The following is a 144179-nucleotide window of genomic DNA, read 5'->3' as shown; positions in this document are numbered from 1 at the left end:
TCTCGCACTTGGCATGCTGTGAAAATTTCTTGTCTCTACTATCTGTGCTTTTTTTAGAAAAGGGTCATTTATTACAAAAAATGTAGTTCAGAGATATTGAGGTTTAAAACTTTTTGTTACAAATTCTTGTAAAGATTTACATTTCTGCGTCTGTTATGCACTAGAATTTCCCTTGCACATAGTCTGTGTCTTCTTCAGTGTCACAATAGCCAACTGTTTGCCTCCTCCTTTTCTTTCTTGCTTCTTTTGTGATTTCCTGTGCAGCTAATTCTACTTCACGTACACGAAGCTCATCGAGTTCCCGGAGTCCTTTAGCTGTGTTGTGTCCAAATCTTAACCCTAACTTCTCGAGAACCTTTTTCATAGTTCAAAATAGTTCAAATGGCTCTGAGCACTGTGGGACATAACATCTGAGGTCATCAGTCCCATAGAACTTAGAACTACTTAAACCTAACTATCCTAAGGACATCACACACATCCATGCCCGAGGCAGGATTCGAACCTGTGACCGGCAGTCAAGACTGAAGCGCCTAGATCCGCTCGGCCACAACGGCCGGCCTTCATAGTTCCCACCATTAAAATTTATTACAGCATGAGACACTGCTAACTTTAGAGTCATAAGGCCAACAAATACATTTTTAGGCACACGGCATCACACAACATTATTGAAAGAAACATTCACATTCTGGGTCTTCCCATGTAAACACTTCTTTAGGAGCTTAGGATCTGCCAAATCTCTGTAAATTGGTTTGATTGCTTCCATTACCGCCAAAGGAAGAGAATGTTTATGTGTAAATTCCTGCAGGGTGCCAGAAAATTCAGCTTGCCTATAAAAATGGTTCAAATGGCTCTGAGTACTATGGGACTTAACATCTGTGGTCATCAGTCCCCTACAACTTAGAACTACTTTATTCGTAATACCAACGTCTGAGACGTAGCAGTAGGTAGAAAACAAATCAATTCACAGCCTTCTTAGACTGTGTAGTTCCCAAGATATGACTGCTCAACTGTGTCAGTATATGCGTAGCCGCGAAATTTGACAGTCACACATCAACACTCAAAATATTGTTTGAAGGCTTCAAAATTGTCTGATTTTAATGTATTATATACCAACATGTTCAGGAAAGTCCAAAGTGCATTATGGAGTAGAAAACAGAAAATGTCGAATTTCAACGAATTTCACGTACAATGTCCCCTTAACATTAAGCTGTTCCATTATTATGTTGTTGTCGAATGTGCGTAGCTACATATAATAGAAACATATGATAACAGAAGAAATAAACATGGAGGAGAAGTGGCTGGTCAGAGGAAGAGCGAGAAATAGTAGGGTAAAATTAGCAACTAGGACTGAAAGGAGAAATCAGAAACACATAGGTATGAGTAAACCAAAAAAAGCAAAGCTATGCCGATGACCAAAGATAAAGCTTTAATGTTCCATTCAGTGCAAAGTGGTGTGGGGTAACACGCAGGTGACAGGGTAGTTTGTTCATACTCGTAGGGCTGAAACGAAAAACGAGACGGAGAATGATTTAGTGTTGTGCAAAGGTGCACCAAGATGCTGGACGTATCTGGTGCTGTAGTTGTGGAATGATGGTAGGGTTCTGATGTGTGAGGAGAGCTACTGGGGACGCCAGTGAGTAACCAAACCTATGAATAAACGACAGCGGGTGATAATCATGCCGTCTACCCAGATGCATCCGCCCTAAATGAGACTAGAAGACTGGCGTGTTCAAACAACCGAATGTTACACACATTGTAAGTAGGCTGTTTAGGTTCTTATATTGGTAACGCCACCGCCACGTAGCGCTCTGTATGAAAATCACTGGCTGTGCTGTGTGCAGTCTGTAGCTGGTTGGCATTGTTGTAATACTCGCCATTGTAGCGTTGGGCAGCTGGATGTTAACAGCGCGTAGCGTTGCGCAGTTGGAGGTGAGCCGCCAGCAGTGGTGGATGTGAGGAAGTGAAATGGCGGATTTTTGAGAGCGGATGATCTGGACGTGTGTCCATCAGAAACAGTACATTTGTAAGAATGGATGTCATGAACTGCTATATATATTATGACTTCTGAACACTATTAAGGTACATACATTGTTTGTTCTCTATCAAAATCTTTCATTTGCTAACTATGCCTATCAGTAGTTAGTGCCTTCAGTAGTTTGAATCTTTTATTTAACTGGCAGTAGTGGCGCTCTTTGTATTGCAGTAGTTCGAGTAACGAAGAGTTTTGTGAGGTAAGTGATTTGTGAAAGGTATAGGTTAATGTTAGTGAGGGCCATTCTTTTGTAGGGATTATTGAAAGTCAGATTGCGTTGCGCTAAAAAATATTGTCTGTGAGTTTAGTGTTGATCAGAAAAGGTAAAGAGCGAAATGTCTGAGTACGTTCAGTTCTGCTCAGCTGTTTGAAAATCAAATAATGTAAGAGATTTATCAGCACAGTAATTCAATAAATTTTCTAAGGGGACGTTTCAACATTCCTTACGCTATCGTTCATCCCTAGCTCGAGACCTACACAATTTTCACTTTTTTTTGCCGCAGTAGCAAGGATTTGGCAAGACTAAAGGCTGGACTAGTATTTCTTATTGTGGGCCAATTAATCTCTACCTAACAGTTATATGTTCAGTTGTCATGTTTATATTCCACGTAGGATAATTAAAATTGTGAACACTAGTATAATTTTAAATTGGTATCCTCGTATGAGAAGTGGTGACTTTGTAGCGTTTGTATACTGATAAGCCAAAACACACCGCCAACCACGAAATTGGATGCCGTCTGGTGGCGTTGCAAACACGTAGCGAGATAACAAAAATATATAGGCGGAGCAGACACAGAGGAGGATCACCCTAGCAACGATGTGGGTTGCAAATGGGGAAATCCATTGAGATGAGCATCTTTGACAAAGGGCACATTATTATTACGCTGAACCTGTGAACGGGTATCTCGAAAACGGCGAAGCTGGTCGAATGTTATCGTGCTACTGTAGCGAGCATTTATGGAAAGAGATAGGACAGTGAAACTATCATTACGCGCTAAATGGTTGGACGTCCTCGGCTCTTCACAAAATGGGGAGTTCGGAGACTAGTCTGGTCTGTAAAGAAGGATAAATGGTGATCTGTGGCATTTGTGCCGAAAGAGCACAGTGCCGTTTCACGCACAAGTATATCGGAGCGCACCGTTCATCGTACACTGTTGAACATGGAGCTTCGCAGCAGACCACCCCTAAGTGTTCACGTGTTGACCGAAAGATCTAGATCTACATCTACGTGATTACTCTGCTATTCACAATTAACGGTCTGGCAGAGGGTTCAATGAACCACCTTCAAGCTGTCTCTCACTTAAATTTTTCTTTGCGAGCCCTGATTTCTCCTATCGTGATGATCATTTCTCCCTATGTAGGTGTGTGCCAACAGAATGTTTTCGCAATCGGAGGAAATATCATCATTTACGATTGCAGTGGACACGAAACGATCAATATTCGACCGACAATCAATGGAAACGTGTCAACTCTTTAGTCGAATCACACTCTCATCGAGGCGAACGGCTGCCCGAAATGTGCAGCGCGCCACAGACGCAGTCTGGTGGGATCCGTATTACGCTATGGGAGACACTCTCCTGCACTTGCATGGGACCTGTGGTAGTAATCGAAGATAATCTGACATGTGCGAACCATCTGCATCCCTTCATGCCTGATGTCTTACCCGACGGCGATGTCATCTTACAGCAATATAAGCGTCCGTGTCTCGGAGACAGACCCGTGCTACAGAGGTTTGAGGAGCATTAAAGTGAACTTACATTGATTTGTCGGCGACCAAATTCGCCTGTTGTAAATCCTATGGAAGTCATCTGGCTAGCCATCGGGCACGCTCACCGCATATGCAAATCAGCGGTCTGTTACTTAAGTGAATTACACGACCTGTGCGTAGACGTCTAATGACACGTACCTTCATAAACCTACCAACAAACTGTCGGATCCCTGAAACGCAGAATGAGCGATGTATTTCGTTTCAAAGACGGACAAACAACCTATTAAGCAAGTAAACGTGGACTTCCGCGGCCGTTGTCACAGTCAATAAAGTTCTTCTGGGTACACCCTGAGGAAGACGGCTTGCAACAGTCGCCGAAACGTCGGAATTTTACAAATGACAATGCGGCCTCAAACCCAGAAGAATTTTATTGACAAAGCTATTAACCACTTGTTCATAATGTTTTGGCTCATCAATGTATACTCACCAGTTTCCAGTACCAAATACTCCATATCAGACTGAGAGAACACGGGCTCAATACGACGTGTTTAGCGACCTGATCCCTTTTATGAAACTACCAGGCGAAGGGACAGAAATTGCAGAGAACAAAAGGAGTAGTTTCTCTAACACCGAGGATAGCAGAACTTTAATCTACAATTCATCTGAGACATGGTGAACGCTTGTACAAAATTTGTGTTTGGGGTATAACCGGAGGACACGATGTTACTCTATTTTATTTTAATTCGTAAGCAAGGAAAAAATCATAACTTTCTGAACATACTACCATTACATGACGACCTGTTTTTGGCGACAGGTCCGTAAATTGACAGCCTCAGTAAATATTTAAAAAGAAAGTGTTAACACCCACCACCCCCTCAAATTATTAAATTGTAGCATCCAGCCTTTGAATATATTGTTTTAGTTAACTACTCCGCTGCAAATAACATTTAGCGCGTTAAAAATGTTCATCATCTGATTGAATCCATATGGAATCTGGGAGTGCTCGCCGGCCGCTGTGGCCGAGTGGTTCTAAGCGCTTCAGTCTGGAACCACGCGACCACTACGGTCGCAGGTTCGAATCCTGCCTCGGGCATGGATGTGTGTGATGTCCTGAGGTTAGTTAGGTTCAAGTAGTTCTAAGTTCTAGGGGACTGATGACCTCAGATGTTAAGTCCCATAGTGCTCAGAGCCATTTGAACCATCTTTTGGAAGTGCTCAGTGATCGTACTTATTTCACTTGGCGAGAGAAGGTACAGCAATCTGTCGCAACTTGTGTTAGATGATGATGAATAGTCACACAAAATAGAGGGCAACGTGCTTGTATAACCTTATCTGTTAACGACGGGAAGGCTTGTACTTTTAAAACAAAAAAGGTAAGACATAAATGCAGTAATGTAATTATTTCATGCTCCTAACAAGAAACTGTAAACATGCATTTAAACTGAATTTTTAGTAGCGTTCGTGAGCTAAATTTGAGTTGAAACGAACAACCTTAGACCGACAGTAAGCGAAGAAAGAAGTACGATTAGAAAAGTAGGAAAAAATTTCATAAAGGTCTTGGATTATAAGTGATCTATAAAACGTCCAGCAAAATAAATGTTGTAAAATGAAAATCTTTTCTTTTTCTCTGTGTAGCACGTCAACTCCGTATAGAAATTCTCAGCCTGAAAAGCAGTCTGAGGGACTCCAAAACCGTTACTAAATATCGAATAAAGAAGAAAAATCTAAGTTTGCTGACAACAGCTTTTTGTTTTTAATGTACACCGTCTTGAAACAAAGAAGCTAAACCGTGGGAAAGATTCACACTGAACCAAATGAGGCATGTAAGCACAGATATAAGCAATCGATTATTCCACTTGTTCAGTATAGGACTATTTACATTAAATATGGATCGAGATAGAAACCTGCATAAAAACCGGAGGAAAATACCTACGTCTTAAATGGTTTAATAGTGACATTCTGCTTGAAAATTAAATATTGAATGACAAATAATTCGACATACAAAATCATCGTACAGAGTAAGCACAATAGTGCATCCAACGTGCTCTCCCGACTTGCTTTGAAGTACGGTACGAGTGTTTTGGAGCCTCAGCAATTCGGCTTCAAAGAAGGAGACAGTAATAATTCACACACTCAGTTTCTGACTGGTTCCCTACGGGTATGAGATTTCGTTCGAGGATTACCACATAACTCGAAAATGTTGGCAGAACCATAGTTTACTTGCCGCAAAACCCAGTTAGCCTACGTTACTTGAGAACAAGTATCCTTCTGCAAGATAATTACTCTGAATAGACCGTACACTTCCCCTTGAAATCTTAAAAACTAGCGTTTGAGAGTAATTCGAATACGGACGGTCCCTCGACGAAAGTAACGAGAAATGTAGCTATTAGCTGGTAGCTGTAGATGTAGTGTCACCTCTGTCAGATAACTATACTGATATCTGTGTGAGTATTACCAATTATATAATTTATTTCTACTTAACACTATTAAATAAAGCACTGGCGTTATGAAGGTTTGTGAATAAGTTGATCTTTTCGCTCTGAATTTTACCTCAAGTTCTTCATCGTGAATGATGACTCTGTCGCAGAATCTGGGTGAAGTTGAGTGTTGGAGAGGCAGTAGTGAAGCAACAGTGCACCGAAAAGATCTTTGTACAGTAATGAAAAAGAGATGCTATGACTTCTAAAGACTTGTTTGTAAATATGCAACTCGTTGTTTGTTTCCTGCGGTGCTGGGCCATCGAAAATGTGGCAAAAACGTTAACATAACAGGCTCTTAGCTTAATGTAGGGTGTGCAAAAATGTCACAGGATATACAGAATGCTCCATGAATAATTGAGGTAGGGAAACTGGGATCGGAGGAGCCAGCCTAGGGAGATATGGAAGTAAACTTGTCTATCGCTTTATCCAGCATTACTGTTTTCCAGCGTATTTGCAACTAACATGCGTACAAGCTTATGCTTACTGTCCTGTTTATTTACATCTACCTTCTTTATTCCCTCCAAGGAAACGAGAACGACGAACTTGATTACTAGGAAGTCTACCTGGCAGTCTGAATGGCCATTTGCACTTGAGGATCATGCAAAGAGTTCTACCTGAGTTGCTGGAGCACGTATCCTCGACTGTTCGTGAGGGGATGTGGATACAACGTGGCGGTGGACCGCCTCGTTTCAGTGTAGATGTGCGCAACCATCGCCGGCCGGTGTGGCCGAGCGGTTCTAGGCGCCACAGTCTGGAACCGCGCGACCGCTACGGTCGCATGCTCGAATCCTGCCTCGGGCATGGATGTGTGTGATGTCCTTAGGTTAGTTAGGTTTAAGTAGTTCTAAGTTATAGGGGACTGATGACCTCAGAAGTTAAGTCCCATAGTGCTCAGAGCCATTTGAACCTTTCTTTTTTTTTGCGCAACCATCTCAGTGCTGTATTTCCTGGTCCCTGAATTGGACGAGGAGGTTCTACTCCATTGCCTGCGAGGTCACCTAACCTGAATCCCCTTTGGGTATTTCCTATGGGGATATCTAAAGTTACTTGTGTATGCGACCCCAGTGGACACGGAGACGGAATTAGTTGTCAGAACTTGAGCTGCCTGTAATGTGATTCGAAACACACCAGGGACATTTGTCAGGCGTCGTCAGAAACTTGTTCTCCGATGTCATGCTTGCTTTCAGGCTGATGGCTGTCAGTTTCAGCGCATTTTGTAAGGTACAGTACAATGGTACGTTCATTGTGTCTATGAGGGTATTTGCAGTTAACTGTAGCTAATGTAAATAAAAAAGTAGACGATAATGTGATTTTATTCTTATTATCTCCTTAAGCTGGCTTCTCCGACGCCAGGTTCCCTATCTCAAATTGTTCAATGGAGTGTCCTCTATGTCCTGTTAAGCTTTTGTATGCTCTTACGGAAACACGCTGTATATTGAGCGACACAAGGGCAGAAGTAAAAGGGGGGAAGGGAACGTAAGACAAGTAACGCAGTAACCTGCACTTCGTAATGTTATTGCGAACTACTGAGACGATTCAGAGCGACTGATAAGGTCAGAATTACAATCTCTCATTTACTGAACCGTTGTATTGAGGAACAGAAGGTTATTGTTGGAGCTTGACATATGTCAATTTAACAACTGCAGACACCCATTGGCATTCATTTCGCGCCTGAGATTACAACTTCCAGTTTTTGCCATCAAATCGCTTCTTTGATTATGAAGGGAGTCTCGGGCAAGACTGCGCAGATATGGAAAGAACTTCGGATATTTACTTAATTTTTCATTGACCCGCGCAGACACCCGAACGCGTTAAAACAACCTCTTCCGGGACACGGGGAGCCGCTCCGGCCCCAGATCGGATCCGTCCGGCGGTTTAATGGCGAGGGCCGCATATGTCTGCAGCAGGGATGTGGTTTTTAGGCGGTTTCCCACATCCCACTCGATCAATACCAGGCTGGCACCAACGTCCCGCCTAAGATACAAACTCCGCAAACACTGTATGGTTATTATATGTTTGTAAGTCATAGTAAATACTTCACCTTCGCCGTATTGGGAGAAAGGTAAATGAGCGACTGCAAAAGTAGGGAATGAGATCCTTGACTCTGTTTTTAGTTTCATCTGTGTTTGACTTGCTAGTCAGTCAGTTTTGCAGCGCTGGTGCGTTTTTATTTGAGGCTTTTTAGCGAGCAGTTGATTTTTTCAGAGAATGAGGTCTGTTTTCTGTGAATCTGGGAGAACCTATCTCGAATACTTTGTTATGAAGATGAAAACTCATTACCAATACTTTCTCGTCATTTACAGGCAGTTCCACAAGACAGAGTGGCTGTTTACTGTATGAAATAAAATACACCGTTATAAATGTATGTTTGCATGAAAATATTTATTACTAATTGTACGATTATCTAATAGTTAATCCAATCGCCGCCATTATCTATTATCGCTTGCAACCTTTTTGGCATGCTTTTCGCGATATTTTCTGCATATTCTTCCGGTAACAATCTCCATGTCGCCCTGATTTTATATGACAGCTACTTCAAAGTACATTGTGGTTTTCCTTTAAGCTTCGTCTTAATACACGACCAAACATTACGATCGGATTTGCATCCGGTGACATTGCAGGCCAATCCATCGTGGACGCCGCGTTGTGTTGTCTCCACGCTGTACAGTGACAGCTGCGATGTTTCGGATCATTATCCTCTTGAAACACCTAGTTTGCCTCGTTCGAAACAAATAGCTTTTTAACGGATCTCAGATGGCATTTCTGATAAATATTGTACGTTTTTTCAGCGTTTAAACGTGCTGTAAGTAAGTGCAAATAGCCAACACTGCAACCTACAAAACAAAACATTCAACTCTCACACTGTCTATCTACACACTCTGCAAAAGCGCACTGAGTACAGATTCGAGACCACTACCAGAGATGTCGCTGCGGACGTTACATTTAACATTAATACGTACACTTTCTTGTGGGACTGACTGTGTGTCGAAGGAGAAGATGTTGGAGGAATTTTAAAAGTCACCAAGTCACGCGAAGAATGAAATGTTTCTCTATCAAAACTATTAATTGAAGGAAGTCTTTGTCCCTCAGATAACAAATAACTTTCAGGATTAGTGTTAATTTGATCTCTTTGTCTCTTTGTTCTTCATTGAGTCACAAATAAGTCAGTCGGTTGAAATATTTGTACTTTTTTATAATTGTTAGAGTCTTCTTATGTTGTAGTCTTTTTGACAATAATTAGAGTCTCATTACTCAAGAACGATTTTCTTTAAAGTAAAACCCATCTCCATAATTCGTAGTAAAGTTGTGAATACTGTGCCGTGTGCTCATTGCGCCTTACGTCACACTAAGCCACATGTTCTTACTGACATGCAAAAAGAGAGAAATTAGTAGTGAGTTAATTGTTTTCTTTTACCTGCCGCATCTGCTGATTTGCATTTGCTTTCAAGAATGTCAGTACTCCAGACACAAAAACAGCATACTGAGCAACAAGTAAGTCATTTTTATTTCAGGGCAGATCTCAACTTGCATTCATGAGCAGTGTGTAGTCAGTATTGACAGGTGTCGTACTAGCAAACAGATTAATTTTCAGTGAACAGTGTTTGGCAAATTCAAACAGATGTTTTCTTCTGATTAGAGCAGTAATATTTTGTTGTGGATATTCCAAGTCAAACATTGCACTTCTTATCACTCAACATTAATAATGTACTTCGGTAATGAGTTGTAGTTGTATAGTTTTCATTGAGCACACTGTTAGTTTTGTTTTGGCCTTTTAATTAGATTCGTTTTATTTATTTTAAATTTTGCATTTCATGAAATTTCATGTTTTATTTTACGACACAGCTCACATGCGCACACAGGGCCAACCAACAATCAGTTTAGCTCAGCAATTGAAGACGATACCTAAAGTACATGTTACACGAGGAGAAAGTTTTTGAAATAATTGTACTCAGTTTTCTCTCATACAGAGACTATTTTATGTAGAAATCTTCCATTATTTACAAAACGTTCTCACACTGTAACATAACACCAGCCTGAGGTATATGGACACACAAATTCCATCCCGGAGGAGGGTTGGATGGAAGGGGAGGGTTGGTGCCGTCAAGTAGCTCTTCCGATTACCCACTACCACTAACAGCGTCACATCCGAAATGACACACCGAACGCGTGCATACACATTCAAAATACGTAGAGCCATTATGTGACCATTCTTTAAATTTTGTACGCTGTATCCCCTCCGCACCAAAATAGTGTCCGCATACTGGGAAAACGTACCTTTCCGTGTGGGATAGCATTTTTGGGGAGTTATGAACAATTTCCTTTTTACAGAATGAGATTTATTTTGTTCTAGAAGATCTGGCCTTGGTTTTCTACCTTCTCTTCTGTACCTGTTCGAGAGCGTTCTCTGGTGTTCGTATGGAAGAGATATCCGATAATTGTTCCCTCTGCTTGCTTCCGTCAACTGACGGCAGTTTAGATAGAAGGAACGTTAGACGTCAGAGTGTGCGCAGGCCTCGCTGAATTCTAGCACCCCAGCAGAAATTGCTGGCTGGTTTTCCTTCGCTGGACTACTGTCTTTATTCGTATTGTTACATTCGGTGATCTGAACAGCAGTTTCGTCTCTCGCCGTTACACGAGAGGGAGTAAAATCATCCACCGTAAAAATACTACGATTGTGTTGGCTTATTACCGCGTCACTTCAAATGCTGTCGGTGTCTTCTCTACTGCTGCTATCAAGCACTTACTTTTGAATAAAACGCTGCAGTGCTGAGCACACTTGCCCTAAAGTGCACCAGTTGACAAATATATCGTTAGATCTCACTCAGGCAAACAGCTGCTACGACATGGGCAAGGTAATATCAGCATGTAGACTTAACAGCTAATGCAGTAAATTAAACATGCGGCGACTGTTTGCTTAAAACCACTTGAAGTACGAGAAGTGTATGTAATTTTCGATTCTCAGGAAACACTTTCTTACTTAGAGAGCAGCAGCAAGTGTCAGCCCTTTTCACTGACGTGACAAAAGTCACGGGTTAGAGGCATAAACCCATACAGATGGCGGTAGTGTCGAGTACAGAAAGTACGAAAGGGAAGTGCATTCGTAATTAGGTAATTCATGCGCACGTGATTACGGCTACAAAGCGCGAATTAACAGACTTAGAACGCGGAATGGTACTTGGAGCTAGACACATGAGACAATGCATTTCGAAAATCGTTAGCGAATTCAACATTCCGAGATCCACAGTGTGTACTGAGTGTACTGAGAATACCAGATTTCAGGCCTTAACCCTTACAACGCAGTGGTTCACAACCTTCACTTAACGACAGAGAACAGCAACGCCCGTGTAGATTTGTCATGGTGACAGACAAGCAACGCTGCGTGAAATAATCGCAGAGATCAGAGTGAGACGTACGAGGAACGTATCCGTTATGGGAATGTGACGGAATCACATCATCATCTGCAGTGCTTCTCATGCGCTCGTGACCATGTCGGTTGGATCTTAGACACTAGAAACCGTGATCCGCTCAGATGAGACCCGGTTTCACTTGGTAAGAGCTGATGGTAAGGTTCGAGTGTGGCGCAGACCCCACGAAGCTTTGGACCCCGGTTGTCAAGAAGGCACTCTGCAAGGTGATGGTAGTTCCGTAATGGTGTGACCTGTGTTTACAGGGAATGGACTGAGTACTGTGCTCATAATGAACCGATCATTGATTGCAAATGTTTATATTTGGCTACTTGCAGACCATTTGCAGCCATTCATTGACTCCTTGTTCCCAAGCAACGATGGAACTTTTATGGGTGACAGTGCACCACGTCACAGGGCCACAATTTTTCGCGACTGGTTTGAAGAACGTTCTGGACAAGTCGATCGAATGATTGGGTCATTCGGATCACCCGACGTGAATGCCATTCAGCATTTATTTGACGCAATCTAGAGTCAGTTCGTGTACAAGATACTACACCGCCAACGCTTTCGCATATCTGGACGGCGATGGGGACAGCATTCCCAGCATTTGTCCAGGGGGCTCCCAGCGAATTTTTGAATCCATACCACGCCGAGTTGCTGTACTACGCTGGGCAAAAGCAAGTCCAACGCGATGTTAGGAGGTATCAAATGGTTGAAATGGCTCTAAGAACTATGGGACTTAACATCTGAGGTCATCAGTCCACTAGACTTAGAACTACTTAAACCTAACTAACCTAAGGACATCACACACACCCATGTCCGAGGCAGGATTCGAACCTACGACTGTAGCAGCAGTGTGGTTCTGGACTGAAGCGCCTAGAACTGCTCGGTCACAGCGGCCGGCTAGGAAGTATCCCATGGCTTTTTTCAGCCCCGTGCATGTCACTATGGACTAATACATTTGCTAGCCAATGTCAGTTTCCATGAAGTGCAGCCAATACAGAGAAACCATACGTGCGTAGACTAAGCATTCTATTGATCAATCTTCCCTTACGTTTCTGTATTATGGGAGCGAATAGTCCTTAAATTGTCCCCTGAATAAGTAACCTTACACGGAAAGTACGTCGTACAATCCCGCTCTACTGTATTTTCCTTACTTCTGGCCAATAGCGACAGAAAACACGAAGAGCACCGCCCTTTCGCAGTTGGGCAGCGAGGCGCCAGCCTGATGTAGTAGTTGGTCATTACGCGCCTTTCACCGAATCTGCTGGTGCACGTCACATTGTGAAAAGCAATTCACGCCGCCAAACGAGCAGGCTGCCGCGTGCTACTCGCTGAGAAGCTGCGCCAGTATCGATTATGGCGTTGCTCGTTACAGCGGACAGGAAGCGGCCCGTCTGCCGTACTCTGCACGCTAATAAGCTCAAAGGCTGCGCCAGCGACGGCGTACGGCCCCGCTCCCAGAAGCCGTGGCCCCGTCACTACGACAGCTGTCCGAAGCAAACAGAGGCGCGAACGTGCCAGTTGTTTTCGCGCTACATTCACTACAGAACTGCGTCCGCAGAGATTACAAATAACAAGTAACAGCGCGTCAGGGATTTGGGGATCATTCGGGGATGAACATGCAACTGATTCTGTAAGAAGGTGTCAACATCGCCTCATTCGTTACAGAAATATAAAAAGTATTTCCTCTCGAACTTAAAAAGAAACTCGTAGAGTCACTAACACTCCCTTTCCTTGATCGTGGTGATTCTATTCTCCAAGGACTTTCGTAAGAGAGTTAGAGTGGCTCGAACTGGCGATGAATGCTTGTGTGCGATAAATGGTTCAAATGGCTCTGAGCCCTGTGGGACTTAACATCTGAGGTCATCAGTCCCCTAGAACTTAGAACTACTTAAACCTAACTAACCTATGGACACTCGGGCATGGATGTATGTGATGTCCTTAGGTTAGTTAGGTCTATGTAGTTCTAAGTTCTGGGGGACTGACGACCTCAGAAGTTAAGTCCCACAGTGCTCAGAGCCATTTGAACCATTTTAACGTAAGGACATCCATGACCGAGGCAGGATTCGAACCTGCGACCGTAGCGGTCACGCGGTTCCAGACTGAAGCGCCTAGAACCGCTCAGCCACAGCTGCCGGCTGTGTGCGATACATTTGTGATGTACGTTAGTTCTACCACATCACTCCCCCCTTGTTTACTATTATCATGGCTACGTACCAATACCCTGTGTTGCTGCATAGTCCTCTCTGCAACTGCACTCCTTCCTGTTTTATCTCCAACCCTTACACTACTATTTGAACAACCCAGAATAAATGCTCGTTCCCAACAAAGTAAAATCCTATTTGTACCATTACAGAGCACTGACTTGTTCTGTAAATCTTTTTCTGTATCGATAATCCCACTGTGGAACAATCTTCCTCAAAATATTAGACATTAAAATCCTTTCAAACTTCAGAAGACAGTTAATGACCCTTCTTCTGTCACAATAGCTATCTCCTATTGCAGGTCGCGTTAGGTAGCCGCCGTTAACTAGTGTGTGAGCCTAGGAACCGATGATCTCAGCAGTTTGGTCCCATAGGAACTTGCCACTAAAAATTTTCCTCATGCAGATCACTTTCGTCAGCCCTCCCTTCCCCACCACTTTTCCCTCCCCTTGTCTAAAGAATTCTTTACTTAAATATTCTTCTTTCCTAGCTACCATTGTTATCTTCATTTCAGTCCTCTCCTCTCTCATTATCTCTTCCGCTTCTTTTAATACCAAACAATGCTTCAAAAGTGCTAAACTAATCAATATCATCCTTAATCTTATTTTCCTATCATTATTAGTGTTACTATTATTATTCTTGGAAATTATTACTTTTGTTAATTATTATTATTGAGTGTTACGTAATAACTATTTAATATCATTTGAATTCCTCCATTATTTTGTCATCATTATTATTGTTACTTTATAATATTATGATTATTGACCATTACTATCTTTATTAATAATGCATATTGTTGTGGACAGCCAGTCCACAGTGACGGGTAACCGAAAGGCACGCACTTAAACTCACGCAGGCTGGCGTGAGGTCTGAAAGAGGATACGGAATGAATGCTATAAAGAAAAGTACGTAGCTGCTGGAATACTTAACTTTAATCCATCATTTGTATACATCGTTCTTGATGAGACATGCTTCATACGATAACTATCAATTGCTATGGCGCCTTGCTAGGTCGTAGCCATTGACTTAGCTGAAGGCTATTGTAACTATCTTCTCTGCAAATAAACGAGGCTTCGTCAGTGTTGCATCGCTAGCTAAGTCGTCCGTACAACTGGGGGCGAGTGCTAGTACGTCTCTCTAGACCTGCCGTGTGGCGGCGCTCGGTCTGCAATTACTGACAGTGGCGACATGCGGGTCCGACATGTACTAATGGACCGCGGCCGATTTAAAAGCTACCACCTAGCAAGTGTGGTGTCTGGCGGTGACACCACACATATTACTATCATTGTAATTCTTGTGTAATATTTTTTGTGTATGTTGTTCCCGGGCAGATGCAAGAGGGGGCCTTAAGGCTCTTATCTGCTCTGGCTAAATAACCAATAAGTGAATAAATAAATGATTTATCTCTGTGTTCCAACACGTTTATACGGATACAGTTTTCCAAACACACACAAAGGAGGTCTTCCATTACGCCCTATTGTGAGCAGTATGACTCAACTATACGCCTTGTCTCTTTACTGAGACTTTCTGTGGGGAAGTGCTCGCATCATATTCGCAACCCAGTGACTTTATTAATACAGTGCAGTTACTTCGGCACAACGAGTCGAACTTGTTAGTAAGCTTCCATGTCGTCTCACTCTTCATTGGGGTCACTCTCATGGATTCATTGTCACTCATCAGCTCTATGTTCAAAGCCTGTATAACAGCGGCATTTAATTTGCTCTTTCATTAACCTACTTTTTATTCAACAGTGAACACTTTGAGTAAACTGGCGGTGTTGCTGTGATTAGCCCGCTCTCCCCTCTGGTAACGAACTTTTTTTGTGGAGGACTTTGACGAGAGGGCACTTGATGCGGCTAAACTCACAGCAAAAGTCTTCTGGCGCTATGTGAATGATACTCGTACTTTTGTAGTGTGACCCCACGGTGAAGAAGAACAATGACGATTATTGCAGCATCTGGGTTCTATCCACGAAAATATCAAATTTACGATGACATAGGAGAAGGATAGCTGTCTCCCCCTTCCAATCGGATAGTGGATGGATCATTGGGGCATTCCATTTACCGTAAGCCCACACGTAAGGACCTGTATTTGCAGGCATCTAGCTGCCACTGCCCATTACAAACCATGGGCGTCCTTTGAAGGTTGGTGCACCGGGCACATCTTGTGTCTGATGAAGACAGCCTTGAAAAGGTGCTGGAACACCTGCAATCTGTGTACAAAGATAATGGATATTCTCCACATCAGATCAGAAAAGCTCTAGGGAAGAAGGAACGTGACCACCCACAAGATCAAGAGGAGAAGGGTCGGTTCAAGCCCAGTACATCGGCAACATTTCGTCGAAATTAGACAGCATCTTAAATAAACATTGTGGCATAGTTAATTTTTGCTCACCTACAAAGACTTGTGCTCTTCTGTGTTCGGCAAAGGACGATCTGGAACTGCGTAGAGCTGGAATTCATAGAAACTCTTACAAGTGTGGCAAAACCTACATTGGTCAGACAACGTGCATAGTGCGTGAATGATGCGTTGGTCACCACACTCGTCTTTGGCAGGTCAGCAAGACAGCCACAGCTGAGCTTTGTATCTCCACGGGACATTCCATGGATTATTCTGCCACGCAAATCTCATCTGGGGTTCAGTTACTAAGGTATCGGTGGAAATATGTTTGGTGGAAAATCTTATTAACCATGATAGCGGCTTTCAAGTGGATAAGGCTTGGGATTCTATGATTCCTTTAATTTCTTCAGAAAGAAAACGTTCTATGGCTATCGACATATCTACCGACAGTTAATTTTATTAATTTTGACGTCTGAATTTTAATTCAGCGAGTGCGCTTTCCTACAGAGAGTGCGTATAGTATCACCATCACGCGTGCGTCTCCGCGTCAATTTTTGCTACAAAGTTGGCGACGTGCACTCTTAAGTGCAAAACATTAACCAGAAAATGGCTGACTAGTTGTCAGCAGACTTATCGGTGCAAAATGTCGACATACTGAAGTTGCAGCTCAGAAAAATAGTCTTCCAGCATTTTCGAAAAGCACCACATTTTCGACTATCGACGATCAAACGGAATATCTACGTAGTAATGCCAATGGCTCGATTAATATATGACGAATAGAGACCAGTACGTTACAGGATGGCAAACACGGAACGAAAAACAATGATGGTCGTGCACCAAGCAATGTTATCAACACCGTAAACGACTGAACAGTACTATTAGACTATTGACTGACGATACTGTTCTGCACCCAAAAATGTCATCGTTGGATAATCGTAAGGAAATTCAGAAACACGTGGAAAAATTTCTAGTCTGTGTCTTGAATGGCAACTCTATTTAAATGTGGGTTACCGCACGATAACGTCTGTAACAGAGAGGATGAACTCGATTTTATCCGATTAGAAAATTAGTGGTGAACGTGTTGATATTTAGACCAGGGAAACACTAATGGAATGGGAGAGGGAATCGTTAGTATTGGTACGAGGAACGTTGCACCTTGAAGTTTGCAGTATGCAGGTGTAGGGGTAGACCCTCTGAAACACTGATAGAAAACCACACGCAATTAAATCGACCACTTTTAAGTTTGAGTTGAAAGGAAATGAACAAATTATTCGTATTTCTTTTCCGAGGTACCGCTGGAGAATCCACTTTAGATGATTCCGTGATGACTGGGTGTTGTGTGCTGTCCTTAGGTTAGTTAGGTTTAAGTAGTTCTAAGTTCTAGGGGACTGATGACCATAGATGTTAAGTCCCATAGTGCTCAGAGCCATTTGAACGATTTTTCTAGATGATTCTCGCACATGTTAATTAAAATAAAAACGCTAGTGTCTTCGTAAAGAAAATACACTTAAATGCTTTAGTCTACTGGACGGCAGTGCACTTAAGTATCCCCACAGTGGTAAACGATGGTTATCAAAGGCACTGATGGACCTTTTTTTTTTTTTTAACGAAGGTTATCCAGAAAGTTACTGTGAAATCGGGGAAGAATAAAGTATGTAACGAAAATTTTAAATATCTAGCGGAGAGGATACAGCCCAACATTCTGTGAAAGAAGCAGCCTTGATCAGCACGATATTGATCAACGCCTAATTAAAACCTTATTGTGCAGTCATTCGACTAAAAGCTCTACATGCGTAAGAGCAATTCGTAGCAAATGACATAGGTGAGTTCTAACAATTAAAAACTAAGTAAAGGATGATTCCGCATAAGGTATTGTGCGTGAGTGTATTATATGGAGAATACATTCACATTTGGAGAAAACTCATGACAACGTTCGGAGAAGCAGTATTTTTTTTCTAAGTTTTCCTGAAAGAATAAGTGCAGAAAATTTGTCCAGACAAACCATTGTCAACTTTTTGAACGAAACGCTGAAAGAACTTGCAGAAATAGAAATATACTTGCAAGAAGCAAACATTCCATAAAACTCGACGAAAAAGAAAGCTTGATGGACGACAAAGATTCCAACAACAAGGATACAGTGCAAGCTGTGAACCAAAAAAAGAATGGAAGCTCACCGAAGAGGAGTGGGGTAACTCTTGGCTAACGTTACAATCCAAGGAAAAAATGGAATGTGGTCAACAGTTGTCTGAAACAGAATATAAAAAAAAGATAATATAATATCAATGGACAGATGAAGCTCAGTGTAATTTGTTGGGACCGATTTCGTAAATTAAAAGCTATTCCAAAATATTTAACACACTAATCATTCACATAATTATTTAATCCGAGACGTTTTGGAAGAGATTTGATTTCACCTTTAGTCTTTATTATTTGGTGCTGGATGTGCGTAGAAAAATATCTGTGTTTTGGAACTGTAATTGCCTGCAGTCAGACGAAATGGAAAGCATGCGTTTGGTTTCAAGAGGACGGATATACAAATATTCACATCTGAAGTTAGCGTCTTTATTTCCGTTTATCACAAACGTAGTTAACGTGGACCACGTCGGTACTGCATGGAGTTCCAGTTGCCGTAAAGTTGCAGAGATAATCGCGTAATGAAGATGAAGGTGACGAAATCTTCGAAACGCATTGAAAGATAGTACGTAATAAATCAGCAGGCACAGGCCTTAAGATGTTTACACTATAAAAGGAAAGGAAATGAAAATTTAGTAAATTTCTTCGTAATGCTAATGTCAGAAATGACAATACGATCGGGAAAATACGCCGGAATTTTGCTTACTTCTGGGTTAAAGAGTGTTCCTAGCTGCTTGGGAGTATTTACGTCGACAGACTAATACTGGTGAATTGTAGGCTGTACCGTCACGCACCGCTGTTTATAATGTTCGGGGTAGTTATGACGTATTTATTCTACATGGCTGAACGAGTTGCTTTCACATACTTCAATTCGTGATTGAAATTAAAATACATGAGTTCTTGTTTTTACGCAGATTACGTGCGCGCGCCTACCCCGGCGGACTACTGTGTGAGGTATTCAGATGAAGCTTAATAAAAGCTGAATACCTACCCAAAAGCTCTTGTTGTAGAATGTCAACATCAATAACAAGCAAAATATTACTTAATCTTTACTAAGACAATACTTGATTTTTTTTTCAGTCATCGGTATTATTAAATGCATGTATAAAAGCGTGACAAGAGGCAGCACCGTAGTGTAACCTGTTTGTTTGTCTCAGCAGAAGTCAATCGTTAGTCGATAACTGTAGCGACAGAGGCTTTTAGTGCTGAATTTCGTCTCCTTGGCTAGATAATAAACGAAAGCTTTCTCCCGGTGTGTTAGTGTATTCAATTTATTGAATGCCGATACAAGGTGATCATTTTTCATAGAAAACATATCGAACATACAGCGACCGTATCTGTATTCTACCCTTCCTCACCCTATTATTCTTTCCTCTCTACTGTTCACTCTACTAGCGATGATTCTACAATATGTCTTGTATAAATCGTCTAGGACACATATGCCCCGGTTATTTTTACGGTTGATTCAGCGTTGTCCTTTTCCGCTTTGAAAAATATATTTGTAACTTTTATTTTCAAGCAGCGTACGTAAAACTCAAATTATAAATCTGAATCTCGAAATGAGTTTTTGCATCTGGCTCCTCTGGGATAGATTGGTACACCTAACTGTTTTGCCGCGCTGCTGTGTTCTTAACATGCCCCCTCTCAATAACATAACCATCAGCAGGTCATGTGCACAAATAAAGAACGTAGTGCATGCAAAAATCTAGACGAAATCTTTATCCAGTAATGGATGTCCAGAGCTGATGATAATATTCCCCATGTGAGAAATTATTTGTGAAATGCAGCAAGTAATTTACGACGAGATAGTCGTCCTCCGCTACTAACAAACTCAGATAATTCACGTATGTTGAACAGAGGGTGACTTACTAAGTTCCTGTGGCGATCCCATAGCCATATGCAATGTTCCAGTGTAGATTGAAAATTGTTTTTTGAGTGGACCCACTCAGGATTAAGTTGCAAATTGTTACTATCTCCTTCACGAAGAAGAAGAATTACTCACTGTAACTGTAATGTACGTATCGACACAGCTCTGTTTTCGTATTAAAAGCTTTATTTCAATTGCGTGTCCTATCCGATTGTGCTTCAGTAATTGTATTGTAGAAGTTTGCAACGCTTTGCTTTTGTCAACGTATTCATGCTTTATGTTTCGCAACAGATGATGCACAGTTCTAAACTTTTCGATGAATCTCTTAGGCGATGCCCGATTTTATTTGTAAACCATTTGCAGTAAACATCTGAGACATCTTCGACTTATAACTACTTGTAATTTGTCGACAAAGTTTTAGAACACGAGCTTATTTAATTCCTTTTCCACTAAAAAACGGGCCATTTTCTGATTGGACGCATATTGAAATGCCTGGAAAGACTGTAAAAACAGCGAATCGCCACTGTTAGAATATTGTCTTGTTCTTATGCAACTTATTTGGCGGTTGTTCTTTACTTCGTACTGCCAAACAAAAATCTATCCTTTCCTGACAAGTATATATTTTTCTTGCAACTTGCGCAGGCAGAGGAAGAATAGGACACGTCTCGTAGATTCTCGTAATGATTGCAACACTAGAATTTTTTCCGTAATTATTAAAGTCGAGGGAGAATATGATCTAATGAATCCTTTGTTCTGTAATCCCATGAAGATGCTCATTCTTTTTCTGTTTTATTGTTCATGTGCTCCAGAACTGAAACTTTTATGTGGTCGATCTTAATAAATGATGATAAACAGACGAAAAAACCCCATTGATTCATCAGATTTTATCACAGGAAAACGGAAAGATGTTCTCCGATACCATGCTTCCAGCTTCATATGCCTTTTTTCATGTGCATGGGACACTTATCATCAGAAGAAATATACAGGTATTGTCATAGTGCAGCGAATTATCAATTAAACCAAACATGATGCTAATTATATGAATACACGTAAGGTGTCGAAAAGAATAGCGCTGGCGCAGTTCGTAAATTTGTTTTCTTTTTGTTACAATTTTGTGAAATGATGAGAGAAACTGACACATCTATCTACATGGAACGACGCAGCAAATTGCAGTTTTTCAGTTAGAAACTATTTATGCCAGCGCAGACGATTGAGCTTCGAGTCGATTGGTCCAAGATTTTATCCCTGTGAAAGGGCCCTTTTCGAAGATTATGATTTTTCTGTGGGAATGAAGTACTAAACATCCTGTTGGTAGTAATCTACATTCAGGACAAACGTTGAGCGCCGGGGATGCTGCATGTCACACATCAACTCTTGTAAGTAACTTAAGCAAAAGACAACAGTCGTGTGTTACCCACAAATACCATTCGAAGAAAATAATCTTTCCGAGAGCCATGCTGCGGTTAATCGCTCAACACGTACGATGGCGCTTTTTCTACAGTTTTTGTACCTGTTACTTCAGAAGCCAAATTGGCGTCATAGTTATCTCGTATGAGGCACGCCTCTGTTTTTGTGCTTCTTCTGGCGCTGACCGAATTGGCGTGGACGGAGATTTTGCTCTCAGTCAAGAACGTTATTAATGGCGCTAAATATTCTGTGTGAGATTAATGCCTCGTGCTAACGATTTTCTGATTAGAAATTAATGGCCCTTGCGGGAAGGATCACGGCGTAAAACGCGGCTAACATTAGGTGCGGAAGGTGTCTGGCAGGGCGCCCTTTGTCGCCGCCGACCACGCCGGGCGAGCACGAAGGGCTTCGGGAGACCATAGTCCTGCTGCGATTATACACAGAACCGTGAAAAAACTGTTGTAACCAAAGTCGCTTATTCTTGCGCTTTTAGCGTTGCCAGTCCTGATATGGTAACTGAAACGCCGTATCATCCACCATTGCTTTACAATTAACACTCGATAATTAAAAACATTTTACTTTAGAATAATAATTTCGAAGAAAATGAAATTTGTTCGGAGATTTTTTTTCTGAATGTTCTGGTTTGAGGGCGGTCCGTAGCAGAGCAATTGCTTCGTTCGATTTCTCACCCGTCTTTATTTATCTGTGCTGCTGCACTGAAAACTGAACAACAGTGAAAATGATGACATGCGCAGTGGTCCTGTTTGTAGACAAAGTTGTTCCGTCCACTCACAATATTTGTAAATGACAATAGTAATGCCCACTTCCCACTTACTGACCGCCCTGAAGCTTACATTCAATATTGGTCTGTTCCGTTTCGGCCTTTTCCTTTTTTTGCGGAAGTGTTCGTTACACGTTAACAGCGATAAACACCAGTGTGGACAGATTTACGGTATAGAACTGGTCGGCATGCAGCTCGTGTATGGGTTCACTTAATGCAAAGAAAGAGTGCTTCGAGGACTCTACGCCGAACTGTTACCACAGCAGCGGCAGGGACCTCACACTACTTTTTCAACCGTACACAGGCACCTGCAAAAAACCGCATCCTTCCTTGTTGGGTTTGATGGTTGCATGTTACAGCCTTTTTTAGTACTGAGGCGGTATTTTCAAGAAAACTAGAGTTACAATCACAATAAATCATTATTACATATTATTCATCTAAAAGCCACAGGAGACAACGGGTCCCCAGAAAGATTCAGAAAATATCCCTGAAAAACATCCGAAGTTTTGTCGACGGAATTTTGGTTCACCCAGTATACTCGTATATCATGTGCCGCTTCAATTCGTAATTTGAAACTGAACTTTTGGTGGTACTGTCTGTGCTGATTTTGATGTACGTAGCTACAATGACAAGTTCCTTAACTGCTTTCTTTACTTCGTTTTGGTTGTAAGAACTGTCCTTACAGACTTTATTACGTTTGTAATGAGTTTGACATTAACAGACAGCTTATGAACTTTACATATTTCGTAAAGAAAGTATACTTCTAAACTTTGTAAAACAGGGCCTAATGTATGCTATGTGTGTTTTGAAAGAAAACGATGAAAAAAGAAAGGGAAAAAAATCCTTATTTTTCTATTCTAGATGTGTGGAACAAGCCAAGATTGTTAGTCTTGACCGTTGATGTTACTTATTACAAATAAAAATATTAAAAAGACTAATGAAGTACGGTAACTTACGTTTCCCATTTGGCTGATATGGCCTGTGGTCCAGAATCTTCCAGCTCCTAACTCACCATACGATTTTTGTGACTTCCTGGATATTTGTAGTGGATACCCAGTCTGACACTGCTGAATAAGCTCATGACGAGTTGCATTGTGCTTCGGACAACTTAGAAGCAGAACTATAATGTTCCCAGCGGGTTGAACTAATAAAAAAAGGCTCTGGTGTTTCCGATCGACTGAGGTCACCGAAATGGCACTACGTTTCGGTGTTTCACTCTCATCTCTCAGTGGTAACAGCTGTACATCATTACCTGTTGCTCACTGTTTGTGTATAAAGGACTGTTACGAAAAACCTGATATAGTCTGAAATAAAATTAACTGTTCCGCTCGTAGATGGAATATTTAAAAGTGTCATTTACTACACTTGACGCCGGCCGCGGTAGCCGTGCGGTTCTAGGCACTTCAGTCCGGAACCGCGTGACTGCTACAGTCGCAGGTTCGAATCCTGCCTCGGGCATGGATGTGTGTGATGTCCTTAGGTTAGTTAGGTTTAAGTAGTTCTAAGTTCTAGGGGACTGATGATCTCAGATGTTGAGTCCCATAGTGCTCAGAGCCATTTGAACCATTTTTTACACTTGACCAGCAAAGTTCCTTACTAAATATCGGTTTTTCCTGGGTGTGTAGGAGAGTAAAGCAGGGGATCAACATTGATTCAGAATAAATCGCTAGAAAATCTCTGACGCCTTGAGAGAAGTACTTTTTATCCAGGAACCTCGTGGATTCTAGAAAAACTGGGACTGATGAAATGGTTTTTGAAAGCTGTACACAAAAAAGGAGAATGTTTCAGATGTGTCTACCAGAAGTGAAACTGAAAGACGCTGTGTTTGTTAGGAATCACAACCGAAACATGACTCCAACTTTGTACCAAAAATGACTGTGAATGAGAGCTATGCCTGGCTACCATCCAACGTGATTGTTCATCAGTGACAAACAGAAGATGGTATTCCATTATACTGGGAAAGTTCAAGAAGCCTCAGCAGTCACATTAGTTTCTTTTTCATTGAAAATTTGGGCGAGATAAGGAACAAAGCGAGTGTTTTGATCAAGACAAAGTGATGGAAAGACGATATCGCGTCCACTTCCGAACCAATATAAAGCGAGGCTGCTGTTGGTCACTTCACGGAGACGTACAACAGGGAGGTTCTCAGATAGAGAGGTATATGAGATGGTTTAAAGGGAAGAAAAAGGACATTGAATTTAAAGAACAAGTAATTCCTACTTCATACTTCAGTAAAACTTCGTCGATACTGCAAAATTTGTTTACTTCTCATTCCAATTAGATATTTTTTGTAAATTATTTACTTTGTAGGGAAGTCACATTCTGAGAAAACCTTACGTGATGAAAAAAATTAACTGACATTAGATATGGTATCAGTGGACAAAATCGTATTTTCAAGCTGCTACCTAACCAAAAGCAAACAGAATATTGTTTCGTAGGGCTTTATTACTTTCACCGTCTTTCTGTTATAGTGCGCAACGCTTCTATTAGTCGATCATATTATTATTGTACGTTGGAGTGAGGGCGCTTTGGTCAGCTTATCGTGATGTATCACGAGGACACGTTGCACCATTTGATATAAACAGTTAACTTGAAAGCTCTGATAGTGCGATGCGGTATCCTTAGTCACCACTGTACTTGTTCACCTGTAAGATCACCGCGCGTTTCTCATGGCAGCCACGGGAAGCTAACTGCATCAGTATCGTGGTCGGGTAGTAGCTTCATGAATGGCGCGTTTACTTTCCGTTTATTATGGTACTGGCAAGATAGGGATATTGAAAATGTATGTGTTCTGTAATATAATTAATGCTCGATACCTGAACAACAATAACCAACTTTTCTTTTTATTTGAGTCTTATGATAAGTGTTATATCGTTTTCCTCCTATGTGATGTAAAGTATTTGCATATCTTCGGATAATATTCAATTACAGGACGTCCTTTACATCTCAAAAATACAAATTTAATAATTACATCACCATGCTTATACCAGTTCTATTGGTCCAGTGGCTGTTTCTACGCATGACAGTTGCTACATCGCATCACTGGGCGTAATTTGTAGGCCTGTCAAAGGTATTTATTAGCTTCCTGCCTGAGGCCAGTAGTAATGGTCCTCAGGTAGTGATTTCTTTCTCCTTGACCAAATACTCGTGGTCAGTAAATATTAAGAGTCCAGCCTTCTTTGTAAATACCAATACCTTTACTGTGACTCGTGAGTAAAATGTTGTTTCTAGTTTTTGTACAAAAAACGATTAGTACTACCATTAAACGCTCTACCTGTCATGTAGCACATAGAGAATGAGAATTTAAGTAGGAGCTGTCTATGTGGGCTTGCAGTTGTACTTATTTCTGCGTTGATACTTTATGGCAACGTTATTTTCGTAAATCGCAACCAAGATACAGACAGAATGAAGAATTATTTCATGTCATTTCCAATATGATATACATAAATACACCTGTAAGTCAATCAATATAAAGTCAATTACATTTTTGATAGTTATATTTAACACATAATTATAGTTTTTTCTGCCTTTCAAAATTCTCTCTGTAGTTGCCTTTTCGAGCTTAAAATTGACTGTGTTGTGCTGTAGCTGTCGTAATAGTTACTGTATGGACCAAGTGCACGTAAACACTTTGATGTTTGCTGGTCTGCTGTCTATTCCAGTGATGAGCAAGTGTAAATTATTCTTAGATATTGTGACTGAAGAAGTAATACAGTTTTTATAGGTTTCAGTTGACGAAGTGTTGAATTGTGTAGATTTGTAGAGAGAAATCTTCTCAGATCCCAGACGATAACTCCATCTCTAGGAGGTGTGTCAACGAGTTTCCCACTCGTCATTGCCTGGTAGCCTGTGGTAATTACCTTAATAAAATTTCCTAATAAAACTTACATTCGCTTCGTCGGTAGTAACCTTCATTCACTGAAACCACGAAGCGTTTTAAATTTTTTGCATTTGCGTCTCCTCTAAAGGTCAATTATAAATACGAGTGTAGCATTGTAGAAAAATAGATCAGTTCATTTTTAGTGTCATTATTATGAATCTGTTTGGTCCCACACCTACAACCAAACAATAAGAAAATACTTACCAGCATACTCTTGAAGAACACCTATATTATGTCAATATTATGCGAATTTTTAGTCTTCAACGTTTGTGAAACAACTCAGTAACAATATGCGCTCTAAATTTAAACAGGAAAAATTGACTCCGCATTTGATAGTATTGTTTCCCTACATGCATTATCCTTAAGGTGCCAATTTTCTCTGCCTCGTGATGACTGGGTGTTGTGTGCTGTCCTCAGGTTAGTTAGGTTTAAGTAGTTCTAAGTTCTAGGGGACTGATGACCATAGATGTTAAGTCCCATAGTTCTCAGAGCCATTTGAACCTTAAGGTGCCATGGTCTAGACAGACTTGAAAAAAGTTCAAATGTGTGTGAAATCTTGTGGGACTTAACTGCCAACGTCACCAGTCCCTAAGCTTACACACTACTTAACCTAAATTATCCTAAGGACAAACACACACACCCATGCCCGAGGGAGGCCAGTCCATGACTGCAGCACCTGAGACCGCTCGGCTAATCCCGCGCGGCGACAGACTTTCACTTGTTTCTTTTTAGGAAGCGTGAAACGAGATACGTAACGATATTGCTGAGTTGGCTAAGAAGGCAAAAATGTTTAGTACTGAATGCCGGAACAATATCTTACAGCTGTTTTGTGTCTTCGATGCCACCTATAACAGGCGCAGCTCCTTGTTTAAACAGCTAAAGAACGTGACTATGTTTCTGAACAGTGCTAAAGGTGGAAAAACCGAAGGTCTGACAACGAACAAAAAAAAAAGAGTACAGGATACCCTAAAAAAGAAAATTATCTTTTAATTTGTGGAAGATAACGGACACAACTTCTCTTGATGACATACTTCTCTCCAGTTAGTAAGTTCAGAATTCATATTAGTATTTTACATACTTCAGTGACACAGCTGTATTTAGAAATGAGCTCCACTCTATTTATTGTCTGTACCTTATTGGTTCCTGGTGTTCTTTTAAACTGCTTAACCGCTACCAGCGACCAGTAACAGTAAAATCACTTAATTATGTTTGTGACTTCTTTCAACATATCTCCATCAGGCAAACAAAAAAATGGGTCAAATGGCTCTGAGCACTATGGGACTTAACTTCTGAGGTCATCATTCCCCTAGAACTTAAACCTAACTAACCTAAGGACATCACACACATCCATGCCCGAGGCAGGATTCGAACCTGCGTCCGTAGCGGTCGCGCGGTTCCGGACTGTAGCGCCTAGAACCGCTCGACCACCCCAGCCAGCTCAGGCAAACAATCAGTTTCTTTTATGTTAATAACAATACTGAGTACTCAAAGAAACGATACCGGTAACAGGAAGAACATACTTATTTATACTTATTTAACAAAAAGTTATAAATGACGTATAATTATCTGCCTTAGTTCAGTCCTAAAAGTTGTCTTAGTTCTTTTTTAGGCAACTTTTCAGTCCTAACACATTAATGTAAGATGTATGTCTGTAATCTGGTCAGTTCTTTTCTTATTTTCTTGCCTTTAATTTGCTAAGAATGTAACTTTTTCGTATTGCTAAGATAAGAATTTTCATGAAGGTCGCCAGTAAACACACAAACTCTTACTGAAAGTAATTTATAACAGCAACAAGTAAAAAACCGAAACAGTTTTAGAAGGAAAAATAAACACTATGTAATTCATTCCTGTAATACTTGCTCATTACTAACCTGGTTATCGGTTTATTACATCGTCCGCAGGTGATAACAGTTCTTATCAGTAAAACGCTAGTGGAGCAAAACAGTCTGTTTCTGATTCTTAAATATGATATTGCAGTATCAAAAAAGTGACGGATGCATTAATGCAATCGAAACACTCGTAATGAAATGATGCTAGTTTCATAACATCATACGGTTTATTGTATGGTTCAAAATCTATCTACAACTTTTAAATAGATGCACATTGTTAGCTAGATACTGCAGTATTTCTCATCTCTGAAGTAAAGATTTTCTGTGAATGTTACAAAAGTAGGACAACAGAAATAAGGACAGGATTTGGATGCCTCTCTTAAAAGAAAATAACTGACGTTGCTGAATTTTTGCTAAACTAAGGATGGACGTAAAAATGACACAGGAAAGAATATGAAAGCAATTGACAACACAGATTTTTGTATAAACATACCTTTTATTAACAAAATTGCACACTGTAATACAACATGAAGGTGCATGAATTATGCACGTCAACACCACCATACAAATGGCATCCAGAGTCAGTATGGCACAAAATTATTCGAATAACTGCTGTGAATGATCGGGCAAGTGAAGCTTTGCCGCTGATGAGTACTTTTGCATTGTCTGATGAACACGAAGTAATCTCAAAGCTAAAGTGTTTTCATTTTGCATAGTACAATGTAATAATTCACTATAAGACGGTAACTACATAGTATAACTAACAGTAATAACATTATGCGATCTCGTGAAAAAAAAAACGGTTATGAACAATGCTGTCATTAATGACAACAAAGAGACACACACGCACACATTTTTCTACGTTTATAACAGCGTAAAATTATTTCATATCATTTGTACAAAATCAGTAATAAATACTATTACTCCCGTAATTTTTTTTACAGACAATAAAATAAACGAATTTCGTTAAATTATTTACAGTACAAATATAAAACAAACTTTAGAAGCAAGTATTGTGATTTTGGTCAGATACGAGCATATTGCGAAATGATGGAAACTTTGTCATCTCATTGTAAAGAGACCTAAGATTAACATATTGTTTTGCATGGTACCAGAGTAAACGAATGAAATTCAACTGCACGGAGCATTACTGAAGAAATAAGCTTTTATAGCGCACAGCAAGTAACTTTCGTTCTTCCACTAAATTTTGTAATAGCACGGGTTTTATACAGGACTGTGGTTTGTGCATAAATTGTTAAAGGAACAGCTTAGTACTGTGTGTCATTAGAGGTGGCCTAGCTGTTAGTTGTTGCAGTAATGAGAAAAGACCGTTTTATGGAGGACAAAACAAAGTGACACTGTACAACTTAACTGTGGAGTTCCGAATTTTCAAACAGATAACATTCATGGAATATTGGAGTAATAAATAAACCAAGTATTAATGAGGCAACTGCTAAAAAAATGACGTTAGTTTCAAAAATACAAAAATGATAGTTAGCCCAAGAATAACTCAAACATGATTAAGTTTTGTATTAACTGCTAGCAACCATACGTTTAGGCAGTGGAGAGCTCTTAGGTGCATAACAGTGTGTTAGATGAACCAGCGAACTGCAGCTGAACGAGAGCATTATTTGTGTGATTTTTTTTCTCTGGTATCTTGATGGGAACGTAAGAAGAACAAATATAAGAGCTACACGAGCGTAAGGTGGATACAAACAAATAATGACATTTCTTATGAAAAAGCAAGGTAAAGCTGTCTCCAGTGTAACTCTCTAAAGCGCAATCTTAGGGATGCGCAGGCACCAGACTGTAAACTTAATATAGGCCATTTAATGACACTTTATGTACAACAAATACTTAACATTGCGAACTTAGGGAAACGTACACAGTTATGATGAGGCAGTATAGTACTGCTGGTACCAGCTGATGAAAATTAAAGAGACAATATGAAGTAGAAGACTGGTTTTGGTTACTCGTTGGCTTCAGAAATGAAGACATCTAACAAGATAACGTAACAACGTTCGTAGTGCTGACGCACAAGAGTTTGGCTTTGGTAGGACAGGGCAGTGCGCCCTTCTCGCTGCGCGAGTCCACACGGGAGAGTACTCACACTAGAAGATGACCGGAACGGGCCGGCGCAGCTCCACGTCCCCCGAGGAGGCGGCGGCGGCCTGCGCGGCGGCGGCGTACAGCAGCGGCGGAGGCGGCGGGGGCGGGAAGAAGCCCAGTGGCGCCGTGGGCGGAGGCGACGGGGGCGGCGCACCGGCGCCTGCTTTGGACTGCGGCGACGGCAGCCGCACCGGCGGGTACAGCGACGAGTAGAAGGACGAGATGAGCGACGCGGCCGCCGCAGCCGTCGCGCCCGACTTGTCGCCCGCCACCAGCTTGGACAGATGGACGGCGTCGAAGGCAGAGCCCAAGTACGCGTGGTGGTGGTGATGGTGCGGGGGCGGCGGCGGGGGCGGCGCCGCGAACATGTCAGCGTGGTGCTGGTGGTGGAAGTAGGGTGGCAGCGCGAAGCTCGGGAACGCCGACGCCTTCAGCGACGGCGGCGCCAGCAGCGCCGACTGCTGGCCCATCGCTAAGCCACCGCCGGCCTTGGGCTTCCGCCGCGGCCGGTACTTGTAGTCGGGGTGCTCTTGCATGTGCATGGCGCGCAGCCGCTTCGCCTCGTCGATGAACGGCCGCTTCTCCGTCTCGGAGAGCAGCTTCCACTCGGCGCCCAACCGCTTCGAGATTTCCGAGTTGTGCATCTTCGGGTTATCGAGCGCGATCTTGCGGCGCTGGATGCGTGACCAGACCATGAAGGCGTTCATGGGCCGCTTGATGTGCGGCTCGGCCTGCGCCGGCGTCTGCTGCTGCTGGTGTTGCTGCGGCCGCTCCTGGGGGCTCCAGTTCTGCACGTCCATGGCTGCTGCCGGAGCCACACTGAGCAGCACGGACCGCGTGCTGCTCCTCCCTGGAGGGGCGCCCGGGGCGGGGCCGAGCTCGCGAGGGGCGGAGCCGGCGCCGGCCAATAGCGGGGCGGGCCGCCCCTCCACGCGCTCGGCGCTGCCGCCCCTGCCGGAATCGGTAATGTGACCCCTGTGTATAAGTCTAAAGGTGTTTGCGAGTCGTAAAATTATACGGCTGCCCTCACCGGCGGCGTATAATGGCACCTGCAGAAGACGCCGTAACAGCCGACGCTAATGCACTCTGTAAACAAAGATGTATACACCGCCGGCCGGCTGGCACAGGGCCCGAGACGCGCACCTGTGTTTGTGTGAGGTGTAACAGAAAAGGTACAGAAAAAAAAAACGCGTGTATGCCGGGGACGCCTTTGCCGTGGCTTTCTTCTAGCGCTGCACCGGCGTGTGACAGCAGCAGCAGCCGCCTTGATTTCCCTGGTGTGTGAGAGAAGCCTCAGCTACAGAATTTTTCGTATATGGCTAATGGAGCGAGCAGGCGCTCGTGTCCGCTTTCTGCAGCGCCGCCCGTATTGTCGGCTGGCTCACCGCCTGACCTCTGGGATGCGCCTTCCCGCCTTCGCACAATGGACTGCGTGCCCGGGGAGACCGGCGCCGCCGAGGAATCCAAAATGTTGTCACCTCGCCTCTTACAGCAGGGGCGGAGCCTCACGTACATTAGAAGCACACGCCAGGTCACCTCCCGTCATCACCTCATATTTACTGTTTACTGGCGCAAAGCAAAGGAGCACTGAACCCTCATTAAACAGAGCGACGTAATATTTATAACAAAAATGTCCAGGGCATTGTGTCATTCTACGTATCTTTTTTTTTTTTAGCAGAGTCGTACCAATTTTTTTCTTAGGCAAAAATTTGTGTGTTATTTTTTTTAATTTCTGGTAAAATCTTCGTAGAGAGTGTCATATAAACTCACTATAATAAATTATTGAAGCTCTGGCACTTAAAATACAAGCGATACGATAAAATGAAAATATACATGAGTGATCCACCTCATCCATAGGTGTATTGGTGAGATGGGCAAGTGTGCTGAGAGAGATGGACCATACAAAACAGCTATATGTGAACAAAAGAGTCAACATTTCAAAATTTTATTTGGAATATCTTGTTATGAATACAGAATTATGTTATTAAATATTTTAGTCATTATAATTCTGGACTGAATATTTTTCCTTCTCTCGCCACAGCAAGACACTTATTACGAAAATGTTGAAAATATTCATGTGACCATCGCGAATACGAAAACCACTGAATCCAATCGTTAGTTTTATCAAATGCTTCAAATGTCTCTGAGCCCTATGTGACTTCACAGCTGAGGTCATCAGTCCCCTAGAACTTAGAACTACTTAAACCTAACTAACCTAAGGATATCACACACATCGATGCCCGAGGCAGGATTCGAACCTGCGAACGTAGCGGTCGCGCGTTTCCAGACTGAAGCGCCACGAACCGCTCGGCCACAGCGGCCGGCCATTTTTATCAGTTTTGTAATAAATTTCAGTCCACACAACACAATCACCTTCACCCTATTTGTCGAAGTTGTTTCATCATCTTCTACAATGTCTGCATCTAAATTTGCGCTCCATCTCCCTCGCATGAAAACGAAAAACTCATTAGAAAACCAATATTCAGTCAAGATTTATAATCCCAAATAACACTGGTCCATCTGTTTTGATCGCCTGGGAGAGATGAACCACCCAGACTTCTGTCTGTAGGTAGTGAGCTCAGTGGCCGTTTTACGTTTGTTTCATGCCTACACATTTGTCAAGTTGGGAGTAAAAAAACTGCACCGACATTTTGCAAACTAAGCCTTAAAATACTAAAATTATTTAACTACTAGGCAAAGCCTTTTCAGCTTATCAGAACAGTGAATTCGATTTTTCTCCATAACTAACACAAAAAGGACGGTACTCTTTTGCACCACGTTCGTTCACAAAATAAGTTCCTCGGAAGTATATACCAGGAGCTGCTCTCCAGCGGTGCATTTGTGAAATACGCCACTGGTCCGTCCAACTGAGTGGTCCAACTCTCCCGGATTTACTCTAATAGAAAAGATACCACAAATGATAAACAGTGTCACCGTGACCTTTTGTGTATATTTATTCACCCTGCCTTGATTAGGACTATAAAGGCCCATCGAACATCTAATCAGACGTTATTCACATTTTATATTACGCTGATTAGCACATATACGTTACTTGCAGCGTGATGACTCATATGGAAACATTTGTGGCACAAACAGAGGAAACAGTAATAGCTATTACATAGAGAAAACTATTTATAATTACATGTTCCTTATGTAACAAAAAAAAACTGTTTATACTAAACTTACCGATAAAAATCGCCCACTGATTTTTCAATAGCGGTTTTGCTACGCCAACGTTCCAATCGAAGTCACAGCTTCATCGGCAGAGCTCGCTATTGCTACGTAGCGGCCTTCGTTGTTCTGACAACACCCCAGAAATGCGTATCTGTCACTATCTCGAATTCCTACAAAGCAGAGTTTCACGAGGACACGTGTGAAAGATCAACGATTTTCTTTATCTTTCGACTCGGCTCGAACCACGCCTTTTTACTCTCCATCAACATCGAATCTACATTTACAGTTTCCTTACCATTGAGTGTGATTTTGAAACAGAAACTGATGTTAATCACATCTTGTTTTCGTGTCTGAAAATTTACTGTGAAAGGCTGGACTCTTTTGCAGACTTTTGATTATTGGATACCAACTCCCTCAATCAGCTTCTGAGCTTTTGTTTACTAAGATCATTCGCCTTTATAAAGTGATTGTTAACTACGTTTTAACGATTTGTTAATTAGGTTTTTGCCGGCCGGGGTGGCCGAGCGGTTCTATGTGCCACAGTCTGAAACCGCGCGACCGCTACGGTCGCAGTTTCGAATCCTGCCTCGGGCATGGAAGTGTGTGATGTCCTTAGGTTAGTTAGGTTTAAGTAGTTCTAAGGTCTAGGGGACTGATGACCTCAGAAGTTAAGTCCCATAGTGCTCAGCGCCATTTGAACCATTTGAAGCCAATTAGGTTTTTCATTTTTATGCTATAGTAACTCATAAATCACAAGTGTCTAATTTACTTCTAAACGTATTTGTCACCAATATATGGTCGACAAAATTGAGACAGCTGGGATTCTTACGTCTGTAAAAATGCATTTATATGTTCTGTCATATATTAGGTTGGTAAGTAAGTTCTTAGAGTTTTTGTTTTGCATGTCGGCATTTCACTTGCTAGGGGTTATTTATCGACCGTCATTTTTTATTTGCATTTTACTGTTGCTATTTGAGTTAACATATTGTCATTTTGCCACTTGGAATGCGAGAGTGGAGCTGTGGACACTAGAAAATGGAGTGCCAGGTGGAGAAATCGGAAGCGTTTCCGAGATACTCCTCTGTTTGAGTTCAGTAGAGGGGTGGCAGCAGAGGAGGCAGTGAGAAATATTTGCACCATGTGTGGGGATTTGCTATTAGACAGAGCACGGCAAGAAATTGCTTTTGTCGTTTTAAGGAGAATCGTTTTGACATTAGTGGCTCTCCAATTTCAGGAAGATCTGCGGGGTTTGACGAAGTTCGCTGAAGCGCATTAATCCACAATGAGCCATGTCAATGTACTCGACAACAGCCAAATATGGTCGTGCGACATTTACATGCAACGAGGAAGGTTAAAAATCGGTTGTGAGGGTACCGCATGCTCTGAGCCAACATGAGCAACTTAGAAGTAGATACCCTGGGTGTAGCGAAGCAGCTTAAATGACTTAATAAAGGCAAAGCCAGCGATCCAGATTACATACCAGTTAGGTTCCTTTCGGAGTGTGCTGATAAAGTAGCCCCACACTTCGCGTCATATACAACTGCTCGCAAGTCGAATGATCCGTAACTAAAGACTGGCAAGTTGGACAAGTCACATCGGGACCGAAGGAAGGCAATAGGGGTAATCCGCTAAACTACACACCCATACCGCTAACGACGATTTGCGGTATGATTCTGGAACATATACTGTGTTCGAACACTGTGTGTTACTACGAAGAGAACAATTTATTGACCAAAAGCCAACACGGATTTAGAAAATATCGTTCTGGTGAAAACTATCTCTTTATTCTTACGAAGTATTGAGTACTATTGACAGGGGTCGTCAAATTGATTCCATATTTTTAGATTTCCAGAAGGCTTTTGATGCCGTTGCTGACAAGCGACTTCTAAAAAAATCGCGTGCCTATGGACTATCGTCTCAGTTGTGTGACTGGGTTCGTGATTTCCTGTCAGAAATGTAACAGTTCGTAGTAATTGACGAAAATCATCCAGTAAAACAGAAGTGATATATGGCGTTTTGCAAGGAAGCGCTATATGCCCTCTGCCGTTGCTAATGATTTAGGAGACGATCTGAGCAGCTCTCTTAGATTGTTTGAAGATGATGCTGTCATTTACAGTCTTAGCAAAGTCATCGAAGGTCAAAACCTGCTGCAGACTGGTTTAGACAGGATGTCTTGCATGGTGCTAAAAGTGGCAGTTGACCCTAAATAATGAAAAGTGTGAAGTCATCCACATGAGTGTTGAAACGAATACCCCAAATTTTGGTTACAGGTTTCCGTTACAGTATAAAATGCGCATATCTAAGACTGTAAATTTAATAAATACTTAGGAATTACAATTGCGAATAACCGAAACTGGAACGATCACATAGACAATGTTGTGGGGAAAGTGAACCAAAGGCTGCGGTTTATTGGCGGAACACTCAGAAAATGCAACAGGTCTACTAAAGAGACTGCCTACATTACGCTTGTCCTTTCTCTTCTGCACTATTGCTGTGCGGTGTGGGATCCGCAGCAGATACGATTAACGGAGGACATCGAAAATAGTCACCGAAGGGCAGCTCCTTTTGCATCATTGCGAAGTAGGGGAGAGAGGACCACGGATATGATACGCGAATTGATGTGGCAATCTGTAAAGCAAAGGCGATTTTCGTTGTGGCAGGATCTGCTCATGAAATTTCAACCACCAACTTCGTTCTCAAAGTTCGAAAAGATGTTGTTGGCGCCCACCTACATAGCAAAGGCAATTTTCGTTGTGGCAGGATCTGCTCATGAAATTTCAACCACCAACTTCGTTCTCAAAGTTCGAAAAGATGTTGTTGGCGCCCACCTACATAGAGAGGAATGATCATCATAATATAATAGGAGAATATAATATAGGAGAAATTAGAGCTCACACCGAAAGATTTAAGTATTCGTTTTTCCAGCGCGCTTTTCGATAGCGGAACGGTAGAGAAATAGCTTGAAAGTGGGTTGACAAAGCCTCTGCCACACACTTCGTTATCAGTTGCAGACTAATCACGTAAATGTAGATAATACCAAAATCACAAAAATCAACGGGTGGTCATATGTGCGTATCTAGTTCCTCGTCATCAAGTGACTCGTGAACAACATCGGCCATTCCTATTCTGCATTGTTAGTGGTGACGAGAACTGGCGGCTTTATGTTTACGTAAGGGAAAGAAAGGAATGGTTGAGCCCAAACAAAGCAGCAACCCCCCATTCAAAGGTCTGTGCACACACATAAAAGACAATGTGGTGGAACGGCGACGGTGTGGTATGCTACTAATTGCTTCCCCGACGTGTAATCATCACTGCTGATATTTATTATCAACAACTGAGACGCCATGCGGACGAAGTTCAAGGAGACCGATCAGGAAGACTGCGTGAATTGATGCTACTCCATGGTAACGCCCGCCCACATTCTGCTTGACTGACAAGACAGTGTACAGGATTTGGTATGGGAAGTCATTCCACATCAGCCTTATTCACCTGATCTTGCGCCCACAGATTTTCACATTTTCCACTCGCTATCGAACAACGTGCTTTCCGGATGAAAATGAGCTCCGAACGTGTCTCGACGAGTTCTTCGTTGCAAAATAAAGTGATTTCTGCAGTCGTGGAATCGAAATGTTATCCCTACGTTGGCAGACTGTCGTAAATAGTGAAGGTGGATATATTAATGCTGACTAAAGTCTCTATTATGTGTATAAACTCACGGGAAATCTCTGCGAACCTGTGCACCAACCTAATAGTTCAGTGAACATTGTAACCTTGCGTAGTCGATGGCTAAATAGAGTTCAGGAGCTGGAGACAAAATAAATAAACTGAAATTCCTCATATTTAGGGATGAGAAGGAGCGATCTATTTTACTTGGTAAAAAACTTTTATAGCCAAGGTCGCATAAATATTTTCGAAAACCGGTTTCGACAGTCTTTGCTGTTATCTTCATGTCTTTTGTTACAAAACGTGTTCAGTGGACCCTGATGCCAAGTTGTCGTATTGGTGGATAAAACGTAGCAAATTATGAAAATTTTTGTCGCAAATAAAGTTTTATTTCTGATAACCGTTTGCATAATGCCCTATATTTTAACAACTAATATAACTTGTCACGATGTTCCAATTCGCAATGAACACTTTTGTATAACAAACTCTTTTGAAGACCAGAAGATGACAGCAAAGCCTGTCGAAACCGCTTGTCTTAAATAAGTAAGTACTTATGCGGCCTTGGCTATAGAAAGTTTCTTGCCAATTAAATAATAAAAAGAACATGTATCTGCGAATATTCTTGCTTTCTGCTGTATATGACATGAAAATGACGTCTTTCTCAAATTTTGTTTTTGCCGATATGGCGTCATCTTTGAAATCTGCATACGTTGAAACACCACTGAAAACAATAAGTGGGACAAACTTCATTGTGATGTCCTGTACAAAAGAAACCAACAGACTTCAGAGATACGCCTTCCTGGCTGGTTGGCATCGTTACAGAGATCGTTATAATGGCGACCGCAAAGGATGGGATGCTTGCCCCTAACGAGCGCTTTCTGTCCGTTACAGAATTCCCACACATCTGTACCAATGATTTCACATTTGTGATCTGCGGCTCCAACAGTGCTCAGCCCGACTGGAAGCACTGTATCTTTAGCAATCACTGTAAGTTTGAAAGTTTACAGTACCGCCCGACATTGAAAATAGGTACAACATACTTCATTATTTTTGTCGGAACAACACATTTTTTTTGTAAAATAACTCAATTTCAATTAATACAGCGAAGCCGGATACCAGTGTGGGAAAGCATGACAATTTATTTATTTAATTGATCACATGTGCACTCCCACAAAGTAAATCCCTACATCCAGTTTGGTGAGATCTGTGAAATGAATGAATGTATGCTCGTCTGCTAACCGCAGATAGTGAATGTGAATATATGATCATCTTTGAGTCGATCCTTTGGCCACCTTTGGTGGGACCAAAGAGATGAAATTTACCAGAGCTTTGAGCGCCTGAAATGTGGCTGACCAATACGATAGCAAGGTGCTTCCACCACCTCGACAGAGATGGGAGAGGACCTAGAGAACGGCCATGTTTCGGCACTCTGCCGCTGGATCTTGTGCTGTTAAGACCTGTTTTAGTTGTGCTCCGTAATGACGAAAGAGTGGAGACATGGTATGCATGTGGAATATTTAAGAGTAGTTTGAAATATTAATTTCTCTATTTCAGGAACTTTTGTGGGGAGAATTAAATGTCAGGCAGGTAATATTAATGGGATTGTAGGAATCTTCGGAAGTGACCAACGGTCACAATGAAACCACGTGTAGCATTAAGTTGAAATACTTCCGTGTGCTTAAGTTAAGCTGAATTACTAGCGTGTGTACAATAAGTTGAAATATTTAAGAAATAGCGTGTGTACCATAAGTTGAAATATTTAAGAAATGGCGTGTGCAGGACTTGAAATTAGAGACGAGTACTTCCACGTGGTGAGTACTGTGTGAGTCTCAAACTGTGTACGAGACAAAAGATAAAGAGAAGTACTCGTCCATGGTATCAGTTGAGGACTCGCGTGTGTGATGAATATGTTCTTAATATTACTTTGCGTGATATGATTCTGTGTGACGCTAGATTCAAACTCTGAGAGAGAAGCAAGGTGAGTCGGCCGTCTATCCAGCAACGCCACTTGGCTTGCATTGCACAGGAAGACGTGCATATATCTCCAGAGTTCATAGTAGGAAAGTGGAATTATGAAGTGAGGCAGTGTCGTGTGAAACTGGGATAAATATTAATTGAAGTGGGAAAGCTGAAAGTGATAATGTTGTGACCATTCTCTGTGTAGTATTTCATGTTGTAGTGTGGTGTATGACATGTAATTTGGGTATGTGTGGTTTGCATGAGAGAGTAGCGAGGTAGTTTCAAAAGATTAGTGGGTTATGCTTGTTCCTTCGGTACCGCTCGGTCTGGAGGAAAGTTTAGTGATGATGATTGTGAGAGTCGAAGTGTGAGGTATAATAAAAGATCCGCCATCCTATCCAGAAAGTGCACTGTAGCGTTAAAAATAATTACGAGACCATAATATAGAGATTAACCATTGTAAAGCCATGCCCACTGTACGGAATTTCTCATGTGTGATTGTTGTAGGTTATAGAATTTGTGTGTTTAGGTTAGAGAATTTATCGGAATAAATAAGATAGTGAAAAGAAAAAGATTGGTGGACTTTTACTTCGAATTGTATGTTGTCATAATGTCCCGAATTTATAATGTGTGCGCCATTCATATTCAGTGCGGTGGCCACGTGTTGACAAAAGCCGTTAAATAAAAGACAAAAAGAAAATGTGGTATTGCCAGTGCGTAGTGTACAGTCAGAGTTCTGTAAATTACTGATAGTCAGATGCGTGTTTCCGTTGCGTATTAATCATATAGGAGGATAACTTGTAACTTAAGTGTGAGTACTAGAGTTCATGTTACTCGATAAATAAGAATGAATCCACTCGCTTGGCAGACCACTCATCTTGCAGGCCTGACTGCTTGATGCCATAGTATGAGCAAGGCATGTGGGTGCCTCTCAAGTTATTTCTTTGATTGACGCAGTGCTGACGGGCTGACGGGAGACACTGCATAGGGATACCGGGCTCGAGGCCACTTTCTGACACCTCCTCCCTTGGCAGGTGAAGGGACCTCTATTACTCAATTTATCCTACCTTTTTTTTATATATTCTTCTTAAATGAATCCTTTTTCTTTATAGCTTCCCATTTCCAGTATGGTGTATAATAGTTTTATAAGTGTAATACAGTTGCCATTTACACAAAGAAAGGAGACAAAAAATCTCTAGGAGACCCTCCCCCCCCCCCCCCCACCTTTCACGTGGTGCTGCATGGGCAACGGAGCTCGCGGCCTCAACAGCGTAGCTGCGGGCTGAATGGAGTACTGCGGCCCACACAAAAATTATTAGATGGCAGGCCCAAGGCAGCATGCATTAGAAACAATGCAGCATGTTCACGGGATATTAGAAAAAATTCCTAGGTGCGTTTAGGACCGTTCTGTAGCCAAGATGGATACGAAGATTTAAGGGCCCTTTACCGAAACAGTACCCTCTATCTTTCCTCTGAAACTTCCTCGTGCAGCCGTTATCGAACTGCAGATTACCTTGTGCGCCGATTCCGACATCAGTTTTTGGAACAACATAAACATAGCAGCCATGTACTATCCGACCAAGATATTACTGCACTTGGTCTCGCGTGGCCGTTGCCAGAACCACGCGGTGACGCTACAGTTACAAGTACAGAAGTGACTAAGAAAAATGCAAAGCACTGTGAATAATTTCAATACATGAAATATCGCCATAGAAACTCATGATAATCCGATCGAAGAGCCCCCACTTCCAGGTGCAATAATATTGTGGTGGACATCAAAGTGCCCATCACCCGTTGCTCACATCTCACAAGGGCCTGCAACGGAACCGCAACATTAGTTTAGTGTTTTCTGAGGACGAAGAAGACCACTGATGGTTTGCGGATTATACATTCAGTTTTGCCTGGAACAGTTACTGTAGTGAGCTCTGACGAATACGACCATACTTTTCTGTAGGTGTGTACATTTGCGCTTGATCTTGTGAGTTAAATGCATCAGTCGAAAAAAATAATAATATTTTCAACAATAAAAATTTAAATGTGTGTGAAATCTTATGGGACTTAACTGCTAAGGTCATCAGTCCCTAAGCTTACACACTACTTAACCTACATTATCCTAAGGACACATACACACACCCATGCGCGAGAGAGGACTCGAACCTCCGCCGAGATCAGCCGCACAGTGCATGACTGCAGCGCCTAAGAGCGCTCGGCTAATCCCGCGCGGCTTTCAACAATAGAAGAGAGAAAAAATGTGAAAATTCAAAGTCGAAAAGATGTGCTCTCCAGAAACTTGGACTTTTTCAAGCTGTATGGGATGCAACGCAGCGCCAAATGTAGTCACTGAGCTACGAATTCTACAGTCCAGTTGACCTGGCAACACAATGATTTGACGAATGAAGAGACGAAGGACAGCCTAGTCCTAGACTATTAAAAACCAGTGCTGCCGCCCAGTTTAATGTCGAATGCTGGCTCGGGGTTACGCTTTTTCTAATCAACCTTAAAAATGTGGCTTCCAAAGCACATTTTATGCAACTTATTCCAGTCAACATAAAAAATAGAAAGCATGTAAACTATACAAAAAAAATCCGTTGAGGTGATCATATGTGAATTTTCGTAAGCAAACGGAACTATGTTGATGAAATGTATTCGCAACTGAGAGTATGGACAACCATCAGCTGCATGAGTGAATGGCAGCAATGAAAATACGTTCCGCACCGGGACGGATTTCTCGCTTGTCTCGAGCGGTAGCCTTATCATAAGGCTATACAAGCACGCTTCACTGTCAGACCCAAACTTCCTAATGTCATCAACCATTTGTCTACGACCTCCACTCGTACATCCATTATAGATATTCCCGTACACCGGAGAAATTTTAATTGAAATACGGTTGCCCGGTGTCGGTGGATAAATAGACCCAGGTACCACAGCGCCTGTGTTGTTCAAAAGCACTGAGCCCTATGCTAGTTCGATATCATCAACGTTGAGTAAGTGCACTTTAAAGTTTATTTACTGTTTCTTCACTTCTTTTAACATTACAGTAGCAGTCAACATAAGAATGTAGAAAGCGTGAAAGCAATAAAATGTCCATTAACGTGAACATATATGAAGTTTCGTAAGCAAATGAGTTTATGTAGATGCCATCAAAGTTGTATAAGTGTCTTTTAAAGTTTGTTTACAGTTTCTTCACTGGAATATTAAAGTCGCATTTTTGTTTGCTATTTTTGTTGATATCCAATAGAGTTTCCCACCAGGTATCAGATTTTTAATGTCAGTTTCGGCCAAACGTTATTGGAGTATATTAAATTTTTTATGGATATTTTCTACCTACATTCGACAGCTCTTTGTTTGCCCTGAATGGAATCATTGGGTGGTATACGTAATATCAGAGTGATGAAAAAAAGGTAACAACCATATTCATACTAATAATAGAAAAATATTGCATACACTGTTGAAATATGCATGCCGTTTTATCAAAAGTCATCTACATTAAAAGTTCTAAGTGGATTATTAACAATCATTTAAGATATAATTAGATTTGTGTACTTCCTGTTTGGTATCATAATTGTATAATATAGAAGTACTAAGTTGATTATTATTAACCATTTGAAATAGAATTAGATTTGTATACTTCCTGCCAAAGTTAATGCTTTGTGCACTACATGTCTTCCAACTCGCCGAATCCTTTGTATAAATAAAATGGCAATTATATCGTTTTGTACTATACTGGCTAAATTTCTGTCTCCCCTCCAATCACCTATACACCGTCCGCCCAGTGTATAAGTTACGTTAACGTAGTCACTACGGTGGCAGCTTGAAGTAGAAACTTTAAACAACATGAGTACATTCGACCAGTCCGTTGGGAGCAGGCAGGGACAGGTAGTGGACGTCCGACCGCAGGTTGTCGTCGTTGTAGTGAGTGTGTGTGAATTCCTAAGGGACAAAACTGCTGAGGTCATCGGTCCCTAGACTTACACACTACTTAAACTAACTTATGCTAAGAACGACACCCACTCCCATGCCCGAGAGAGGACTCGAACCTCCGCCGGGACCAGCCGGAAAGGTTTATCGGACCGCGATTCGTACCTGGCGTCTTGGTCTTACTAGGCAGAACCATTAACCACTGAGCTATCTGAAACACAACACTATCGCAAGTGTGCAGCAATCGGGGCACGCCTCATTGACGATCCTCAGATATCACGCATTCATACAATTGATACACCTAGCCGGGCAGTGGATCCACCTTCCTCAGTGCGAATGCACAGACACATCGGATCTCCTGTGGGTATCTCAGTGTAGTGAACGGGAGTATAAGGTGTGCTGAAAAAGAAACGAGCCGGAGACATAATTACAGAAACCAGTACCTGTATGTTAGAAGTATTCACCCTGGCTGTTGAGACACTTGCCCCACTGTGACACAATGCGGTGAATGGCTGTCTCATAAAATTCCCGGGGCTGCGATATTAACCAGTTCCACAAGTACAGTGGGACGTCGTCGTCCGAGGTGAATCGTTACCCCTCAGAGCCTTTTTAAGGGGACCAAAAATGGCGTAATCACAGGGAGAGAGGTCCGTACTGTATGGATGGAGGCCGAGAACCTCCCATTTGATTTTCTGCAGGTGTGCCGCGACTGTGTTGGCCGTATGAGGTTTTGCATTGAAGTGGAGCAGAATGACCCCACGGGTATGATTGCCTGGTCGTTTTGATTTGATCGCTTGGCGAGGGTGGTCAAGGTTTGCGAGTAACGCTGGGCATTCACTGTTGTCCCGTGCTGCAGGAAGCGAATGAGAAGGGGGTCATCTTGGTCAAAGATGCACTCGTGTGGATGGCCTTGGCTTTTTTTAGGTGGTGGTGACTATGGATGCTTTCACTGGAGACCTTGTCGTTTTGATTCTAGTTCGAAGCCACCACTCGTTCCAGGAAAAGATTCCCTTCCCAAGCATGGCGCTGCAGGTGAGCAAGACATACTTCCTGGTGTGGTTGAAGACTGTGAAACACGTATGTAACATAGCAGCGATGGCGAGGCATTGTAGCATCTGTGACCAGAGAGTTTGCGCTTGACCGCGCGAGTGTTGCGAGCGGTTCTCAGTCTGTCAGTAGTCGTTGCGAGTCTGTAGCTCTGTTTAGTTGCAGAGCAGTACTCAGTCAGTAGTCGTCATGCAGAGCGGTCGGTCAGTAGTAGCAGCCCAGTGCGGTTGTGTGATGTAGGCGGTCGGCAACACTGGTCAAGATGCTGAATGAGGTATACTGTTAATTAATATAATCATTAGACAATGTAAAACTTATTTATTGTAATCAATCTCCAACAAGTCCCCCAATAATAATTTTTATTTTTAAAGCATTTTTTCAAAATTTTATTTTTTTTATTGAACTAAAGATTTCGTTGCACTTCCCATTTCATTCCACTTCTTTTGAAGAAAAATTTCAGTAAATTCACAGAAAAAAGGAATATTATTATTTGCAATGCAGTTCCTCCAAGCCGTGCGCAGAAATAAGAGCAGAAATTTGACATCCAGTTATTCTGAGGTAAGACTTTAATTCTGATTGTTTTACACAGGGCCAAAGACCGATATTTCGGTTTAATTGAATTTTCTTATCACTGAATGGACTTTAATTTTTTGTGAAGAATTTATATTTGAGTCAGATTGCGAATTTCACATTTTTGTTGTCATTGTAAGTACATTTCATTGTGGGCAGGTTACGCTTAGCGCAATGTCCATTAGCATTTCTAATTAGTATCGTCATTTCTTTTAAAATTACGGTGGGGAGGTTACACTTGGCGACACCCAGTCCAGGATCGTATTTCGTTGAGAGTCTTTTGAACAACAGTCAGATATCTGCTCTTATTTGCTTAGATATAATTAGGATTTGGCGCAACGCTTTTATTAACTTGTGACTTTCTTTCTACAGGTCAACGGCAATTTGTTACTCTATTGTATTTGTGTGTTGCTTTTGCATTGTGCTTATTTGTTTTGTGAAAAATTTTGACTATTGTTAAAATGCCGCGAAAGACAGTGAATAGTGTATCGCGAGGTATTTTGAATGAAATTACCGACCCAAACAACTTTGCCGATAGGACATGTGACACGCAGTGTAATGATGACAATCCTGCGTTCACTAACAATCAGTGCATTCCAACCACTAATGATGACTTTTACCTTAATGATGAACAAACGAACTCAATTGTCTCCTCTGTTGATTTGACGACAATCGATGACGCGGGACGCTCTATTGTAATGAGCGCTGCCCAGCTTAATACACGCGATTTGGAAAATTCAAGTAACGTACAGACAAATTTGTCTAGTGAAAATGAACAATGTACTGAAAGTAGGACGGATTTATATAATTCCGAAATAGTGTCAGACACTGTACATCCGACTGACAAACCTTTTTGTAAATTACAGAATGACCAAATGGTCACACAGAACGTGATAATGGCAGATACACCGTCAAACAGTACAGAGAATAGAGCAGGTAATGCTACTGAGGCTCAAATTATAGCATTTTTGCAACAAATGTTTAAACAACTTAATGAAAAACTTGATAAGCAGAACAAACGACTGGAAGAAGAGATCAAACAATTTAGAGAACGGAACAAACAATTTTCTGAAGGTATTAAACAGCCGAGGGAAAAACACGATAACCTTTATGAACAGAACAAACAAGCTAGCGAACAGATTACAGCTGTTACCATACAATGTCAGGACACTAAAGTACAATTACGTGTGAATACTAAGACTTGTGCTAATAACAGTGATGAAAAAGTTGGCACTGTTGCACAAAAATTAAATAGTACACATGTAAGCACAACAGAATTACATAAAGACGAAGTTAATGCAGTCACTGAACAATGTTCAGCAAACGCAACACAGATACACGAAATTAATGCAGTCACCGAACAATGCCCTAAAAACGCAGTACAGATTCGCGACGAAGTTAATTTAGAGTCAGTGGAAGTTTTACACACTGTTAATACGGAAGTTGTTAGTAAAAGTGAACGACACAACAACCAAATTGACGAAAGTATTAAAGTAACAGAATTAACAATTATTTCAGTCACCAATACGTCACAGAATCCGCCACGTTACGAACATTTGTCAGAGTCACGCAGCGCGTATCATGTGAACAATTTACAGAGAATACGCGAATTAGAATCCGAAAAGACACGCGACTTAAAATCTGAAAAGCTACGTAACTTGAAGTACGAAATGACACAGACAAACAAATTCTCACGCAAACCCGAACGTGTTCTCAAATTCAGTGACGAGAACGTTGATAATAAGCAGTTTGCATTTGTAAGAAAATGTAAGGAATTTAATAATGACAGCGTACAGGTACACGATTTGCACTGTATACGACAATTTATCTTTGTACATTCACCGCTATTACCTGTAATGCAGAAACTAGCTTTGAACCAGAGGCGACAATTTGCTATTGTATTTTCATCAGCATTACGTATTATGCAGAAATTTGAATTAGCACGGATACAGCAATTTGCCTTTGAAATTTTACCGCTATTGCCTGTAACACAAAAGCTAAAATTTATTTGCAGTGCGTAAATGACCTCAGGGGATTCATTACGCTTTAATGAATACGTGCCGTAGCGAGCATAGGACCCCGAGCTGTAGTAGTGCTGTTTCATCTTTAGTTTTCTGCACTGCTGCCTTCTCTTCTACTATCCTATATATCTATCCAAACTGCTCTTTAACTATTGCTCTACCTAGGATTAAGAATATGTAATGAAAACCGGATATGACAAATCTTTACCGAATGTGACAATTTTCAGTAGGCACTCCCGTAATGACAACTACCGCCGTAACTTTAATAACAGATAAAATCGTAATCATCAGTATGTGTAAAATTTTGAGCAATCGGAACCATATTTTTGTAACAATAGATGTTTTTCACCACAATAGCATGAAAGTGAGCCGCTTAGCATACCTAACCAACAATGCAGTCTGCAAGGTCAACCAAACTTTAATGTTTCGCCGCGTGCACGTATAGTCCCAGCTCCAACAAATAGTAACGCATGGCAGCAAAGAAATAACTACGTACAGACAACACACTATTTCAACTCGTATCGCAATGCGCCGTATAGAAATTACTATCATGATAGACGTAAAAAGTGATGAGCACAATTTTCAGCGTACATTTAATAACAGTCGATCTTATGAGCAGCAACAACATCAGCAACAACAAATAATCATGAATGGAACAGACAATAGGTGTCATCCATAGCGTAACACGTCAGTAAGAAATAACAGAACAGTTCATATAGTGGATATGCCACAGCATCCTCTCGTAAATAATAGCACGTACGACAGAATTTGACCAGACACAGTACAGATTGCATATTACAGTAACGCAAACATTACTTTTGACACGCAGAATTTTGCTCACGAGAATGTTATCTGAAACATGCTTTGTTGAATGCTCCACTTTTATCGCACCCAGACCTTACTTGAAATTTTTCCATTGCCACCGACAGTTCCAACAGCGCTTTAGGCGTACACATTTTCCAGGAAATTGAAGAAGATGGTTCTACAGTAATCAAAAACATCGCATTTGCAAGCCGCATTTTATCACCTGCTGAACGAAATTATTCTGTTACAGAACTTGAAACATTATGTGTTGTATGGGCTTTTACGAGATTTCGGCACTTTCTCTATGGCAGACATACCACCGTTTACACAGACCACAGAGCGATACAATTTTTACTCTCGGCTAAATTTACTCACGACAGGTTAAGTAGATGGAAACTTTATTTACAGGAATTTAATTTTACAATTGTTCACATTCCCGGCACACAAAATGTTATAGCAGACGCACTATCGCGTTCTCTCGGCAACAATCAGCAAGACGTAGCAACCAACTTCTGCAAAACTAATTTCAGTGTCATGTACATTCAGCAAGTTGCATTTGAAAACTTTATTTCATCGTCATTACAGGACATAGCAAAGGAGCAAAATAAAGACAATGTGTGGAAAGAAATTAAACACCTTTGGCAAGATAGAAAAAATGTTACGATTAGAAACATTACACTGTACGCAATGACGTTCTGTTTCGCCGCTCTCATCCTGACAGCAACAATTGGTTATTATGCATTCCTGACGAACTGGTCAACAAATTAATTTGGTACACTCATTTAAGCTACGCACATTACGGAGCACGAAAATGTTTTCTTATACTGAGACAGAACTGTTATTTTACTAACATGGAAAAACGTATACGACGAGTTTTAGCGTCTTGTAAAATTTGCCAGAAAGCTAAATCAGACACCACTTCACATATTCCTCCTTTATATCCCATTGTACCTGTTAAATTAAGACATATGGCCGCAGTAGATATTTTTGGTCCGATTCCGAGAACTAACAGAGGTTTTTGCTACATCTTTGTCGCTGTTGAGCTCACTTCAAAATTTGTTACTTTCACTCCATTACGCAAAGCTACTGCTAAAACTGTTTCGAAAGCATTTGTAAAACATTTTCTATTTCATGTAGGGCATGTGATGAGAGTAATTTCTGACAATGGATCTCAATTTCGTAGTACCGTATGGACACGCATGTTACGAGCCAGAAACATTTCTCCGATCTATATATCCAAGTACCACGCTTCTTCGAACCCCTGTGAAAGATTAATGAAAGAAATTGGTAAGCTGTGCCGAATATACTGCCACAAAAGACATATTGATTGGGATACATACATACTCTCATTCCAAGATGTAATTAATTCCATACCAAATGAATCCACTATGCTGTCTCCGTCTGTTATACTGAAAAACATTGAACCGCCAAACAAAATTAAAGAATTAGTAGAATTCCCCAAAAGTCGTCGCCTACGACACCACGAAATAATTGACATTGCGCTGAAGAACATCAAACGTGCCGCAGAGCGCCGGAGAAGACAGCAAAAACAGGTTTGTACACGCCGCGACTTTCACGTTGGACAGAAGATATTAGTACGTACACACTATTTATCCAGCAAATTAAAAGGTAAGTGCAGTAAATTTGAACTTCTATACGCAGGTCCATATCGGATTCGCAGCATCCCTCACCCCAATGTTGTACACGTCGAAACTTTGAGAACTAGAAAATCGAAAGGCAATCACCATATCTCAAACATTAAACCGTTTATTGAGTGAAACCACTGTATGATTCAACACACTATGATGCCATTTACTAATGCAATTATTTCACGTGACTAATTACTGATGATTATCGTATTTTTTCTTGGCAAGTGCCCGGCAAGGTAAGGTTAGCAGGTCGCTTTTCTTGTCGTTACACATCAGACCGTGCATATTTTTCCAAATGAACTTGCGTATTTTATGAATAATTATGCAATTCTATGTAATGACGTATTAATTTTATCAAATTCTCTCTCCATTAAAGTCTTTAATTCTCGCCTCGATTAACTACACTACATACAAGCTGAAAACAACGAACGTCACATTTTGTCTTTTTATGTATGATTGTATTCCAGTTTTGTTTATATGCACTGTGAAATAGTTAAGATATAACACACACCAGTCGACTTTGACTTTTTTTTTTTTTTTTGCCCTATGATATCTCAACATCGTGACTGTTTTACATTTTTCCTTTTGCTGCTGCATTGTGATATTCTGTGTACATTTTTGCATCTGAACACTGTCAATGTCTTTGACATATTACGTTTTCTGTCATGTTATGCTGTATGCTTAAGTATGTTACCATAAACCAGTCATTATTTAGTGGGTATATGATTTAAATGCAGGACATTAATCTTTGTTCATCAATTTCAGTAAGAAATGATGCGTGTAAGAAATAAATTCAACAGAAATGGGAATTTCACCTACGGGATAAACGAAAGGAGATGCAATAACTTTATGAGGAAGAGTAAATGGATCAGGATTAACAAGCATTAACAAGACTATACTATACTCATCACAGAATAGCAGTCTTAACTAATTTTTTCTTTCAGAATACAAGGTGATTGATGCAGGCTGTCAGACTGAACTACACATCTTAGTTTTAGTGATGAAATATGCTAGAGGTAAGGAATAGTTGTATAATGAGTAATGAAGTGATTTTTTGCAGATGATAATGAATACTGATGAATAATGATGAAGGATATGGTATTATGAATAATGAAGTCTTTCTTTACAGGTGATGATAATAATGAAGTTATGATAATGTGGATAATGAAGTGATTGATAATGAAGTTTTTTCTTTACAGATGAGGATAATGTTGAAATTATGTATTTATGCTATGTAATTATTTAAGTATTTGTTGCAGTTTGTTTTGACAGCAGGTGTTATATTGCATAGTAGGATGACAGAAAGTTTTGGAAAGGACAGCTATGGAACACATTTTATACACATTTCACTACCTGTTAATTCGAAGTTCACTACTTTTCAGCATAGTGTGCGTTTCTTCTTTCAGGTTAATAATCCATTTTGTAATTTTTCCAGGAGAAGTTTTTCATGATACTTACTAAACCTGTTACTTATTATACCTGTTCTAGTACTTGCATTTATATTTTTTACCCATTTGTGTTTATCATTTATAAATGTGATCACATATTCTGCCTTGTTACATAACCTTGCTACAGCTGACTCATGACGAATGACGTTACCTATCCTCATTTGCAGCAATAGGTCAAAAGCAAATAGTGTTATGCCTCACCAATTAATTATCGATCCCAACGCAATGCATTGCTAAAAGAGGTATTACCAGTCCCACATAATGTCACTAGTTTATGATAATTCTGAATAATACTGATCAACTCTGAATAGTATGTCACTTGAGTAATGACTTCCTAATGAGACAAAAAAAAATATATATATATATATATATAAAATAATGCTTTGTCACTAGCTAATAACTGCCACTGTTTATTGTAATGAGACTACTTATAATGCCCACGATTATTAATGCTATGATTGTAATTAACTGATTTTAATAATGACTTTGTAATGATCTGAATACTACTGAATGAGGAACAATGTTTTATTGTAATGAGACTACTTATAATGCCCATGATTATTAATGCTATGACTAATTAGCTGATTTTTAATAATGACTTCGTAATGATCTGAATAATACTGAATGATGAACTATGTTTTATTTTATTCAATACTTGCTGGCCACTGAGTGCCAATAATTAATGTCACTTGAAGAATTGTTATTAATTATGCCATTGATTAGCTCTTGTTTCCAATGTTGATACTTTGTAACCAGAAAAGAATGTGACTGTTTAATAATGCTTTGTAATTAGAAGAAGGCTAATGATTCTTAATAGATTGGAATGACAAATGATTAATTAACTGTAATTAGGATGTTTTGTAATTAGAAGGCTAATGAATCTTAATTACTGTTTAATAATGCTTTGTAATTAGGAGAAGGGTAATAATTCTTACTACATTGGAATGACAAATAATTAATTAACGATGCCATACTTTGTAATTGGAAATGAATGTGACTGTTTAATAATGCTTTGTAATTAGGAGAAGGCTAATAATTCTTACTAGATTGGAATGACACATAATTAATTAACTATGCTATTGTTTCATAATGCTTTGTGGTTAGGAAAAAGATAATGATTATTACTATTGGAAGACAAATGATTAATTAATTATACTATATTTTGTAACTGGAAAAGAATGCATTTATTTCATAATGCTTTGTAACTAGGAAAAGAAGGCTACTGATTCTATGTAAAACAATTAATGAACATTTTTCTGTAATACTACATACTTGGTACAGAAATGTTCAATAACTGGGCTATGAATGCCACAAACTGCTAATTAAGTCTGTAATTGTCAATATTATGTGACTTAATGTCCTTCTCCTCATAAGCTAACTACCCTGAATTACTGCAATGTCCATTTGTCCTGTTTATCCTAGTGATCATGGAGCACTATCTTTGGTTTTGCACTAATTCTACGTTGGTATGCCTTGTAAGAGCGTGGTGTTGACACGACATGCTGTCCACCACCGTGAGCAATGAAGACGTTATTATGGTCCCACTGTTTGGTGTACCTAATGTACTGCCAAAATGAAAACATGGAACATTACTACGACAGTTCAGTGTCTTGGCTACACTGATAAATTCTGATGGGAAAAGAACTTCAAGTTGTGTCACTTGGTGTTGTACTTCTGTGGAAAGATATGGACTTTCAGAACAGCTGTGTGCAATCTAAAGTGCTACAACCATGATGCAATCCTTCCCTTTCCTATCGTAATTCTTGTCACATAATGAAAATCATTTTTTTTGGTAACATCATTTCTGTTCGTAGGTTATACATTTTTTTCGATTCGCTGAACTCCAGTGCGAGTACACTTATGTCACTTGTCAACATAATATTTTTTGCCAGTCTGTTTATTTGTTCTGAATATGCTAAAGAATTTTTTCAGTGCCTGTGCACTTTGTTATCTGTCAAAAAATTTGTATATACATTTTTCTGATTTGCTACTATGTTTTGTATTCACATTTTGTCTTTGTCTGATATATTTTGTATTTAGTGCGTGTGCACAACATTTAAATATTCTGTAAGTTGTAGGATTTTGTTAATTAAAGAAAAATTTTGCCGCGCTTGGCAAGTCCAAATGACTCACCATCGCTGCCAAATTTTTGCCCCCCCAGTGGAGGGTTATGAAACACGTATGTAACATAGCAGCGATGGCGAGGCATTGTAGCATCTGTGACCAGAGAGTTTGCGCTTGACCGCGCGAGTGTTGCGAGCGGTTCTCAGTCTGTCAGTAGTCGTTGCGAGTCTGTAGCTCTGTTTAGTTGCAGAGCAGTACTCAGTCAGTAGTCGTCATGCAGAGCGGTCGGTCAGTAGTAGCAGCCCAGTGCGGTTGTGTGATGTAGGCGGTCGGCAACACTGGTCAAGATGCTGAATGAGGTATACTGTTAATTAATATAATCATTAGACAATGTAAAACTTATTTATTGTAATCAATCTCCAACAAGTCCCCCAATAATAATTTTTATTTTTAAAGCATTTTTTCAAAATTTTATTTTTTTTATTGAACTAAAGATTTCGTTGCACTTCCCATTTCATTCCACTTCTTTTGAAGAAAAATTTCAGTAAATTCACAGAAAAAAGGAATATTATTATTTGCAATGCAGTTCCTCCAAGCCGTGCGCAGAAATAAGAGCAGAAATTTGACATCCAGTTATTCTGAGGTAAGACTTTAATTCTGATTGTTTTACACAGGGCCAAAGACCGATATTTCGGTTTAATTGAATTTTCTTATCACTGAATGGACTTTAATTTTTTGTGAAGAATTTATATTTGAGTCAGATTGCGAATTTCACATTTTTGTTGCCATTGTAAGTACATTTCATTGTGGGCAGGTTACGCTTAGCGCAATGTCCATTAGCATTTCTAATTAGTATCGTCATTTCTTTTAAAATTTTTGTGGGGAGGTTACAACTGTGAGGCACCCGTTGGGCACACACTTTGAGCATGTGCAGTCGCTCCTTCGTGATGGGGTGAACACATCCGACGCTCAGTCCGACAATTGCGGCTATGGCTTTCACTGTCAGTCGGCGGTCCTGGATAATGAGTGCATCCACCAGCTGGACGATGTCATCGGTAATGCTTTGTAGTGCTCCAACACCGTGCATCATCGGCTAACGACACCCATCCTTCCCTGAAGCGCTTGTGCCACCCCTTGATCCTTGCAAGGGACATGCAGTGTTCGCCGTGCACTTGTGACATTCGTCGATGAATGTCCGTTCCTCCTACTCATTCCGCTGTCAGAAAACGAACAACACCTAATTGCTTTTCTCGTGATGCCTCCACGTCATTGTATGCAATGCGACTGGCAGCGTTGGACGATTGATGCATGCTGCTGCTTGCTCTGTATAGTCACGTGACGTGCACGCGTGCCATCTAACGACGGGCTGTGAACTTCCACGCTCTGGTCGGAACCACACCTCGTTACACACGCCTCGATATTACCCTCCTGTCACCGGTTTGCGCACTCCAGACTCCGGCTCGTTTATTTTTGAAAGTCCCTTATACATGGACAGGGAATGTGGATAGGTGGCGTTTGGTGTGTATGTGGATTAGGCGTGAGGCGTGCTGAGATAGTCCTTGCAGTTGCGATAAAATTCTGTCCCGAATGGCGCAGTGATAAAAGCACCTGCCTAGTAAGCGGTAGATCGCGGGTTCGAATACCGGTCCGGTACACATTTGCACTCGTCGCCGCTGATTCTGATTAATGTCTCGCTACAGCTGACAGAAGCGACCCCCTTAAATTTACATACAAAGTTTCACAGCTGCGGATTCCGCGTCATGCGCATTCAGATACTTTATACTTGTTTGTAAAGCGTAGAATAATGAGGAAAAATTACCACATGGCTGCGACGCTGTCGTAGCAGGCGGAGTGGTTGTACTGCGACGTGGCGTGTCCGAGGTGGTGGATATTGTCGTCTTCATCTACGTAGATACTCTGCAAATCACATTTAAGTGTCTGGCAGAGGGTTTATCGACAACCTTCACGATTCTCTATTATCCCAATCTCGTACAGAGCGCAGAAAGAACAAACACATATATCTTTCCGGATAAGCTCTGATTTCCCTTATTTCATCACGGTGATCGTTTCTCCCTATGCAGGTCGGCGTCAACAAAATACTTTCGCATTAGGAGGAGAAAGATGGTGATTGGAATTTCGTGAGAAGATTACTCATCAACGAAAAACGCCTCCATTCCAAATCCTGTATCATTTCAGTGACACTCTCTCCCATATTTCGCGATAATACAAAACGTGCTGCCCTTCTTTGAACTTTTTCGATGTACTCTGTCAGTCCTATCTGGTAAGGATCCCACACCGCGCAGCAGTATTCTAAAAAAGGATGGATAGCGTAATGTAGGAAGTCTCCCTAGTAGATCTGTTACATTTTCTAAATGTCCTACCAATAAACGCAGTGTTTGGTTAGCCTTCCCCACAACATTTTCTATGTGTTCCTTCCAATTTAAGTTGTTCGTAATTGTAACTCCTAGGTATTTAGTTGAATTTACGGCTTTTATATTAGACTGATTTATCGTGCAACCGAAGTTTAGCGGGTTCCTTTTAGCACTCAAGTGGACGACCTCACACATTTCGTTATTTAGGGTCAATTGCCAATTTCGCACCACACAGGTATATTTTGTAAATCATTTTGCAATTTGTTTTGATGTTCTGATGACTTTATTAGTCGATTAACGACAGCGTCATCTGCAAACAACCTAAGACGTCTGCTCAGATTGTCGTTTACATAGATAATAAACAGCAAAGGGCCTATAACACTACCTGTAGGAACGCCAGAAATCACGTCTTACTCGAAGACTCTCTGTCAATTACTGCAAAATTCGACCTCTTTGATAGGAAATCACGAATCCAGTTACATAACTGAGACGATATTCCATAAGCACGCAATTTCACTGCAAGCTACTTGTGTGGTACAGTGTCAAAAGCCTTCCGAAAATCCAGAAATAAGGAATCAATTTGAAATTCCTAGTCAATAGCACTCACCGCTTCATGCGAGCAAAGAGCTAGTGTGTTTCACAAGAACGATGTTTCCTAAATCAGTATTGACTGTGTATCAATAGACTGTTTCCTTCGAGGTAATTAATAATGTTCGAACACAATACATGTTCCAAAATCCTGCTGCCTATCGACGTTAATGATATGGGCCTGTAATTTAGCGGATTACTCCTACAACCTTTCACGAATAGTGATGTGACCTGTGCAACTTTCCAGTCTTTGGGTACGGATCTTCCATTAAGGGAAAGGTGATATATGATTGTTAAGTATGGAGCTATCGCATCAGCATACTCTAAAAGGAACCTAATTGATATACAGTGTGGACCAGACGACTTGCTTTATTAAGTGATTTAAGTTGCTGCGTTACTCCGAGGATACGTTATTCACGTTGGCAGCTGTTCTTGATTTGAATTCTTGAATTTTTACTTCGTCCTCCTTTGTGAAGGCATTTCGGAAGGCTGTGTTTAGTAACTCTGCTTTGGCAGCACAGTCTTCGATAGTATGTCCATTACTATCGCGGAGAGAAGGCATTGATTGTGTCTTGCCCCTAGCATACATTGCATACGACCAGAATCTCTTTGGATTTTCTGCCAGGTTTTGAGAAAAACTTCGTTGTGGAAGCTATTACAAGCATCTCGCATTGAAGTCCGCGCTGAATTTGGAGCTTCTGTAAAAGCTCGCCAACCTTGGAGATATTGCGTCTGTTTAAATTGGCTTTTTTGTTATTTCTGCAACAGTGTCCTCACCCGGTTTGAGCACCAAGGAGGATCAGCTCCACATTTGTTAATTTATTTGGTATAAATCTCTCAATTGCTGCCGATACTATTTCTTTGAATTCAAACCACATCTGGTCTACACTTATATTATTAATTTGGATTGCGTGGATATTGTCTCTCAGGAAGGCGTCAACTGATTTTTTGTCTGCTGTTTTTGAATAGGTATATTTTTCGTTTACTTTTGGAGGATTTGGGGGTTACAATATTCGGTCTCGCTACGACAACCCTGTGTTCACTAATCCCTGTATCCGTTTTGATGCTCGTTATTAACTCAGGATTATTTGTTGCTAAGAGGTCAAGTGTGCTTTCACAACCGTTTACTATTCGCGTGGGCTCATGAACTAACTGCTCAAAATAATTTTCAGAGAATGTGTTTAGCACAATGTCGGATGATGTTTTATGCGTACCTCCCGGATTAAACATGTATTTCGTTAACATATCGAGGGTAAATTAAAGTCGCCTCCAACTACAATTGTGTGAGTCGGGTACATGTTTGAAATCAAACTCAACTTTTCTTTGAACCATTCAGCAATTGTATCATCTGATTTGGGAGGTAGGTTAAAGGATGCAATTAAAGTTTTATTCCGGTTGCATCAATGACCTCTGTCCGTAATAACTCACAGGAAGTATCTACTTCAGTTTCGCGACGAGATAAACTACTTGTAACAGCAACAAACACGCCACCGCCAACCGTGTTTAGCCTATCCATTCGGAAATTTCAGCTAAACTTATCTCCTACTTTAGAGCCAGCTTTCAGTGCGTGTAGCAGCCTTTAGCAACTTGCTTGCGGACTTGGGCGAAATCAAGCAGCTCCCGCGAACCAAACACAAACAGCATCTACGCTTAACAGCCTAGGTTGTAACTCGGAGCTTGCTCCATACAAGATTGACTACCTTGGAAAGTCCAACATGGAAAGGAAAAATTCAGCGTTTGGTAGTTGTCACTCGGATATGATGGGCAGTCACTTGAAATAACTTAGATGAGGTGGGACGTTCGAAAATACCCAAGACTGACAGAAGATCAAAATTTAGACTCAAGACAGGACAGATAAAATACATAGCAAAAAACAACATAAATTCCATCATACATCCACGGAAACTTAAAATTTTGACAGGCTGAATAAATCGAAAGGGAATTGAATAACTGGACTTCAAAAATGGAAAAAAGTTGATCAAGAACTAACAGCATCTCAATAATATAGAATTTATGAGGGAATGCCAGGGAACCGAGTAATGAAGCAATGTCCACAATTCGGAAAAGCATTTGTGGTAAGTCTCAAAATAACTGAGTCCATAATAGAATATAAATCACAATCTCCGAGACTATCTACACTAAGTATAAAATCTGCAAATATAATATACACAATAATTAATGTCCGCGCCGGAATTAATGATAAAAATAATAAAGAACACAGAGAACATATAGATTAATTTTGGGAGCTTTTATATAAGACGACAACAAACATAAACAAACGTAATACCAAAACTTTAATTGGATATTGTAATGGTAAGTTACGAAGTGAGGAGAGACATACAGACGTAATAGAGAAATTCCCAGCACAAAGAAAAAGGAGCTGCAGTCATGGAGTGTGCGGCTGGTCCTGGCGGAGGTTCGAGTCATCCCCCGGGCATGGGTGTGTGTGTTTGTCCTTAGGATAATTTAGGTTACGTAGTTGTAAGCTTAGGGACTGATGATCTTAGCAGTTAACTCTCATAAGATTTCACACACGTTTGAACATTTGAACACAAAGAAAAACAAACGGGGATGGCATGAGGCTTATGGAATTCTGCAGAAACCATGACATGATCTCAAGGTCAACTTACCTCAAGAGAAAACCAAATAAACTCAAAACTTGGAAACATCCAGACTGGAGAAAAGATGAATGGTAATTTGATCATGTCTGTATGGATAAAAATTACCACAGGGAGATCTGCAATATGAAAGTACAGATACTGAGAGTTACAGGTACTGGATCAGTTCATCAAACGATACAAATAAAAATTAAGTTCAACCCGTTCCAAAGAAAAAGTCACAGGCTAATAAGAATAGAACCTACGACCATCATAAACTGATAAGTAGCAAGGAATACGAAGAACACACAAGTAATATAAAAATAACAGATGATCTACAGGAAACAGTTCCTCCTTTTGAAACAAACAGCCGAACAGGTAGCCCCAGTAAACCCAAGGAAAGCACCAATGGTGGAACGATGAGAGTGTTAAAACAGTGGTAGATGGACACCAAGCCTGTTTAAGCTATCAGAATCATAAAACAGAAGAATTGCACTTGACACTCACAGAAAAAAGAAATAGACATAAAATTTTTTAGAGTTTTGAACATTGCTGCGTGGTCAGCGTCCGTTTACAAAGTAAAATTAAAGCAATAGCAGCCCTCGGTCGCAAAACAGAAGTCTTTTGATCTAGGTTTAGGGGCTGCTATGAGTGCCTACATCAGAAGTAAAACATTCAAACTGGCCTATAACATAATTACAAAATTATAGGAATTTTTTTTTAAAGTTTAAGTACTGACTAGGAGTACAAAAAAGAAACAGTACTTACATATCACGTATAAAACTAAATATCAAGAGATAAAGCTCTGGTCACAAAATTTTTGAAATAGAATACATCGGAGGAAAGCCACTACGGGCCAAAAAATAATAAGGTTCAAACGCCAGTATAAAAAAAAAATCTACTATGATAGAAACAAACAGTAAGCAAACAAGCTCAAGGGACTACTGCAAAATATTTAACAGACATCTACAAAGATATTACCCTGCAGCTTTAACGTGACGGATGAAAATAATAAAATGGTCCACAGAGTAGAAAAAATACCGAAATTTTTAGCAGAAACATTTAAAAAATTACTAAATTGTGAAAATCCTCGAGAACTACTACAAATATGCACAGATAATCCTATTACAACAGCACCAGAAAGTAGAAACCCACCCGCAATCCGTGAAGTCGACTTTGAAAGAACCCAAACCTATAAAGGAAGCGGAGCAGATCAAATATTTGCGGAACTTTGGGAATAAGCAGCAGGGCCATTGAAGATTTCGTTTCACCAGTGCATAGTGAAAATCTGGAACAAAGAAGAAAATTCTGGTCGTATGTAGAATCGATAAGAGTCTATGGCTTCCATTCAGTCCCTTGTTGACCAGTCTGGCATGGCAGTTGAAGATAGCAAAACGAAAGCCGAAGTTTTAAATTTCTCTTCAAGAAATCGTTCACACAGGAGAATCGTACAAGCATACCCTCATTTGATCATTGGACAGACTCCCGTATGGACGAAATAGTAATAAGCATACCTGGCGTAGAGAAGCAACTAAAAGATTTGAAATAAAATAAATCACCGCGTCCGGATAGAATCCCAGATCGATTTTACAAGTATTACTCTGCTACATTGTCCCCTTACCTAACTTGCATATACCGTGAATATCTCGCCCAGCGCTAAGTCCCAAGCGAGTGGAAAAAAGCGCAGGTGACTCCAGTGTACAAGAAAGGTAAGAGAAAGGACCCGCAGACGGATATCTCTTACTTCTGTTTACCGTAGAATCCCTGTACATATCCTCAGTTTGAATACAACAAACTTTCTTAAGACTGAGAAGCTTATGTCCACGAATCAGCATGGTTTTAGAAAGGATCGCTCGTGCGGAGCTCAACTTGCCATTTTCTTACATGATATACGGAGAACCATGGATGAAGGGCAACAGGCAGATCCCATATTTCCAGATTTCCGGAAAGCATTTGACAGGGTGACCCATTGTACGCTGTTAACGAAGGTACGAGCATGTGGAATAAGTTCACTGATGTGTGAGTGGCGCGAACACCACTTAAATAATAACGCAGTATGTTGTCCTTGACAAGAGCATCATCCGGCGTGCCCCAGGGAAGCATGATTGGACCGCTGCTGTTCTCTATGTACACAAATGATTTGGCGGACACGGTGGGCAGCAATCTGCGGTTGTTTGCTGATGATACCGTAGTGTACAGTAAGGTGTCGAAGTTGAGTGACTGTAGGAAGATACGACTTAGACAAAATTTCCAGTTGGTGCGATGAATGGCGGCTAGCCCTAAATGTGGAAAAATGTAAGTTAATGAGGATGAGTGGGAAGATGAAAGCTGCAGTGTTCGGTTACAGTTTTACGACTGTCCTGCTTGACACGGTCAAGTCGTTTAAATACCTGGGCTTAACGTTGCAGTGCGATATGAGGTGGAACGAGCATGTGAGAACTGTGGTAGGGAAGGCGAGTGGTCGTCTTTGGTATATTGGGAGAAATTTAGGAAATATTGGTTTACCTGTCAAGGAGACCGCAAGTCGAACGCTGGTGGGACCTATTCTTGAGTACTGCTCGAGTGTTTGTGATCCGTACCAGCTCGGGTTGGAGGAAGACGTCGAAGCAATTCAGTAGGGGGCTGCTTGGTTTTTTACCGGTGGGTTCGAGCCAAACCTAAAAGTTACGAAGATGCTTCTGGGATTCAAATGAGAATACCGGGAGGGAAGGCGGCGTTGTTTCCGAGAAACACTATTGAGAAAACTTAGAGAACCGGCATTTGAATCTGACTGCCGAACGATTCTGCTGCTGCCAACATACACTGCGCGTAAGGACCACGAAGATGAGATACGAGAAATGGGCTCGTACGGAGGCTCACGGACAAACGTTTTTCTCTCGCTCTATTTGCGAATGGAACAGGAGGGGAAATGACAAGTAGTGGCACAGGGTACCCTCCGCCACGCACCGTACCGTGGCTTGCGGAGTATCTATGTAGATGTCGATGTTCCAGAGCATTGGATAACAGCTATAGTCCATCCATAACAAGAAAATGGAGACAGATCAAACCCAGAAAACTACAGAAGAATTTCTCTTTTGGTTATCACGTATAAAGTCATGTCAAGGATTCTATAAATTGTTGAAAGGTTCAGCTTGAGCTGGGATCAGGAGAATACCAAGGACGATTGAGACCCTGGAGCAGCTGCCCAGAACAGATATCAATTTTGAAACCGGTAATGGACAGACACAAGTCATAACGGCTTTAGACTTCAAAAAAGCTTATTATTGTATCCACAGATCTTTAATGATGAAAATACTAAGAAATGTCGGTCTCCATCCCAGATTAATGACAATGGTAAACTTAACTCTAACAAACACCAAAAAATGGCTCTGAGAACTATGGGACTTAACTGCTGAGGTCATCAGTCCCTTAGAACTTAGAACTACTTAAACCTAACTAACCTAAAGACATCACACACATCCATGCCCGAGGGTAACAAAACCACATTTAAAGTAAAGTTCAGGGGAGAAATATCTTTGCCACTTATGACTAAAACAGGAATAAGGCAGCGAGATGGTTTATCGCCGTTACTTCTCAAAAGTGCAGCAGAGTACATGGTGAGGGAATGGTACAAGGAAAATCCTAAAACCATAATAACTGAGGCCAAGGAAGATCAGGTAAGTTTAAATTACTTGCGATTCGCAGATGACTTAGCGTTACTAGCATTCAAGCCAACAAAATAAAGCAAAAAAGAAAGAGCTCCAGAAATTTGAAAATTTGGGGTAATGTCTTATGGGACCAAACTGCGGAAGTCATCGGTTCCTAAGTTTATGCACTATTTAATCTAAATTACGCTAAGGACGACACCCACACCCATGCGCGAGGGAGGACTCGAACCTCCGACGGGGGGAGCAGCGCGGGCCGTGACAAGACGCCCTAGACCGCGCGGCTATCCCACGCGGCAGAGCTCCAGATATCATTCGAAAAGACTGAGATAATGATAGCAGATCTGCTAGTAACCAACCAGATAATAGTGAGTAACAGGAAAGTAAAAACAGTGAAACAATTTAAATACCTAAGAGAAATTTTAAGATATAACTTGGATGAGAAACCTGCATGGCAAGTTAGTTACTACTGTAACTAACAAAACGATAAAAGCTCAAAAATTAACCTAATATACACACAATCAAAAAAGTCTATCAGTCGAAACTAAAAACACTGCAAGAGTGTGGTCCAACTAGAAGTGATATACGAAGTGAAACTATTTTCTAAGTCACCCAGAAAAATAAAATCGCCACAATATTAAAAGCAGAGAAAGAATAGCTAGAACATAGGAATTATGAAATAGACAGACAATGGCGGATAGTGCCAAATGAAGTGGTGTATCTTTTTTTTCTCGCTATGAGGACACCAGGAACCAGGTGATCAAGAAAATTTACATAGAAACTTTGAAACGTGAAGCAACATATAGACTGCATAAAGGAAATCAGGGAGGATATGAAAGTGCTATAATTAATCTTGGGTGATATGCAAAACAAAATCGAACGTTTAAAGAAACTGAAAAACATAAAAATAAAATTTAAATCAAAAACAGACAATCGGCAGACAGTGAAAAGAGTTTCAGAGATGAGGAACGACAAAGAAGATCAGAACTGGTGAAAAGATACTGACCAGTTCCGAAATAAAAAACGTTGAAGAAGATGACCAAAAATGATTGACTGAAGTGGTCAAATGACGCCGTAAAAGCTACTTCCACTGCTCCACAACTCCAATCGCCGAAGTAATTTGACTTATCTTAAAAGACTCCCAAATGGAGTGCACAACACTATAATCAGTCTCTGCACCGTCACCAAACAGTTTTTACCATCTCCTGTATAAACAACAGGTGTCCAGTCTAAAGTGAAAGAGGGGAGGGACTCCGCACTTCACTTTTCTATGGAAGCAAAAAACATTTTATTCTCTTCTAATATACTTCGCCAAATACGTTTCGTCCGTCAGACAACGTCTCCGGCAAGCCCGTTGCCCCGCGTCCTGTTAGGCCGCATTCTAGTCAACAGCCCGCGTACACACGCTAATATCAAACTAGTCCCACGGTTTCTGGCAAGCTGACACTGTTACTCACTACAGCGACCGGCACTCGCCGAGCGTCGCGGTCCAGAAATGATGGCTTACTCCACCTCTCTTTATTTCTTGTCTTTTACCAAGTTATCTTTTCTCCCCTGTCCTGGTCATTACTTCACTGTAGTTACTACAACGTTGCACAGTTTAGATCTACCCGCCTGCAGTTTATCTTTCTTCATCTTCTCCCGCTTTTGCGGCGTCATTGGACCACTTCAGTCAATCATTTTTTGGTCATCTTTTTCAGCGTGTTTTACTCCGGAACTGGTCAGTATCTTTTCACTAGTTCTGATCTTCTTTAACGTTCCTCATCTGTGAATACCCTTTTTATTGTTTGTCGATTGTCTATTTCGTAATTTCTACTCGCGTCTCTAAGTGAGCCTGGAGGTCCTTATTTGGCTTTTTAATGTAGGTGTAGCAGGGTCTAGAAGTTACGCAGCTCCGTTTGGGAGGACGTCACCGGAGCAAGAAGTCGCGTGGTTTCTCTCGTGAACTCCGGCCGAAGCCACGACAGCAGTTCACCAACCGCTACAAGCAAGATGCGTAACTAGGAGGAGATGCGAGAATTTGCTTCACCGTTTAACAGAGATATAAGACTATACAGCCAGATATCAATGTTCAAACAAAAGTTATCAGGTTAAGAAAACGGTCAGCCATCGTAAATGCAACGGAGTATTGAACTGCATGCAGAGTGCAGATTAGGTTGTTCCAGAGGCAATGTGGCGGTTTGAGGATTTATGTTGTTTAATGGATGGGCATAACGAAAATCCTAGGTTGCAATTCTGATAAGGTTGCAATTCTGGTGAGATGATAAATACTTCTGAAGCAAGCATACTGAGGAGCCGATGAAGCGGCCATAGAAATTACGTATCTCGTCTGGCCGTAAATATGATATGGAGCGTATGAAGCATTGACATTTTAAATGAAATATACAGGGTTTGGAAATTTTTTAAAATCTTTTATTGATTTTTTTTACGCTCTCCAGCTCCCTGTCGTATCATGGAAGTTATTCTCTGACGTTTAATATACACTCCTGGAAATTGAAATAAGAACACCGTGAATTCATTGTCCCAGGAAGGGGAAACTTTATTGACACATTCCTGGGGTCAGATACATCACATGATCACACTGACAGAACCACACGCACATAGACACAGGCAACAGAGCATGCACAATGTCGGCACTAGTACAGTGTATATCCACCTTTCGCAGCAATGCAGGCTGCTATTCTCCCATGGAGACGATCGTAGAGATGCTGGATGTAGTCCTGTGGAACGGCTTGCCATGCCATTTCCACCTGGCGCCTCAGTTGGACCAGCGTTCGTGCTGGACGTGCAGACCGCGTGAGACGACGCTTCATCCAGTCCCAAACATGCTCAATGGGGGACAGATCCGGAGATCTTGCTGGCCAGGGTAGTTGACTTACACCTTCTAGAGCACGTTGGGCGGCACGGGATACATGCGGACGTGCATTGTCCTGTTGGAACAGCAAGTTCCCTTGCCGGTCTAGGAATGGTAGAACGATGGGTTCGATGACGGTTTGGATGTACCGTGCACTATTCAGTGTCCCCTCGACGATCACCAGTGGTGTACGGCCAGTGTAGGAGATCGCTCCCCACACCATGATGCCGGCTGTTGGCCCTGTGTGCCTCGGTCGTATGCAGTCCTGATTGTGGCGCTCACCTGCACGGCGCCAAACACGCATACGACCATCATTTGCACCAAGGCAGAAGCCACTCTCATCGCTGAAGACGACACGTCTCCATTCGTCCCTCCATTCACGCCTGTCGCGACACCACTGGAGGCGGGCTGCACGATGTTGGGGCGTGAGCGGAAGACGGCCTAACGGTGTGCGGGACCGTAGCCCAGCTTCATGGAGACGGTTGCGAATGGTCCTCGCCGATACCCCAGGAGCAACAGTGTCCCTAATTTGCTGGGAAGTGGCGGTGCGGTCCCCTACGGCACTGCGTAGGATCCTACGGTCTTGGCGTGCATCCGTGCGTCGCTGCGGTCCGGTCCCAGGTCGACGGGCACGTGCACCTTCCGCCGACCACTGGCGACAACATCGATGTTCTGTGGAGACCTCACGCCCCACGTATTGAGCAATTCGGCGGTACGTCCACCCGGCCTCCCGCATGCCCACTATACGCCCTCGATCAAAGTCCGTCAACTGCACATACGGTTCACGTCCACGCTGTCGCGGCATGCTACCAGTGTTACAGACTGCGATGGAGCTCCGTATGCCACGGCAAACTGGCTGACACTGACGGCGGCGGTGCACAAATGCTGCGCAGCTAGCGCCATTCGACGGCCAACACCGCGGTTCCTGGTGTGTCCGCTGTGCCGTGCGTGTGATCATTGCTTGTACAGCCCTCTTGCAGTGTCCGGAGCAAGTATGGTGGGTCTGACACACCGGTGTCAATGTGTTCTTTTTTCCATTTCCAGGAGTGTATGTCCTACCATTTTGTCCCTTCTTCTTGTCGGTATTTTCCATAAATTTATTTCCTCGATTCTCATTCCTTACTTTATCAGTCCACCTAATTGTCAAAATTATTCTGTAGCCTAAAGCTCAAAGGCTTCGATTCCCTTCGGTTCTGGTTTTCGCACAGTCCATGTCTCACTACCATACAATGCTGTGCTCCCAATGTACATTTTTAGAAATTTCTTCCTCAAATTGCTTATATTTGATACGAACAGGAATGCCCCTTTTTGCCTCAAATGGTCTGTTTTTTATGTCCTCCTTGCTATGTCCGTCACGGGTTTTTCTGCTGCTTATATGGCGGAATTCCTTAACTTCATCTACTTCGTGGTGACCAATAACGATGCTAAGTTCTCGATATTACCAATTCTGTTACTTCTCATTAGTTTCATCTTTCTTCGATTTACTCTCAGTTCACATTCTGTACCCATTAGACCATTCCATCCAGCAGATCCTGTAATTGTACTTCACTTTTACCGAGGATAGCAATGTTATCAGCGAATCTCTACATTGACATCATCTGAGTTAGTCTCATTCTTGAAACTTGCTTTTATTTCCGACACTGGATCTTCGATGTACAGATGGAGAAGCACGGCCGAGAGACTACATCCCTATCTTACACCCTTTTTAGTCCGAGCACTTCGTTATTTTCCCTTTTGCTTCTTGTACATATTGTACATTAGCCGTCTTTCTCTACAGCTTATCACTTTTTTTTTCCAAATGTCGAACGTCTTGCACCATTTGACATTGTCGAACGCTTTTTCCAGGATTATAAATCCTATGAACGTGTCTTAATTTTCCTTTAGTCTTGCTTTCATTAATAATCGAACGTCAGACCTGCCTCTATAGGGCCGTTACCTTTCCTAAAGCCAAACTGATCGCCATCCGACACATCCTTCATTTTCTTTTCCGTTCTTCTGTATATTATTCTTGCCAGTAACTTGCATGCATGAACTGTTCAGCTGATTGTGAGATAATTCTCGCACTTGTCAGCTCTCTCAATCTTCAGAATTGTGTGGCTGATGATTTTCCGAACACATGGTATATCGGCAGATTCATACATTCTACACAGCAACGGGAAAACCCGTTTTGTCAGTTGTCACTTACCCCAACGATTTTGGAATTTCTCATGGAATGTTATCCATCCCTTCTTCTTTATTTCATCTTCAGTCTTCCAAAACCATTTTAAGTTTTGATTCTAATTCTGTATCTCCCATCTCCTGTTTCTTCTTCTATCATGTCATCAGACAAGTCTGAAGCCCTCAGTGTACTCTTTCTACCTATCCACTATCTCCTTCGCATTTAACAATGGAATTCCCATTGCACTCTTAATGTTTCCACCCTTAATTTTAATTTCACCCAAGGTTGTTTCGACTTTTCTATATGAGAGTCAATCCCTCCGACAATCTTCGTTTTCTTCACATTTTTCAGGCAGCCATTTTGTCTTAGCTTCCGTGCATTTCCTATTTATTTGATTACCAAGTGACTTGTATTTCTGCATTGCTGAATTTTCCTGAACATTTTTGTACTTCCTTCTTTCATCAATCAGTTGAAGTATTTCTTCTGTTATCCGTTGTTTCTTTGCAGTTACCTCCTTTTTACCTATGTTTTTCTTTCCAACTTCTCTGATTACCTTTTCTAGGTACGTCCATTCCCCTTCAACTGAACTGCCTACCGAGCTATTCCTTATCGCGGTGCCTACAGCTTTAGAGAACTTCAAGCGTATCTCTTCATTCCTTACTATTTTCGTACCCCATTTCTTTGCCCATTGATTCTTCCTGACTAGTCTCTTAAGTTTCAAACTACTCTTCATCTCTGCTAAATTGTGATCTGAGCTTATATCTGATTCTGGGTACGCCTCACAAACCAGTATCTGAAATCGATATCTCTGACTCACCATGATACAATTTAACTGAAGTCTTCCAGTATCTCCCGGCCTTTTCCAAGAATACCTCCTCCTCTTGTGATTCTTGAACCGGGTATTCGCTGTCACTAGCTGAAGTTTATTGTAAAACTCAATTACCTTTTCCCCTCTCTCATTCCTAGTACCAAGCTCATGTTGTCCCCTACAACCACATTACATTTCCCCATGAGTAATAGATTTTCATCTCCATTTACGTACTTAATTACCCTTTTAATATCTTCAATACTTTCTCTTTCTCTTCATCTTCAGCTTACAACGTCGGCATCTATACCTGAACAATCTTTGTCGCTGTTGATTTGCAGTCGATTCCAATGAGAACAAACCTATCACTGAATTGTTCACAGTAAAACAATCTCTGCACTATCATCCCATTCATAACGAATCTTACTCCCCTTATACCATTATCAGCTGCTGTTGATATTACCCTATGCTCATCCCGCCAGTAGTTAGATTATACGAAAACTAGTAGTTCCATCGAATTATGACAAGTCCGACCTTACTTAAGGAAATGACAGGGTTCGATACGTTGCTAAGGTATTGGGAAACTCCAATTTGATTCTAAGAGAGAACTGCTAGCAAAAGATTTGTAGGGTTCGTAGTGGGACTGCTGAAATGTGTGGAATTCATATCACGTCACCCTAGTCTCACAAGCCTGTCTGTCCTTCGAGAAAATGCGAGAGAAAAGAATAATGTGAGCAGGCGGATACTAGGAGAAGTATATCGAAAATCTCGCGGAAACAACATACTTAAAGAGCCTGATTTCATACTAGAATATAAAACTAATATTTAGCAGTCTACGTACAGTTCCAGTAAAGATAAAAGTAAAATAGGAAAACCACGAACAGAAACTTGTAAGTACTCACTAACCCTATGCCTAACCCTCTAATTAAATTCGGAGAAACCCTGCTAATGGCGTCACAAAGAATACCCTCCGCGATGCGCTTTACAGTGATCTCCAAAGGAATGATGTAGGTAGGGAGGCTCCGATACGCTGTTGACATCACCTATGAACCTCTGGAAGCACGTTGAGATAAATGGCTGTTCACTGAAGGACTTTTACCATTCAGTTACAGGTATGTGCCGAAGAGTAAACTGCGCACCAACATCATTTCGCCATCTTCCTCTTTGTTTAGTGAATGTCGGGCATGAAAAACGACTGATGGTTCGTCGCCGAATGATGCTGATATTTGTCTTATCTACCACCACGTCCACTACACGAGCTGTGTATAGGAGGTAACTTGTAAGCACTTACTAATCCTATGCCTAACCCTCTAATTAAATTCGGAGAAACCCTGCTAATGGCTTCACTCGCTGGTCGTCGAAGTTTTGTAAGAGTAAGCTTTCCCATAATCCACAACACCTTTCTCATACACCTCGAGTAAGGGAAGCGTGTGACAGGAAAGACGGCGATGCATTTTGGCGAGGATCTGAGTTTACGTTTCTTAGTCTTAATTTCTTTTCCGTATATGCTTGCCTGAGTCCACAGCCATCAAGATCGAATTGGGAAACATAGTAAATGGATCTACGATGCTTTTGCACATGCCTCGGAATTTCCTTTTTAATTTGTAGCTGCATCAGTAAACGCGTCCAGGCCCGATTCTTCAACGATTCAAACTCCCATGTATAAAACAGCTGGAAACGTCTGATTACTTTGCGAATGATTTAATGTCTTAAATATTTGACGTTGAGCGTGAAGAACCCTTATAATTGAAGACAAAATCCTAGTGTCTCAGAAGCTGGTAGTTAAGATGCCGAAGTTATTCTGCATAAGCAGCGAAAACTTAGTAAGGGATAAACACTTTTTCTGTCACAGCTTTGGAAGGGAGGGGGGGGGGGGGGTCAGTGAAAAGAAGTTAACAAAAGATTTGGAATTATAATTGTTCGAACCCCCCCCCCCCCCAAGAACCATGGACCTTGCCGTTGGTGGGGAGGCTTGCGTGGTTGTTGAGAGGAAGGATCTCATAACAGGAAATTCAAGGGTACATTACTTATTTATAAAAAATTCAGTTTTGGGGGGTTGAATTTCTCTTGCTCATCATTCTCTGCTGTTGGGAAACTTGTAGGTCTTGCAAGAGGCAATTACATGCGGCAAACATGTCGCATAGCCAACTATTCTACCGCTAACATCACATTGATATAAGAACCTTCTGCAAATTAATTAAATCAATATTCTTCACATGTAAGAGGTAGTTTTTCTTCAAACAGCATCCTGTTGGTTGGTGAAATGGATGGAATATAGTTTAAACAAATTATCACTAATAAAAAACACATCCTGCCACTCGACGCCCGACGTCGACGCCGAAGCCGCCGACTCCACACACGTCCCCAGGATTCGTGAAGTGACGACATGGCCATCAGCTGCCAAACCATGAGTAGATGTCAGTTCGAGTCCCACAAGGATGTGGCGACAGCATCTCTTTCATAAATCACACCCAACAAATACCCTTCGAAACGCGTTCATCTAGGCACCGTTGCTGGCACGATGACGCATAGCTCCGATGTGGTTCCAGTCCCGAGAGAGCTTCACAGAATAGCACAGGTAGCGTTCTTCCTAGCAGTCCTAATGGAACAGCCTGTCCCTCACTGAATTTACCAGCCAAACTGCTGCTGCTGCCGGTGTGGGAGCACTGCCCACCTTTTCTTCTTCTGCAGTCCAGACTTTCAGAAGCGAAACTACACTCCTGGAAATGGAAAAAAGAACACATTGACACCGGTGTGTCAGACCCACCATACTTGCTCCGGACACTGCGAGAGGGCTGTACAAGCAATGATCACACGCACAGCACAGCGGACACACCAGGAACCGCGGTGTTGGCCGTCGAATCGCGCTAGCTGCGCAGCATTTGTGCACCGCCGCCGTCAGTGTCAGCCAGTTTGCCGTGGCATACGGAGCTCCATCGCAGTCTTTAACACTGGTAGCATGCCGCGACAGCGTGGACGTGAACCGTATGTGCAGTTGACGGACTTTGAGCGAGGGCGTATAGTGGGCATGCGGAAGGCCGGGTGGACGTACCGCCGAATTGCTCAACACGTGGGGCGTGAGGTCTCCACAGTACATCGATGTTGTCGCCAGTGGTCGGCGGAAGGTGCACGTGCCCGTCGACCTGGGACCGGACCGCAGCGACGCACGGATGCACGCCAAGACCGTAGGATCCTACGCAGTGCCGTAGGGGACCGCACCGCCACTTCCCAGCAAATTAGGGACACTGTTGCTCCTGGGGTATCGGCGAGGACCATTCGCAACCGTCTCCATGAAGCTGGGCTACGGTCCCGCACACCGTTAGGCCGTCTTCCGCTCACGCCCCAACATCGTGCAGCCCGCCTCCAGTGGTGTCGCGACAGGCGTGAATGGAGGGACGAATGGAGACGTGTCGTCTTCAGCGGTGAGAGTCGCTTCTGCCTTGGTGGCAATGATGGTCGTATGCGTGTTTGGCGCCGTGCAGGTGAGCGCCACAATCAGGACTGCATACGACCGAGGCACACAGGGCCAACACCCGGCATCATGGTGTGGGGAGCGATCTCCTACACTGGCCGTACACCACTGGTGATCGTCGAGGGGACACTGAATAGTGCACGGTACATCCAAACCGTCATCGAACCCATCGTTCTACCATTCCTAGACCGGCAAGGGAACTTGCTGTTCCAACAGGACAATGCACTTCCGCATGTATCCCGTGCCACCCAACGTGCTCTAGAAGGTGTAAGTCAACTACCCTGGCCAGCAAGATCTCCGGATCTGTCCCCCATTGAGCATGTTTGGGACTGGATGAAGCGTCGTCTCACGCGGTCTGCTCGTCCAGCACGAACGCTGGTCCAACTGAGGCGCCAGGTGGAAATGGCATGGCAAGCCGTTCCACAGGACTACATCCAGCATCTCTACGATCGTCTCCATGGGACAATAGCAGCCTGCATTGCTGCGAAAGGTGGATATACACTGTACTAGTGCCGACATTGTGCATGCTCTGTTGCCTGTGTCTATGTGCCTGTGGTTCTGTCAGTGTGATCATGTGATGTATCTGACCACAGGAATGTGTCAATAAAGTTTCCTCTTCCTGGGACAATGAATTCACGGTGTTCTTATTTCAATTTCCAGGAGTGTATTTTGCACACATCGCCATATTGCGCTGGCAGTTACACCCAGCAAAACTTGTCTACAGATCATCAAATTCATGCAAGACTCACAAGAATATTGGGAACCAGGAACATATTTACCAGTGTAACTACAATTAAATATTACGATTGCTGTTGCAGTCTGATACTGATTGATGTAAAGGTAACGTCTCCTCTTGACAGCTGTGGTGCTGGAACGAATCTCAGTATCTATATCGCACATAGTTTTCCACATAAAAATACCTCTCATACTCTCACAGTTATCGATGCATTGAATCTATACATCCCTCATGGTAGGACACACAGACACACACACACATATATTCTCTGGTCATGCCACAACAAGATACGCCACAGTAACATTACACTGCACTATATATATACATTTTACACAAACTCTGCAGTTATCTTTTATATCTGTATAGTGCCTGAACAAATTATGGTACTCCTACACTCACACCAGTCCTACGAAATTATCTGACAAAGTCTTCAAATCAGCGCTTCTGGAAGGTGCTGCATCCTGCCAAGATTGTCTCAAACAATTGTTATAAAGGGCACATGTCTGGCACTATGTGCTAATGAATACCACACCTACAGACATAATGCTTGGAAAGACGTCACATCAATATGGCAATGTGTACAAAGTAGTTTTGCCACAGAAAGTCGCGTGTGCAGAAAAAGAAAGGGTGGACAGTGCTCCCACACTGGCAGCAGCAGCAGTTTGACTAGTAAATTCAGTGATGGATGGGCTCTTTCATTAGGATTGCTAGGAAGAATGCACCCTGTGCTATTCTGGGAAGCATTGCAACAGCTCCCTTCAGTGCTGAACTCGCACTAAAGCTATGCGTCATTAGGTGGGCAATGGTGCCTTGGTGAACATGTGTTTTGGCAGGTATTTCTCAGGTCTCATGTATGAAAGGGCTGCCACCGCCTCATCCTTGCGGGACCTGAACTGACACCTACGTGTGATTTGGCAGCTGACGGCCGCATCATCACTTCCCAGGGACCGCCAATGCTTCCTGACGTGTGTGGAGTCAGCTTCGTTGGCGTCAGGCATTGAGTGGTGGGATGTGTTTTTTACTAATGATCTTTTGTTTAAACTATATTCCATTGATTTCACTGACCCATTGGATGATGTGAATTATAAAAAAGACTACCCCATACGAGACAAAAATATCGATTTAATTAATTTGCATTATTTCTTATCTCAACATGATGTTAGCGGTACAATACTTAATGGAAGTGTGTGACATGGAGCAGACCAGCAGGTTAAGTGCAGAACACGAGGTTAATTTGCATAATTTTTATGTAAAACTCAGTACAGTAATTTAAGTGGTTGGGTGACAAAGAAGAATGAGCCATAAATGGCGTTCAAAAGCATGCGACATTTGAAAGGTGTGCCAGAATATGGTGGGAGGACATAACTAATTACTTAATTTGGTATCAAAGGCTTTACAATAGTTTAAGGAAATGGCAGTGACATGGAAAATTATTTAACAGAACAATAGGTTAAGCACTGACAAAGGGCCAAACATTAAGTTGAGGCACCCAGAATACAGTGCCGAACATATTTGCTCCTTGTAATTACTTCTTACAAGACCTACATGTTTCCAAACAGCAGAGAATGATGAGTAAGAGAAATCCAACCCCCTGAAACTGAATTTTTTATAAATAATCAATATACCCTTGAATTTCCTGTTAGGAGATCCTTCCTCTACACCACCAGACCGCCATCTTGGATTACACCAGGGAAGGGATGAGAGCGACCTCTGGTGGCAATACTGTGTACTAGGTCAGGAACTTCAGACCTTGGGGTGAACAAACTTGATGGCAGTACTGTCTCCAACTGTTTAAATAAAGACTGAAAATAAGGACTTATGTCCACCTCAGGTTGAATCCTTTACCAGCCAATTCCTAGGAAGAGGTAGCAGTCAGATGACTTAGGTTAGTGGAGGTAGCCCAAGTGACCTATTTTCCCGCCTTTTTCTTAAATTAGTGGAGGTAGCTATGGTATGTTGCACTGTCCTGATGGTATTTGAACTTCCCTCTATTTTGTGGGGGAGGGGATGGAAGGGAAGGGTGGAGGGGTATGGATTTACCAGTAGTGGAGAGGTTAATTAATTGACCAGTTTAATTAAGTAGTCATTCAAACTGATAAGAGCGAGAGGAGCTATTTCAATAACTCAGACCTGTAGTGTATCTGTAGCAGCGAGGGGTGAGGTTTCCTGAAGGGGGGGGGGGAATGGGAAGGGGTGGAGGAACAATAGGTTAAGTGCCTGTCAATCAAAAGGAAGGATACTTTTAGCAGAACAATAGGTTAAGGACTCATCAATCAAAAGAGAACAATAGGTTAAGTCTCCAGAATGACTCATTCTGGAAACATCCCCCAGGCTGTGGCTAAGCCATGTCTCCGCTATATCCTTTCTTTCAGGAGTGCTAGTTCTCCAAGGTTCACAGGAGAGCTTCTGTAAAGTTTGGAAGGTAGGAGACGAGATACTGGCAGAAGTAAAGCTGTGAGTACCGGGTGTGAGTTGTGCTTCGGTAGCTCAGATGGTAGAGCACTTGCCCGCGAAAGGCAAAGGTCCCGAGTTCGAGTCTCGGTCAGGCACACAATTTTAATCTGCCAGCAGGTTTCAATAGGTTAAGTACCTGTCAATCAAATTCGAACAATAGGTTTGTCCCTGAGCGCATACCTGCCCCTGATGTAGGCAACCCGCTCTAACAAAATGCGCTCATACAAAGTTTGTTCCACTACTGCAGAGTTGTTATTCAGATTCAATAGCAAACCAACGCTGGCAACGTACTTCAGGGATACTTGCCAACCTCACCGGCAGAAAAGGAAGAGATGTAGAAGTGTATGAGGATTTTGAATGGTTAATTCAGTATGTAATGGAAAATGAAAATATAATAATCATAGGGGAATTGAATGCGATTGTAGGGGAAGGATTAGAAGAAATACTGATGGGAGAATATATGCTTGGTGGTAGAAATGAGAAAGGAGAAAGACTAATTGCGTTCTGCAATAAATTTAATTTGGTTTCTGCAAATACACTGTTCAAAAATCGAAATAGAAAGAGATATACTTTGAAAAGGCCTGGAGGTGCCAAAAGGTTCCTTTTGGTGAAGTAGTGATTTAGAAATCAAATATTTAACTGTTACTGGTAACCTAACATCATTACGACTGTAAGATCTTTGAAAATGCTCTTTACGCTACTCATATGAAACTGGCTATGCTTTGTAAATGTTTCTAGTGTGTGCTACCATTAAACAGGGATTGAACAGCAATCGGTAATTCACGGCCACAAAAGTGTTTATTTCAAAATTCGCAATAAACATACAGGGTGATTTCGTCATACAGAGGCATACAGCACGCAAATTTTTCCTACATAACTGAAACCTTTGCATTAATGCTTCAATAGAGGTCATAAGAAATATAACCATCTTAAACTTCACCAAATACTGAACAAAAAACTTTCTATCTATTATAGAGTAACGAAAGAATAGCGGATACAAAACGAGGCCCCAACAAAAAACGTAACGAAACGTGTAACAAACATGTGAAGACGAGTTTGTAAGAAATCCGAAAGTGGTCACAGTTTCATCCAAACAAACCTTTTTAAGTCGCACTTGTAGCTAGTTGCTGTTTCAATTATAAAACTTCTTGAGTTGTATTTCTTCTCCAGAGTGAAATGCAAAGAGAGTTAAGTGCTGCATTTGTATATGTGTCTTGCTGACATGATGTCGCAACTCACACTATAGCGACACCGATCTGAGAAATGTCTATAAGATGCGTGACGGTGATTACCCAGTATCTACATGATTACTTGGTATCACACAGAACCGTAAAAATGGTGTGTTATAAGAATAGTACTGACTCCAAATAAAATTACATCTACAAATGCGGCTCAATGCGTTATCCCACCGTAGCATTGCTGCCTAGTTTTAAGTGAATCTCGTAGGAATTCGGTTGAAATCTGCCATGGAGAAATGCGTTAGCTACCGCTGGCCGGTAAGCACAGTGTGGTGACATGTAGGTTAGTAATAGCAACATGTGCGCAAAAGGTTTGCAAGCCGTGCTAGCCCTGCTCTGCCAAATCATCACTGCATAGCGCCAACAGCTGGGTTGGGCAGGGTGGTGTCACCACACCAGGGCAAGAAACCTGTTGTGAGCTATGTGACTAGGTGTCTGAAAATAGAGAAACAAATGAGCCCCCGGAGCAGTATAAATGACAGTGAATTTTGAGACAGAAACATTTGCAGCCCAGAGTTATTACAATGACACCATGGCTGCGACAGCTGACGAGACGACTATGTGCTGCTACTTGCAGACTTTGGTTCAACACCTGGTCAGGGTGCCTCCAAATTTAGGGGTAAGTATAGGGATCAGTGGTTAGAATCCGTGAAATGTACACATTGTAATTTACTTGGGCATTCTTCCCTTTGTGTCATATCTGTGCTATACAGCTCTTTATTTTGTGTATCATCATTTTGACCATATGGTAAGACAATGCAGAGAGTCCACGTGGTTCATGATTAGACATAAGAAATAATTGTGTTAGTATTATCGGTCAACGAGTGTTCTGTTCTTGTTATTGTGGGATTGTTATTGCAACCCTTACTCATCTCATTTCTTGTTATTCAACTTCTATTCCAGTTCAGTTACACTTCCTTCGGTCAAAAGATCCGCAATTTACTGTTCCTAAATAAGGTTTCACATTGATCGTATAATAGCAAGACAGATAATTCGAAGCCAGATTTCAAATTGTTAGTCATTTCCAGGGACGGATGTGGACTCTGACCACAATTTATCGGTTTTAACTGTAGACTGAAACTGAACAAAAATTCAAAAAGGTAGGAAGTTAACGAGATGGTACCTGGGTAAGGGGACAGAACAAGAGGTTTCTGAGGATTACAGACGGAGAATTAGTTAACGATTGACTGAAACAGGGCTAAGGTGTACAGTGGAACATTCCATTATATTACTGTATCCTTGGGAGACCTAGCCATGTCACAACTATTCTACCCGGGTTGCAAGGTGCATCAGATGAGGGGAAATACACTCAGACTTCAAGAAGAAAGTAATAATTCCAGTCCCAAAGAAAGCTGGTGCCGCCAGTTGTGAACACTACCGAACAGTTTAATAAGTCATGTTTGATGAACATTAACACGAATTATTTACAGAAGAATGGAGAAACTCGTAGATGCCGACTTCGAGGAATATCATTTTGGATTCCGGAGAAATGTTGGGACACACAGCGCAGTACTGACGCTACGAAGTACCTTAGAAGATAGATTAAGGCAGTCAAACATACGCTTATAGCATTTATGGACTTAAGAAAGCTTTTGACATTGTTGACTGGATTACTCTATTTGAAATTCTGAAGGCAATAAGGGTAAATTATAAGAAGCGAAAGGGAAGCAGTGGTTGAGAAGGGAGTGAGACAGGTTGCAGACTATCATCGATGTTATTCAGTCAGTACACTGAGCTGAGAAAACAGTAAAGGAAACCAAAAAAATGTCTGGAGAATGAATTAAAGTTCAGATGGAAGAAATAAAAGCTTTAAGGTTGCTGATGACACCGCAGTTACGTCAGGTATAGCAAAGAACTTGGAAGAGCAGTTGAACAAAAAGGATAGTGTTTACAAAGGAGTATATATGATGTACATCAAAAAGAGCAAAACAACGGTAATAGAATATAATTGAACTGAATGATGCTATGCTGTGATTGGGAAACCATACAGAAGTGGGTAAGTTTTACTATTTGGGCAGATGGTGCGACGTTGCATAACAGTTACAGCTGAATAGTTGTTCCTCTTGTGGACAGTCTATACAAGCAAACCAGTTGCAGGTTTGCTGCACGGGTCTAATTAAAAATTATATCTCAATGTAGTCATAGGGTCAAGCCATGCACATCTCCTTTCATGCCCCACAGCTAACTCGCTGCAAATAATAATCTGTAGTTGTGATACATACATACATAAAGCAGCAGAAGAATTTATTGGGAAAGCCAAACCTGTAAACAGGAAAGAGTGGATAACACCTGAAATAATTTGTCTAATGGAAGAAAGAAGACTATACAAAAATGCCTCTGACGAGCAAAGCGAAAACAAATATAGAAAGCTTAGAAACCAAATAAACAGAGAATCTAGGAAAGCAAAAGAAAATTACCTCAACAGCATTTGTAAAGAGGTGGAGGAAAACATGGTTAAAGGAAAAACTGACTTGGCCTACAGAACAATAAAACAAAACTTTGCTAAACGGAAAGTAAAATCTTCAGGAACTATAAAGAACAAAGAGGGCAAGGTACTATTTGGATATGACACGCTGAAGAGATGGCAAGAATACATTGAAGAGCTATATCAAGGAGACCCTCTAACAGATAATATGATAGAATTAAGCGAAGAAGTAGAGAAAGAAGAACTAGGGGACACAATTCTGAAAGATGAATTTGAAAAAGCACTAAAAGAACTACCAGATAAGAAAGCGGCAGGTGTTGATGATATACCTTCTGAACTAATTAAGAAATCAGGAGACAAAATGAAAGCTACATTACTGCAACTCATACAGAAAATATACAAAACAGGTGAAGTTCCTGAAGACTATCAGAAATGCATCATATTCCCCATACCTAAGAAAGCATCTACTATGGACTGTGAAAACCATCGAACACTCAGTCTTCTTTCACACGCATCAAAAATTCTAATAAGAATAATTTTGAAAAGAGTTGAAAACCAATTGAATAGCACTCTAAGTGAAGACCAATTCGGTTTTAGAAGCGGTGTAGGGACGAGGGAAGCAATCTTATCTTTAAGACTAATAATTGAGAAACAAATTTCCAAAAACAAACAAGTATTTATAGCCTTCGTAGACCTCGAAAAGGCATTTGACAATGTTGTATGGCCAGAAATGTTTAGAATTCTGAAGAAGGCTGGTCTGAAATATAATGATAGAAGGATAATCTTTAAAATATACCAAAATGAAACAGCCTTAGTTAAGAAGGAAAACAAAGAAGAAACAGCAAGAATAAGGAAAGGAGTGAGACAGGGATGCCCACTATCTCCAGTAATTTTCAACGCATATATCCAAGAAGCAATAGACAAAATAAGAGAGAATATTGAAGTAGGAATAAAACTTAACGGAATGAAAATAGATATGTTGCGATATGCAGATGATATCGCCATAATTACAGAAAGGAAAGAAGATTTAGAAGCCGCACTCAATGAAATGGAAAACACCTTAAAAGAACAGTATGGAATGAAAATAAATAAGAAAAAGACTAAAGTGATGGTGAGTGGCGCCCTGAACTACAATGAACCCATACGAATAACAATAAAGGGAGAGAAACTAGGGCAGGTTACAGAATTTAACTACTTAGGTAGCAAAATAACAGCAGATGGAAGGAGCAAAAGTGACATTAAAAACAGAATACAACTTGCCAAAATAGCATTCAATGGAAAAAGAAACTTACTGACGAGTAGAAATGTTAGTTTAGACGTAAGAAAGAGAGTCATGAAAACCTATGTGTGGAGTACAGCCCTTTACGGATGTGAAACTTGGACTAGTGGAAAAGAAGAAAAGAGAAGATTAGAGGCATTCGAAATGTGGTGCTACCGGAGAATGGAAAAAATCAGCTGGCGAGACAAGGCTACAAACGAAGATGTCCTCAGAAGAGTGAAAGAAAACAGATCTCTTTGGCGAAATATACAGAAAAGAAGAATAACCTTCATAGGTCACATTTTACGGCATAACAATTTCATTAAGAGAATATTAGAAGGAATCATTGAAGGAAGAACTCGCCGAGGACGACCTAGATTAAGCTACATTCAACAAGTAATAAATGACATCGGGTGCCAGACCTATGCAGATATGAAGAAGAAAGTTGACAAAAGAACGGAATGGCGTGCTGCTGCCAACCAACCTGTGGGTTGATAACCGAAGAAGAAGAAGAGTTGTGATCCTGCAGTCAAACAGTCTTTGCATTGGCTGGAATTAATAACATGCATAGAAATATAAAATAAAGATAAATGAATAATTTAATAAAAAGGGTTATATTCTAACATCTGTAATTGATCTAGACAACAGAGAATTATATGAATAACGCTTATTCAAGAAATTACATCTCAAATAAACGGGACGAGGTCCTATGATAATCAAGTGTAATACAAACAGATATTACCCTTATAAAATGCAGGAAATTTATGTTAAGGGCATTACGAGAATAGTGGCAAATTCCTCAGTCTAAAGGGTCATCAAAAATACCCGAAAACTAAGTCCATTTCGTGACCACAATACAGTAAATATTCACCAGCTCAAAACAGTTCTGGGTTCAACATGATAATTCTCAAATTAACACCCAATACAATATATAGTAACTCATACTCTGTCTATCCTCAGTTCCGTAATACAAGCGGAAAAAGTTGGAGCAGATTCAGACCTGTCGAAGTATAATGTCCCTTCAGAAGTTTACGTATAGTAGGGGCAAGACACCACCCAGAATCAAACACCTCCACGATCGGATACCACTCAATACAAAGGGCAGGTTTGCTTCCTTCAAGAACTTGACTAAAAGTGTTCAGAGTCGCTTCCTTGACCTCTGCACTCGAAAATTCCCCTCCCTGCTTTTCCACTGGCTGAAGGCCGTCCCCACCAAAAATACATAGTTCGTAAGCTCTACAGACATGATGTGACTGAACATGACCACTTCCTGGACAAAACAAACATATTACAATAAATTTAAATAAAGAAAATCGGGTACATCCATACCATTTACAATAAATACAATAAATACTCTTATAAATAAAGGTTTGTCCACAAGATAAGCTATTATTCTTGCGCTAGAATGGCCGAAGTAGAGAGGATATAAAATGCAGACTGCCAATGGCAAGAAAAACGTTGCTGAAGGATAGACATTTGTTAATATCGAATATAGACTTAAGTTAGGAAGTCTTTAATGAAGATATTTCTCTGGAGTGTAGTCTTATACAGAGGTGAAACGTGAACGATAAACAATTCAGATAAGGAGAGAAGAGAAGCTTTTGAAATGTGCTACAGAAGAACGCTGAATATGAAATGTGTAGATCATGTAACTATTGAGAAGGTACTGAACAGAACTGGGATAAAACGAAATTCATGGCGTAACTTGACTAAAAGAGGGGTTGGATGATAGAACACATTCTGAGACACCAAGGATTTATCAATTTACTATTGGGACGATGTGTACTGGGTAAAAATTGTGAAGAGAAATCAACAGATAAATACAGTAAGCAGGTCCAAAAGGATGTAGATGTAGGTTGCCGTAGTTATCTGGGTATGAGGAGGCTTGCACACAAAGGAATAAAGTGAAGAACTACATCAGACCAGTATTCACACTGCAGACCACAACAAGGACAATATGAGGTAGTACTACTTACTTTCTATCTGTTAGAATTAGAACGTGAAAGGCTGTGATTTTAAAAACAATCGTTTTGCTGATACAGCCACGATTTTATTTTGTTTTGTCCTAGCATGACGTGTTCTGAGAAATTATTCCCACAATATGCAAAAAAATGCACTTGTTAAGGGGAATCATTTCCAGAAATGCTTCATGCAGGAAACAATTAAGAGAAAATGGTGACTTGTATGAAACAGAGAACGAGGAAAGAAAGAAATGGATGAAAATTCGTGCCTTCCAGACACACAGGGTAATTGAATGGCGAGCTTCAACATTTGTGGCGGACATGGACTCGAACACGGATTTACCGCTTCTCATGAGCCGTTGCCTTAACACCTCTTCTTCTATCCAGAAAGGAATGTATAGGGGAAAAGACACAATAAGTTCCAACATTGCATGTGATAATCAACAAAACAACGAAAAATGAAGATCCAACAGTATGCCCTCAAGGTGAATTTAATCAAAATTGGCGACTGCTCTTTGTTTTCTGTACACATGTCGTCTTAATCAGTGATCATTTTTTAATTCTGTACAACAAAATTCGTTTTACAAACAAACAGTAATGTATAGAGGAAAACATAGAATACGTACATACATTTTGTGTGATCATCACCAAAATAACAAACAATTAAGTTCAAAGAGGACGCCCTCCAGGCTATATATACCAAGAGTTTATCAGTGCGAAAAGAGTGGCAGTCAGAGATTTACATCGATGTACACTTAGCATCAATAAATAAACAGAATGAAAGTCGTGAAACAAACAAAATGGCATCTGCACACCACTAACATGTGAACAGACGCGTTCAGAATCTCAAGTCAATTAGGCATGTTCCAGGCATGTCTTCATGAAGAATATTCCATTTTGCCATAACACTGGCCCGAGTCCAGTATTATACACTCACATTGAAATCACCCCGACTGCAGTGAGGGTGAGGGGGTCCAAGAAACCACTAACCAAAAAGTTAGCAGAGTATTGATGGTATCTCAGATTGTGCATCAGAGATGTAAAGTGATCTTGCAGAAAGGTCCAAAATTCAAGAATGCTCTCATGTCCTTTGTGAAAGAAGTAAGAGACCCATAGACCTTTTATCCACTTTACTGGATTGGCCTTCGGACGTGGGAAATAGGTCTCATTGGGAAACAGGAGTGACTTTGGTGCGATGGCACGGGGAGCCATATGAAGAAGAAAGGCAAGCATTTTCCAAATCAGCTGCCACACTTCTGCAGCAGATCCACACATCAGGTTCAAATGGTTCAAATGGCTCTGAGCACTATGGGACTTAACATCTATGGTCATCAGTCCCCTAGAACTTAGAACTACTTAAACCTACGTAACCTAAGGACATCACACAACACCCAGTCATCACGAGGCAGAGAAAATCCCCGACCCAGCCGGGAAACGAACCCGGGGACCCGGGCGCGGGAAGCGAGAACGCTACCGCACGACCACGAGCTGCGGACACACACATCAGGCGATGTTCATATGGGGCATCTCTCATGTTAATGGCATGTAGACGATGTTGTATCATGTATTTTCCAATAACAGCCATATAGCACGTCGCATGAGTTTTCGTGTCGTGGAGGACATGGTGCACAGAACGACAGACCATGGCCAATGCGACTGTTCAATATGGACTTTACACTATATTCTGGGCTTAATCTATCCTCATTCGGTGACAAACAACATGTGCCCTACGGTTCCTGGACGTAATTGTATTCGATGAAGATGGTCTGACATATGAGAGGTACTGCGCAACTGCAAGGTGCGCCACTCGGGAGGGAGGGGGCCATTTCTTCAATCAGGGCTCTTGTTAATTCTGTTTGGTGGCGTGTCCATGATTTAACCATCATACTTACTTATGGTTGTTGATAAGACCGAGGCCATCGTCTCATGGAGGAAGATTTAGTGTGTTGTAACGGACTTCGATGATAAAATTCGTGCTTAAGAAGTAACCAAACGCAACCTGCAGTCTGTTTGCCATTGCCTATGGCATCGGTACAATCTGTGCCACACGGGGAAGTCGCGACGCCAGATGAGTGTTAAAAAGACCCACCCTTTGTATCATGTTTAATGTCCACAACAGGTTGTCACAAGGAGGGATTTGTGGTTAAGGGAGGCTGTTAGCTGTCTGTCATGTGTGAAGGTGATCCCCAAATATTTGAGCTTGTCCAGTACCGCGAGTGAGGCCACATTCCCCACTGGAAGATCTCTACCAACGATCATAGCAACAGACTCCATCAGATTCACACGGATTCCCACAGCAGTCTCATGTTGTTGTTGTTGTGGTCTTCAGTCCTGAGACTGGTTTGATGCAGCTCTCCATGCTACCCTATCCTGTGCAAGCTGCTTCATCTCCCAGTACGTACTGCAGCCTACATCCTTCTGAATCTGCTTAGTGTATTCATCTCTTAGTCTCCCTCTACGATTTTTACCCTCCACGCTGCCATCCAATACTAAGTTCGTGATCCCTTGATGCCTCAGAACATGTCCTACCGACCTATCCCTCCTTCTTGTCAAGTTGTGCCACAAACTCCTCTTCTCCCCAAGTCTATTCAATACCTCCTCATTAGGTATGTGATCTACCCATCTAATCTTCAGCATTCTTCTGTAGCACCACTTTTCGAAAGTTTCTATTCTCTTCTTGTCCGAACTATTTATCATCCATGTTTCACATCCATACATGGCTACACTTCATACAAATACTCTCAGAAACAGCTTCCTGACACTTAAATCTATACTCGATGTTAACAAATTTCTCTTCATCAGAAATGCTTTCCTTGCCATTGCCAGTCTACATTTTATATCCTCTCTCCATCATCAGTTATTTTGCTCTCCAAATAGCAAATCACATTTACTACTTTAAGTGTCTCATTCCCTAATCTAGTTCCCTCAGCATCACCCGAGTTAACTCGACTTCATTCCATTATCCCCGTTTTGCTTTTGTCGATGTTCATCTGATGTCCTCCTTTCAAGACACTGTCAATTCCGTTCAACTGCTCTTCCAAGTCCTTTGCTGTCTCCGACAGAATTACAATGTCATCGGCGAACCTCAAAGTTTTTATTTCTACTCCATGGATTTCTTTTGTTTCCTTTATTGATTGTTGAACATACAGATTGAATAACATCGGGGAGAGGCTACAACCCTGTCTCACTCCATTCCCAACCACTGCTTCCCTTTCATGCCCCTCGACTCTTATAACTACCATCTGGTTTCTGTACAAATTGTAAATAGCCTTTCGCTCCCTGTATTCTACCCCTGCCACCTTCAGAATTTGAAAGAGAATATGCCAGTCAACATTGCCAAAAGCTTTCTCTAACTCCACAAATGCTAGAAACGTAGGTTTGCCTTTTCTTAATCTAGCTTCTAAGATAAGTCCTAGGGTCAGTATTGCCTCGCGTGTTCCAATATTTCTACGGAATCCAAACTGATCTTCCCCGAGGTCGGCTTCAGCCAGTTTTTCCATTCGTTTGTAAAGAATTAGCGTTAGTATTTTGCAGCCGTGATGTATTAAACTGATAGTTCGGTAATTTTCACATCTGTCAATACCTGCTTTCTTTGGGATTGCAATTATTATATTCTTCTTGAAGTCTGAGGGTATTTCGCTTGTCTCATACATCTTGCTCACCAGATGGTAGTGTTTTGTCAGTCCTGGCTCTCCCAAGGCTCTCAGTTGTTCTAATGGAATGTTCTCTAATCCCGGGGCCTTTTTTCGACTTAGGTCTTTCAGTGCTCTGTCAAACTTTTCACGCAGTATCATAACTCCCATTTCATCTTCTTCTACATCCTCTTCCATTTGCATAATATTGCGAAGTACCTCGCCGTTATATAGACCCTCTATATACTCCATCCACCTTTCTGCTTTCCCTTCTTTGCTTAGAACTGGGTTTATATCTGAGCTCCTGTTATTTATGCAAGTGGTTCTCTTTTCTCCAAAGGTCTCTTTAATTTTCCTGTAGTCCCATATCAGTTGATCCACTCCAGTGCCTCTCGCACTTCCTCCACTGAGCGAACCGAGAGCAACAGATCATCTACATACGCGTGACTGATGAAAGTATATCCCCTCATTTTGATCCCAGCTCCGCAAAGAGTGTATAACACTGGGTGAAGGGTGATAGCACAAAGAAGCAGCGACATCTCTGGCTGTCCGACCACATGATAGTAACAGGGACCGCCACACGACAGTTGACCAGCAACAGCAACGTGGCACCTCGGAGCAGTTGCAAGACAAATATACAAATGTGTGTGGAAGGCCTTCCCTTGCAGCACTGTCGCTAGGAAATCATGACTCGCTTTATCACAGCACGGAAGGTCACAGCAAGACCCCTAGCCACTGTCAATAGGGCGTCTCGAACATGTCAGGTCGCTGTCAGGGATATGATATCATGATAATCGCTGAGTGCTGTCTGAATGTTACCGTCACCACGAAAGCACGTTTGGTCCATAGAGATGACTTCAGGTAGGACACATCAAAGATGGGCAGCAAGAAAAAGATAAAAACCTCTAAGTCACAATTTAACTTGGTCACAGGCCGATAATGGGCAATTCTCCAATCCCTGGATTGTTTGGGGACCAGGATTAGCAAACCTTTTACGAATTATGGTGGGAGGGGGAGGTCAGGGGTCATCAGTTCTTGATGCATCTCAGTCCAGCGTGAAGGCATGACGACAGGAATGCGCAGTAAATCTCTGCCGGAAAGCCGCCAGCTCCCAGGGATTTGTTTGTCACTCTCTTACAAGAGCATCAGTGAAGTTACCATTCGTAAACTGCTGTAAGAATCTCGACAGCACCCTTTTAACGATTTCTGTCTATGAGTGGAGGACATCATCCATTACTATGGTGTCCTGGTCCTCTGCTGCATAGAGGAGTTTTTAGTGGTCTGCAAAGGTGCATGGGATATCATTCTGGAATGTCAGTCAGTGGCCATCTGGAATGTCGAGGGCGTAGACTTGAGTTCTCTGACAAGCAGAGATGATACATAGAGAGATTGCAGAGAACTTTGAAATAATATTCCATGATATGTAGTTGCCATTGCATTTTGTCGCGACAGTTATTCATCACTGATCGACGTAAAACAGGCTTGGTGCAGTCGAGCCACTACTGGAGCATTGAAGGATGTGCTGGAAGGCATCTCACGAAGTAGTTCCAAGCCGTCTCTATGAACTGCCTGCATTCCAGTTCCTGGACATGGATTACATCCAGCTTCCGCATGCTTTGATGTGTCACACCTACGAATATAAGCAATATTGTCAGAGTAGGCCATAACTCAATGTCAAGTGTGGCAGCTGTGAGTTCTTGGGAAACATAAGCATGGTCAAAACGACTCGCTGTTTGGCTGGTGATAAACGTACAGGGTGTCCCACTCAAACCTCCCGATTTCAAAGACTCAGGAAAAGAAACCTCAGTAGGTATGACAATGAAAAATGCACCACATTGTAGAGCATCTCAAAGAATTTATTTATTTATCATCAATATACCTCAACATGTGAACCATTTGTAGCACGAAGAATATGTCGTCTATATTCAATTTCTTGCGAAGTACTTTGAAACACTTCCTCTGTTATTGTTGTAAGATACGCTGCTGCAACGTAGGAATATCGTCCACTTTGGTCGCATACACGCGGTCTTACACGAATCTCCACATGAAGAAATCAAGCGGCGTAATGTCGGGCGAACATGGTGGCCAGACAATGGGTCCCCCGCGGCTGACCCAATTATTGGGGAAATTTCCTATCCAGGAACTTGCTCACAGCCGTTGACCAACGCGGCGGAGCTCCATCTTGTTGAAAAATGATGTTGGGTTGCAAGTCTTGTATCTGAGTGTACACAAACTGCTCCAACATGTCCAGATACACTGACCCATTCACTGTTTGTTCCGCAAACAAGAACGGTCCAACAATCCCGTCGTATACTAGCCTACACTAGACGTTTAGTTCAGGGCTGTCACGAACATGTTCAAGGACAGTGTGCGGATTTTGTGAACTCCAGATCCGAACATCATGCGTGATAGATGAAAGGTTGCCTCATCTGAGAACAAACATCTTTCCAGGAAGCTAGCCACCATATCAATAATCTGCAGCATATCCACAGCAAATTATTGTCGGCGTGGTTTGTCGTTCGGCGTCAGATATTGTAGAATTTGCACTTTGTAAGCACACATACGAAGACGCTGGTGAACTACACGATACAATGTTCATCGAGGTACATCAAGTTGCCTAGATGCCTGACGAATTGACTTACGTGGGCTTCTGAGAAACGTTTGTCTGATGTCCCCCACTGTCTCTTCTGAAACTCCGTTACGTGCACCCCCAGAACGTTTCAGAACACTTCCGGTTGAAAGAAACTTCCTATACCATCCCTCAATTGTTTTCAGATCAGGTGGATCACATTCATACACACGACGATAATTTCTTTGCACAGTAATCAGCGATTTTGCTCCTGCAAACCACACTACTGCTTGCGCGAGCTGCTGTGGAGACGCCATTTTCACTTCATGCCACCATGCTGCACTCTGGTGACGATACTTGGCACTTCTAATGCGGGAATACAATTTCTTTGAGATTCTTTGCAATGTGATGCATTTCTGATTGTCGTATCTACTGTGGTTTTTCTCTCCTGTATCCTTGAAATCAGGGAGGTTTGGTCCCAAGTATCGGCAAGGTAGAAGTTTGAGTTCCTGGCATGTGGTAAAATGGGGACGTTGGGCCTTATGGGATAACATACAATTGAAGTCTACACGAAGAATCATATGGTCGTAAAGGCCTACAATCTAAGGGGTGAGCTCTTGTGAAAAGAACTGCTGCTGTTCCCACCGCTTGGCTGTGCCCGAGGGAGTTTAATGATTGATTGTTTGAACAGCACGGAAGGTCACAGCAAGACCCCTAGCCGATGGCAGGCAAGCTTCAACTACCTTAATACCTTCTTTTAAAAGTATAGCCATCCCAGTGGCATTGTCAGCAAGCGATGTGAGATAAGCAGCATAGCCATAGATAGTTGGTAACGTCTCTAAGCGACCTTGCTGCAGGAGAGGAACATCGAGGTCCGACGCCCTCAACATCGCAGTGGGACGGGGGTGCCAGTCGTGTTGACACTGAGTGAGCCAGTCCTGTGCGTTTTTCACGGAGTTGTGACTACTGTGACTCTCACTGACGCAGGAAGAGCAGCAGCGTACAGGAGCGTAGACCCTATTAGCTACAGTGGGTTGGAGCAGGAGCATTCACTGCTGCCACAATGACGACTGTTTCGTCGTCTACATGGTCAGACCACGCAGAACTGTGTGGATGCTGTGTGTCCAATGGAGCGCCTGTCGAGTCCGAAGGGGTTGTTGTGTTTGCAGTGGACGACTGATGCTGGTTCAGCTGCTGTTCAACGTCCCTAGGTGCAGCGCCATTTGATGTGTGACGATGGCTATACCTCCGATAGCAGATAGGCTTGTGGTTCCGCAACATAACCGTCCTTCGAGAAATTATCTTCTTAGGTTTATTCATTACTGTCTTGAAATAGCGTCCTGCCGATTTCAGACTGGGAAACTCCGCGTTTCTGACATTACTTCAGTGACTGTTGCTTGAGTACGTGATCTTCAAAAAAATGGTCCAAATGGCTCTGAGCATTATGGGACTTAACATCTGTGGTCATCAGTCCCCTAGAACTTAGAACTACTTAAACCTAACTAACCTAAGAACATCACACACATCCATGCCCGAGGCAGGATTCGAACCTGCGACGTAGCAGTCGCGCGGTTCCGGACTGAGCGCCTAGAACCGCTAGACCACCGCGGCCGGCTCGTGATCTTCAGTGCCCGTGGATGTCTGGGGGGTTCCGATGGTCAGGTACAAAATAATCGGTACGCATGACCATAGAGCCGAGGTACATCCCCTGTGCTGTACAGTGCTCACCACCGCACAAGACGGCGGTGGAGGAGGGCCAAGAGCCTAGGCGCCGTGCCGTCTTCAACATTCCGAGGCACTAGAGGAGACGGTAATGTTTCAGTAGTACCCTGAGGTGCTAGAGGAGACTGCAACTGTTTAGTAGTAGGAGTCAGCGCAGACCGCCGTCGGACGTCGTGTGGGAGAACCTCGACATACATCAGTGGTAGTGTCGTCAAGCTGGTGATGACTCTCCCGTACCCAGGCGGGATCTGTGTGATTCTGGAACGGAGGTGTCCCTCTTGGCCACATTCTGAGCACGTCTTCGGATGGCCATCATATATTTTAATGGCATGACATTTACTAATACATAAGTAGTTGCCGATCTGTCGTACACCATCGAGAACGCGGTAAGTGGGAAATTGAGCCCACCTTCTAGCTGTATGTCTAATCACCTTTCCATATGGGTAGAATGTAGATACCTCGAACTTTGAAGGGACCTCAAAAGTTAGTTCAGATACATGAATTGTCCTCAGTCCAAATCCCACATGTTCCACAGTTAACTCGCCGATGTTTTCATCAGAGTGACGCAGTTTAAGACCACTTGTAGTATTACGCAGAATTCTATTACATACTTCCTCGTTAGTCAGTTTCACATACACTTCACTGCTCACTACATATACAGGGTGTTACAAAAAGGTACGGCCAAACTTCCTCGATTCACCGCCATGATTTCATACGGGATACTCTACCTGTGCTGTTAGAACACGTGCCTTTACAAGTACGACACAACATGTAGTTCATGCACGATGGAGCTCCTACACATTTCAGTCGAAGTGTTCGTACGCTTCTCAACAACCGATTCGGTGACCGATGGATTGGTAGAGGCGGACCAATTCCATGACCTCCATGCTCTCCTGACCTCAACCCTCTTGACTTTCATTTATGGGGGCATTTGAAAGGTCTTGCCTACGCAACCCCGGTACCAAATGTAGAGACTCTTCGTGCTCGTATTGTGGACGGCTGTGATACAATACGCCATTCTCCAGGGCTGCATCAGCGCATGAGGGATTCCAGGCGACGGAGAGTGGATGCATGTATCCTCGCTAACGGAGGACATTTTGAACATTTCCTGTAACAAAGTGTTTGAAGTCACGCTGGTACGTTCTGTTGCTGTGTGTTTCCATTCCATGATTAATGTGATTTGAAGAGAAGTAATAAAATGAGCTCTAACATGGAAAGTAAGCGTTTCCGAATACAAGTCCACATAACATATTTTCTTTCTTTGTGTGTCAGGAATGTTTCCTGAAAGTTTGGCCGTACCTTTTTGTAACACCCTGTATATAGGTGGATGTCAACATGATCGTTATAATCAGTCTTTACTTAATCTCTGATAAACTTTTTGACTGTAAGTGCCTTCGGTCGTGCATATTCAGTCGAAAGCTGATCTTCAGTCTCGGTTTGCAATGGGTGCCATCCATTCTCCTTCTAAGATAATATAGCGCGCTAAGGGGGCTGAATCAGGTGGACAACACCATGCTCAAGCTCCGGTGGCAGGACATAAAGAGGACGTCCCTGGTTCTGCGTTGCGGAAGGCTGACTGCCCTTCTTCGGCCATCCAGACACGGCATAAATTTCTGACAATCGCACGCTACAGTGCAGCGTCCCACGTATTCGCAAATTATATTAGTGCATCCACAATTAAACAAACAGCTCATTCACTTTTTTTCAGTGTGAATGCACTTATATCGTACCAACAACTAAGCTGAGCAGATGATTTTAGACATGGTATCTTTTTTATCATGTAGCAATTTTGATGCAATAAAACTTGTCTGTTGTCCCAAGCTACGCTTAAGTTACCGGTGAAAATCCCTTGAAAATTAGTCAAATGGATGTGAAGACTAGCGTTTTCAAACAGACAAACGATTGACATGACTGTTTTACTGTTTCATTATTAGTATAGTTTTAGGCAAACCTTGAAAGGGAAGGTGCAGAAACAAAAGTAGATATACTTTTCCATGGCCTGAAAGTATCTCGTGACTTCCCTCTGACCACTATTACCAATATTATTTCATGCGAGTCGGTAATCAGATGTCACGGGGACTTATGCGTGGGATGAATCCCTCCGACAGCCTTATTTGTTGTACACTCGCCTGCCAGGATCGGAAATGTTTGTCGCGATTCTTGAGCAGTGCAGAACTTCGGCATAGTTGTACCCACTGCATTCTCAGGCCACAGCAGTGTGTTTCCAATGCAAAGATACTTGGTTCAACACGACCAGTTCATATACTGGTCACATAAAAGAAGTTTTAATTGGGGTAGGTAGGTAAGTAAATCCCCCATTTTTAAGGGAACCACCCGGCATTTGCCTTAGCTGATTTAGGGAAGTCATGGGAGGTCTTAAACTGCTTGGCCGGGCGGATATTTGAATTGGCGTCCACCCAAATTTGACTCCAGCACTGACCAACGCCGCACAGTGACGATCGTATTATAACAGGATTGTCAAATCCTCAGTCGATGTCATCGCTCAGCAGTCAGTCAGTCCTTGTGTCATTTATAATACAGGATTATTTATAAGTCAGTTCTTGATTTCGAAATACAACCGCACAAAAATTGCATGACTTACAAAAAATAAACATGTTACTTAAAATAGTATGTCTGCAGGTTCTTATCACATTGAACGTGCTCTACGTCGCCAGCGTTTGTAACGCGCCGAACGTTAATACACTCTCCAGTGACATTAGTGTGACCTCATGCGAAAAACCTGAAAAACAAAATCCTCGGAGGGGTTAGCATGGTCCCAAGGATAGATGCATACTTGTATTGATGCTTTGTGCCGTCAAGAATGACGAATTCACCCAGGGAACGCCACCAAAACATTCCCCAGACCATAGCACACCTTTCCCCGTCCTGGACCTTTCCGACGATTGTTACAAGGTGCTTCCTCTCAGATGTTTCACACTGTACGCATCAACAGCCATTTGTCCGATGGAGCAAAAACGTAATTTATCTGAAGAGGCCATTTGTCGCCACTGAGTGGGTATCTAGGTGAGTGCATGAACCAGCCTCCTAATGCGGAGGGCGATACGCATCAACACTCGTTGAGGAGACACTGTTCGCAGTCCCTTGATTTATCTGCCCGATCAGTTGCTCAACAGTTGCGCCTGTACAAATCTTTGCAGACGTCGTTCACCCCTCTATCTACGGCCCGTCGTGCACCACACTTATCTCAGTGTCGGGTTTGGACAGCGCCATTTTGCCTTACACGGTGTTCCTTAACCACGACGGTATACGAACAGTCCATATACTTAGCCGTTTCGGAAATGCTTCCATCCTTGTCCAGAAAGCCAATGATCATGCCCTTTTGAACGTCAGATAAATCATTCCGTTTCCGCATTACGACAACGACTGCACAAATATTCCGCGTCCCAGAATATGCTCTATGTACCCTCCACTGCTAGTGCTGCCACCTGCCGTCTATGAGTGGTTACTGCATTTTGACGTCGAACTTTGGCTCTGGTCACAGGTAATGTGTATGTACCTGACACGAGCTGCCTGCGAATATGTGACGGCAGCTTGTTTTTTTTTTGTATTGTTTATTAGGTTGCCTAGGTGTAGGTGCGAACCAATGCGCTATGACAAAAGGGAGCGACTGATTCATATACATGTTCTGACATTCCTGTCCTCTAGTACATCACGTATTACGAATCGAAACTTGGAGAGATGACCTGTCAACTGTAAAGTGTCGTCTTCCTCTACGTCTAGTACTTTCTGAAGCTCTAGAAGTTCCTATGTACGGCCCTGCACAATTAATCCAGAGAATAAGTGTGAGTCCACCCGTATTCATTTCTTTTCCATAAAGTAATCCCTCAGGATGTTTGCTTCATGGATATTGACGGCTGCGCAGTCTGATCCTCTGCATCGACCATTTGGATCTATCCAGATTGGTTCCTTTTACCATCACTAATATGTCACGAGAAGTAGCAGAAATGAGGACTTCGAGAAACTTAACATCCGGGTTGACGGTCACGAAGTTGACGATGTTACGGAATTCTACCACCCAGGCAGAAAAATAACCGACGACGGACGGAGCAAGGAGAACGTCAAAACCAGATTAGCACTGGCAAGAAGGGCATTCCTGGTCAAGAGAAGTCTGCTAGTATCAGACATAGGCCTTAGTCGAGGAAGAAATTTATGGGAATGTACGTTTGGAAAAAAAAAATGGTTCAAATGGCTCTGAGCACTATGGGACTCAACTGCTGAGGTCATTAGTCCCCTAGAACTTAGAACTAGTTAAACCTAACTAACCTAAGGACATCACAAACATCCATGCCCGAGGCAGGATTCGAACCTGCGACCGTAGCGGTCTTGCGGTTCCAGACTGCAGCGCCTTTAACCGCACGGCCACTTCGGCCGGCTTGTACGTTTGGAGCACAGCATTGTATGGCAGTGAAACATGGACTGTGGGAAAACCGGAACAGAAGAGAGTCGAAGCATTTGAGACGTGGTGTTACAGACGAATGTTGAAAATTAGGTACATACACTCCTGGAAATTGAAATAAGAACACCGTGAATTCATTGTCCCAGGAAGGGGAAACTTTATTGACACATTCCTGGGGTCAGATACATCACATGATCACACTGATAGAACCACAGGCACATAGACACAGGCAACAGAGCATGCACAATGTCGGTACTAGTACAGTGTATATCCACCTTTCGCAGCAATGCAGGCTGCTATTCTCCCATGGAGACGATCGTAGAGATACTGGATGTAGTCCTGTGGAACGGCTTGCCATGCCATTTCCACCTGGCGCCTCAGTTGGACCAGCGTTCGTGCTGGACGTGCAGACCGCGTGAGACGACGCTTCATCCAGTCCCAAACATGCTCAATGGGGGACAGATCCGGAGATCTTGCTGGCCAGGGTAGTTGACTTACACCTTCTAGAGCACGTTGGGTGGCACGGGATACATGCGGACGTGCATTGTCCTGTTGGAACAGCAAGTTCCCTTGCCGGTCTAGGAATGGTAGAACGATGGGTTCGATGACGGCTTGGATGTACCGTGCACTATTCAGTGTCCCCTCGACGATCACCAGTGGTGTACGGCCAGTGTAGGAGATCGCTCCCCACACCATGATGCCGGGTGTTGGCCCTGTGTGCCTTGGTCGTATGCAGTCCTGATTGTGGCGCTCACCTGCACGGCGCCAAACACGCATACGACCATCATTGCCACCAAGGCAGAAGCGACTCTCACCGCTGAAGACGACACGTCTCCATTCGTCCCTCCATTCACGCCTGTCGCGACACCACTGGAGGCGGGCTGCACGATGTTGGGGCGTGAGCGGAAGACGGCCTAACGGTGTGCGGGACCGTAGCCCAGCTTCATGGAGACGGTTGCGAATGGTCCTCGCCGATACCCCAGGAGCAACAGTGTCCCTAATTTGCTGGGAAGTGGCGGTGCGGTCCCCTACGGCACTGCGTAGGATCCTACGGTCTTGGCGTGCATCCGTGCGTCGCTGCGGTCCGGTCCCAGGTCGACGGGCACGTGCACCTTCCGCCGACCACTGGCGACAACATCGATGTACTGTGGAGACCTCACGCCCCAATTCGGCGGTACGTCCACCCGGCCTTCCGCATGCCCACTATACGCCCTCGCTCAAAGTCCGTCAACTGCACATACGGTTCACGTCCACGCTGTCGCGGCATGCTACCAGTGTTAAAGACTGCGATGGAGCTCCGTATGCCACGGCAAACTGGCTGACACTGACGGCGGCGGTGCACAAATGCTGCGCAGCTAGCGCCATTCGACGGCCAACACCGCGGTTCCTGGTGTGTCCGCTGTGCTGTGCGTGTGATCATTGCTTGTACAGCCCTCTCGCAGTGTCCGGAGCTAGTATGGTGGGTCTGACACACCGGTGTCAATGTGTTCTTTTTTCCATTTCCAGGAGTGTAGATAAGTTAAGGAATGAGAGGTTCTGCGGCAGAATCTGAGAGGAAAGGAATATATGCGAAACACTGACAAGGAGAAGGAACAGGATGATATGAAATCTGTTAAGACATCAGGGAACGACTTACATAGTACTAGAGGGAGCTGCAGAGGGTGAAAACTGTAGAGGAAGACAGAGACTGGAATACATCAAGCAAGTAATTGAGGACGTAGGTTGCAAGTGCTACTCTAAGATGAAGAGGTTGGCGCAGGAGACGAATTCGCGGCGGGCAGCATCAAACCAGCCACAAGGCTGATGACTAAAAAGAAGTTATTGCGAACTCTTCTCCCTTTTCTTAAATGATATATTTTCGCGTCCTTAACTTACTTACTGACGAAAGAGTTCAAATATGGTTCAAACGGCTCTGAGCACTATGGGACTTAACTGCTGTGGTCATCAGTTCCCTGGAAATAAGAAGTACTTAAACCTAACTAACCTAAGGACATCACACACATCCATGCCTGAGGCAGGATTCGAACCTGCAACCGTAGCGGTCGCGCGGTTCCAGACTGTAGCGCCTAGAACCGCTCAGCCACTCCGGCCGTCGACGAAAGAGTATTAATACCTCTGTTATTAATACTTATGTATTGTTTAATGCCTTTATTTCATTTTGTCGAAATTCCTCGACAGGGAAAGTCATTCGTTATTATCGGATAGTGCTTGTTCTAATTCCCCCCCCCCCCCCTCAGTAATCAGATTCCGTGGTTTCCTTTAATAGCATTAGGCAAATGCTGGTACGGTTCTTTTAAAATGGCTGCGGCCTATTTCTTAGCAGTCCTTCCCCTATAGTAGATTATGTTCCGCCACTGACCTCGTCGTTGATCTTCTTTCATTCGAAATTGCGTGATTAGCTTAGTCATGCATGATAATGAAATGCAGCACTTTTCATTTCTTCGTTCTCTCTGCCTTAGAAAATTTCGATACTTTGCCCCAGGAGCCCCTGCTAAGTGACGCCCTACTGCAACCACCGGATACTTACAATAATATGCGGTTCTTATTTTCTACTCATCCTTCAGGAGTGAACAACAACGGTGTTGCAGTTCTCAACAATCTTTGCAGCGGCCCACGTCTTTGATTAACATCTGTTTGAGACGAGACAATTGGCGAGCAGCGTAAATACATCCGTGCCCATCCAGCAAAACCTTTAAAGAAACGTATAACGCTGTAAGAGAACAGGTTCATACATCAAGACTTTTCTTCTGTGTCAGAAACCTAGTTAGCCATTTAAAACACAAGAGATCAAGATATGCGATTTGAAATTGTTGTTTCTGCTGACGCATAATTAAAAAATTATGTATCAGCCTTATTGTTTTTATTTCACTGCCGTTTGTTTCCTCAACCATAATGCAATGCACCCTTATATACCCGACATTTCCTCTCACTGGTACTGGAGAGGTAGAGTTCGCTGGAATTCGAGTCCATATGTGGTTATTAGGCCGTATCCCACTAGTTGATACAAAACTGCTTAAGTTACATGATTCGGAAATATTTAGGAAACTTTCGCTATTTTCCACAAGAATAACACTTCACGCAGGCAGCACGCAGTTGGAGTAAACATATTTCATACAGGAGAAAGGGGGGGGGGGGTTGTGACATAAAAGACATCCCAGTGTAGGACAAAGGCACAAGAACAAGAAGAAAAGATCTTACGTGAACCTATGGTTCTATATCTGCCCATTTAAACGAGTTTTGTAGGTGGAATCATGGACTTTCGATACAAATTTTGCTGTGGATTCTCTTTCTCCACTTGACATAATTCCGACTCAAACGAGAGAATACTCAAAGTACTGAGGAACCATTTATTGTGGAATACTACAGCTTTTTTCTCGACCTTGAACTGATTAATGAAAACAGATCGACTTATTGGGGGTGGACGACCAGTGGCAGCTTCGAAATGTCGCACGGCTTTTAGTGAACAAAAATTACAGTTCGCTAAAAACTTCTCGGCTTTCTCATTGCTTGAGAAGACAAGACAACGAGATCTATGTATTCGTGATATCTTGACATATTTTCACATCGCTCTCCCTGCTTAAGTACTGAACATGTTGCTGTATGGGACCATATACTCTCTTGGCATTTATTTGCATTTGGCAGCTCTGTGAATGAGGGAGCTCTCATTATCTTTTCCCGTAGCACCTCTTTGGCGGGAGCCGTCCTCTAAGTTGGCAACACTGCAGCGCATGACGAACGGTGTGACAGTGCTTAGCGCACGGTGTAGGTGGGTTGGCTGGATCGCGACGGTCGCCGTGCAGTTGACCGAGCACGAAAGCGAGGCGCCGGCAGCGACGGCAAGGGTGTTTCCGCGGTTTCCCCAGTCAGCGCTCCGCTCTGCCCATTGTGCGGCGCACAAAGGCGCTTTGTGTCCGCTCCTCCCACCTGTCGCGGGCGGCAGGCGCGCCAACACCGCCGGCAGTTACACTGGAGAATGCAGAGCACGCCACACAGGCGTGTCTGCCGCCGGGCCGCCCGCTCTCCTAATGATACTCGCCTGCTCCTGCAACATGACGCCGCAGCAGAGCCGACTCTCCGCAGCATCGAACTGCTCTTGCGGTACCCTTATTCTTCCAAATACTATTAACCTAAGCATCAGCATTTCGACTTGTATGACGGTGTCCACCTTTTCTTCCTGTTTTGCGTTTATCATTAATTAACCACTTTGTTGGTGTGGCTGCTTATCACAGTAAGTACATAAACATTCGTTCTATAAATTGAAATGCATTTTTTTTACTGCTACTTCTCTTTATTTATGTTCCAGATACCTTCTGCCTCTAATATTAAGACATCTTCAGTAGATGTATATGGTGGTTATAATTAAACTTCTGCTTTCTGAGCCAGTGCCCGATCCGGTGACGTAGCATTTTCTTTGAGGAAATCGGACTCAAGGACCAAGAACACGCAGCGTGAGTGGCACACGTTACTGCGATCTGCTTCGCCAGCATATGATTCCTGCTCTACGGGAGAGAAGTGCTTTGGACTCAACCGTTTTGATGCACGTTGGAGCTCCACTTCACGTTTCTTGTGAGGTCACTCAACCGAGTGACACATTTGGAGAGAACCGAATCAATGGTCGATCGTTCCAGACTCAGTAGCCATTAAGATCACTAGATTTTAACACGTGAGGTTTCTGTCTCAGGGGTTACGTTAGGGATAGGGTTTATCAGTGGTGCACTAACAAAATGTTAAAATGTGTGTGAAATCTTACTGGACTTAACTGCTAACGTCATCAGTCCCTCAGCTTACACACTACTTAACCTAAATTATCCCAACGGCAAACACACACACCAATGCCCGAGGGAGGAGTCGAACCTCCGCCGGGACCAGCCGCAGGGGCACTAACACAAGTTGGAGGTTGAAAATGAGCTTTCCGAGGAAGTAGCCGTCATCCCATCGGGATCCAGTAGAGCGATCTGTAGTGAGATTCCAGAGTGTCGCAGACGCAGAACATGAACATGACATACAGTTAACAAATGTTACCTTCTCATGCGGAAATTAAAATGTGCTACTTTAAATGGGTTATTCGTTATTTCTTTCTGCGTGTCCTTAAAAATATTGCCACAGAATTTCATGTCCTACGATCACATGTTTTTCACGACAGACGCAGATTTAGTGCGGAAATGGAGCGGTCTGGTTGTACACTGAAAGTTGACCACTCCTTATTACGAAACTTTACTAATTTTCAGTAGCCCAAGTACCTTTTTCTATGCATTGGATGGACAGTCAACACCGTGCGCACACATTTCATTCACGTTGCTAATTGACAAGTGTTAGTCTCTTCCTTTACTTAAAATCCAACAATCGTTAGTTAATCAATGTCATCTTACTGTCAAATCGTTTTGTTTTGTTTTCTAACATTCACTTACAAGAGCTTGTGCAAAGACAATACCCCCAAAAATTTAAGCAACCACATTAAAACAATTTCCTAAAACAACCTCCATCGAACAAAGTTTCTCTTCAGTTGCTTAAGTTTAAATTTTAAAAAAATTCAGACAGTACCAGAAGACAGTTCTGTCACAGTAATCTATAAACTAACAATTCCAGATTACACTTGCCTTTAATTTCCACAAGTTGAATCAGTCTACCAAAACCCTTTACGAGAGCGCTTGATAACAAATAATTTAACCAAAGCTCACGCAGAAAATGATCAGCTTCTCACACGATCATTTGCAGTTAGCAAACCAAAGGAAATGTAATTTGTAAAATTCAGTTTACCAAGAACAGTTACCAAATATTAACTTCAGAGCTCTCCGCTATTTCCGGTGATTACTACAATATGCCAATACACGTAGTTCTCAAAAAATGCAAGTGTACTATATAACCGTTGTAACGTATTACTATGTTTACGACGTTGCTCATCGAGCCATATACGTTATCTCGCACTTCTAGCTGCTTCTCTCATACAATTAATGATAAAAATTCAGAAATTCAGGGTCGCCACCAGCCCAAGCTCTTCCTAACCATTTAGAACAAACGGAGTTGGAAAATTATTAGTTTAATTACTTTAATAATTTAATTACAAGTACGTAAATTTCTTTAAGCAGCCAGATAAATAGCACTCCATGTCGTGCATGAAGCAACTTGATTAATTCAGGAATGGAAATCAGAGTAAGGGGGTAAGGTCGACACCAAAGAATTTGTCTTTCACGTAAATTATTTATTGTAACTAAATATTTGGTTGCACATCCTAACTAAAAGTAACTGGTGCCTGACTCGAAATATTTAAGTAAGAATTACGTGAGAATGAAACAGAGCACAATTTAACTACAGCAAGAAGAAACACAGAAGAGGGGGTGGGAGACAATTATACTATCATCTCCTTTGCATTAATACCATAAAAATATCTAAGTGAGATTTGCATTATAATTCTGCGCATGCTCTATTCTGGACAGAGGTTTAACCAATACACAAGGCTGTGCGATAATTATTTAACATACTTACTGCGTCTGCTGCTTGCAATCGGTCGAACTAGAGCACGAGGTGCATTCTGACTCAAACTGTTGTGCTGCTTTGTAGAAAGCGCACGAAAGAACAGATATTCTTGCAGAAATTGTAGCTCATTAAACAAGCAAACTGTTAAAATAACGCCTATTGCGGTGCCGTGGTGAACCAGAAGGGTCATTGATTACCAAACACATGGCACAAAATCGGCACACAAAGACAAAAGCAATTTCCAAAAAATATAAGGTTAAAAATCATTTAAAAAAATTACTCGCTTCACACGCTTCAGATAAGCTAAAGTTCTTAAGTATTTCACCAGTTAAACATAACGAAGTCCTAACTCAACCTGATTCCTATCACCTGAAACCCCCCTTAAGAGCTACGATCCGTACTCACCAAGCCTTCACCGAAGAGTGTCCATTTCTCTTTAGAGATTACCTAGCTCCCCGTGCAGCGGAAGCTACCAGAGGGGTAGACCTCCGTCACCAACCTCACAAACAAAAACAGCCTTCGACACAGCCATCTACTAAGATGGGTTAACCTCTCTGTTCAGGTACTGGAAACCTAAGTTGGTCATCCTGTGCTCTCCTTTGAACGAGAAGCAACATCGTCTGCTCCCAGCAGACGATGACCAATTCAGAGATTCCCACAAAACAAAACCGAAACCCCACATGAAAACACACATATAATAATCAATAGGCCTTATTTGAGTGCTCAGTCTTTCTGGAAGAGTTCATGAATTGAGCTAAAATCAGGTAGTAAAGTGAATAAGATGTACCGAATTCGACAAGCGTCTTATGAAACGACTTCACAGAGACGTTACAGTAACAGAAAAGACAACCCTTTATCAAACTACCATGTGCAGACTAACCAACTTAAAATTACTTAACATGTACGCATCCCTTGGACCGGTGGTGCCTTTGTACTACTCGTACCACACTTCTCAGGCCTGACTGCCAGAACAACAGGCCCTTCTCGACGAATACAGCAGGCTACATGTCGTGTCATATTTCCACCAAACCAAAACAACTTACTCGTTACCGGAGCTGTCCACGTTTCTTCCTATCTTAGAAGATCAGCTTCGTAACACAGCTATAGAACAAGATCGCTTCATCGGGTGAAGCAGAAACCAGTCCCCTCGTTTTCAATGACCAAAAGTTCCAAAAGCGACATAACATCTTTCTGTACAAAATGTCTACAATGGCGTGACGTCTTCTTCTTCCGAACTAACCAACGTTTGTGCATGTGCCTCCCTTCACGCACGCGCCTCTGCTCCCAGCAGTCTCACCAAAGCACGTCCACTCGCTAGCCGTTACGCTCGCGAACTCTTCCTGTTTGCGCAGAGCCACTTGCCATTTTTCTCCGCAAGCGCCCTCTCTCGCTGGCCTCGAATGCCTCATCCATACCACCAAACACATTCTCTGAAGACAAACCAGTCAATCGATCCCACCGTATATCTCGAACCATCTAACATGGTTCGGGGGCACCCTCAAGAAGGGGGGGAGGGGGTGGAACTGAGATGAAAAGCGTTTGGGGGCGTTATTCTGACGACTGCCTCTTTTAGTATTACTCGATTACTTTATCTATCAGTATTAGTATGGAATATTTTGCCATGTGCAGTTGGTCATGCAAAAGGGTTTTCTTTTGGCTCAAATGGCTCTGAGCACTATGGGACTCAACTGCTGAGGTCATTAGTCCCCTAGAACTTAGAACTAGTTAAACCTAACTAACCTAAGGACATCACAAACATCCATGCCCGAGACAGGATTCGAACCTGCGACCGTAGCGGTCATGCGGTTCCAGACTGTAGCGCCTTTAACCGCACGGCCACTTCGGCCGGCGGTTTTCTTTTGGACTTTGGATTTTTGTACGTCATAATTTCCTTGCGAGGTTGGAAGATTTTTTATTCTTTATTTTTGTTATCTACATATACTCTTCTCTAGAGGTCGACTTGTAATTATGTTCTCTGAAGTGATCTGCAAAGGCGGCGTGATGCTGGATTAGCCGAGCGGTCTAAGGCGCTGCAGTCATGGACTGTACGGCTGGTCCCGGCGGAGGTTCGCGTCTTCCCTCGGGCATGGGTGTGTGTGTCTGTCCTTAGGATAATTTAGGTTAAGTAGTGTGTAAGCTTAGGGACTGATGACCTTAGCAGTTAAGTCCCATAAGATTTCACACACATCTGAACATCATCAGCGGCGTGATTTGTCCCATACTTGTCTGTGAACTTCAACCTGTTTGCCCCATATTCCTACCATCACATCTACATCTACATCTACATCTACATTTATACTCCCTTTCCTGTTCCAGTCGCGTATGGTTCGCGGGAAGAACGACTGTCTGAAAGCCTCCGTGTGCGCTCTAATCTCTCTAATTTTACATTCGTGATCTCCTCGGGAGGTATAAGTAGGGGGAAGCAATATATTCGATAGCTCATCCAGAAACGCACCCTCTCGAAACCTGGCGAGCAATCTACACCGCGATGCAGAGCGCCTCTCTTGCAGAGTCTGCCACTTGAGGTTATTAAACATCTCCGTAACGCTATCACGGTTACCAAATAACCCTGTGACGAAACGCGCCGCTCTTCTTTGGATCTTCTCTATCTCCTCCGTCAAACCGATCTGGTACGGATCCCACACTGATGAGCAATACTCAAGTATAGGTCGAACATGTTACATTATAATCAATATATACCTGCATTTTGGTGTAAGTCTTCGTCTCATGTCAGCTTCGTATGTATTTTTGGATAGAATTCTCTGTTTTGCATGCTGTGTTCATGTCTTGTCTTTCTGCTGACATTATCTGTGAATTTTTGTTTATCATTGTGTACAATCTTGTGTCTTCTCTTATATTTCCCTGATGATCATGTATTGCTTTTATGTACCGGTATGTTGACCTTTCGTGTGTGGTACTGTCTTTAGTGTTATTGGCTTTCAGTTCTGTAGTTCATCTTTGTGACCATATTATTGTTGTAGCCATTCTTTGTAGCTATCTGCATTATAGTGAATAGTTCCTTTTTGGCAGTTTTCTTTGCAGGGAGCACTGTTTTACGTCGTGAAGTATGTGCCACAGTACTGTTCATTTTTGTGAGCTTGCGTGTCCTAAAGTTTGGTGTATGATTATCTCAGTTGTTGTGGTTTTACAGTAAATTTCAAAAGTTTTCTTGTTGTTCTTTGCTTGTTGTTCTGTTCTATGCCTCACATTGCCAGTCTATGCAGACGTTGGCTATTTGCTTAGACCGTTCTCTAGGAGCCTACTTTTAAGGTGACTTACGTTTGCACTTCATATTATTCTGTGTCTTTCATTTTATGCTAGCAATGTTATTTTGTTTGTTTGGCTGGCACTGTAAGTGCTTGTTATACTTACCTAACACATTAGCTTTCAATACAATACTGTCAGATTTCGCGTATATGTAGCAGGACATACATCCATTACCAAAGCCTTACTGTGAGAGGCCTCATTGTGTCACTTAGGTAATGCTATGACGGATATCAAACTGCACTGATAATATGACGCTGTTCTGGTAAGTGAGCTGGCCAGCTAAGTACTTTCGGTCAAAATTATTTGCCGTTCTATTTTATTTTTTAAATAGTCCTTTGCCCATTAATTATTTGTCAATTGTTAATTTGATCGTACTGAGTGATCCTTGTGGAGTCTGCCGGCGGTTCTGAGCGATTACTCTCGTTGTTTACTCCTCTGAACACTGGTTTCGCCTAAGGCTTCCTGTTATATAAACTTAGTTACTACCGTGGTTGGCTTCTGGGACATAAAGTCTTGTTGTACCGTTACTTACGCACTCCTCGTGTTTTTGTCGGATATCATGGTATGTCCTAATAGCATCTCTGACAATTTTAATACTTTCAACTCTTCAGGCTTTCCCGGCGAGATCTTGACATGTAGAATAATCAGGTCTACTGCCGGATGTTTGTGTCGCTCTGGCACAATATTTGATTTTCCCCGTTTCAAGATTTATAAAATCAAAATATTTAATCAAACAGGCAAATAAATGAAAACAGTGCATCCACCTTTCTCTGCTTTTCTCGAAAAGTGATAAGTGGTTGAATACTACTACAAAAAATAAAAAAAATAAAAAAAATCCAGTATTCTGCTATTGATTCAAATTGGAAACGCTTCTCAAAAATTATGCTATAAGTGGTCATCATATCACTATTTGGGCATTACGAACAGTCACTTCTAAAGGCTGAAAATTGACTTTTTAGACCTCTGTTCTTCGTGTTCAGGAGCTACAAGTAGACGAACACCTATTATGTAGACAGGCAGACCAGCTACTTTCTATTTTTATTGCATACTATGAACAAAATTTTAAGTTATTAGTTTATTAGTTACCATAATTTCCTTCGCCTTCTATTATTTAATAGAAATGTGAGACGAATCTTTAATCTTCCAAAATAAATGAAAGCCGCGCGGGTGGTCGATCGGTCTCAGGCGCCATGTCACGGACTGCGGGGCCCCTCACGCCAGAGGTTCGAGTCCTTCGTCGGACATGGGTGTTGTTCTTAGCATAAGTTGGTTTAAGTTAGTTTAAGTACTGTGTAAGACTAGGGACCGATGACCTCGGCAGTTTGGTCCCTTCGAAATTCACACACACACACATATAAAATAAATGAAGCGTAGTGTTTCATTGCTACGTCACTTTGTAAAAATGTTTACAAATTAGGATTAGTGCCATTTGGCAATATAACGGATGTCCGGCGACGACAACGACAAACTACCGTATAGCCCAGGTCTAGGCAAGTCTTACACACTGCCCGTATACGTGCACCTTAAGCTACGATACACGGCAACAGAGACATTATTGTCTCAGCAGTGCTTTACCAATTGTTATGCTATGTGTTTGTTGCTCGCTTCTCTCGGCATTGTTTTCAAAATAGTACTGACCACTTCTTCTGTTTTCTACATACATAAAAACGTTTTGCATCACCTCGGTTTCGAAAGTTTCGGAACCTGTGCAGAAAATTGGAATAGAGATCAACATAAACATCATTTCCGCCCTTTTTTGTGCTCTTGGAAACCACCCATTGCATGTTGTACCGCCATACAGCAAGAGCTTCAGAGGTGGTGGTCCCGACTGCTGTACATACCGATACCTATAATACACAGTAGCAAGTCCTCTTGCATTGATGCATGTCTGTATTCGTCATGGCATACTACCCACAAGTTCATCAAGGCACTGTTGGTCCAGAGTGTCCCACTCCTCAACGGCGATTCGGCGTAGATCTCTCAGAGTGGTTGGTGGGTCACGTCCTCCATAAACAGCCCTTTTCAATCTATCCCAGGCATGATCGATAGGGTTCCTGTCTGGAGAGCTTGCTGGCCACTCTAGTCGAGCGATGTTGTTATCCTGAAAGAAGTCATTCACAAGATGTGCACGAAGGGGGCACGAACTGTCTTCCATAAAGACTAATGCCTCACGAATATGTGGCCGATATGGTTGCACTATCGGTCGGAGGATGGCATTCACGTATAGTACAGCTCTTACGGCACCTTCCATGACCACGAGCGGCGTCCGTCGGCTCCACATAATGCCACCCCAAAACGTCAGGGAAACTCCACCGTGCTGCACTCGCTGGACAGCGTGTCTAAGGCGTTCAGCCTGACCGCGTTGCCTCCAAACACGTATCCGACGATTGTCTGGTTGAAGGCATTTGCGACACTCATCTGTGCAGAGAACGTGATGTCAGTCCCGAGCGGTCTATTCGGCATATTGTTGGGCCCATCTTTACCGCGCTGCAAGGTGTCGTGGTTGTAAAGATGGATCCCGCCATGGACGTCGGGAATGAAGTTGCTCATTATGCAGCCTACCGCGCAAAGTGTGAGCCTTAACACGATGTCCTGTGGCTGCACGAAAAGCATTATTCAACATGGTGTCGTTGCTGTCAGGATTCCTCCCAGCCATAATCAGTAGGTGGCGGTCATCCACTGCAGTAGTAGCCCTTGGGCGACCTGAGCGAGGCATGTCATCGACAGTTCCTGTTTCTCTGTATCTCCTCCATGTCCGAATAACATCACTTTGGTTCACTCCGAGAGGCATGGACACTTCCCTTGTTGAGAGCCCTTCCTGGCACAAAGTAACAATGCGGACGCGATCGAACCGCGGTATTAACCGTCTAGGCATGGTTGAACTATAGACAACACGAGCTGTGTACCACATTCCTGGTGGAATGACTGAAACTGATCGGCTGTCGGACCCCCTATGTCTAATAGGGACTGCTCATGCATGCTTGTTTGCATCTTTGGGCGTGTTTAGTGACATCTCTGAACAGTCAAAGGCATTGTGTCTGTGATACAATATCCAGAGCCAACGTCTGTCTACAAGAGTTCTGGGAACCGGGGTGAGGCAAAACTTTTTTTGATGTGTGTATAATAAAGCAGTATATCCAACCCATGCAAATTTTATGAATAATAATTACTCCTTCCTAAAAGAAGGTTAACTGAAGAACGAAAAATTTTAGCACGTCTGCTATGGCTAATTCATATTTCGTTTTTTTTGTCAGTTATTATAAAAAAATGTCTATTATAATCGAGACCATACTAATACTGGAAAATACCTGTTATTCATAACTGAAATACCGATAACGTTTTTTTAACTTGTCGGTTTTTCCCATCCATAGCTCGCGGCCCCAGATTTATTAGGGCTTTTCCGTCTTCATTACAGTTGCTACCCTTGCTAACTGCAGCGGTCGTTGCTGTAGCACAAGAATCCAGGATCCGTTCAGGCTTTGTCTCTCTAGTTGAAACTATCATCATTTATGTGGATTTCTGTGGCTTTCCTGTACAAGCGAGTGTGGCAACTCTTCTTCACAGCAAATTCTGTGTCGGCGATTATTGTTATGTGGTCTAGTCACACAGCGCGTGCTACGCCATGGCCAATTTTGTCCAGCTGTCGCAACATGGATGCTGCTTATATTCATTGATCTTGTTGTTGGTTGATCGTCCACTCATTGCAACATAGACTATTCCACATGAGCATAGTAATTGGAAATTTGTGGTAAATTCCTATGGTATCAAACCGCTGGGTCATCGGTCCCTAGGCTTACACACTACTTAAACTAACTTTACCTAGTTTACGCTAAGGACAACCCACTCAGGGAGGACTCGAACCTCCGATGGGGTGGGGGGGGGGGGGGGGGTGCCGCGCGAACCGTGGCAAGGCACCTCAGGCCATGTGGCTACCACGCGCCGCCATGAGCATGGAGTGCAGCATATTCTCGACACCGTAAGTGGTCTCTTTTCTCCGAGACACTCTTTCGTATTCTCTGACGGTTTACAAATTGTCGCTACATCAAGTTTGAGCAGTATACTCCCGATTTTGTCCGTGAGTATCGGAATGTGTGGCAGAAAGGCCGTATCCGACATCTCTACTTTCGATGCGTCACTTCGCCGAGTATTTGCATCCGAGACACTTATTATGTAACTGGTGGAATACCCATAGCTCCTCAGAACGCTTTCTAGGTGTCGCATCTCGCGTTTGAGGTGCTGTGGCTCACATATTTGTCATGCGTGCGTTACGAATTTGTTAATCGGGCCACTCTTCTGGCTTGGGTGGTGATTTGACAACTAGTGCAAGTATCGGTCTGTGTATGACGGTTTCCTGCACATGCTGTGTCCCATGTTTTCACTATCTCTCGTAACCAGCACATCTAGGAAGCGTAACTGTTGGTCCTTCCCTACTTCCCTAGTGATTTTTATGGTGAGATGGAAACCGTTCAGACGTCTTAGAAAGTCAACGAGCTGTTCCTTACAAGGCTCCATACAAATATCGGTACTACACCATAGGTTTACAGGGTCCCAAGTCCAATGACTGTGCTTTGAAATATTCCATGAAGAATTTGGCACCAGAGCACTAAGTGGACTACCCGTGGCGACGTCTTCCAGATGATCGTAAAAGTTGCCTTCAGCATGATGTAGCTCATGGTGAGGCATGCATGAAAGAGTTTCTGATTTTCACTGTGGTTTCAATTTAGGGACCGATCGGAACTTACTTTCTGGACAACTCTCATAGAAGGCAACCACCTGTGATTTCCGATAATTCTCTATGCTGGTCTATAGCGCACAGCCTGCGCCCAAGTGTTGTTTTCGTATCCAGCGTTTCGTGTGAACAGAGATGATACTCAGGCCGAGTGAATTTGGGCTGTGTTGTGGGTGATCGAACACTTCCCATCGAAAAGGCTGCAGGAGCGTCTTCACTGCCCCTGCAGCGTGTGGCTGAGAATTGCCATGAAGAAGGAAGTGCGTGGCAGTTGTGTTAAGTGGGCTGCATTCATTAAGGCGAAGCCTCTCAGCAGGCCCTCCTACTTGACGGGAGACATCGTTGTTCTAGAAACCTTTACTCGCTCACATTGTGCTCACAACTGAAAAGAGCGTCTTGATGCGATCGACGGTCATACTGGAGATACTTCGCAACACATCTGTGGAAAGCTTCATCGCGTTTTCACTGTAGTGTCCACTTCGCGAACGATCGGAACTTACTTGTTGGACAACCCTCGTATGACGATGCTGTTGGAAATTTGGTATAACGCTCCGACAGATGTCGGAGTCGGAGCAGCGGCTATGTAAAGAAGTATCTGGAAAGTGTAGCTAACTCTTGCAAATGAAATATTTCTGATTTTCACTGTGGTTTCCATTTAGTGACCGCTCGGACCTTACTTTATGGACAACCCTCGACAAATCTGTTGCAGAAATTATTGGACAGTCCGTGTGTCTAGATGGAATGAAAATTCGTTTACACTAGTGCAAGAGTGGATGGGTAGATGGGAGAAAAGTAAGAATGAATGAAACATGGCAACACATGACGAATACAGCTAGCAAATGCTTCGTATTTTGCCTTATCAGACTGAAACTGGGTCTGTTCTACACCCTGCAATTCTTGCTCCTGTAGCTGAATTCAGAAAGTCCCATATATTTTCATAACTACCTCTTCGTGTGAAGAGATTTGTACCTGATATCATCGCTAGATTATTAATACCAAAACTACTCGAAAAGCTTATACCCTAAATATGAGTAGCGCACCCCGAATTCGGGTATTAATATTCGTTTCGTTGTTGATTGACATTTAGTAATATCTTAGAGAGACATATTCACCGTTTGGATTTACGGAATTTAAAATTCAGATAACAAGTAGGAATTTCGAATGAAATCTGTTCCTTGCAAAAGTGACAGGCACTGTCCGGCTCTTACATGCTCCGCTTCGAAAACAAAAGGGGGGGAAAAATCAGTGGCGTGGGTGGACGGAGATACTCGTACCTCTAGTCTACAGTGTTTTCTTCACACAGGGGAGAGAGCGGAAATGGGGAGAAAAAAATATAAAGAAGAAAGGAAATGTTGAATAGATGGAAGGCAGGGGGAAAAAAATGCGCGCTCGCGTATTTAACAATTTTGCTGCAGGTGAGGACGGCCCGGCCTTTCAGAGCATTTCCTCCGTTTTCATTGCCAGACACTCGCCGTCTCTCTCTCCTCGTCCGTGGCCATTGTCCGGCGTTTTATTTAAAACCCCCCGCACGCGCTGCTTTGTACTGGCAGCGCCGGCCGCATTTCGGCGAAGGGCCCAATTAATGTACAGGCCGGCCGGCGCTGCGACGCGGCCGCTTTTGTGAGCAGAGATGGTCGGCGGAAGGTGTGAGGGTGGGAGAGGTGTGGGAGGACCAGAGCCAGTGGGCCGTACGTGCTCGCCCGCCTCCGGCACCCTTGTCTTTCTAATTTTATTTAAAATACTCGCGGCTCTTATTAATACGCGCGCAGGCGGCATTCTGTCCGCTCCGACACTCCCCCCTTTGTGCGGGCGCTTTTTTTCTATATAAATAAAAAAAGGGAGCAGTATCTTGCACCTTGGTGCCCGCGGCGCCGCGGACAAAGCGCCGCTGCGGGGCCCGGCCTGCACTGGGCGTTTGCGTGCGGCTGGCTGGCTGGCTGCCCGCCTCGCGCGTCGCTATTGTGGGGGCCCCGCCCACGGCGTCGCGTGCGCGCGGCGCCTTCATTACGGTGAAACATCCCACAAGGCTCGGCCCATTGTGCGCCCAGCTCCCTGCCGATTGCACTTGCGGTCGTCGATAGGCGTCATTAAAACGGATGACGTCTCCCCGCGGCGCGTCCTGTTGCTCCCTGCTGCTGCGCCGCTCACCGGCGCGCGCTTCCTGTGACGGCCGGGCGGAGGGAAGAAACAGGTGCTCCTCCTGACGCTGTCGAAGCCTTCCTCTGGAACAGGATACAGCTCCGCGAAAATTTTTAGCAGCCTCTTAACCCTCGAGCCGGTGCTCCTGTGTATAAAATGCGCCAACCTCAAATAACATTATTTTAATCATTTCATTGTTGCTTTACAGCTGCAACCCCGTACCTATTCCTCCATTATTGCTTCACCTGACACTACTGGCCATTAAAATTGCTACACCACGAAGATGACGTGCTACCGACGCGAAATTTAACCGACAGGAAGAAGATGCTGTGATATGCAAATGATTAGCTTTTCAGAGCATTCACACAGTTTGGCCGGCCGGAGTGGCCGAGCGGTTCCACGCGCTTCAGTCTGGATCCGCGCGACCGCTACGGTCGCAGGTTTGAATCCTGCCTCGGGCATGGATGTATGTGATGTCCTTAGGTTAGTTAGGTTTAAGTAGTTCTAAGTTCTAGGGGACTGATAACCGCGGAAGTCCCATAGCGCTCAGACCCATTTGAACGAATTTTGAACACATGGTTGGCGCCGGTGGCGACACCTACAACGTGCTGACATGAGGAAAGTTTCCAAGCGATTTCTCATACACAAACTGCAGTTGACCGGCGTTGTCTGGTGAAACGTTGTTGTGATGCCTCGTGTAAGGAGGAGAAATGCGTACCATCACGTTTCCGACTTTGATGAAGGTCGGATTGTAGCCTATCGCGATTGCTGTTTATCGTATCTCGACATTGTTGCTCGCGTTGGTCGAGATCCAATGACTGTTAGCACAATATGGAATCGGTGGGTTCAGGAGGGTAATACGGAACGCCGTGCTGGATCCCAACGGCCTCGTATCATTAGCAGTCGAGATGACAGGCATCTTACCCGCATGGCTGTAACGGATCGTGCAGCCACGTCTGGATCCCTGAGTCAACAGATGGCGACGTTTGCAAGACAACAACCATCTGCACGAACCACGGCTGCGGTTACCCTTGACACTGCATCACAGACAGGAGCGCCTGCGATGGTGTACTCAACGACGAACCTGGGTGCACGAATGGCAAAACGTCATTTTTTCGGATAAATCCAGGTTCTGTTTACAGCATCATGATGGTCGCATCCGTGTTTGGCGACATGGCGGTGAACGCACATTGGAAGCGTGTATTCGTCATCGCCATACTGGCGTATCACCGGGCGTGATGGTATGGGGTACCATTGTTTACACGTCTCGGTCACATCTTGTTAGCACTGACGGCAATTTTAAATGTGACTCTACCCTTCATTCGATACCTGCGAAACCGTACATTTCAGCAGGATAATGCACGACCACATGTTGCAGGTCCTGTACGGGCCTTTCTGGATACAGACAATGTTCGACTATTGCCCTCGCCAGCACATTCTAGATCTCTCACCAATTGAAAACGTCTGGTCAGTGGTCGCCGAGCAACTAGCTCGTCACAATACGCCAGTCACTACTCTTGATTAACTGTGGTATCGTGTTGAAGTTGCATGGGCAGCTGTATCTGTACACGCCATCCATACTCTGTTTGACTCAATGCCCAGGCTTATCAAGGCTGTTATTACGGCCAGAGGTGGTTGTTCTGGGTACTGATTTCTCAGGATCTATGCACCCAAATTGCGTGAAAATGTAATCACGTGTCAGTTCTAGTATAATATATTTGTCCAGTGAATACCCGTTTATCTTCTGCATTTCTTCTTGGTGTAGCAATTTTAATGGCCAATAGTGTTTGTTATGTTGTCGGACGTCAAAGTGAGCAGCAATAAATTAAAATAAACAGCAAGCTAGGTGAGAAAATATTTACCAGATTCCGACATAGGAGCACTATCCTACAGTGAGACAGTTATCTACGAGATAAGTACAATGAAGCGATAAAGGAACTGGTACAGGCATACGTATTCAAATCGAGAGATATGTGAACAGGCACAATAGGGGGCTGCGGTCGGAAACGCCTATATAAGAGAAATGTCTGGCGCCGTTGTTAGATCGGTGGTTGCTGATACAATGGCAGGTTATCAAGATTGAAGCGAGTTTGAACGTGGTGTTATAGTCGGCGCACGAGCGATGGGACACAGCATTTGCGAGGTAGCGATGAAGTTGGGATTTTCCCGTACGACTATTTCACGAGTGTAACGTGATGATCAGGAATCCGGTAAAACATCAAATCTCCGGCATTGCTGCGGCCGGAGAAAGATCCTGCAAGAACGGGACCAACGACTATTAAAGAGAATCGTTCCACGTGACACAAGTGCAACCCTTCCGCAAATTGCTGCATATTTCAGTGCTGGGCTATCGAAAAGGGTTAGCGTGCAAACCATTTAACGAAACATCATCGACATGGGCTTTCAGAGCCTAGGCCCACTCGTGTACCCTTGATGACTGCACGACACAAATCAATACGCCTCGCTAAATGACCTAGTAGATAGCGTCGGAAGTTCCATGCGGCTTTTCGCAGATGATGCTGTAGTATACAGAGAAGTTGCAGTATTAGAAAATTGCAGCGAAATGCAGGAAGATCTGCTGCGGATAGGTACTTGGTGCAGGGGGTGGCAACTGACCCTTAACATAGACAAATGTAATGTATTGCGAATACATAGAAACAAGGATCCTTTACTGTATGATTACATGATAGCGGAACGAACACTGGTGGCAGTTACTTCTGTAAAATATCTGGGAGTATGCGTGCGGAACGATTTGAAGTGGAATGATCATATAAAGTTAATTGTTGGTAAGGCGGGTGCCAGGTTGAGATTCATTGGGAGAGTCCTTACAAAATGTAGTCCATCAACAAAGGAGGTGACTTACAAAACACTCGGTCGACCTATACTTGAGTACTGCTCATTAGTGTGGGATCCGTACCAGGTTGGGTTGACAGAGGAGATAAAGAAGATCCAAAGAAGAGCGGCGCGTTTCGTCACAGGGTTATTTGGTAAGCGTGATAGCGTTACGGAGACGTTTAGCAAACTCAAGGGGGCAGAGTCTGCAAGAGAGGCGCTCTGCACCGCGGTGTAGCTTGCTGTCCAGGTTTCGAGAGGGTGCGTTTCTGGATGAGGTATCGAATATATTGCTTCCCCATACTTATACCTCCGAGGAGATCACGAATGTAAAATTGGAGAGATTCGAGCGCGCACGGAGGCTTTCCGGCAGTCGTTCTTCCCGCGAACCATACGCGACTGGAACAGGAAGGGATGGTAATGACAGTGGCACGTAAAGCGTCCTCCGCCACACAACGCTGGGTGGCTTGCGGAGTATAAATGTAGATGTAGATGCGCCCGTCAACACCGACATGAGTCTGTTGATGAGTGGAATCTTGTTGCCTGGTCGGACGAGTCTCGTTCCAAATTGTATCGAGCGGATGGGTGCGTACGGGTATGTAGACAACCTCATGAATCCATCCAACCTGCATGTCAGCAGGGGACTGCTCAAGCTGGTGCAGGCTCTGTAATGGCGTGGGACGTGTGCAGTTGGAGTGATATGGAACCGCTGATACGTCAAGATACGATTCTGTCAGGTGACACGTACGGAAGCATCCTGTCTGATCACCTGCATCCATTCGTGTCCATTGTGAATACCGACGGACTAGGGTGAATTCGACACCCGACACGTCCAGAATTGCTACAGAGTGGCATCAGGAACACTCTTCTGGGTTTAAATACTTCCGCTGGCCACCACCCTCTCCAGACATGAACATTATTGAGAATATCTGGGATGCCTTGCAACGTACTGTTCAGAACAGATCTCCACCCTCTCGTACTCTTACGGATTTGTGGACAGCCCTGAAGGATTCATAGCGTGAGTTCCATCCAGCACTACTTCAGAAAAGTCGAATCCATGCCACGTCGCGTTGCGGCACTTCTGCGTACTCGTGGGAGCCCTGCACGATATTAGGCAGGTATACGTTTCCTTGGCTCTCCAGTGTAGTAATCAAATAAGCAGTTGGCAGGGACCTGATGCAACTGCGCTGTTTAATGCTTTTAATTGGTCATTACAGTAGGGTAACACTTGTGTGCGGCAATGGAGTGATACAATGAAAGGCTTCTTTTATTATTCCTTCATTAAATAGTGATATAGCTCATATCAGGTTTGTTTATTCTATCTTCGTTTAGTTAAATGAAGATCGAACTGTAATTTTGTTCATACGTGTTTACCTCGGTAGCGTTTCCTTACGTTTAGGCAAAGTGCGCCGCGCTCCTTCTCGTGTTATGATAAACGGCGCGTCTGCTCGAGGGTTAAGGACACAGCGAACTTTTACAGTTCCATATTTTGTGAAAATTAGTATTATTTCTTTCGTGCATTGTTTCTGTCACCAGAATGAGATTTTCACTCTGCAGCTGAGTGTCCGCTTACATGGAACTTCCTGGCAGTTAAAACTGTTTGCCTGACCAAGACTCGAACTCGGGATATTTGCCTTTCGCGGGCAAGTGTTCTACTATCCGAGCTACTCAAGCAAGACTCACGACCCGTCCTCACAACCCTAATTCCATCTGTTCCCGAGTTAGAATCTCGGTCCGGCACACAGTTTTAACCTGTCAGGAAGTTTCTTTTTTCTGTCGTGTATTTCGCAGTTTTTCAGTTCATCACAGTTAATACAGAGTACTTGCAAGTATTTTGAACAATTTCAGATGTATTACTCTTTTTGAGAAACAGTAAAGTGATGAACAAGACTTCTTAAAATACTTTTTTTCAAATTCAGGTACCATTTAATACAATATACAAGTGAACAGGAGTCAAATGTTCTACTACATATGTATAACATGTTGGTTAAGACATTACACCTGTTTAATTCCACATATTTAGTACATTAACGAAACTGCAATTATTTTATCTTACATTTCAATTTTTAGAATATTTTTCCTAAGTAAAAATTTATATTCTCTCTAATTTAGCTGAACTTGCAATAAAGTTTAGGTCTAAAAGAGAAGAACAGACGAACAGACAATTGCAAGTTGCAGAAATAGAAACAGTGGAATGCTTCTTCGTCAACCTGTGGAGATACGTGTACCTAAATTCCGAAAAGTGATCATATGGGAAATTGCGAATTGAGATTTGACTCATATTAAAATGTGTATCAGAAAATTTCTGAAACCTAGCGCTAGCGTTAAAAAAAAAAAAAAAAAAAAAAAAAAAACATCACACACATCCATGCCAGAGGCAGGATTTGAACCTGCGACCGTAGCGGACGCGCGGTTCCAGACTGTAGCACCTAGAACAGCTCGGCCACCACGGCCGGCCCTAGCGTTCACCCCGGTGCATCTCTTCATCTTCTAGTTTTCTCTTTGCATTCTTTTTAGTATTTGTTACTTTATTAGTAAATGTGTATTGATTATATTTTTCTCCACAAACTTCAGCAAACATAACCACTACATTCTTTTTGCTGCATGAGGTTCCGAGGGAGGTAATACACTTTACATAAACCCATATAGAGTTGTTCAAATAAATTTCGGGCTTCCAGCCGGTCGTCGTTCAATACTTCGCACGATATTTCAACTGGGCACCTGCCAGTCATCTTTCGGTGAGCCGTCGCAGACTGCCCAGTTGAAATATCGTACGAAGTATTGAACGTCGACCGGCTGCAAGCCCGAAATTTGTTTGAACAGTCAATTCGCCGGGAAAATTTTAAAATTCAATATAGAGTTGCTTAAAAGGAATTATATCTGCCTGTCAATAGAATTCTATATTTCATTCACCACTATCTGTAAAATTCTGGTGTGTATTGCGATATAATTTCAAAATAAGTAACTGAATAGCGAATCATCTTCTTTTATAATGGAAGTGACGGAAAACAAACAGTGTGATGGGGTAGACTGCATAAAAGTATCTGAACAACAAACTAGCGGGGAGGGTTTAGAATACGCGACAGATAGCATCACTTCTGACAAAAAAATCTGAGGCATTTCGGAAGAACTGATACACAGGTTACTCCCAACAGTATAGACTGTTTTGCTTGTAGTCAGCCTTGAATGTTCTCTTACAGAATTTCTTTCCCACAAAAATCTGTAATTCTTAGCCAACAAACTTTCAGTGGGATGTAAGCAAATCACAACCAACGCGAAAATAATTTGGAGAAAAGCTATGATATTTTGCAGATGCTGGGAAACAGCAGTGTTACCAATGCATACAACACATGCCAAACAGAATCTCTGGAAGCCAAAATTTTTTAGATGTTTTTTGAAATACGAATGGTTTTCTTTAATGTAAATAGTGGGGACATGACGGTGTATACAACTATGAGTCTAAAATTTAGTACATAGCACTTATTTTTTTTCTAGACCCAATAAAGTATCTATCAATGTAATCAGGAAAGACTATAGAATTTCATATAGTAATAATAAATTTGTGATTTTCCATCTTCTAAAAGCACACTGTATCATTAAGCCGCCCGCTACGGTCGCAGGTTCGAATCCTGCGTCGGGCATGGATGTGTGTGATGTCCTTAGGTTAGTTAGTTTTAAGTAGTTCTAAAATCTAGGGGTTGACGACCTCAGATGTTAAGTCCCATAGTGCTCAGAGCCATTTTTGAACTAAGCCGCCCGTCACAGGATTTCAAAACTTGCGTGGACAATAAACGGGTAAAGTCACAGCGTGAGATTGGGGGCCCTCGAGAAATACGGGCCCCGCAACGAACTTGTGAAGTCACACTTGTCGCCTTATCCGCCATACTTCACGAACGCTCCCGTCCATCCAGGGCCTACGGGAAATCAGTACCCACTAAAGACCTCAACTTCGTCGTGTGCTATCGAGAGCTTGCATGGATTTAAATGAACAGTTAAGAATTACTGAACTCGTCTGAAATAGATACTCGCTCCCCACTGGTGATGGCTCCTGGCGTTCGTAGGACCTTCAGTGTCACCCCTCTAACTGATGCGCCACGGCCTATCTTTCCCGCCAGCCTCGGTGGAATTCCACGTTCGACTACCCTGAGGAGCGTGAAATAAAGAATCTAGCATGTCAGACGTTTGTCTCGTGGAGGGGAACGTGGCCAACGAAATTCGACCTCGTTTTTGGGTCACAAGCAGAACTTAGGCGTCGCCAAATTTTATGGCGTTAAAAATTGTATTTGTTGGGTTTTCTTTGTCATAGAGTAAGTGGCTTGAATATAAACTGTTTCAAAGCACAAACAAATGTGGATCTCTCGAAAAAGCGTCGTTCTAGCTACTATTACTTATAACAAAATGACAAGAAATTACATATCGGTAAGTAAAGGCTTACTGTATAACACCCCACCCGTCACCTATCTGGTTTTGGTGTGTGTTCACCCCAGCTAATTGACTAACAGATCCACAGAGAGTGCAAAACTGCTGCAATATCGAATAATGCAAAGAAAGTAATAAGGCGCTGTGACTCCTGATTGAACAGTGGTGGCATTGTTGACAGTAATTGATTCAGAATTGATCACTTATAAGTAAAAAGGGGTGCACATTTATGTTACATTCAGCTATTGAACACCAGATGCAAATGTTGAACATAAAATTAATTAAGAAAGTGACTTGGGATTTCAACTACTTGATTGAAAACAGATGCAGTCAATGGCACAAATTTATTTTGACTCACGACCTTCAGTCATCACATGACAAGACTCTCCTACCAAATGCTTCAAATGGCTCTGAGCACTATGGGACTCAACTTCTGAGGTCATCAGTCCCCTAGAACTTAGAACTAGTTAAACCTAATTAACCTAAGGACATCACAGACATCCATGCCCGAGGCAGGATTCGAACCTGCGACCGAAGCGGTCTCGCGGTTCCAGACTGCAGCGCCACTTCGGCCGGCTGACTCTCCTACCAGGCAGAGGTAATAAATTGCGTTTGCGTGAAGTAAAGCGCGATAACTCAATAGTAATTCCTATCGACTGGCCCAGGCGTAATGCGAAGTGCGAGAAGAGTTCTACAGTACACAGTCCACGAAACCCTCGTGGAAACTTTGCCGACGTGATCCAACAAATTAATCAGTAGCCGGAGTGGGCGCAATATCACCAAATACAGCGTGGCGGAGAGCGTCGTTGTGTGGACGTCGGCTGACCTCGTGGTGCTGCAAGGCTGCACTCGTCTATTCACTCCTCGCTATCTTGCTCAGTACATTGCTGAACCGAAACTTCCTATCTCCAATCTCAATCTTTCCATTTGCTAAGTCCTAAACTGCAGAAATGCTTACTCTTTCTCAGGCAAGCTGAGTAAAGAACGCCACGTCCGCACTCTAGGCAAGCTGGGAACGGAAGACCTCTACGGGGACTTCTCCCAGTCCGCTCTTCTCCTCGGTTTCCCCTCCAGCAAAATCACTTACGCCAATTGCCAGCGCCGACCAATGCCTGCTCTGGGAAGTGAACAAATTCCCACAAAATTTCCCTTCCTCTCTACTTCTACTATTTAGCTCCTCCCAGGCCACCAATCAAGGTTAGCGTCTGCACAAAACACCAATTTTTCCGGAATTCTGCCTCCCAGGAGAGTACTTCAAGTTCCTTGGTCCTACTTTCCCATCGGAGGCCGGCGTGTTTGATTCTGTCGCTCTTCACCTGATTTACTTCAGACTCTGCAGACCGTGAATTCAGCGTGAAGTTGCTACAGTCACGAACATGCATATTTTGGCCTCTGTTGACTGCTCCACCGTAGCTTTGGGCAGCTTACTCTCATGTTTCACTGAAAACGGGACGACGGACATTTATCAACAGGCGTACAAGTTCTCCGTCCACTTCCCGGTACACCAGCATGGGGTCAACCACCCACTCATTGTCACTCATCGTAAGGTAGCTGGAGGCCGTGCCCCGTTACCGCTTTCTCAGAGCTTGAGCTGCCCTAAGCTGCCTATTGTCGCTTCCCTTTGCCGCTCCCGAGTCGGCCACGGTCAACTCTGTATACTTCCCTGGGATAAACTAGCCTCCAGTAAATCGACGCGTTTCCACAAAGTTTTCATGTCGTGTGAATTACTTTAAAACCATCACCTGACATTAACTATTCCAATACGTCCATACCATACCCTCTACAAGCTGAATTGTGCCTTGTCAGTCATTTTTGTTCAGCCCTACTGTTCGCTCAACATGAGTTAGGTGATCTTTAATGACTTCATGTAAGGGGCATAGTTGTTGCCATCTTACAACTGTATCTGTAGATTTTAGTGTTATAGCCTGAGTGTCATAAAAGTGTACCATGTCAATGGTATGGTACAATGATCGTCTATTAAAATCGCATCGATTTGGCATAATTTTTATGTTTAATATCAAGCAACGACATTAACGACATTTTTGTAGTTACAGTCTTAAGATACTGTTTGCGATATATGGAATGGCTGTTAGCATGTTAAAGCTGTACCGTAGTTTACAGAATCGTGAATTATGACCTGGGAAGAAAGCAGTAGCAATTTCACGTCCTCCACCTTCAACTTCTTCTTCTTACCATTTTTTTTTCTAAAAGATTCTGGGTCCTTCTTGTTAATTTAATACAAGTATTATCTCAAAAGTCATTGTTACCTCTGTATATAAAAGCAATGTCCTGACTGAGTGACTGACCGACTGATTCATCATCACAAAGCCAAAACTTATAAAGAAGGAAACTTGAAGTTTGGAGAAGAAGGAATTGTGCGAAATTCCACGACTAATGGGGCGAAATAATGGATGAAAGGCTTTTTGATAGTATGTCGCTGTTAAGGGAATTTTGAAGCTTGAACTGCGAAAAATGATATTTGGTTTCTCAGTCAGGAAATAAAAAAGACGTGTTTCAGCATACTTGAAACTCCAACCACTAAAGGGGTAAAATGGTGGCTGAAAGACTTTTTTGAAAATAAATAAGTACTAAATAACTACTAACGTGAGCTAAGCAGCGGACGCTAAGCTAGTCTATTATAAACAATGCATTTGCTGCAATTCTTTTACCAGGGGCCAAGGTAAGCTACCGTAAATCTTAAAGTGACTGCCAGTCTATGTCAGAAAGTAAACACAAGTTAAGCACTGGAAGCTTTTTTACTACGAAACTTTCCGTAAAGTACACTGCGGAACGAAATTAAAATATCACTTTTTCGAAAAACGTCATTGTCTCCCACTGCGACGCAAAAGTTTAAAATTTAGCTCAAGGTGCCTACAGCCTTCCTCTCTGTAATGGTGCAAAAGCGTGCCACGCTGCGATGCCATCTTCAGGCTCGGCGAAACAACAGAGAACAACTTGTCGACACATACGAGGAAAAAGCCACAGAAGTTCTTGTGAGCTGGAAGGTGGGTTAATGATGTCACATTGGCACCACATTCCACCACAATTCTGCCCAACGCCACCATGGACGTGGTCCTCATACCCCCCTCGTACCTAAACCTCACCCCTTCTTTTGCCACCTCTGCGATGAATGTCAGAACCGCGACACACAGCTCTGAAATCACGCGGTTCTCTCACGGGTGTCCGAGAAAAAACATTTTACATACCATGGTGCAGTGCTCCAACTCGCTTCAAAACCTGGACAGAACAGAAAAATGGATGTAAAATCCTACAAAACTGTTATTTTTAGATTCTTTGGTTCGCTGATTAGGAGTTCGACGTCGGAATAACAAAATTCAAAATAGCTGATGCAATTTGGCGATCATAAATTTATCGAGTTTGAGTAAACCTTCAGGTACAAAGTATAATGAGGTCGCTAATAACGAATTAGAAGTCGAAACTGCCAAATTGAAATGTTTTATTCGGTATTTTACGTTTTTCAATCGAAATCATAGTCGTATTCGTCCCTTGTGTCATTATTGCTTTCAGAAGGGTCGCTGTCGGATTGTCCAATGGAATCGAAAGGTAGATATTTTATCTCATATAGCATCCGTTTATCGTGTTCAATTGTCATTTTCTGGACTCTCGAAGTGAGTGGATCCGGTTCCAGAAACCTAATGAATACGACGTGCATCGTTTTCTCATGGGAATATTAGTGCGAAAAATCTTATTCCAAGTTTCTAGTGAATGCTCGGATGGCCGACCAATCGGCAACGGAGCAGCCTAGGTTGTGGAATACCCGTGCATCTATACTATGTGGAAAGTTGTCGGCATCAGGCATTGTTGCAGAATATTGTGAGTCTGGTGAAATTGGCACCAGCCATTTCAGAAATGTATATGTTTTTCACAGTTTTTGAAATGTTTTAGTTGTAGAGTTCTCTGTATAACATTTGAATAGTTACGCGGAATTTCGCAGAGAAAAGAAAACGATTTTACTCAGGGAAATTTAAATCTTGCAAAAAAAAAAAATCGTTTTCCAATTTGCGAAAAATATATAACCACAATTCCGATTAGCTCCTCAAGAATTCTACAGAAAATCCTAATGACTTCTTTGTGCACATAATATTTTGTGAGATAATTGCAGTAATGATGGGCCCATTTATACCGTGTGGTACTCCCGCGCTGTAGAAAAACGACCGTCCACTAAAAACGTGCAGAAATGTGCAAGCGAATGCACTTGTACTTGTTAACTATACTACTGTGGTAGCAACAAATAATCCTGATCAAAGGGAGCATAATGACAGATACAGGGATTAGTGACCACAAGGTTGTTATAGATAGACTGATTACGATAACATCCCAACATATCAAAAATAAACGCAAAATGCATTTATTTAAAAAGGCAGATAAAAATTCGCTTGACACCTTACTAAGAGACAGTCTCCACTGCTTCTAATCTGACTATGTAAGCGTTGGCCAGATGTGGTTAACACTACTACGATGTTTCTTAAGCACGTACACTTAGATGTTCGGGTCAAAGAAGGCTCAATTTTTTTCTGTTTCCTGTAGGTATACTGTTACATTTTTGTGTACTGAAATCATAAATGAAGTTATAATTTAGATAGTTTAATGTATTAGTCATTCAAACTGCATAATAAAATAGTACAACAATACAATAATCGAATATTATAATTATGTGTTTGTTGACTTTACTACACTATGCCTAACGTTTACTAACAGTTTTCACTTGTGTGTGTAAGACTTTTTTGCAAGTGAATTTTTTTACACTTAACTCATTTCACTGAACTTTTAACATCAGTTTTTCCAAATAGATGACATCTATCTCCCTTCTTACTCGTAAGATTACCTTCTTTCTATGTGGAGGGCACAGATTAAAGCAATGTTCTCGTTACAGCTTCTCTTGCAGAATTAGCGCATGGAATATGTCCTCGCCTCTTGATGTCCTCATAAGAATAGTCTTCTTCGCTGTAGGGAATTTGTTTTCCATTGGGGGTACGTTGCCTTGTTTAGCACTTAAGTGATAGGCAGGTATGTCGATGATATTTAAAAACACAACAACAGGTCACCTGTTTGTCTTCTACTTTACTGTATACTTCATCACAGTCTTGTCCTGAGTGTCCACAGCTCCTTTCGTAATTGTAGTCTATAATAATTTGAGGTCTTCTCTTGGTGCCGTCACTGACTTTTGCGTCGTGGTGCAGAATGCTTTGCACAATACCACATTTGTTTTTCTTTGGGATGTATGGCTCTGAGCACTACGGGACTTAACATCTGAGGTCATCAGTCCCCTAGAACTTAGAACTACTTAAACCGAACTAACCTAAGGACATCATACACATCCATGCGCGAGGCAAGATTCGAACCTGCGACCGTAGCGGTCACGCGGTTCCAGACTGAAGCGTCTAGAACCACTCGGCCACACCGGCCGGCTTTTGGGATGTATGATAAAAGCGTTGTATCCTTCGTGAAAATGAGTGTTGATGTGTGATTAGAAATCTCCTTAGTCTGTAACAGTTTTGGTAGGATGGTGGGCTTGTTTTTTCGCACAAAGTCAATCATTGTGCTATTTCTGTTCATCAACATTTGTCCTAAATCGTACGAGGCGAAAAAATTATTGCAGGTAATGATACGCCCTTTCTAGTCATATGACAAGCCAACTACAACCACCAAACCTTGGGTCTTTTCAGGAGCACTACCTGGTCGTTTGCCAGTATATGGCTGAAAATTCCATACATAAGTTGTTTCATTGTCACAAAGTACCCAGAAACTGATGTCAAACTTTGTCAGTCACAACGCATGAGGAAAGTGCAGTTTCCCATGAATGTAGCAAGTTGTTCGTCTACTGTAACAAACATATTGGGACTGTAACATATAATCAACATCTCTACCCATTTCTCCCACAAGTCTCTTATAGGTGCCAACTTACTTTGTTCACGTCTTCGTAGTCTTGTCTCAAGGTCATCAAATCGAATAACCGTTGATACAGTTTTGAACGTTTCTAGTGACACTACAGCTCTGAAAACGCTACAACCTTTGTACTCATCCCATAAATTTTCAGTAGCCTCATTGTATGGGTTTTTTAAATCGTGCTAATAACAACAAACCTATGTAAGCATGTAGGTCAAGAACATCTAATTTTTTTCCGAAGTCAGTGATGAATTAAAACCTAGTATTTTCAAAATTATCGACCATCAAAATTCCTTGTGGGTCACAATACACCCGAACACCTTACGCGGTTTAAACTCAGAGAAATAGTGTCGACGGCAGCTGAGATATATGTATTAAATAAATCAATGAAAAATGGTAGTGATTCCCCCCATCCCCCCCTCCCTCCCTCCCTTGCTCACAAAACATATCAGAAAACTGTCGCAGAAGCAATGAAAAAGCAAGCCAGATTTATAAGAATGCAGAATTCCAAAGCTCGAAGAAGTTTTACAGAAGCTCAAAATCTAGCACGAACTGCGAGATGCGAAACCTGGCAGAAAACCAGAAGATATTCCGGCTGTATGTAAGAGTACATTAGTGGCAAGACGCAGTCAGTACTTTCACCGAATGGTGAAGTCACTGATGACAGTGTCACTAAAGCAGAGTTACTACACACAGTTTTCGGCAACTCCGTCACCAAGGAAAATGAAGTAAATATTACAGAATTCGAATCTAGAACAAGCACCAACGTGAGTAACTTACAAGTAGATATCTTCGGTGTAGCGAAGCAGCTTAAATCAAAAAAGGCACAGCCTGCGGTTCAGATTGTATACCAGTCAGCTCCCTTCCAGTGTATGCTGATATAATAGCTCTATACTTATCAGTCATATGCAACCGCTCGCTCGTAGAAAGATCCGTACTGGTTGGAAAGTCACACCAATGTCCAAGAAAGGAAATTGGAGTAATCCAATGGATCACAAACCCATACCACTACCGTTGATTTTCAGTATGATTTTGGGACATATACTGTGCTTGAACATTATGAGTTACATCGGCGAAACAATTTATTGACAGACAGCCAACACAGATTCAGAAATTCATTTTTTGTGAGACAGAACTAACTCTTTATTCCCATGAAGTAACGAGTGCTATCGACAGGGGAAGTCAAATTGATTCCACGTTTTTAAATTTGTTCCTTTCAACGACTTATAATCAAACTGTATACCAATTGAATCTCAGTTGTGTGAGTGGCTTCGTAGAGTAACCGACGGAAAGTCATTGAGTAAAACAGAAGTAACATCTGGCGTTAACCAAGTAAGTATTATAGCCGTCGCTGTTCCTGATCTACAGAAACGATTTAGAAGACAATCTGAGCACGTCTTAGATTATTTGCAGATGATTATGTCATTTACCGCCTTGTAAAGTCATCAGATGATCAAAAGCAATTACAAAACGATTTCGACAAGGCATCTGTATGGTGCATAAAGTGGTAATTTACACTTCATAATGGGAAATGTTGAGTTATCCTCATGTGTACTGAAACGAATCCGAAAAATTACCTTTACACGATGAATCATACATAGCTAAAGGCTGTAAACTCAACTAAATATTTAGGGATTACAATTACGAATAAATTAAATCGGAACAATCGCATAGTTAATGTTGTGGGGAAAGCAAACGAAAGACTGTGATTTACTGGTAGAAAGGAAACGTAAGAGGTCTACTGAAGAGACTACTTGCAAGAAACTTGTCCGCCCTCTTCTGGAGTATTGCTGTACAGTGTGCGATCCGCTTCAGATAGTACTGACGGAGGAGATCAAAAAAGTTCAAAGAAGGGCAGCTTGATTTTTACCATAGCGAAACAGGAGAGAGAGAGTGCCAAGGATACGATACAAGATTTGGGGTGGCAGTCACTAAAATAAAGGTGTTTTTCGCTGCAGCAGGACATTCTCATGAAATATCAATCGCCAACTTTCTCCTCAGAGTGTGAAAATATTTTTTTGGTGCGCACCTACATAGGAAGAAATGATCATCATAATAAAATAAGAGAAATGAGAGCTTGCACCGAAAGATTTAACTGTTCATTTTTCCCGCACGCTGTTCGAGAGTGGAACGGTAGATAAGTAGCTTGAAGGTGATTTGATGAACTTCCTGCCAGGAATTTAATTGAGAATTGCAGAGCAATCGTGAAGATGTAGATTTAGAAGAGCCAGTTAGAAAAATGCGGCCATCCATAATATCGGTAGCAGTTCAGTTTTAAGTCGATATTTGCCATTGTGCCAGTCAAAAATGTCATAAACGTATCTTCTGGAATACTAGCAATCTCATTTTATACTAACAAGTACACGACATTGGTGTTATGTGTTAAACATATCACACAAAAAATATCTGCAAAATTTGTCGTTGTCCAAATTACTGTTTACCGTCAGCTGTCACGGCATGTAGCATATCGACTTGAGATTGGAATGACATCGCAGGACTGGCCATGTACGCACTAGTGAAATGGCAAAATTTCATGGGACTAAAGTAGGAACGTGTACCTTTTCTTTCTCTTCTATCCAGGTTTTGGGGCGAGTTGGCCCACTGTGTGCCGCTCAGAATCGACACAAAAAGGACTCACGGGGTGTCATAAAGAGCGTCAATGAAATCACCCCTTACCTTTGGGAGTTGATTTCCACACATTTCACTGTCGGAAACGACATTTTGCAGTGCGGTGATGTTCTTGACACTGTTCGACACTGTTGCCAATCCCTGGGCGATTCAGGGAGATCGGGAGGCTGAAATCCTATTGAACGTGATCCGACCCCTTTGGCGTGTAGTGCGACCGCTGTTTTCTTCTTTGGTACACAGTACGGAACCACTACGGTCCTTTCAAACCATTTCACATAATTTGCACGTGATTTGAAGCAGCAAAGATACTTTACCTTTTTCAGCCCTTTCTTTTATTGCGCCTTCCTGTGGCGTGATCACTGACGGGTGCGAAAGTACCATGTGCATGAGTAAAATGGCGAAGGGTCCCTCTAAGATCTCAGTTTGGCAACACCCTCGGTGCCACCTAAGCTCTTACGTTGTGCATGTTGCATATGTACGTTACAGAAATTTCAACACCAGTTCAGCCTCATGGCAACTCTAGCGCCTGAATGCAGGCAAACCCTATGTAAAGGGTGTCACCAGGTTTGCCGAACCCTCAGCCACTAGAGCAGTCGCGAGGCTGAACTGTTGTCGAAATTTCTGACAGCTACATTTTTAATGTGCTCATCAAAGATGTGTGCGCAAAACAGGGGGGCTGAAAAATGTAAGTACCCTTTGCTGCTTCAGAGTCTAATTTCCTTGAATGGTTTTGATCGGTTCCTAATGGTCCTGACCTGTGCACGGGAGCAAAAATTGCAGTCGCGCTGCACTCCAAGGGGGTACGAACACGTTCAGTGTCCTTAGAGAAGGGTTGAAAAGACCGAGGGTGTCAGCTGTGTCAAGAGTGATCAAGAACGTGTTGCTCTTTGCGGTGCGAGGTCGTTTTCGACCTCGGAATGTGTACGAATGAACGGCCCAGGGAAAGGGGTGGTTTCAATGAGCCCTCTATCTCAACACGTGAGGCCTTCTCGTGTCGATCGTGAATGGAGCTGTGTCTGGAATGATTTCCGCGACTGCTCATAAGGAAACCATGTTATTTTAAGGGTGGGCGTCAATATTCGATACCTATCTCATGGTTTTATGGACTGGCTCATGTTTTTATCTTGCCGGTAACTACGTTTTTCAATGATGATGAACATCTTCGAAAAAAATCTTCTCTTACATTTAAATGCAATTACGAAACGAGTCTCGATCTTGAAAACTGTATGATGAAGTACATTACTTCATAGTGAAGGTAGTCAATCTAACATCAACAGTATGGACATTATACAGGGAGAGGCTAACATTAGATGCTATACTTAAACCATATTCAGTTTAAAACCAAAAATGAGATGAAGATTCAACTGAGTTAACGAATAATTTTTACTAGTCTGTGCCTTAGATAGTTGTACAGCAGTATGTAGTGCTCCTCCAGCATAAATTTGCTATTCAAGCCAACGACGAGTCCAGAATCTTCTTCGCGTTTTCCGCCGCTCTTCTTTGACAATCACTAGTGCAGCTGACGTAGCTACCTTACGCGCGTCAATTTTCGTGAAGCAATTATGTGATTTACGAGCGTGACGCATCAGGGAACCGCCGCTGGAGAGCACTGAGGTCACAAATCATGATGAGGGACACGGTGTGTTTCATGAGAGGTAGCTGGTTGTTTCAGAGCATGCAGCAACTATAACGGACACCATGCCGCTCGGGGTTAGCCGAGCGGTCTTAGGCGCTGCAGTCATGGACTGTGCGGCTAGTCCCGGCAGATGTTCGAGTCCTCCCTCGGGCATGGGTGTGTGTGTTTGTCCTTAGGATAATTTAGGTTAAGTAGTGTGTAAGCTTAGGGACTGATGACCTTAGCTGTTAAGACCCATAAGATTTCACACACGTTTGAACGGACACCACGTCTGGCGTCCGCGCGATTAGAAACACGTGCCGTTCCCGCGTGAGGAAGACTTAGGAGGGGAATTCCCCCCCACCCCAGCGTGGCGTGGTAAGCGACGTCATGTGTTCCATGGTAGATACACAGTCCGATCAAACCAATCCAGGTATTCATATGTAATGGGGAACTGACCACTAGCTGAGAAGAGAGGCGGATCCGCCTGTATAAAAGGAGTCGGGGAGTGCTGCGTTATCAGTAGAGATGCAGCAACAATAGAACGGTTGGGTCAAGAGAGTTCAGTGACATCGAACGTAGTTGGATGTCACCCGAGTAACAAATTCATTTGGGACCTTTCAACCCTTCTACAGCTGCCGAGGTCAACTGTTGGTTAGCTGATTGTGAACTGGAAATGGGAAGGAACAACCAGAGCTAAACCAAGACTTGGCAGACATTATGCACTGACGGAAAGGGTCCTCACGCATTGCTGAGGCTAGCTGTAAAAAATCGGAGGGAGGAATCATTCGTGGGCTCCAATGTGCCATCAGCACAAAGACTGTGCGCAGGAAGTTAAAAAGAATGGGCTACACAGGACGGGTAGCTCCTTCTAAGCCATGCATTTCTGCAGTCAAAGTAAAAGGACTCTGGAGATGGTGTATAGAGCGACACCACCAGCATATGACTAGAAACCAGTGATTTCGAGTGATAAACCATGCTATACTCCGTGGAAATTGGATGGGAGGATTTAAGTTTTGTGAATGGCAGGAGAAACTTACTTGCCACCACTTGTAGTGGCAGCTGTGACTTACTGAGGGAATGATTTACGACATGCTGGTTTCCATGGTCCCCCTACTGCGCTTAAGAAAACGCTAATTGCGGCAGCATGTTGTAGCGGCACTACCGTTTAGGATAGGGAAAGTTAATTTTGTGTGATATTCTGAGCACAAGTTACAGCCAGGTGTGGGCCGGATTGCAGTAAGTTACGCTGACCGGCGGTTGTGAAGTGGAATGGCGGCCCCAGGGCCGTCGAACCGCTGAAAAGAGTAATCGCAACGGTTCGCATGGCGCAAGCTATAGGCACAAGGGGCCCACTCGCGCAACCGGGGTGTGGTGCGTACGTGACACGCAGTCATGTGTTAGTGAAACAGAGGTGCGCAGCCGAGCATAATCAGGTGTTGTTCAAGTGTGGCAGCTCTCCTGGACAGCAGGACGTGTCACACTACCGGCGACACACGGCAACAGATGGGGCGACAGCATCCCAGTCCACGGCGGGTCGTTGGTTCGACCCTCTGAGGCTGACGAGGGGTCTGCAGCCAGCCAGGGCGGGCCACTCTTCGGCTCGCTACTGCGGGCAATTGTCTCGGCTCCCGACTCATGCCAGAGGCTTCCGTGGCGAGGGGCGCAGATTCGGACGCCAGATCGCGGGCGGTCATTGCCGCTGCCTTCCCAGCTACGCCAGCCAAGGAAGAAGCAGCAGCAGGGCTGGCCTACCGCTCCTGGCGGAGCAGTGTGGAGACAACGAGGACAGTGGTCGCTAAGTCGGCTGCTGACGCAGCTATCCTGACGTAATCGGAACTCTACAGCTGGCGAACAAGGCCGGCACGACACAGCGTTGCGTTGCACAGGCCACTAGGGGTGCTACCTCAGCACTGCGGGGCCTGTGACGTGGACCAAGGTGAACGAAGCATTGTAGTGGAAACAAATAAATCATTGGGAAGTTCTCTCCGAGTTTTAATACGGAACCTCCTGGCACAATATGAACAGATTTTACAGCATGATGCACTGCGTACAATAGTGAAACCGTATCACTATGACGATGCACCCTGTCATATAGCACCATCTTTAAAGCAATGGTTTATGGCTAATAAGAGTCCTGCAGTAGGACGGCTGCCCAGAGTCCTGACTGGAACTCAATGGAACACCCTCGGAATGAGTTATAACGTCGACTTCGCTCCAGATCCCAGACACCAATGTCAGTACCTTCTCTGGTTTCGACTATTGAGGGAAAATGGGCCGCTATTTCTCCATAGACATTCAGCCACCTCATGGAACGTGTCCCCTACAAAGCTCTACCCACTGTGAAAGCGAAGGGTGGACAAACTCTACATTAATGTCCACTAAAACGTGTCTGGATTCTTTGGATCCGAGTTCATGGCAGTATCGTGGCATGCGATTACTTCGACTGAAGTGATTCGGTATTAGGAATATTGTACCGGACGATAAAGTTGTTCAAAATTTAATCAAATTGGTTCAAGTGGTTCTGAGTACTATGGGACTTAACATCTGAGGCCACCAGTCCCCTAGAACTTTGAACTACTTAAACCTAACTAACCTAAGGAAATCACACGCATCCATGCCCGAGGCAGGATTCGAACCTGCGACCGTAGTGTTCGCGCGGTTCCAGACTGAAGTGCCTAAAACCGCTCGGCCACAGCGGCAGGCAACATTTAATTAACTTAATTAATGTTAATCAGCAAAAATCCCTAAGACAAGTTTTAAAGATCGTTATTGTGTGTTAATGACAACGAACATAAAAATTTGTAAACGATATGTAAAGAGTTGGCCGTGTATCCAGAAACGTTTCAGCCATCTTACAGGCTTTGCAGGACAGCGTTTGATTTGATGAGTTGGAAGACTATGGGCCATCAATTTCGAAACAGTATACGAATTTCACATTCTCTGTGTTTACAGCACAATGTAGACCACCCTACTGAAAACCCATACCAAAACTCAGGAAACCAACAAACTTCTGTAAACTATGTTATGGAGTTGAGAGATTGGCTCTTTGGTTTTTTTTTTTTTCCTTATGCCAACCGAAGCATTATCTTGGCCAAACAAAATACGCATACAGCTACATAACGAAAGGATCTAATATTGAATTATATATAGCAACACAGTAGAAAGATTTGCAGACACGTTTTCTACAAAAGCAGATTATATATTTTTATTTAGTTCAACATCTGCTATCGCTTCTACAACTAAGTAATTAATTTCAGTTACTGTACCGGTATGTGATGTTTTACTTGCAATCCTTTCTGACGCCTTGGGCGTTCCTATTGTTCTGTTCAGGAATGTTGCGCTCGTTATTATGTAGGTATTTCTCCACGGGACCAACAAGATGAATCGTGAACTGAGGATGGGCTCTCATTTTATTGGGTGCAAAGAGAATCGCACAACCAAAGCATTAACCTCCGTAAAATCTCACTAGCATAGACTTGTCGAGTGGGGAAAGCAGCGCACCTCGCGGGGTAGGTGTGTGGTCCAAGGCGTTTTGTCACTGTTCGTGCGGCTGCCCCCGTCGGAAGTTCGAGTCCTCCCTCGGACATGGGTGTGTGTGTAGTCCTTAGCGTAAGCTACTTTAAGTTACATTAAGTGGTGCGTAGGCCTAGGGGCCGATGATCACAGCAATTTGGTCCCCTAGTCATTACCACAAATTTCTAGTTTCCAAAAGTAGCGCACGCCACATACACTTGGCAGTGACTTGGCAGGCAATACTACTTAGTTACGTCTTGTCAGTCCTGTAAGTGCTGCACCGAAAGATTTTGTTTGTTTTGTCTTTTTTAGGTATTATTGAAAGTCAGATTGCGTTGTGCTAAAAATATTGTGTGTCAGTTTATTGATGATCTGAATAAGTAAAGAGAGAAATGTCTGTGCACGTTCAGTTTTGCTCAGCTGTTTGAAAATTAAATAACGTACGGGGTTTATCAGCACAATCATTCATAAATTTTTCTAAGGGGAGGTTTCATACGGAAGGAATGGCCGTGTCTAACAATAACCTATACCTTTCATGAATCACTTATCGCACAAAAATCTTCGTTACTCGAACTACTGCAATACAGCGAGCGCCAATATTGCCAGCTAAATAAAAGATTCTAACTACTGAAGTCACTAACTACTGATAGGCATGGTTAGCAAATGAAAGATTTTGATGGAGAACAAACAATGCATTTACCTTAATAGTGTTAAAAGTCATAATATATATATCAGTTCATGACATCCAGTCTTACAATTTTACTGTCTCTGATGGACACACGTCCAGATCATCCGCTCTCAAAACTCCGCCATCTCTCTCCCCACATCCACCACGGCTGGCGGCTCACCTACAACTGCGCAACGCTACGCGCTGTTCACATCCAACTGCCCAACATTACAATAGCGAACATTACAACAATACCAACCAGCCACAGACTGCACACAGCACAGGCAGTGATTTTCATACAGAGCGCTACGTGGCGTTACCAATATAAAAACCTAAACAGCCTACTTAGAATCTGAAATGGCAAACTTGACCACCATACATCTTTTAGCACTTTTGGGCCATGGACAACAAGTTGCTGAAGGCGGATTGAAGCCAGACTGCTGGAATTGTTGCTATTTCGAGCGAAATGTTCTGCTGCAGTTCTTGAAGACTATGAAGGTTGCAGCGGGTCACCTTAGACTTGAGGGTACCCCATACGAAGTAATCGCATACTGACGGATCAGATCACCTCGGTGACCAGCTAGTGCAGCGACCAGACTGATATTTGCTAACAACCCTGTCAGACGTGAAGATTGTGTGAATGTAAAGCTCGACTTGCTGTGTGGGCAGTTGCTCCATCCTGTTGGAAGTAACTGTCGGTCTTTTCCTCCTACGTTAAGCTGCCACAGATGATTTCAAAAATCGTATCCACTCTTCCGGGACACTTTTATTTGCCCTACCCTGTATAAACAGTTCGGTTTGCTGAACTTGTTTAAGTTTCAAACTGCTATGAGAGCATCAGTGATTTCCGACGATGTTTCCACCATTAGAAGACGAAATGTACGTCACAAAAATAAGGCTTGGTATATGCCCTAAATCTTATAAAACAAAATTCACCAAGGATATCTGTTTCTTTTGTGTCAGTCTACTGACTTCCCCGTTTCAGCCATACGACCGTAGAACAAATAACCCTGTAACATCAGCGTTATCCACAACCTTCCTGTATTCAAGAATAGATTAACCCTTTATCAGCTGTTTAACTTTTCTCTCGGTACATCCTAGTTGCTTTCTTTCTGTCCAGAAGGGAACCAACATTTCCATTATTTAGTAATCCATCTGATCTGTACTTTTCTCATTCCTTTCTGTTTGTTTACTATTTCCGTCTCATTGCTAATCTTACACTCTTTCTCTAATCAGTTAGCTTCTTGCCCCACTTTGATTTCTTCTGTATTGTTTCCTCACTTCTCTGTTTGATGTCATTACTCACTTTCGACACAATGGTAATTTCATAAATTCTCTGCTATTCATATTGCCTTATTGTTAGTGTGATTAAAATCATTATTATTATTATTATTATTATTCCTATTACTATATATTGCATGTGTATTACGAAAATTGTGATGTACCTACAGACTTGCAAAGGATGTCCATTCGATGTAAGAGAGTATTCGACGGTCCGAATCTTGTCAAGTTAAAATATGCATAAAAAATGAATTATTAATGAAAAACACAATATAGTGGAGTATTATTCTGCAGTATTTATTAATTTAACAGCCGTTTTTCCACTGTTACAACATCGTCAAATGAAAAATATAATTTGTGTGACTGTGTAGTTTTTGAGTTATCAAAGATTTTAAAAGTACTGAACTCCACAGTATTTTAGTTAGTTTCCAGAGAAAACAGTCGTTAAGGAGGAATGCGATATAAAATATTTAGGTCAGATGAAATATGAGTCACACTGTATAATCAACTATACGACAAATTACATCGATTTTTCTGAGAGGAAAAATAAGTTGAGCGCGTTTCAGTAGGATCACTGAACGAGATAGTCTTATGCTTAAATGGCCCAATATTATAAACAGGTAGATTATAACAAGTGAGAATAAACAGGTAAGTGAAACAACTGTGATTATACAAAGCAAAATTTAACATTGCAAGTGAAACAACAGCTGAAGGAAGGGGTATCTGAGGAGGAGGAATAATTTAAAAAGTAGTCGGAGTGGTATTGTAAGCAGTATCTGCAGGCATAAGTGGCGACTGAGAGCTGTGATCGTTCAGTATTGAACCTGGGCATGTTAACGTGTTCATTGATATCCATTATTTCAACGTAGTTCATCTTCCTTCCTTTACGGATTTATGTAAGACCTCATGGTGCACCTTGTAACTGTGGCGATTTTTAAGCAGATGGTCTGCAAAAAGAGAGTCTCCTTCTATAAGTCTACAACTACTGCAATTGCATAAAATCGACACTCATCAGAGAAAGAAAAAAACATGAAGCTGTTACACTTAAAATATTAGACATCCCTATATTTTTAAAAACAAGTCTGTTTTTACTAGGTGATGTAATGTCATTGAAGATACGAAAGCTTCTCTCCACATCCACAGAAAACAATGGGGCAAACTTTGCATTCCCTCGGATTCGTCTGAAGAATAGACTCAGTTTTGTTTTTGGCAGGGGCATCTAACTGCTCCGTTACAGAAGTAAAAGTATCCCATTGTTCTTCCTTTTCAGTACCTTGGTTTTACAATTGTTTAATAGCTGTAGTGAAGTACTTGGCCGCGCGGAGTGGCCGCGCGGTTTGTGGAGCCAGATCACGGATTACGCAGCCCCTGCACTCGGGGGTTCGAGTCCTCCCTCGTGCATGAGTGTGTGTGTGTTCATAGCATAAATTAGTTTAAGTAGTGTGTAAGTCTACGGACCGATGGCCTCAGCCGCTTGGTTCGTTAGGAATTCACACACATATGAACACTTTTTGAGGTAATGGTAGCTACGGACCCAAAAACAATTCTTCTGCAAATTATGTATTTTCTGCGGTAGCAAAATTGCTATGCCGTGGAAACCGCACCTGCGTCCACTGAATCCAAAGAAAGCACAAACTCTTCCAAAAACTCTCACACAACATAGGAACACACTCAGTATATCTCCAGAGAGTAATGAGCGGGAAATTTGGAACCGGCTGGCCAGTGATTTTCCTGTAGCCAACAACACGACTCGGAACTTTCAGCAGAATCCTCTCCAAGGCAGAGATGGATTCGTTTGGGTTGTCGTTTTCTTTACTTACACCACTGGCCATTAAAATTGCTACACCACGAAGATAACGTGCTACACACGCGAAATGCTGTGATATGTAAATGATTAGCTTTTCACAGCATTCACATACGGTTGGCGCCGATGGAGACACCTACAACGCGCTGACTGAGGAAAGTTTCCAACCGATTTCTCATAAACAAACTGCAATTGACCGGCGTTGCCTGGTGAAACGTTGTTGTGATACCTCGTGTAAGGAGGAGAAATGCGTACCATCACGTTTCCGACTTTGTTAAAGGTCGGATTGTAGCCTATCGCGATTGCCGTTTATCGTATCGCGACATTGCTGCTCGCGTTGGTCGAGATCCAATGACTGTTAGCAGAATATGGAATCGGTGGGTTCAGGAGGATAATACGGAACACCGTGCTGGATCCCAACGGCCTCGTATCACTAGCAGTCGAGACGACAGGCATCTTATCCGCATGGCTGTAACGGATCGTGCAGCCACGTCTGGATCCCTGAGTCAACAGATGGGGACGTTTGCAAGACGACAACCATCTGCACGAGCAGTTCGACGACGTTTGCAGGAGCATGGACTATCAGCTCGCAAACCATGGCTGCGGTTACCCTTGACGCTGCATCACACACAGAAGCGCCTGCGATGGTGTACTCAACTACGAACCTGGGTGCACGAATGGCAAAACGTCATTGTTTCGGATGAATCCAGGTTCTGTTTACAGCATCATGATGGTCGCATCCGTGTTTGGCGACATCGCGGTGAACGCACATTGGAAGCGTGTATTCGTCGTCGCCATACTGGCGTATCACCCGGCGTGATGGTATGGGGTGCCATTGTTTACACGTCTCGGTCACCTCTTCTTCGCACAGACGGCACTTTGAACAGTGGACGTTACATTTCAGATGTGTTACGACCCGTGGTGTACTATTCATTCGATCCCTGCGAAACCCTACATTTCAGCAAGATAATGCACGACCGCATGTTGCAGTTCCTGTACGGGCCTTTCTGGATATAGAAAATGTTCGACTGCTGCCCTCGCCAGCATATTCTCCACATCTCTCACCAATTGAAAACGTCTGGTCAATGGTGGCCGAGCAACTGGCTCGTCACAATACGCCAGTCACTACTCTTGATGAACTGTGGTATCGTGTTGAAGCTGCATGGGCAGCTGTACCTGTGCACGCCATCCAAGCCCTGTTTAACTGAATGCCCAGGCGTATCAAGGCCGTTATTACGGCCAGAGGTGGTTGTTATGGGTATTGATTTCTGAGGATCTATGTACACAAATTGCGTGAAAATGTAATCACATGTCAGTTCTAGTAAAATATATTTGTCCAATGAATACCGCTTATCATCTGCATTGCTTCTTTGTGTAGGAATTTTAAAGGCCAGTAGTGTATTTATTTACAACGTCGCCCGCTCCTCCTCCGTGCGTTTTCACGTCCCTTGAGAGGGTAGCTTAATATCGCGGAATACTGACGGGAGTCGACACAGCTCACTTTCCTTGTGCAGTCTACACGGCAGGGAGCGCAATTTTAGCTACAAATTTCTAGGCCCAGCACTAGCAAGAGTCGAGCGCCGTTCGCATGGCAGTGCCCTAGTCGTACTCAGGGTCCATCCACAATGTGTTAAGCGACGTATCGTTTTGACGTTCTGTCTAGTGTGAACACACGCCATGTTACGGTGACGTTTCCGTGGCGGTCCGTTGCCGTCCAAAGGGTATTGACCTACCGGCGCCGAAACCACGCAGGCGACGCGGCTGGATTAAACTCTAAAGCGGAGAGGTGGCTGGTTTCGCCTCGCCCTCGGCGTTCTCGGAGACTGGTTGCAAGAGGTGCCGCACGCTCGCGCTCGCCGACACGGGCTCGCGGGCGGAGGCTGTGCAGACGCAGCGTGGCGGAAGGCAACCGGGCGCCGCCTTTGACGGCGGCTGGCGGCGAACAAACCGCGCGCCCGAGGAGTGGCTGCGTTGTGGTCCACGCGCCGCTGCGCCGCAGACCGCCGCACGGACGCGTCGGCCAGGGCGTCGAGGCTCCGCTTTGGCGCGGACAGCGGGCGGGGGCGGCCGCTTTGAGGAGACGCCGCTGTTTTAATTAGGAGCTCATTAGCGGCGTCAGCGCAGAAGGAAGCCGGCGCCAGCCGAGCCGCGGAGTGTCACACGTGCCGAGTGCGGCGGCCAATTAAAAAAATAAAAGCAGCCGCGGCGTCCGGCGACGCCTTTGCTGCCACCTGCCGGCGGACCGGCGAGCGAACGCAGGCAGGCAGACGACGCCTAAAAAGGTAATTTGGCGGCAGCCGCTTTCACCGCCTCTCAAAGGCGCACAGTGCCTCTCTCCAAGACTAAAACTATGCCTGGCATCTCTCCTCTTTTTTCCCCCCTTTCACTGAAAAAAAAGGAAGGAGAAGAGAAACCGCGTTTATAAGGCCACCGGAGAAACAATTCACCTCTAAGGGCGCGAATGGCGGTCTGGAGGCGACTAATTAAAAAAGTCGTTCACGATTCGTTAGCGACCGGCTGTTAATTTCCATTCAGCGCACAAAAGTCCCGGCTTGTGTCCCCGCGCAGGATGGCCGCAATAAATTCCTTTCAGCGCTGACGCTATATTTAGTTAGTTTGCGTGTGTGAAATAACCAGCAGTTCGTATTCTACCGCACCTGAATACGTCGAAGATTCCGTAAGACAGGTCCTTTTGCCACTGTCAAACCGTAAAAAAACCTGTTTAGGGACTGACTCATAGAAACGTTTCGAATCGCGGTAATCAGCATTTCTATAAAAGGGACGTGGAATTAGCAGCACCAGTCTCGAAGCGCGGGTGTACATTTTCTCGGCGTTAATTAAGAAATGCGAATTTAATATATCAAAACAGTTTTTATTTCTAAAGATTATAATCTTTTTATTACTTCAAAAATTTTTTAACCCTTTCCGGTGTGGTCTGTGTAAGTTGCGGATGAATAGTGGTCCTGTGCTTATGGCTCAACGTGCAAATACGTCTTCCATCACATCAATGAAAGCCATCCGAAAAAGAAAGTCTTCTTTGAAATCTCGCGTTATTTATAATAATAGGCACAGTGTAGTCAGTGATGCTTTCCTGTGGCGCGAATATCAAAGTTATGTGGTATATTTTCTTGACCAGTTCTACTGAAACACATGAACTAATTTCTCGCCTTGCGTAGTTGGTGAAACATCTGTAGGTAAGCCAATGCTTCTGAATCATTCCCTTTACAGGTGAATTAGATTTCTTATAGACACTCCATCTATAAGAAATCTAATTCACCCATGACGGAAATGGTTTAGAAGACTATCGTTAGACCAATTTTTTAGCACTGTTCGTTAGCTTCGGAGCAGTATCAACAAGAATTAATAAGAGGCGACAACTGTCTGGTGCCTTTTGCCACGGGATCGTTTAGTTGGTACGAGACCACTACGGAGATGCTCAACAAACTCCTGTGCTAGACGCTGCAAGAGAGGCGTTGTGCATCACAGCAGGTTCAATGTTGGAGTTTAGAGCATGACGTCATTGATGACATTCAAATGAAGACGTCACCCTCTTCCCGATCGCCAGTCAACCACAACGCAGTATTATAAATGTCTAAGATAGCGGAAATAGTCCGACTGCATAAGACGAAAATTTAAAATTCCTGATCTCCCCCTACCTCCAAACAGTACTAAAAATGAAACAACCGATGTGAAATCCTAGATGGTGGGAAATAGCTCTGTTGCATTAGTGGCACATCAAAAATCTAGTCGTCCTCCATGTATCTCCAACCAATCTCGAATTGTTTTACTCCTCACCTCCGACTAACCGTAGTGTGGAAAAATCCGCCGACCGGAGTGGCCGTCCGGTTCTAGGCGCTACAGTCTGGAAGTGAGCGACCGCTACGGTCGCAGGTTCGAATCCTGCCTCGGTCATGGATGTGTGTGATGTCCTTAGGTTAGTTAGGTTTAATTAGTTCTAAGTTCTAGGGGACTGATGACCTCAGAAGTTAAGTCGCATAGTGCTCAGAGCCATTTGAACCGTTTGGAAAAATCCAGGATGGCGAAACTAGCCCAGTTGCATTAATGAGGAATTAAAAGTACTTCCCCTTCCCATATTTACAACCAACCACAGAACTAAACTCTAAGATAATGGAAATAGACCAACTGTCTGTTTTATACTAACGTGTTTCTTCTTTCCAACCACTTCAAAAATGGTTCAAGTGGCTCTGAGCACTACGGGACTTAACATCTGGGGTCATCAGTCCTCTAGAACTTAGATATACTTAAATCAAACTAACCTAAGGACATGGCACACATCCATGCCCGAAGCAGGACCCGATCCTGCGACCGTAGCGGTCGCGCAGTTCCAGACTGAAGCGCCTACAACCACTCGGCCACACCTCCCGGCTTTGCAACCTCTAACAGCGTAGTATTTAAGTGGTGTCTGTTACATTATTTCCGACTAACTACGTCATCTTCTACCAGTCAGTGATTAGTATTAAAAATAGTACCACATAAGCAGGAAAAACTTACGTAACCTTCAGAGTCAAGTAAAAGATATAGAAATAGTGTATTTTATGTACACTTTGTAAGTAGGCTGTTTAGGTTTTCTTATTGGTAACGCCACCTCTGTATGAAAATCACTGGCTGTGCTGTGTGCAGTCTGTGGCTAGTTTGCATTGTTGTCTGCCATTGTAGTGTTGAGCAGCGGCAGCTGGATGTGAACAGCGCGTAGCGTTGCGCAGTTGGAGGTGAGCCGCCAGCAGTGGTGGATGTGGGGAGAGAAATGGCGGAGATTTGTAATTTGTCATGAACTGCTATATTTATATATGATGATATCAAGGTAAATACATTGTTCGTTCTCTATTAATATCTTTCATTTGCTAACTATCCCTATCAGTAGTTAGTGCCTTCCATAGTTTGAATCTTTTATTTAGCTGGCAGTAGTGGCGCTCGCTGTATTGCAGTAGCTTGAGCAGCGAAGATTTTTGTGAGGTAAGTGATTTGTGAAAGGTATAGTTTAATGTTAGTCAGGGCCATTCTTTTGTAGCGAATTTTGAAAGTCAGATTGCGTTGCGCTAACAAAATATTGTGTGTCAGTTTAAGAACAGTCGTGTATAAATAGTTTAAAGGGGACGTTTCATATGTCGACCCTTAGCCTAGGATACCTCACTGGAATCTTCCGATTTTTCTTGTAGTTTGTGTAATTAGTGTAGATTTTGTTTATTGCTAGCTCGTAATTGTAGAGAGAATCTCCTTTGTAGTTGTAGCCTTTCATTGTTGTACAGTAAAACAGTTGTGGCATGCATGTAGATTTGCACCAAGTATTTCGCAGCTGCGCTGGCAATTAAGTATACATTATTTCCATTGCTATGTTATTTTATTTTGCTCTTCAAATTGTGCTTTTCTGTGTTATCGTGTGAAATATTGTGACAATTATGGCGTGTGAAAAACGTAACACTAGGCTCCAAAGTAAACTGAGAAATAATAGTGACGACGAGCGCAGCTTATCAGCGCCGCAGAGTAATGAATTTACTAATGTTCAAAGTAGTAATTTGGTAACTGTGCACAGGGAAATGGAGCGGGCGTCAAACAATGGCGTGGACAGTGAAACAATTAGTGAAGAGGGAAGCATTATCGATCGATCGGTCGGCAATAGCTCGCCTCAGGAAGCCGAAATGACACGACACGATCTCGCAAATACTGTAGATTCAGGTTTTGGATCCTCACCGTTTTCTCAAATAAGTCAAGACACTTTTTCTGCTTGTCAAAATGTGAATGTTTCCGGTGCAAATTCACTGCCGAAAAGCACTGAGGAACATGTTTCAGACACCAATGCATTGTTATTACAATTAATACAACAATTGGGACAAACACAGCAAAAGCTTCAAAAGTTAGACACAGTGGAACAAAATCTTAAAAAGTTAGACACAGTGGAACAAAATCTTAAAAAGTTAGACACAATGGAACAACACCAGAGACAAACACAGCAACAGTTAGACACAATGGAACAACACCAGAGACAAACACAGCAATAGTTAGACGCAATGGAACAAAATCTTCACACCACGCTTGAACAAACACGTGAAGATTTAACTACTGAGTTACATAACATTGAATCGAAATGTCAAAAAGTCTGTAATGACGTAAAAACACAAATTTGTGAGCATTTTCAACCTATTTTTTCGCGGCATGAAAATGCATTACAGAATCACGAAGCAGCCATAAAAGAACTGCAAGCCATTGTTCATGAAAATCATGAGACCTTGTGGGCTAAAATTGACTCAGTTGCATCTACTGATTCGGTTACGCAACTTGCAATAACTCAGGAAAACTTAAAGGACACAGTAGATTCGATTTCAACACAAATGGACATTCTGAAACTTGGTTCAGAAAAATACACTGAGGAAATGTGTTCACTATCGGAGAAAGTAGCCGAACTTTCGGATCAGGTCACTAACTTATCTACAAAGGTAGATGATGATCTGAATGACACAAGACCTGTAGCCTTCACTGACACTGAAGAGTGCGAACAAATTAGGAAATTCAAACAAAATCAGAATCAGATTAATACGCAACACCAAAGAGAAATCCGGGAAGTACAAGATCAGCTGACACAGTTAATACAAGAATTACGTATTTCAGAGGATACTCGCGCCCCAATACGGGAAGAGGGACACAGAAATACGGAACAGCCACAAAATAATAACACAGGGCATTTCGGAAGTTATGAAAGAAATTGGCAATGTGCACCGAATTTTGAGATGGAACGGCCGACACGACCTTACAATGACCGATATGCGACTCGCCGACATTATGATTTTGACTATAAGCTGTTCATTACTACACGTAAATTCAAAACATTTAAGAATTCTGGCAACGACATTCATCCACAAGCATGGCTCCATCAATTCTCTCATTGTTTTCCTCCCAACTGGTCATTGGAGCACAGATTAGAATTTATGTGTGGCTACTTGGAGAATGAACCAGCTGTAAGAATGCGATCGGTCATTCACGATTGCCACAGTGAAGGAGAATTTTACCATGCCTTCCTCTCAGCATATTGGTCTCAAGCCACACAAGACCGCGTAAAACATGGCATCATAATGATGAAACATTTCGAACAATCTGAATTCTCCAGTCTTGTGAAATATTTTGCAGACATGTTGCACAAGAATCAGTATCTTTCAAACCCATACAGCCCCTCAGAACTCATCCGCATTTGCTTAATCAAACTGCCTGAACATTTACGACATATTATTTTGGCAGGACGTTGCAAAGACGACATTGAAGCATTTCAGGGACTCTTACAAGAATTAGAAATTGACACTGACAGTCGCCGGATGCGAAAACAGGAAAACAATCACTACAGGTCACATACGTCACAATTCCGTGACGACAGAAACAATAACTGGACACGACAAGGCTATTCTTACAACGCAAATCGTGACCAAAACAGACACCACCCGTATGACAACCGTTGGCAGAGTAGTAATAACTACAGGGAAAGATCACCTCTCCGTGGTAATAACTATCACAGAGATAACCACAGAAACAGACAATATGGGAACCAAAACAATTATTACCAGGGGAGACAGAATAACTTCAGACGCAACAGTTCAGCGCGGAGTTACGATTCAGGGAGAAATTCTCCACCACGTGACCGACAAGGAAGAAACTACGGAATCTACCGAAATGACGACAGACGATATGATCATAACGACAGACGTCAATTGCATCAGAACTGGCGGGATTCAAACAGAGCAGGGCCCTCTCGTCACGGTGAATTTGTAGAAGTTAGGTCTCCAAATCCCAATAACGACGCGCGCCAACAAAGAGACAATAGGCAATGACTCATACCGCAGGCAGCCACAAAACGCACGTATGAAACTAACGACGCAGCTGCCGTAGCTAGTAATTACGTAAAAATGGAAGACATTAGGGACATCTTACTCCAGGAACACGACATAAAACATAACAACATTGCATATCCTGTGATTCACATTACAGTAAATGACATAAAATTTACGGCAGTACTTGACTCTGGCAGTCCCATTTCAGTAATCAGTGAAACAGCCTTTAGCAAATGCAACAAATCGAACGATTGCCCCACACTTCCGTTACGTAAGATTAAATTACAAGGTGCAATCTTTGGAAAAAGTGTAGATGTACGCCAACAAACCAACTTAGAATTCTTTTGTCAAAGCCACAGCTTCTCTACGAACTTCCTTATTGTTCCATTATTGTCGACGGAAATTATACTGGGAGTAGACTTTTTGAATGAATACAAAGCAATCTTAAACTTTCACGATGCTGAAATAGGTTTAGAGAAAGAAGGTAAGTCAATAGCTTTGAAATTTGAAGATTGGCTCTCAAACCATGACGAGGAAATTAATCGGCTTTACCTTCTGTTAGACAACAGTTCGGAATTTTCTACGGAACTAGACACTAACAATCACTCTGCAAGTACTGACAGGGATGATGTCGACGGCGCATTTGACACTAATAAGTTAATTCAGAATAAAATTCAAACAATTGAGAATTGTAATGACACTGATTGGCAGGACCTTTTTGAGATTTTACAAGCACATTCCACAGTTTTTACTCACAAAACAGGAACAATCAAGGGATTTCAATACCAATTTCGTGTTCGTGAGCATACTAAATTTTGTGTTAGACCATACGTAATTCCGGCGCATTATAGGGACCGTGTTAGAACAGAAATACAATCTATGCTTGACGAGGGCATTATTGAGCCTGCAGTAAGCTCATACAACAATCCGTTACATGTTGTTGAGAAGAAAAAGGGATCGATCAGACTTGTCTTAGATTCGAGACAAATCAATACTATCATTATTCCTGAAACAGACAGGCGGCAGACGATGGAAGAACTTCTTCAAAATTTTAATGGTGTAAAAGTGTTGTCTTCCATTGATCTCAGATCCAGCTTTTATCAGATCGAACTTCATCCAGAATGTAGAAAATACACAGCTTTCCTTTGTTTCGGCGTTTGTTATCAGTTTCGGAAACTTCCTTTTGGTTTGAACATTTCTTCAGCAGCATTCATTCGCGGGCTAAATTCCATATTACCTGAATTCTTAAAACGTCACATCACATTATATGTAGACGATATTCTGATAGCAGAAGCCTCATGGGAACAACACAATCGCGTCCTCAACAGCGTGTTACATATTTTTGCAGAATCTGGAATCACAGTTAACTTGGAAAAGTCTGAATTCGGTAGGTCAAAGGTGAGGTTTTTGGGACATATTATTTCTTCTGAAGGCATTCAGCCGGATCCTGAAAAGTTAGAAGCAATCAGAGCCATTCCAGTTCCATCTACAAAAAGACAAGTCCGCAGTTTTCTAGGTCTCGTAAATTTTTACCGTCGTTTTCTGAATATGCAAATTCTTGTTACACCAAAACTTTGTTCTCTCACTGGAAAAAATACTATTTGGAACTGGGACGAACAAGCACAGTTGGAATTCAATTCTTTGAAAGAATCGCTACTTAACGCGCCAA

The 144179-nt window shown here is 42.7% G+C and overlaps 1 protein-coding gene across 1 annotated transcript; it reads right to left on the bottom strand.

Annotated features, from left to right (window-relative positions):
• Positions 1–28470: 28470 nt before the first annotated feature.
• Positions 28471–109875, bottom strand: LOC126456193 (protein SOX-15-like). Its single transcript, XM_050091946.1, has 3 exons — positions 109726–109875; positions 54318–54415; positions 28471–31132 (listed from the first exon to the last, which is right to left on the bottom strand). Exons 1-3 carry the CDS (start codon positions 109873–109875, stop codon positions 30184–30186), a joined length of 1197 nt encoding a protein of 398 aa, XP_049947903.1. The 3' UTR covers positions 28471–30183.
• Between the last annotated feature and the right edge of the window lie 34304 nt (positions 109876–144179).

The sequence above is a fragment of the Schistocerca serialis genome, chromosome 2, assembly GCF_023864345.2.
Source record: "Schistocerca serialis cubense isolate TAMUIC-IGC-003099 chromosome 2, iqSchSeri2.2, whole genome shotgun sequence".
NCBI classification, from domain to species: domain Eukaryota; kingdom Metazoa; phylum Arthropoda; class Insecta; order Orthoptera; family Acrididae; genus Schistocerca; species Schistocerca serialis.
This window is presented reverse-complemented; position numbering and strand designations above follow the sequence as displayed.

Coding starts and splice junctions, on each gene's coding strand:
- LOC126456193 (XM_050091946.1), bottom strand. CDS start 109,875: ATGAAGGCGCCGCGCGCACGCGACGCCGTGGGCGGGGCCCCCACAATA. Junction 54,416..109,725: donor GCGGCGCCGCGGGCACCAAG/GTGCAAGATACT, acceptor TGTGATTTGCAG/AGTATCTACGTAGATGAAGA. Junction 31,133..54,317: donor GACAGCGTCGCAGCCATGTG/GTAATTTTTCCT, acceptor CGATTCCGGCAG/GGGCGGCAGCGCCGAGCGCG.